Source organism: Carettochelys insculpta, chromosome 1 (assembly GCF_033958435.1).
Source record: "Carettochelys insculpta isolate YL-2023 chromosome 1, ASM3395843v1, whole genome shotgun sequence".
Taxonomy (NCBI): Eukaryota; Metazoa; Chordata; order Testudines; family Carettochelyidae; genus Carettochelys; species Carettochelys insculpta.
Window position 1 is genome coordinate 183,092,036 of NC_134137.1, and position 144,179 is coordinate 183,236,214.

Sequence of the window (144,179 nt, forward strand, 5' to 3'; positions counted from 1 at the left end):
AGCTAGCTGGGCACTTTCATCTTGTTGGCTGACATCAAGTCATAGGTCTATGAGAAGTTACTGGCTAAATCTCCCTGCCTTGCTGGGAGAATACCAAATTATAAGTCTCATAGAAGTTCTTAGTTTACACCTCCATCTTGCTGAGCTGAAATGTAGACTTCTGGGAGATTTCCTGGTTCAGCAAATACAACTCAGAGGCATCTCTCCGAGTATATTAGTTCAGAAGTGCTACTTTGCTGGGCTGCAGCCAAAGCAGAGGCCTTTGTGTTTCCAGGCTCAGCAGCATTGCTATCTGGCTTGACTGACTTCAAGACACAGGCTTTTTTGTGAGTTCACTGACTCACCATATCTAATTGTCTGGCTATGGGGGGAAGATCTCTGTACAGTTGCTGGTTTAGCACTGGAGGTAAAAAGAGAGCAAAATAGAAGGAAGAAGTCACCAGTTCTGGTGCTTGTCTGTTTCCATGGGTCTTTGAATCTGTGGAAACATCACATTGCATCATCCTATGTGATGGGATGTGGCATGGAGAGTATCTTGGGGACAGGGAAATAAACATACCTGAAATGAATGCATGTTCCCAGGAAGGCACAGATCAGCAAAAAAGTACTGTTCCAGAAAGGTGACAGGGGATTTACAACATGAACAGTTCTTCTCACGACAGGTGTTCGAGCTGCTTTGCCGACTAGTGCAAAGGTTTGGTACCAGATAACAACCTAGCCAGGCCACCACCACCACCTTCCCAAGGTAAGCAAGTGCTTTTATGTACATCTTAGAGATGGGGACTGAGAAACACGGAGATTAAATCACCTCTGAGATCACAAGCAGTCTGTGGCACACCACTTCCCCCAAGTCCCAAGCTGTTGTATTTCTTTTTAGTGACAGGTCCCAGAGGTGCGATACCGCGAAGGATGAAAGACAAAGACGAACATAGACAGCAGGGGGCCAACAGTTCTATAGTCTGAAGGCCCTAAGTTTATTATTCTCACAGCTTTTATAACCCAGTGAGAGCACATTATTATGAGAAAAGCAGTCAGCTACAATAACTGGCTCAGCACTTCTATCTCTAAAAAAGCCACATCAATCCTCCCAGTCCTTGAACATGAACTCTCGAAAACACCTAATCAAAACAACACAGCTCCCTGCGGTTTGCCTACACGAGAGCAGGTGTTCCGTCTAGATGCCAAGAGCCCAGCCGGGCCTGGGAAACATGTAGGAGGGAGAAGGCAAAACTCCTTCATCTCCCCCTTTTTGTTTTCTAGCTACTCTATGCAACATCAAAGAAAAAACAGCAGCTTGCTGCTTGCAATTGGAGGATAGGTTTTTGCTTCTCCTCCAAATAACACAAAGCAAAAGCAAAAGAATCAAAATCAGGCCTAACAATACTAGCGCTGAGCCCCCTAACAGCTTAATATGTTTAAGTGGATTCAAAGAACTCAGGCCATCCACTAGGCCATCCAACAATTTCAATCCAGAGAGTAGTTCTAATTTTTTATCAAAAGTGGTAAAAATTTGGTTTTGTAGTTGTTGTATTTCAATTGACAGATTTCCTTGACCCAGCAAGTGTTTTTTCACATTTGCCCACGGAAAGTGGGTATCATTATAAGGTAAAGGGGTAACACAATAAGAAGATACATTCCAATCACATTGCATTCTTAGTTGTTTCTGCATGCTAACTATTTGGTCACCAAGCATTATGACAGCCTGTTGGAGGTCAGCCATCTGAGAGGCTAGCTGGCTATCAACTTGGCGTTGAGAAGTCCAAAGTCTATCTGCGTTAGCATGCCAATCTTGTACGAACTCGGTGGTTTGAATCGTTTGATGTAGGGCTGCTCCAGCTACTGCTGCTGTGGCGGTGACGGCAATAAGTCCCATAATCACGGCAATCAGCAGACCAACAAATCGTTTGGCTCTTTTAAGAATTCTGTTCAAGGCTTGGTCGATAAGATGCATCTCAGGAGATCGCTGCCAAGACCGAGGCATTCGAACGGGGATCCATATTCCGGTCCGTGCTTTTAACAAATACATCCTATCTTTCAAATGATTAAAAGGAACAGAACGGTTAATGCATGTATAAAAGGAACAGTTATGGCAACTAACAGAAAAATCGCTCTCGTTCTATATGGCAGGGCCAATCATTATCAAATATGGCATGCGAACGCAAGCCTGGATATAATGGGTAGAGTTGAGATGAAATGTGACATTTGAAAAGGTATTATTTTTTCCTTGGGTATACATCCCTCTCCATGCTCGCACAGGTCGTAGGGCTGTGGCTAATTTCCATAATGAGTTATGGATGGGGCCAAAAGGTAAGTGAGGGGCTGGAGGAGACATACCACCTCCAAGCCAAACAATACTTCCTGGGGCACTTGTATATACGCTATTATTTGCTTTATGCCATTTGAGGTCCAACACGGTGTTCTTTTGCCGAGCTGAGCCAACAGGGCTCCAATCAATGACTCTTCCATAGGAAGTATTAACTAGAACTCGGCCTGTATCCCCACGACAGGGCTCCCAATGAACCCAATCTGATACATACGCTGTTGTCCGTTGGACGCAGGGAGGCAGATCAGGAGGTGCTTGATTAGTCAGCTCCAAGCTATTAAATGTATGAGCTACAAGAAGATATAGATGGTAATTATCACTTGTATTTCGGATCATAGCCAACCAGGCTTGGGCGTGGGTTTTTAAACAATGTCCCTCATTTCCAATGCAAATTGGATGCCCTTCAACTCCTACTGTATAAGTAGTAATTCGCATACCTTCCTCCGAAGGGGCTAGCGGACCTCGGTTATCATAAGGCCCTGGCATCCATCGGGAATCATTAACATAAATAGGCACAGGAGGATCCAACCAATGAATAGCACGGTTAAGGGGAGGGTTAGGCACATATGCCCAATATGTGAAGTTTTGTGTTGATGCACTTACGGTTGTGGTCAATACTGCCAGCACGGCCAGAAACAGTGAGGGGGAGACGATATCAACCGGGGGCACCATCCTCACTTGCCTGGGGGTTGTCATATCTTGGCTTGATGTATCGAGCCGGGACCCAGCGTGTTTCTCCGAAATCTGTAAAGATGCAAGCAAACCCTCTGCCCCAAATCTTAACCGTTCCTGGGACCCACTGTCCTTCATCATTTTTCCAATATATGGGTTGATTCAGGTTCCTTGTTTTGTTTATAGACCAATGTTTTTCTGCAGCGGACACATCATTTATAGTGGAACTATTTAAAAAATTAAGAGTAAAAAGAGCCATATGTAATTGCTGTCTGGGTGTTATTTTTCCTAAATGTGATGTCCATACTCCCCCTTTTTGTTTTTCTAGCATGTTTTTAAGTGTTCTATGGGCTCTTTCAATAATTGCTTGACCCTGAGGGTTATAAGGAATACCTGTGGTATGCTGAATGGCCCATTGTGTTAAAAATGCGGCAAACCGCTGTGAGGTGTAAGCAGGTCCATTATCTGTTTTAATGTGTTTGGGGACACCCAAAATATTAAACGTCTCTAATAAATGCTGAATTACATGATTTGTGGTCTCCCCTGCTAGCGGGGTGGCCCATAAAAATCCAGAATACGTGTCAACGGATGCACGTACAAAGCTTAATTTCCCAAAAGAGGGGATGTGTGTAACATCCATCTGCCACAAATCATTTGCATTGAATCCTCGGGGATTTACTCCCGGGGGATAGGTAGGGGCAGTAATGGGCCCACATGTGGGGCACTGGGCCACTATTTGCTGTGCTTGACTTTTGGTAATGTGAAACTTGCGAGTCAAGCCAGATGTGTTAATGTGAGTTAAGGAATGATAATCCTTTGCTTGCTGGGTGGTGCCTACCAACAGCTGATCAATGCTCTGGTTTCCTGCAGCTATTGGTCCCGGTAGGCCAGAATGAGCACGAACATGTGTAATAAAAATAGGGTGCATGCGAGATCTAACAAGGGATTGCAATTGCAAAAACATTTCATGCAATTCAGAACAAGGTAAAATAGTAGCTGTTTCTATCTGTTGGACAGTAAATTCAACATATTGGGAATCAGTGACTATACTGACAGGGTGTAAATAATCAATAAGCAGCTGCGTAACAGCAGCAAGTTCAGCCTTTTGTATGGAATTATAAGGGGTCTGCCATACCTTGGTAATTGGGCCGGTATAACCGGCCTTGCCAGGCCCACTAGCGTCAGTAAAAAATGTTGCAGCATTAACAAGGGGTTGGTGCCTGACTATGGTAGATAAAATAAACGGGGTCCTTTTAAGAAAGGCAAACAGCTTGGCGTGAGGATAATGATTACCAATTTCTCCCACATAATTAGACAGGCTAATCTGCCATTGCATATTGTTTTCAAAGCTTTGGTTAACCTGATTTGAGGTGAGAGGGACTGTAATTGAATGAGGGTCCCATCCTGTGAGCTGTTTACAGCGGGAGCGGCCTCAATAAATTACATCAGCAATCTTATCCAAGTAGGTGGATAAGGTTTTTGCCACCTTATTCGGCAAAAAGATCCATTCTAATATAGCATCTTGTTGGGCCAAAACTCCGGACGGACTGTGAGGAGTGGGAAAGACTAGCAGCGTAACTGGCTGCGTTGGCTGCACGCGTTGTAACTGCGCTGAGTGGATTTGTTGTTCCACCCATTTAAGTTCAGCCTCTGCTTCAATAGATAACTTACGTGGACTGTTAAGATCAGGATCTCCCTGGAGTGTGGTAAACAGGTTTTCCAGGGCATAAGTGGGAATTCCGAGAGAGGGGCGAAGCCAATTAATATCTCCCAATAATTTCTGAAAATCATTCAGAGAGTTTAAAGAATCCCTACGAATTTGCACCTTTTGTGGAGTCACAATGTTTCTCTGTATTATGGTACCAAGATAGGCAAATGGAAAATCCCTTTGTACCTTTTCCTCAGCTATTTGTAACCCAAAATCATCTAAATCCTGTCTTGCTTGTTCAAATACCCTGTCCAGTTCCATTTTACATGGAGAAGAGAGCAAAATGTCATCCATGTAATGAATGATCAATGCTCGGGGAAACTGTTGTCTGAGTAGCTGTAACGGCTGATTAACATAATATTGACAAAGGGTAGGGCTGTTAAGCATGCCCTGGGGCAAAACCTTCCATTGATAGTGGGGAGTAGGCTTATGATGATTGATGACAGGAATGGTAAATGCGAATTTCTCCCTGTCCTGTGGTTGTAGCTGAATGGTAAAAAAGCAGTCTTTCAAATCAATAACAATAATGTGCCAATTGGCAGGTATCATTGCCGGTGAAGGCATCCCGGGCTGTAAAGATCCCATGGGGGCAATAACAGTATTAACTCTATGCAAATCAGTAAGCATTCTCCACTTCCCTGACTTCTTTTTAATAAGGAAGACAGGAGAATTCCAGGGACTGGTTGATTCCTCAATATGCCCCATTTTCAATTGTTCCTCGACTAAGATTTGTAAAGCTTCTAGCTTCTCTTGGGACAGAGGCCACTGCTCCACCCAAATTGGGCTGTCAGTCAGCCACTTCAGTGGCAGGGCGAAGCTAGCTCGAGCAGCGGCCATTACTCTAAATTTGGGTACCCCAACCCATCATGATTAAATTGCTTTAAGGTGTTTGCAGAATTGCATACCATGGCATCTGCCAATGGCTGAGTTGTTATAGGAGTAGAGGGAATGGTAACATAGGCTCCCCACTGATTTAACAAATCTCTTCCCCAGAGGTTAATAGCTATCTCAGCCACAAAGGGCTGCAAGGTTGCTGCCTGCCCATCGGGCCCTAGGCACCGCAAAATATTGGTGCTCTGATAGACATCTGTCATAACCCCAACCCCGGTAAAAACAGTTGGGACTTTCTGCAAGGGCCACGTCAAGGGCCAAAACTCTTTTGATATGATGGAGACATCAGCCCCTGTATCCACCAAACCTTTAAATTCTTTACCACCTAAACTAATGGTAATTTCAGGCCGACGGTCCCCAATATAGGTTTGCCAATACACGCTCCTCCCTGTGCTTCCGAAGTCCCCCTGTCTTTTTATGGGGTGCTTCGACCCTGAAAGGTAGGGCAGCAATAGTAACTGGGCAATTTTATCTCCAGCCTCCAGCTGATATGGAACATCTGCACTCATCATAACTAGAATTTCTCCCTCATAATCACTATCAATGACACCAGTATGTACTATCACCCCTTTAGATGTTAAGCTACTCCTTCCCAAAAGGAGGCCGACCGACCCAGCTGGGACCGGTCCAAAAACATTAGTTTTTATCTTTTGCACACCATTAGCCGGCTGCAGCAGAATATTGTCTGGAATGGCTATGTCTAAAGCTGCGCTGCCGTGGGTGGCGTGCTTGAGGTCGGAAACTGAAAGCCGGTTTGCATCGGGCCGCTGCTGACCGGAAAAAAGTTGCGGCTGCTGCCCGTATTGTTTACTTGCGGGCCCCGGGTCGGGCCCGCTTGAAAGTTTCCCGACTGAAAAAGAGGGGTGCCATTTCTGTGATATCTAGAGTGGCACTGAGTAACCCAATGCCGTCCCTTTTGGCATCTGGGACAGATCCCCGGGGGATTGTTAGCAGGATCGTTCCCAGTAACTCTCTGATTTCTTTTTAATCGGTCCTGCCCCTGTCGGCAGTCCTTTTGCAGGTGCCCAATTTTTCCGCATCCAAAACACTTCACCTTCTGATTAGACTGATAGGGGCCATCCCCTTTTATCGCAGCAGCTAAAAGACCCATCTTATAAACATCTGACCCTATATCATTACAAGCTTTAATATACTCATCCAGGGAGGCCCCCCGACATTTCAACGGTCTTAAAGTCCGCTGGCATTCTCCGTTTGCATTATCAAAAGAAAGCATCTGTAATAAGAGCTCTTTAAGCTCGGGCTGGGATACTGTTTTATCCAAAACCCCTTTCAAACGGGCTATGAAATCTACATAAGGCTCTTGTGCACTCTGTTTTACCTTTACAAAAGAAGGGGTACTCTCCCCTGGCTTAGCAATTTTTTCCCAGGCCTTAAGACAGCAAAGGCGGACCTGGACAATTGCAACATCATTATACTGTAACTGTGCCTGGATGCCAAACCAGGCACCGGTACCAGTGAGCTGTTCCAAAGTAATAGCCACAGGGGGATTCTGACTAGCATTTTGCCTGGCCGTGAGAGCAGCCTCATCATGCCACCAGGTCTTAAACTGTAAAAATTCAGCCCCATTCAGCACGGTGCGTCCCAATACTTCCCAATCCCACGGGATCAATCTCTCGGCCTGGCTTAATCCCTGCACCAGGCCAAAGGTGTAGGGAGAGTTAACACCATACTGGACACACGCTTGTTTCAAATCTTTGAGCAATTTAAAGGTTAATGGCTCATGGTGATAATTAATTGCTCCCTGGGGGAACTGCTGATTAGGAGGGACCTGTTGTATGGTAACTGGAAAAGCCGAAAGGGTTAGAGGGGATAAATCAAAGCCTTCATGGGCTCCGACCGCCAGAACCGTCCTCATCAAATTAGTCACAGGCTCTGTAACGGTCTGCTGCGGGGGTTCCGCAAAAAGTTTATCCTTTTCATAACAAGAAAAAGGGGGTACAGAGGGGCCTTCCTCCTTGGTAGGTGGTGAAAGCGGGGAAGGCGGGGGGGGAGGGAAATCGGGCTCTGGCTGAGCCACACAAACATTAACAGGGAAAAAGCCCGATGATGTTTCACGGGCAGTATAATTTTTCTGCTGTTCAGAGTTCCCTGTCTTTTTATCTCCTGTGATAAGCTGATCCTCTTGGCCCTCCTCACTAGAGTCTCCTGATTCCTCCGATAGGGCCCCATCTCCCTTGGGATCCCCGCGTCTGGCTCCTCTTTCTACTAAAGAGTCCGGGGAGAGGGAGCGACCCTCTTCAGAGCCAGACTGCAACGGCTCCAAGGCACGGACTACAAGATTACAAAGAGACCAAACGGGGAGCGGGATAATTTCCCCTTTTTGGTGCGCTCGACGCAGGGCTTTCATAATCAATCTCCACTGTTTTAAATCTAGAGCATCTTTCCCACTAGGGGTAAACCAATAACAATGCTTACAAACAAGATCAAAAAGTTTCTGAAATGTACTTTGTTTTACTTTTACTCCTGAGCTTTTCAGTAAAGTCTGAAGCAATTCAATATAAGAGGAGTAAGAAGATGGGGAATTCCCCATCTTAACCCTGCCCAAATCCCGAAGGTCTGACTCACCCGGTCTAGAAATTCTCTTCGGTCCCTCCGGTATTGATACACCTTGCTCGCCGCATGGATGCTTCTCACCTCCGTGTCCCTGTTCGGGCGCCAGATGTTGTATTTCTTTTTAGTGACAGGTCCCAGAGGTGCGATACCGCGAAGGATGAAAGACAAAGACGAACATAGACAGCAGGGGGCCAACAGTTCTATAGTCTGAAGGCCCTAAGTTTATTATTCTCACAGCTTTTATAACCCAGTGAGAGCACATTATTATGAGAAAAGCAGTCAGCTACAATAACTGGCTCAGCACTTCTATCTCTAAAAAAGCCACATCAATCCTCCCAGTCCTTGAACATGAACTCTCGAAAACACCTAATCAAAACAACACAGCTCCCTGCGGTTTGCCTACACGAGAGCAGGTGTTCCGTCTAGATGCCAAGAGCCCAGCCGGGCCTGGGAAACATATAGGAGGGAGAAGGCAAAACTCCTTCACCAAGCTAATGTTCTAACCACTGATCTAGCCTTCCTCCCTAAGCAATGAATAATACTTTGAGAAATCTGAGCCTATTTAGCTTCACAACTATCTCTGAACATCTAGCCACCTCCAGACCCTACTTACAATTTAAGATTGAACTCCACCTCCACCTCAGAGTTCCTCAGTATCTGGGGACTTGCATCATCAGTCTGCCTTATCTCTCTCAAATATCATGTCCATTTTCATTCATATTAAGGTGGAAGTTCACTACAGTTCTCCAGAGGAACAGGCTTATAGCCGTACCAATTTACTGAAGAATAAGAATAAGAAGACAAAGATGAAGACAAAGATGAGAAGAAAAGAACTAGAATGTGGGGCTATTTCCTAACTTCTGCTCTGCACCTTTCCAACCAGTGTACATGAGTGTATCTTCTCTATTGCTTTGAATCACTTTTCTATACCTCACAGTGCCAGTTAAAGCTACTTCGGAACATAAGCCTGAGATTTCAGCAAAATAATTTGTTCTAGTTAGTGGTGTTGAGGAAAAAAAAGTAACTGTTCAACTCAACACCACATCCAAGACCATTGAACATATAAATAATAACTGGGCACTGCTCTAGTTCTTTCAGAAATTAAACTTTTAATCTGTTCTTTTGCTTTTTCGGTCTCTAGGGAAAATAAAGTTTGTGACAGTGAAAAAAAGCATGTGACTTAAAACTTGTTGAAACCTTCTGGTTCCAGTGGTTAGGACATAGCTCTTGGCTCTTAGAAAATGAGGTTTATAGAAGAGTAGCTGATAAGTAACATATGATCATATAAGAGCATTTTAAAATGCTAACATTTTCTTTAGACATTAATGGATAGACCCAAAACAAATTACAGTTGTTACTTTTCCTCAGAACATATATTTGCTGTACTAGTTCTGTGAATGCCCATATGATAGAATTTTATATTTTCAGCTAGATCTTAATTTTGTTATATCACTCTTAAACTGGTTTTATTCTCTTGTTCAATTGTACTTAACAATTCCCATTTCTGAGGCTATGTCTACACTAGCACACTATGTCAAAGTAGCCCATTTCGAAGTAAGGACATCGAAATAGGCTACTTCAATGCATACCATCTACATGTCCTCCAGGGCTGGTGCCGTCGACTTTCAACGTCGAAGTAGCGACAGAGAACGTCGAAAGGAGCTGCCCCTGAAGGAAATGTGGAGCGTCCACACACACAAGCGCTCTCTGTTGAAATAAGGGGCCAACAAAGCCCCAAACCACTCCCTTGAAGGGGCCCTCCCAGACACACTCACCCTGCACAGCACGAGATCCACAGAGCTGACAACCGGTTGCAGACCCCGTGCATGCAGCATGGACCCCCAGCTGCAGCAGCCAGAAGCCCTGGGCTAAGGGCTGCTGCACATGGTGACCATAGAGCCGTGCAGGGGCTGGACAGAGCATCTCTCAACCCCTCAGCTGATGGCGGCCATGGAGGACCCCGTTATTTTGACATAGCGGGATGTGGATTGTCTACACATGCCCTACTTTGACGTTGAACGTCAAAGTAGGGCACTATTCCCATCTTTGGATAGGAATAGCAATTTCGACGTCTTGCCACCTAACATCGATTTCAACATCGAAATAGCTCACGGCATGTGTAGACGCGACGAGTACTATTTTGATGTTGTGACAGCTACTTTGAAGTAGCTGGCTAGTGTAGATGCACCCTGAGTTTTACAGTAGTGAAACTTCTCTGTGTGAAGAAGCTATAGTAAAAAATCAGTGGCTTGACTATGGCTGCATCTACACTACAAGATACAATCGATTTTAAGTCAGTTAGGCCAATTTTTCCAAGTGCCTGTCCTCACTGTAAATTCCATCAACTCAATTTATGGCGCACTAAAATTGATATAATATCAAAATCCTAAAATTGTAGTAACCTGACAGGTGTAGCATTCAGTTAAAATTTAAAATTCCAAATGACGGGTAGTGAGGATGCACCGTGTCTTTAAATCAAGTTAATTAGCCTCCACAGATGTCCCGTATGTGCCCCACAATGCCCCACAGCTCTTCACTCTGGCCTCTTACCTCTCCACTGCTCTCAAGTGTGGAGGAATAAGGCAGCAGGAAGACTGTTACAATTCGGCACCTGGGAGATTGTGGCTGTAGGGTCATGAGAGGCTGAAAAAACTTCTTTCTTTTTCTTTGCTAGTAGCTCAGCTATTGGGTCTGTGGTTCTGTGCATACTCCTGCTAGCTGCCTTTTGTTTTGCACTGCCTGGAGCCGTTTCCATGTATCAGCTAGACTATGGGTGGGGGTCGTGCTTATCTGGTAGGATGAGAAACTTCTTTTCAGCCATTTACATGTTGTCCTGCCCCCATGTCCCCTCCCTTCTGTCCTCCTGGAGGCACCACATAGTCTGGAACACTCCCTCGCCAAGCCACATCACGTGGCTTGACCCCGAACAAATAAAGGACATGCTGAGCATGGCGCCAGCAGCTTGAGCATGGTGAGGGTCACGATTTTCAGGGCTGGCTGTAGCAAAGGGTCTTCTAGCCGCACGAGAGTAGTCTCCCTCAGCAGTCACGATTTTTGGGGCTGGCTGTAGCTGGGGGTCTTTTAGCTTTACATGTTTCAATGAAGACAAGGTAGTAGCTATACCATTACCACAGTTCTCGAAGTAAGGTTTGCAGAGGGGAATATTCTTGTCCTAAGGGTCTTCTTTTGCAGATCCAAACCTGGCTGTAGTCTGGGGTCTTTTAGCTGCCCCAGCCATAATTGTGAATGAGTCATTTGGGTTTCAGTGTAGCAGCTGTGTCTACTTACATATACTTAACGACAGGGGAAAGAGGGGAATGAGATATGGGAAGATGTCATCATATACGCATAGCTACTTGTGGGGCCAGAATGCAATGGGGCTCAGGGAACTGTGGGGTAGGTTCCCACAAAACACTGCTGCAGCACTTGATTTAAGCTCAAATTAAGCTACTTGTGTGTGGCAACAGTAAGTCAATTTTGTGGAGAGCATGTGGGAAGGTGAAGATGCTCAAAATCGAATGGATAAAACCCAGCATTAAGAAATCGATGTTAATAAAATCGATTTTATCTCACAGTGTAGACACAGCCTGTGTGACCCCAGAGGCACTGAGACCACTGACAAGGACGGATGAAGTCTCTGCTCTACAGCCTTGGCTGAGTATCAGCTAGTTTGTAGCCCATGCAGTAAAACCCAGGGGTTTAGCTCCCTAAGGTTGCGAATTCATTTCCTTCTATGGATAACCTCAATCCGTTGGCCACATACCTATTTTTAGTATGTCCAGAAAATTAATACAGTATGATACATATCAAAAACATAGTAGAATGAAAATACTGGAAATGACAATTTACATGCTTTTGAGGTAATGAAAGGACCAAGTATAGTGGGACCCAAACTTTCCAACCCAGGTGCCTACATTTAGGCATTTATATTTACACTTAGGTATCGAAATAAAGGAAGACATGATTCAGTGATCGACTACCTTTAGTCAAGTGAAGCTGCAGGTACTAAAATCAAGCCATTTTTCATGTCTAAATAGGAATGTAGATCCCTGCCATAACTTCAGGCACCTGTGTTTTCCTTTCTGTGCTAAATACATCTTTGAATATGATTATTCAAAGCACCAAGTTATCTGCCTAGTATTTTGAGTAATACCCATGCTTACCTATAGAATGGAGCTGTGCCTTACAGACGGCTGTATAAGATGTTTGTTGATCTTTTCCCATATTTGATATGTGTAAAAGAAAGCTCTGGGTTTTGACCTACATATTATATTTTAACATAAATACAAAGATAAAGATTCCTGAATTCCTTGTAAATGATGGTAAGATTATACTAAGTGCATGATCCTGCCTGGGCTCTTGCACCTTGTTAGGTTTGTAAGTTAAAACACTGAATACTGTACACTTACAAAGGAACCTCTTGACGGAGCCATACAAATACCAGCACACATGGATCAAACTAGCTCAGAAAAGCCTAACTGAAGAGGTCAGCACCAAGTAAGTTATATACTATGTACTGAATTCCTAACCTCTCTCAGAATTGGTGGCCTCTGCCAGTTTGAATTACATTGTACCGGGAAGTCTCATCACTGTAGCCGTGTCTACATGTGCACGCTACTTCGAAGTAGTGGCACTAACTTCGAAATAGCGCCCGTCACGGCTACACGCGCCGGGCACTATTTCGAAGTTAACTTCAATGTTAGGCGGCGAGACGTCGAAGTCGCTAACCCCATGAGGGGATAGGAATAGCGCCCTACTTCGACGTTCAACGTCGAATTAGGGACCGTGTAGTCGTTGCGCGTCCCGCAACTTCGAAATAGCGGGGTCCGCCATGGCGGCCATCAGCTGAGGGGTTGAGAGATGCTCTCTCTACAGCCCCTGCGGGGCTCTATGGTCACCGTGGGCAGCAGCCCTTAGCCCAGGGGTTCTGGCTGCTGCTGCAGCAGCTGGGGATCCATGCTGCAGGCACAGGGTCTGCAACCAGTTGTCGGCTCTGTGTATCTTGTGTTGTTTAGTGCAACTGTGTCTGGGAGGGGCCCTTTAAGGGAGCGGCTTGCTGTTGAGTCCGCCCTGTGACCTTGTCTGCAGCTGTGCCTGGCACCCTTATTTCGATGTGTGCTACTTTGGCGTGTAGACGTTCCCTCGCAGCGTCTATTTCGATGTGGTGCCGTGCAACATCGAAGTTGAACATCGACGTTGCCAGCCCTGGAGGACGTGTAGACGTTATTCATCGGTTGCTACATCGAAATAAGCTATTTCGATGTTGGCTTCACGTGTAGACGTAGCCTGTATGTGTCATTACTGAATTTGGCTGAGAAATGTCTGCTAGCTTTGCTTACTTATTTCAAACTGCATTAAACTGTATTTTATCATATATATTTCATCTCAGGTCATTCACAGTGATTTACATTGTTTTCTTACCTCTTTTTTAGGGAATACTGTGATAATTAGTCCTCTTCTTCTGGAGATTTCACCCCTTTTTTCAGAGGTTGGAAGAGTGATTTTATTTGAAGAACCAGAACAGTACTTCTGTTATTTTTGTAGGAAGCATAAAGACCAAGTGGTGTAAATCATTTACAACCATTTTTGTTTGTTCTAAATTAAACTTTCCCATTTGACTATTGTAATTATGGAATGTATCCAATAGTCAATTATTTATCTGGCAATAATCTTTCCAATGCTACAGAATAATTTATAGCGGCTGTGGTCAAGATGTCTAGGTGTCTTTTGTGCCTCTGGTTTTAATTTGGTTGTTGATATAACCATTAATAAAAACAGACTGATGATTTTAAAAGGGGTACACTTCAAAAAATAAGACTGCAAGCACTAATGAACCTATGAAGGACTGCTCGTGACTTTTTGTAACCATGTAACAGCTGGCCCGATGTTTTCAAAGTGATTAGTGTTGTTGAATATCTTAGTTCTTGTATACACCAACCTGAGACACTTTAAATGTGCAAAAGTGTCAGAAAGTGCAGAGCAACCAAGCTTTAAATAAATTATTTGACTTTGGTGACCCCAAAATAGGTATCAGCATGCCTGAATTAAGTTACCTGAGAAGTCAGTAAAGAAGCAGGGGATCTGAACCCAGGTGTCTCATGACACATGAATTGTTGAGCTTCTGCCCTGCCCCAAGCTCTCCTGTGCCTTCTCAGTACACATACTTGGCTTAAGGTATGTAATCCGCATTTTTGTCTCTTTATATATATTTTTCAAATGGACAAGTTTTTCAGCCATAGTTTTTCATCCTCTTAGAATTTCATGTCAATTCATGGGATTTTCCTCAGTGCGAGGAGAAAAAAATCACTTCATTTCTGGGCACAGATCAAGCATGTAGAAATTCAGCTTGTAAAGTGGTGTATTTTAGAACATTTTGTATTTCTAAAGGAGGAGGTTATGAACTGTGTTGCGATGGTCCTTGCTAATAACTCATACAATATCATTAATTTTATAAGTAATTTCTTGTGATTTGCTCAGGAGAGAAAAAAGTAATCCCTCCAAGGTCCCCCTCCCACCTTCCATTTTAGCTATAAGATGGGTCCAAGCATGTTAAAGTTCATAAGTAACGAAGACACTAAAGCCTAGCAAATGGCTGGTAGAGTACCTTCAGTCAGGAAGTACCACCGTTTGGACTGCTCGTTGCGCAAGTCCCTGCTACAGTGAGTACCATAACACGGACTTTTCTTATGTCTAGCAAAACAACCAATAAGGACAGCGTGGTGCTGTGGTCTCAGAGGCAATTGCAGTTTCATTTTCAATTATCCTCATTTGAATGGTGGCACAAAGTACAAAAACCAGGTATTTAAAATTCTTATGAAATCTATTCTAATTTTGTGCAACCACCACAGCTGGTTTTCCTTTTTTTATTATTTAGATGAAAACTGATGGAATGCGTAAAATGATATTCCTGACACCTGAAGTGTGTCAATTCTTCGGGGGAAGAGATGTTTGCAAAAGTTCCATTTTGAGGCACATACTGTAATCAATGAGGATGATCATCTCATTTCCTTAAAGGAAAACTTTCTAGGGCAATTACACAGTAGAAAGAGGTGTTGCAATCCCACTCCTGGTACCTGGTACATATCAATGTGTTAAAAATAGCTACACTATATGAACACCTCTGCTCCTTGTAGAGACAAACATGGATTCCCGGCTATGAAGACAAAAAAATTCATGACTATTTCCCTTTGGATTAACGGCTTGATGTTAGGGTCTGTGTTAAGTCCCAAGTTTACATTGATATTGTATTTTAAACACAGGGGGCTGACTTTTCAAACTTGGTCTTCCAAAAGTAAATGCCTAGATTCTACATTTGATGCTCAAAAATACATGCAATGTGCTTTGACCTACTTTGACATTTTAGTGGTGATGTACATTTATCTTCTACCTCAGAAGCTCAATCTTAAATTCTGTGCTCTATTGTTTTAATTGTAAATGGGCTCATTCAGCCAGATCATAGGGGTGCATATAGTCTATTCTCTTTCAGTTCTAGGGGTACTTTGTGGTTTGGGTAAAAGAATTTGACTCTGCGCTTTCTTGTGTTCTAAAACATCTTCTCTGTTAACAGCCTGTTGCACGTGGGCTTATTAATGATGTTCTGGATATTGACGGTAAAGTCATCTCACTAAACTTCCGTAGCAGATTATTTTTAAATTAAAAACTTAGTAATGCAAAATGTGGCATTTGAGTCTCTAGTCAACTGCTTCTTAAATGGGATGAGTCTGGCTAGATCACAGGGCTGAGGAGTCCAGTTCTAACATGTAGCTTCCTATTTGAACTATGGTACCACTCTTTGTAAAGCAGTTGCCACTTTAATATCTTTATATGCCAATCTAGCCTGCGTGAGTGGAGGTCCTTACCTCCCCAAATGCCTGGCATTTTAGGGATGCTCAAACAGCTGAAGTAACATAATAATAGGAGGAACGTAACAGCAAGATGTTTATGTTCCTAATGAAACAATTTAGTAAAGTTAGTCTCTGTTTTTAAATATTTTAGTGTCTGTCTTAATTTTAGTGTCTCTTTTCTTAGCACTTTATGCTAATCATGCCTATTAATATAAAGTTTTTTTGGCCCCTCAAGCATTTGGCACATTACCAGCATGAACCATTGTATCCCCTGAGTCTAGCTCACAGAATAGTCTTTGTTTGCACTTTCCCATGGGCCCTCTTCACATGGTTCACTCCTTTAATGGACCTCACATTCCACTCTCCCTCTCACTCCCCACAGAAGACATCCATCATTGGGCAGATCATCATGAACGGAGAATAGCCAATGCGGTCTTTGTTCTTAGCTGGATGTTTGGCAAATAAGTGGATAATTTAAAACATAAATGTTCATGCGTAATAGCCAAGTTTGTGGCTCAGAAGAATGGATACCAGATTTTCCAAAGTAAGTTTCCCTTCCTTGGTCTCTTGTATATATTCTCTCCCTTTCTTCCAATGCTGAGTTTTATGAGACATTATATCTCAAATGTCTATATCCTTCAGAACCATGCAGTAACCCAGGTACAAGGCCTTCAGGGAGCTTGGGTACAAAGTCTGGTTGGGAATCTATGCTGCAGCTCATGCCATCGCTGCTGCTGATAAATGTGGTGGCAAAATTAAAGTTATCATGGATATGCCTATTTGTGCTGCAGCCAGAGCCTCATTTGCAATGTAGACATATCCTGTAGATCTCTCTACTCTGCAGCCAGGAAATGTGTTGCAACTCCTATAGCATACCATAACTAGCTATGATCTAGATGCCATGACTAATGATAGAACTAGGGCTGTGGCAGTAAGGTTGGCAACTTGGAGTAGTCTCCTAAATCCCTTCAGGTAGAGTGGCTAATTAGATCAAAGATAACCTGTACAAGATCCAATAACACCTCCTGACTGTAGTCTAGGCATACCCATAGTAACGTTTTCAAAATGCATAGGCCAGGTTACCTCAAACTGTATTTTGCTGCTATATTCTGCATCATTCTGTTTTATTTTTTAATCTGCACATTTGAACATTCAATCTATGGACTTCACTTCAGTCCACATACAATTCTAGGAGTGCCAACAGAGAGAATATGGAAGCATCTGAGGAGGTATCCACCATGGGAATGTACACTATACTGTATAAATTGATCAGAATATTTTATGTGAATTTTGTGCTCTTAAAAGTGGAGGATAATTCCAGCCTGAGCCACACCAAAGCCAGGTGTAGTGCATGCAGGCATTGTACAAATTCCCCCATGCACCCATGTCGATTTTATTTTAATACTGTTTTATAATATCTCCTCTGACCTTATCCTTAACTTTTTCTGAGGACAAGCTGCCAATCACATTAAATTGGAGGGTACTTTTGTGAAAATTACTTCTAGGGAGTTAGAGGACATCATGAAACTTAATCTGAAAACTAAGCAAGCTCTAAAATCTGACATCTTGGAGCGGTAGTAGGCAGGTGAAGTAAAATACTGCACCAAGTGGCAGATATTCTATATTTACCTTACTTATCTCTCCTTCCAAAATTTCCATTTAGGGTGAGCAAAGCAGGAGAAAGTTCAGATTTTCACTGAGGTTGGATAGAAACTTCTGAACTTGACATGGTGGAAGTGCTTTATGGTTAATTACTACTTCACAGAGCAGCATACCTACATACACTAAATGATTGCAAAATGATGCAATCAGCTATGCAATGACAATGTTAAATTCACATCTCATTCCAGATTTCCAAACAAAGTGTTGGATGGGGGATGTTCATTTGATTTTGAACACCTGCAACCAAAGGGAGAGGTATTTCTACACCAGTTCCCTGGACTAAATCCGCTTAGTTTTTTTACGCTATGAACTGTTTACCATTAGGCTAGCACTTCTTATCATGGACATAGCACTTAGCACAATGGGGCCCTGCTCCATGATTGGTGCTCCTCACTGCTACTGCAATACAAATTTTACATTGTTGGCCAGAGCCTGTACCCCACTCCAGTTGATTTGTAGTGCTCCAGCAGAATTATTTTCTTTTAATTTGAAGTTTTATGTTTCAATTTATTTTATTCTGAAGTAAGCAGAGGCATTCTTGAGGGCCTCTTAGATTTTCCCTCACGTTTATTTATTTATTTATTTATTTTTTAAGCTCTTCTTCCACAAAAGTCTCATGCTGCAATTACCATCTGTCTGGTGGGGAAGTGTTGGGTAGAACTTCCTGGAGAGTCCATTAGTTTTATTTCACAAGTTGTCCATGAGTTGTTTCTCATATGTGCTGTGCTTGTTTATAATTTCCTCTGCAAGTGTGAGAACCCTAGGTTCTGGGCACAATGCCTCTGTGCTATAAACCTCCCAAGTTAATTTAAGGGTTAAGTACCAAGCTTCAGACATGAATTTGGCCATTACTCCCCTTTTCCTCCACCAGTTGAACTAGGCGGATGGTGAATTAATGGATCAACCTGGCTGCATTAAAAAATATCTCTCCCCATCTAATTACAGAAATTCATATACTTTTTATTTCATTGATTCTCCTCCACTGCCCAATCTGAGTTACCCCCAAAAACAGAGAAGGACATTACAAATCCATATTGGATTTTTGTTGTGTTAAGAGGGGCTTATACTGTTTTTCGCAGTGCTGCTCAGCCTGTGTGTTATATGTGCAACACATGTTAAAAACCAGAGTAATTGCACTATAATAACCACTGTCTTGCTCAGTAAGCCCCAAGGAGGTAAAAGTCAGAAACTTAAGAAAAAAAACCGTGAAATAATTATTTACAGGTTTTAAGTAAATCAGCTGTTTTTACCCCCTTTGATTAAGGGCTCCAGATGGACACCTTTAAATACTAATCTGAATTAGTTTATTTAAACATTTCTTGCACTTATCACAGACTGTAAATCTCTAATATGCTTAAAAGTTTAACAAAAAACAATAAACTTACCTTAAATTCAAAACTGCCAAAACTCTTATGCCCTGGCATAAGATCTTTCATTTCATGGGCCTCATTACATAGCCTATCAACCAATAAATACAGGTTGAACCGCTCTAATCCAGAACTCTCTTGTCAGGCAAGATCCGTAATCCAGCATGATTTTAGTTAGCTGGATGACCACTTCTGGGTGTGGTCAAGTTTCAAGTAATCCCATAAAGTTTGTTTCCAGTCACCAGTCCTGGCTCTCAGTGTTCTGTGCTGTTATTTAGCTGTTATTTACCCCAAATGTCTTTGAAGAGGCCAGTAAGCAGTGGAAGTGTTGGTAATGCTGCTAGACAATACTGACCTCCCATGGTCCAGCAAATTCTCTCAGTCAGCGCTGGTGAGGGCCAGAGGGTGCTGCACCAGAGTGGTTCAACCTGTACTTCTGCGAGAGCTCCAATGCAGTCTCCCTGTGCCTTACTCAGTTCCACTGCCACAATCCTCACTGAGTGTTGCAGTCAGCAGAATTGCAATGTCTCTTGCTGTTTCAGTCTTTGCGGCGTAGCTGAGAAAACTACAGTTCAATGTGTTCCTGGCCAACATTATTTTTTAAAAATCAGCAGCGACTTAAGATTAGTCAGAGCAGTTAAGCGCCTAATTTTTTCCCCTTCTTAGCCAGTGGCCAAACAAATATGGTTTATTTTTGACTGCAATCTGTGCTTCATTGAGCTGTTTTTAGTCATTTCTGATTCTTTGACACTTTGGGCTAGATCCTTATCTTATGGAAGTTGTCATAGTTCAACTGAGGTCACTGGATGTGGAGTCTGACCCCCCCCCCCCAAAAAAAAAACAAAACAAAACAAAACTGGACACCCAAAACTGCACCCGGCTTTTTGGGACCATTTTGAAAACATGTTTTATAATACTGTGTGGACATCTGCATAATATCTTTCCCCGCTACATTAACGTATATCAGAGCTGATGCGACATGTTGATCTTCTAGGCAGCACCACTGTGTAATTTCAGACCATTGGTACTTGCAGTTCTGCAATATAATTTGCTGAAACTATGTCAAAAGAAAGATTAGTGGCATCCAACCAATTCTGAGATTATATGGTATAAGTTAACTAATTTATAGAGAGACTGATAATGGGTCTGATATTGGGGAACTCAGCCTACCATTTCAAGGTTATAGGGCAAAGTGTATTTAACCAGACTGGTAATGATCAAGAGTTATTACTGTCCTCTGAAGGTATAATGCTTATGTGAAAGGAATTGGTGTTATCACCCCAGTGTTTGGCAGATGAGCATTTGCCTCAGCATTCTCCATCATGATTAGCATACTTGTTAGTAGTTTTTGAATAGACAGATGCAATACGATGTCACAACTGACAATAGCACCTTCTTTAAGTCAGGACTGGATTGGTGTGGGGTGGTTTGTATTGCTATTTCCAAGATTACCAGTTTCATGGGTAAATGGAGGTCTTCATTCTCCAAAGCTGTCCACTGAACCCCATCAGTAAGATTGATCTCAGAGCTGTGGTTGAGTGAGCTAAACATGAACTAGGTGCCAGGCACCACAGCATGCTCATCCTGGCTTTTATGCTTACTTCCACTCCAGGTTTGCCTTATGTAAACCATGGAGCTTACTTTGACTCTGTATCCTCCTCAAGAAATGGAAACAGTTCCTTGTTGTTGTATCAGCACCACAGGGATTCATGACTGAATGTTTGCAAAAGCACGAAGAAAGGAAACATCATTCATCTAACATTTACACTAGATTTCATATTCATTAAGAGTAAAAGTATGTATTATACCTTCTGGAGTCACATGCTAACAATTGTTTAAATTGTATTTTTTCATTTAAAATTATGCTAAAGCAGTTATTGTTCAGCATTCATAATAATTAATACCCTGTCTTTGAAAATAAGCCTAAGAAAGATATATTGTACCTACAAACTTCCAGGTAGTTCCTTAGATGCATGGATAAGAAAAGGGCAAAGTATAGTCTTTTGATTAACAGAAACAATTTAATATTTATTGAATAGTAAAATTAATTGACAGAGCTGTGGAATTCCAGAAATATCCTGATGTCTGGATTCTTATCAAAATACGCCACTAAGTTGTCTTGTCCCAGAAATCAGCAGGAAGAATGTTTTTGTGTAGGCATCATATACTCTGATTATCCCAAAGAGATCTAAATACAATGAGTATATGTTTTTGATTAGGGAAAAGCCCCCCACTCCACCTTATATATTAAAAGTGTTGAGGTAGAACACTAGTCATATTTTTAAGAGTATTTCTCACAGTACTAGATATGTTATAGCTTAGTCCAGGCACCACTGCTGTAAAGTACTTACAATAAAGTAAAGTAATTATAAAAGGGATAATTGGGTTATCCAGAGTATTATAGGCTGGAGCCATGCTCTACTGATTCCTTATTTCCATCCTGTTTTAGTCAGTCTATGTTCCCCACCCCTCCAAACACACGGTTGTGATGCAGTTAAATAAAGCAGCAAGTTTCCAGCCTATAATCTAATTAGTAAGCTCCATTGTTGTTGCACTGAGCAGTCCCCTTAAAAAAAAGGGTGAAGAAATGTGCCGTCTACCAGAGAGCCCTTAGTCTCCTAAAATAGTTTCCTTTTAAAACTGCTTGCTTCCTCTTCTACATCATAATTTGCAAAATAGGTGCAATAAAGGCCTAAATGTCTTACAGCATCCTTCCAATATTCATCATATCCTACTATAAGAGAGAGGGCAATAAAAAACAAAACACAAAGGCAATAATGGCTGGGATGGTTTAGTTAGGGTTGATCCTGCTTTGGGCCAGGGGACTGGACTAGACGACCTCCTGAGGGACCTTCCAGCCCTAGGATTCAATGATTCTATAAATAACTTCCTCATCAATAGCTCGTCTTTAGGAGATCAGAACACCATTTAGAATACCTTCTTCCTCCCCCTCCAGTAAGATGTAAACACATTTTCTAGAGATTTAGCTTATGATTTTGTTTTGTAAGTAACTTTTCTGTTTCTGTTACCCTCACTCATTATCTCTTGACTTGAATTAGAACATTTGATAATGATCTTTCAGTTGTGCGTATAATTTCTTTGACCACACTGTTTGACCTTTCATCTCTTAAATCCAGCACTTGAATTTGTTCCTTTCACTGAGCTCTCACCATCTCTGAAAGTCTTTTCTTTCTTGGAGTGTGATGAGGTCTGAGTCTCACCTGCTTGCCTCTCCGGAGGGGGAGAAAATTGCTGGGGCTTAACTGTGTTTCAGCTCCCTGAAAACAACAGTTTATTCCCCCCCGCCCCAGTCTCCTCTAGGCTGTGCCAGCCCTTGCTTTTCATGTTAGATGAACTCTAATCCCTCAGCCTCTTTGTAGCATTATCTGGTGATATCCAGCTCTCATCACTTGCTACTTGTGCCAATACCAGAGTGCACACCAGCTTGTGTGAGTCAGTTGAGGATCAGTGCCTATGTAAATATCACAACGCTGAGATATATTTATAGCAAAAACAACCGAAAGATTATTATCAAATGTTCTGATTTAAGTCGAGATAATGAGTGAGGGTAACAGAAACAGTAAAGTTACTTACAAAACAAAATCATAAGCTAAATCTTTAGAAAACGTGTTAACATCTTACTGCTAAAGTCCTTAACAGTGCTTCCGGTCAGGGTAAATTGGGATCTGGTTTTCATTAATGTAATAGCACTGCCCTGATTACTTCCTCAGGATAAAGGGATATCTTTCTGCTGCCTTCTTAAATTCCTTGAAGTCATTGTTTGTTCCCAAAATCAAAATGACCTCCTAGGGTTTAATACATGGTGTATTGACTCTAGGTTGACTTCTTATGCAGATGAGGCTTCCATGGTGCTGGCTTACATTGCTGCCTTTGTGTAGACATCGAAGCAGGCTGCTGAATTATACATCCTGGCTATGTCTACAATACAGAGGTTTGTCAACAAAACTGGTATTTTGTCGACAAAACCAGAGGAGCGTCCACATTAAAAATGCATTCTGTCGACGTACTCAGCCCTTTTGTCAACAGCCTTCTGGCTCTCCGTCATGGGCTATGTCTACACACTGGAGGCATCTATCTACAGAAGTTACTGTCAGAAGAGATGATCTGACAAAACTTCTGCCCAGTCGCATCTACACATAAAAGTGGATCAATCGTTTGGCCCGCTCTGTCAACAAAAGGGCCTCCAGAGTGTCTACACTGCTTTTTTTTGTTGACAGTTTCTGTAGACAAAACATATTTTGTGTGGAGATGCTCCATGAGTTTTGTTGACAAAACCCCAGTTTCATTGACAAAACTCTCTAGTGCAGACATAGCCATGATGCAGAACACCTTTGTTGACAGAATCTGTTGACAAAAAACAAGTGTGGATGCTTTGGGAAGCCCTTTTGTCAACACAACAGTCCTCCATGGTGCCAGCCAGCTGTTCCAGGGAACGCTCTGTCCACAGCAATCACAGCTGTATGCTCCCTGCCTCCGGCCATTCTTAAAGCCACAAGGAGTCCCAGAAATGCCAGGCAGGAAGCTCAGAGCATGCAAGTAACAGTGTGCTGAGCAGCTGTCTAACAAGCCATAGACCCTCACCTCTCGATTGATTGCCCAAAGCCAGTCACCCTGAAGCCCTCCAGGGTCCTCAAGGAAAACAGTCCGAGGAGTCCCAGGAGCCACCCAGGGCACCAAATGTTGGGCCCCATCCTGCACTGGCCCAAAGCTACAGGACTTGCTAAGCCTCTGGGTTGAGGAAACCGTCCTCCTGGATCCCACCACTACGAGGCACCACTTCCACTGCTTACTGGGCTCTTAGAAGACATTTAGGGGTAAATTACAGGTAAATAACAGCAGAGAACACTGTATATGTGCACGAGGGAGGGCTGGACTGCAGAGGTTCATCCTGGAGCTGCATACCTCAGTAAAATGTCAGCACAGTTCAGATTAGTGATGCATTTAATCAATATTAACTGTAGCTGGCATGTTGATTGGTGATTTATACACAAATGATTATAACTCAAGAATCAATAAGAATGTAATGTTTGCATACTCAGAAACATGAATTTCACCAACAGATATTGCCAACAGATATTCACTGAGAAGGAATGAGGAATTTTAAAAAAACCTACCTGCAAAAATGACTTAGAGCAGGAGTTCCCAACCTTTTCAGCATCACACCCGTCTTTGATTTTTGAGAGATCTTCACCTCCCCCACCTCTTCTTTACCATCATCCAACCTCCCTTTTAACCAAAAATTCAATCCATAATTTAAAATAAACACAAAAAATGTTATTTAAAATTAAAAATAAACACATAGTTTTTCTTGTCCCAAAAATTTAATAAAAATGTAATTTGACATCAGAAATAGCAGAAACAAAATGAATTTAATGTGAAGGCTGATGCTGCATTTTCCTCACAAATTGGGAAACCCTAGGTTTGCAAGACGAAAGTGCACAATGCAAATAGTTTTTGACATCCAGTCAGTTTCTTTGTTTTGTTTTTAATGTGAGTAAACTTGAAAAGCTTTTTTCCCGGGGTATATTTACAAATATGGAAGAATAGTATGTAGCACTTTTCCCAATGTACTTGAAAGCTGGGGAGATATTTTATCTAAAATTCCTCCAAGCTTGAGTTTTTGAAATTCTTTTGCACTTGAATCATATTTTATTTTGAGTACTTGTCCTTGCAGTACTTCTGGCAACATATCGACATCAATATTGAATGGATTGCATACTAATTTATGAATGGGTTGCCAGAAAAGTTGTCTGGAAAATAGTGGATAGCAGACTCAATGGAGCTGTGCCGCCCTGCCCCGAGCCAGCCTCCGAAGTCTTAGTATCCCCCCGGGGCCACCTTACCTCCTTCTGGACCTTGACCCCTGCTGGGCTGACACCAGCCCAGCCACAGGCTGCAATGGCTGGTTCCAGCCCCATGCTGGACATGGCCTGAGCCCCATGGGTACCAGCTCCACCCCGAATGGGCTGCTGGCTTGGCCCCAGAGCTGCAGACATGGCCTGGGCCCTGCAGAGACCAGCTGCAGCCCTGACTGTAGAGTTGGACACTGTGGTGGCCCCATCCTAGCCCAGAGGCCGACTGCGGAATGGCCAGGCTAATGGCACAGCCCCCACCTTGCAGATGCCTCGAGCAGCACCAGCTGGCCAGCTGCCTGAGCCCTGTGCTGGCCACCAAAGCTGCCCACACCAGCTGCCCACCCACCTGAGCCCTACGCTGCCAGAGCTGCCCGCCTGCCCACCAGCCACTGGAGCCAGCTGCTTGCTAACCCGCCTGCCAGCCACCCACCCACCCACCAGCTGCCCGAGCCTGCCCACCCAAACAGCAGGTCAGCCATCTGAGCCCTTCGCTGCCAGGGCCAGCTGCCCACCCACCAGCTCAAGCTGAGGCCAGCCACCCAAGCCCCACCAGCCACCCACCCAAGCCCTTCCCCTCCCGCAAAGCCAGGCATCACCACCCCCCGCCCTCCCCGACTCACGTGGGTCTTTGCAGGCAGCATGCTTTTTGTAGCAGCTGTGCTGGGTCACCTATGTAAAAGAGCAGGGGCTGAGAGCTGGAAGCAAAGGTTGGCTCTTTCTTGAAGTAGGGGGAATGAAGCGGGGGGAAGGGGGAACTAGGTCACCTTATGCCCCCACTGGAATTTTTTCATGCTCCCTCAGGGGGGCATACCCCTTCAGTTTGGGAAACCATGACTTAGAGAAAAGTGTTCTCCCCCTTCGTAAAGGAGTGAGAAAATAACTCTGTACAGTTATAGACTGTGATAGTTGTGCAGATCTTTAAAATAGCTTAGCCTGATAATAGGTCAGAATGGAAAAAAAGTTCTGGTACAAACCCAATTAGGTTGCAAAAAGACAAGATATTTTCCCCATTGTATTTGGCACATCTTGACATAGGTTGAACCTCTCTAGCGTGGCACTCTCTGGTCCGACATGATATCCATAGTCTGGAATGATATTAGTTAGTCAGATGTCACTTTTTATGGATGTGGCCAAGTTTCCTGGGGTCCTATTAAGTTTGTTTCCAGCCACCAGTCCTGGGTGTAAGTGTTCTGTGCTGTTGTTTGACTCTAACTTACATCTAAGACTATGTCTACACTAGAAGCATCTGTGGGCAGAAGTTACTGTCGGCAGGGAAATCTCCACAGAACATCTGTTAACAGATTGCAGCTACACACAATTTGCTCTGTTGACAGAGAACTGCCAGACTGCACTGCCCTCTGGTACCAGAAGGTGGAATGGCAGCTCTGCAAAGAGGGCCACCAGGCAACTGGAAGTCCTGTCTATCAACAGAAGTGTCTACACTGCATTTCTGTCGACAGCACTCTGTCCAGAGATTCTTATGCCTCAAATTGTTGAGGGATAATACTGCAGAGGAAAACGCAGAGTTCTGTCGAGAATTTGTTGACAGAATGCTTTAAGTGTGTAGGTGCTCCCTGAGTTATGTTGACAGAAGGCCCCTTCTGTCAACAAAGATCTCTTGTGTAGACCCAGCCTAAATGTCTTCTAAGAGCCCAGTAAGCAGTGGAAGTGTTGGTAATGCTGTTAGACAATATTCACCTCCTATGGTTTAGCAAATTCTCTGGTTCAGCAGGGGTGAGGGTACTAAATTAGAGAAGTTCAGCCTGTAGTATGATCAGTCTTATATGCATGTGTCTGCAGAGAAATATAAAGTATTAACCTCTGAAGTACTGTGCATAGATTCCAGAGCAAATGGCTGATTGAGTTCAACACAGGACAATCCACTTCTTAGAGCTTTAGTTTTAGATGGCGTGCAGAATTTTGTCAGGCTCACTTTACATTTGTTTCCTCTTTTGAAGCTTTTCTTCACAATTATAGAGGCTAAAGACATTTTAAAATAAAAACTTAGATTTCAAAGCACAAGTAAGAAGCCTCAAAATAAGTACTGACTCCATGAGCTAGACTGCTGATTGTTGATTTATAAGAATTTAAATTGTTTCGTAAACTGTAATTTCCCCCATTAATCAGAGAAATATCCTTGCACTCAACCAATTTATTCATAATTGAAAGCTATTATGAAATGCTAGAGTTCGTGATCCTAAGTAACGATGGAAGAGAAAACAGCAGAAGGAAGGGAATGGATTTCAAGAAGGCAGAATTTAGCAAATTCAGGGAACTGATAGGTCAGATCCTGTGGAAAGCAAAGCCTAAGGAGCATGACAATTTGAGAGAGATGGTAGTTTTTCAGACATTATTAAGGGTACAAGAACAAACTATCCCAATCCATAGACAAAACAGGAAGTCTGGCAAGAGACTGCACTGGCTTAACAAGAAGATCTTAAATTATCTGCAACTCAAAACAGAGTTCTCCCAAAAGTGGAACCTAGATCAAATTATGAAGGATGAATGTTTTTTTTTTAAAAGGCACAAGCATGAAGGGATGCTGTTAGGCCAAGACACAAAATGGGATTAAGTGGAGACATAAAGAGTAACAGGAAAACATTCTACAAATACATTAGAAGTAAGAGGAAGATGAAGGACAGAGTAGGCCCATTACTTAATGAGGGGGAAAGGCAACCAAAAAGGTCAAAATAGCAGATGAACTAAAATGCCTTTTGTTTCAGCTTTCTCCAGAAATGGTAATACCAACTGAACATCTGATACAGTGAAAATCACATAAGATCTGAGGTTAAAATAGTAAAAGAGCGAATTAAAAATTACTCACACAGGTTAGATGTCTTCATGTCATCGGGGCCTGATGAAAATACATCCTAGAATATGCAAGAGTGCTGACTGAGGAAGAAGTCTGAGCCATTAGTGATTATCTTTGAAAACATATGGAAGAGAGGAGAGAACCTAGAGGTCTGAAAGAAGGTAAATATAGTCTTATAAAAATGGGAATAAGACCAGCCTGGGGAATTACAGACCAGACATTAGTAACTAAAACAAATAATGGAGAAAATCAAGCAATCAAATTTGCAAACATCTAGAAGATAAAGTGATAAGAAACAATGAATTTATCAAGAACAAATAATATCAAAGCAATCTAATAGCTTTCTTTGATAGGGTACCAAGTATTGATAGAGGCAGTGGGGCTGACAGCCACTGTGGACCCCAGGACAAGGAGGGAGAGGGGAGCTGAAGTGGCTGTCAGCCCCACTGTCTGTATCAATACTTGTCCTCCAAGAGCAAACTTTGCTGAGGAAGGGGTGGGGCCAAGAGCAGGGTTCCCTTAGTGCTACCAGAACTCCGGCACTGGGTCCCCCCAGCTGCACAGTGTGGCGGAGCTGCACTACTGGCACTTCAAAGGAGCCCAGCGCTCCAGCTGCCACTGCTGCCAGAGTAGCAGTGGCAGCGGTAGCCAGAGCTCCACGCCCTTTTGAAAGGCTGGGCCCCAAAGCAACTGCCCACTGCTCCTTTGGTGGGCCAAGATAGAGGGGAAGTGTTAGATGTGGTACGTTTTGACTTTAGTAAGGTGTATGATACTATCCCACATGACCTTCTCGTGAACTAGGGAAATAAGCCTAGATGGAGTTACTGTAAAGCGGATGCATAACTGGCTGGAAAGCTGTTCTCAGAGAAGTTATCAACGGATCATAGTCAAGCTGGAAGGGCATATGGAGACAGTCCTGCAGGGATTGGTTTCAAGTCCAGCTCTGTTCCATATCTTCAATGATTTAGATAATGCCAGAGAGAGTACATTTATCAAATCTGTGTATGATACCAAGCTGGGAGAGGTTGCAAGTGCTTGGGAGGAATGGATTAAAATTCAAAACGATCTGGACAAACAGGAGAAATGGTCTGTAGTAAATAGAATGAAATCAATAAGGAAAATACAAAGTATTGCTCTTGGGTGGGAACAGTCTCTAGCAAACACGAAATAAGAAATGATGGCTTAGAAAGGATTACTGTAGAAAAGGATATCTGAGGGTCAGAGTGGTTCACAAGCCAAATAAGGGTAAACAGTGTAACAATGTTACAAACAAACAAACCAACCAGCAAACATTCTGGGATGTATTAGCAGGCACACGGTAAATGAGACAGGAGAAGTAATCTTTCCACTCTATGCTGATAAGGTTTCAGCTGGAACATCATATCCAATTCTGGATGCCCAGTTTTGGGAAAGATGTGACAAATTTGAGAGAGTCCAGGGGAGAGTGCTGAAAATGAATAAAGGTCTAGGGGACATGATTTATGAAGGCAGATGGGGAAAAATGGGTTTGTTTACTTTGGAAATGACAAGATTAAAAAGGACTTGGTAAGAAGTTTTCAGAGTAAAAGACTGTGCCAAGGAGAAGGGTGGGAAGTAGTTCTCCTTAACCTCTGAGAATACAGAAAGAAGCCAGGCGTTTAGATTGCAGAAAGGGATGTTTAGGTTGGCCAGTAGCAGTAAGTCTGCTTCAGGGCAGTTAAGCCCTAAAAAACATTATTCAGGGAGCTTGTGGAATCTCCGTCACTGGAGATTTTTAAGAGCTGGTTAGGGAAACACCTGTCAGACAACATATCCTCTATTTTTTCTAGCCTTGTACAGAATAAGTTTTATTATGAGCATAAAGGCATGTGCAGATGTGCACCCCCAGTAAAAACACTCTGCTGATCAGCTGGGTGACACTTGAATCTCTCCTGGGTGGCTGTCCAAGAGCACAGCTTACAGGGAACAGTGCTATCAGGGTGATCTAGATAATACTTAATCCTGCCTTGAGTGCAGGGGACCAGACTAGATAACTATAGAGGTCCTAGCAACCCTAACCGCTATGAGTCTATGATACATGACATCACAGTCCAAACTAGAATGGGTGTGAACTGTGGAGCACTCTAACGTGTTGTGCTCTAACTGCCCCTTGTAGACTCACTGCTGAGAGCTAAAAGGTACCTAGGTCTGGGTGGCGCACTCTAATATGAAAGAGAGTTACATTAACACACACTCAGATTCTGCCAGCAGGTTCTACATGGGGCAGTCAGTGAACACCACATTAGAAGGCTCGACAGTTCACGTAATTATAGTCTGGATGGCAGTGCTGTCAGTTCAGCCCTTAATTTTATCAGAAAATTTGTGACCAGCTCTAATTATGATATGTGCATTAGACTTCTGATTGTCTGACAGACCTGTGGTTACAGTGACTGCTCCTTGGATGGGCCTTTACACATTCTTCTCAATGGTAATGAAGTCTTCAGCGAAGGCCATAGTGAAAGTAGCAGGAATGGGAGTTGAATAATCAGATTTTGAATGCATGAGTCTGAATTCTGCTCCCACTGAGCTGGAATTATAAAGGGTCCCACTTGCATTTGTACAAGCATTTATATGGGGAGATGACAACCTGTCAGCAAGATCCTGGAGCAGCAGAGGGCAGACAGGCATACAAAGTGCCTGACCCAAGTAGCTACTTGGAGGACTGGTAGATGCCCAGCAGTTGTTCTGTGATGGGGTTATACCTGCACTTACATCTCTCTGAATAAACTCATGCCACATCTCAATAAACCTTCTTTCACAATGGGTTGGATACTTTGGGCTAAGGTGCCTGATGAGTCACAGCAGAAATGTATAGAAGCAAGTCAGTTGAATCTGAAATAGCTCAAGTTAATCTGCAACAACTCTGAAGTGCAGACAAACTGAAAGGGGTAAAGCGAAAATGGCTGGAGCTAGGACACAGAGGCATAACTGAAATCCACTGACTGCAAATGCAGGTAGGTGTAATGACCATTTTTGAGAGGCTCAGTTTTTGCCTACTGCCAGCAAGGCTAAGTGACATTTTGGAGTGTCTTTTAACCCCATAGAAAGCAAGACTCAAGACAATTTTGATGTGACTGACAGAAACACATTTGACTGTCCCCAGGAAACACTAACAGAGAGGAAGCCGTGCTAGTCTATACACTGTCAAAACAAAAAGCAGTCAAGTAGCACTTTAAAGACTAGTAAAATGGTTTATTAGGTGAGCTTTCGTGGGACAGACCCATTTCTTCAGACCATAGCCAGACCAGAACAGACTCAATATTTAAGACACAGAGAACCAAAAACAGTAAGCAAGGAGGACAAATCAGAAAAAGATAATCAAGGTGAGCAAATCAGAGAGTGGAGGGGTGGGGGGAAAGGTCAAGAATTAGACTGAGCCAAGTATGCAGACAAGCCCCTATAGTGACTCAGAAAGTTCCCGTCACGATTTAAACCATGTGTTAATGTGCCAAATTTGAATATAAAAGCCAGCTCGGCTGTTTCTCTTTCCAAAATGGTGCAATAATTCCTTTTCAGTAACACACATACCTTGAGGTCATTGACAGAATGCCCCATTCCATTAAAACGTTGACTAACTGGTTTGTGGATCTGGAGTGTTCTGATGTCTGTTTTGTGCCCGTTGACCCTTTGTCTAAGGGAGTTAGAAGTCTGTCCAATATACAAAGCATCTGGGCATTGTTGGCACATGATGGCATATATGATGTTAGTAGAGGAGCATGAGAAAGTGCCCATGATTCTATGAGTAACCTGGTTAGGTCCAGTGATGGTATTTCCAGAGAAGATATGTGGACAAAGCCGGCAGCGGGCTTTGTTGCAGGGAAAGGTTCCAGGACTCGTATTCCTGGGGTATAGACTGTGGCTGTTAGTAAGGATCCTCATGAGGTTGGGAGGTTGTCTGTAGGAGAGAACAGGCCTGTCACCCAGGGCCTTCTGGAGTGTGGCATCCTGATTAAGGATAGGTTGTAGGTCTTTAATAATTGGTTGCAGTGGTCTGAGCTGGGGGCTGTAGGTGATGACCAGTGGTGTTCTGTTCTTGGCTTTTTTGGGCCGATCTTGGAGTAGCTGGTCTCTGGGGATGCGTCTGGCCCTGTCGATTTGTTTTTTTTTACTTCTCCTGGTGGGTAATTCAGGTTAATGAATATTTGGTAAAGTTCTTGTAGTTTTTGGTCTCTGTCAGTTGGATCAGAGCAAATGCGATTGTACCTAAGAGCTTGACTACAAACAATGGATCTAGTCATGTGTGCAGGATGGAAACTAGAAGGGTGTAGATAAGTATAGTGATCAGTGTCTCATAGGCATCCGCCTAATACGTCATGTAGGCTGAGATCGGTGTTCCAGCCTGTTAGACCAATTTCCGGTAGTGCCCATTTCATTGGACTCTTATCAACAAAGCACCACGTCCAAAAGCTCTGCCAGTGGCTCAGATTGGTCTCACAACCCTCATCCCCACTGCTGTGGGTTTCAGCTCTAGAACTAGCAGTGAAAAAGCAAACCGCATGCAGTTAAAATGCTGTGTAGCGAGGAGGTATATCCTCCCAGGGGGCTGACAGGGAGGGAGCACAACACCCCTGTGTGGGCTGAACCAGGACAGCCATGTCTCTTCCTCAAGAGACGTGGAAAGGCAGGGCAGGAAAGGGAAGCACAAAAGGAGAGCCCTGATACAGCCAGATGGAGTGGAGCCACCACAGGGGATGGATGCGTCCTTCTTGCTGCTGGAACCTGCAGAGGAGTTTGCTGGGGCTGCTGCCTGAGGACTGGCCAGAGCTCCCAGGACTGCTGGATGACAAAGACACTGCTGAGTTGCCAGGGTTGCTGCCTGAGAAGTGGCTGGTGTTCCCTGGGCGGCTGGCTGCAGTCTGGCCAGAGCGTCTCCAGATGATGAACTCAGATATACCTGAAGGGGAGAGAAGGAAGCAGCCCAGGGAAACCAGGAAATACAGTAGGGTCACAACATTTGTGAGGGTTCCGTGTTGGGAACCCTCGTGAATGCTGAATTTCCCAAATGTGGCAGCCCCTGTCTGCCAACACTCCTGCCCGGAGCCTCGGGGGAAGTGGCAGGTGCTGGAGCTCCTGCCTGGAGCCCGAGGGAAAGCAGCCGCTCCAGCTGCTCATGAATAATTGAATTTGCTAACCTTAGGTTCATGAATATTAAGACTCTACTGTGGTTTGTTTGGGCTCAGGCCTGATACAAAGTGTGTGTGCGGCAGTGAATCCCCACTGATCCAGTGGTGGAGCACTCTGCCGTCATTAGAACCCTGGACTAGGATCAGTAGAATTGCGTGGGCCCAATTCCCCCTGCTACTGCACCTTTGGAGTGACAGTACTCCGTCTCCTTCGGCATTCCTGCCTCAGCCCTGTAGGCTGTGCTTGGTGCTCACTCCTGCCTGAATCCCAAGACTCTTTTGGTGGTCACTCTTATTTTGGGCTTAGACTTCTAAGCCGCTCTGCCCTGATTGTAGGCCTACCCATCAATTTGCTGCCCCTTCCTCACAGGGCCTGGGTTTGTAGCTGACTTAGCCACTTTGCCCTGATAGCAGACCAGAGCCTACAAATTATTTGCTGCCTTGTTCTGACTGAGTCCCCAGGCAGCAGAGTACTAGAGGTAGCTGATGGTGCCCTTTCAGCTCATCTTTACATGACAGCAAGGTAGCATGGCCTCACTCAGAGAGTGACAGGGAGGGACCTTCTAGGGCCTCGACAGACCTTCTATTGAAAAAAAGGCCACACAACTCCTTAGTGACCTAAACTGGTCAGGAACTTGATTTAGCATTTCATCCAACAACGTAGCATGCCCTAATGGCAAGCTGAGACATTGACTCAGACCAGTTGATTCATCAAAAACAAGCAGCGGGTCACAAAAGGGATTTGTCTTTTAATATTAAGCTCCCATCTAAGTACTAACCCTGCATAGTTTGTACAAGCTAAAAACCTGATTTGGTATGGCTAGGAGAGAGCAGTAACAGTCTTCATTATTTTAACTGGCGTCTACTTGAATTGGGAATCATGCCCAGCAATACCAAGACACTAGAACTGTTCAAATTGGCTAAGATTTTTGTCCTTTTAACCATTAATCACTAAATTGTGCAAAATAAAGAGTGGAGTCAAGGGAGGAGATCAGCATTTAGAGACAGACATAATAAATAGTTTACTAAGTATATTAAGTAAAATCATGAGTATAATCTGTTGGTTATTTATCTTTATCACACACCAGCAAAGCACAGCGTAAAAACAATTTGCTGACAAGATTTGTATGCTGCCAGTAGAGCATTTTATATGACTGCCACAATAGTCAAGGTATTTGTCATCATCATCATCCCATTCCCATGACAACACTGATGAAGCTTCCGCCCATGTCCTCCCGTCCCTTCCCCATTTCTGGTAAGTCTTTCAATGGCTCCTCAGCTGTGCTCCAGGTTTTTCAGCTCTGTTTCCACAGCATTTTGCTTTGTTGTTTTGGGGCAACCTCATTTTTGCTTGCCTTCAGGTATCCATCTTACTGCTATCCTGGTGATGGAATCAATTTCCATCTGAAGCATGTGGCACATCCATCTCCGTTGCCCCCTGGCTGCACTGTGTGAATTAATCTTGGTTTGATATTGTTCTGGGCCAAAAAGATATGGAGGATTTTTCTAAGGCAGGTTGTATGGAATGAAGACATTTTGGCCATGTTACACTTTCTCATTCCCCAGCATTCTGCACTAAAAAGTAGTGTTGAAAGTAGGCAGCTCTGATAAAACTTGAGTTTGATTTTGGTGTTGTATTTTGATCATTTCAAGACTCTATTTAAGCCCCTAAAGGTGTTTCTGTCTTTATTCATTCTGCTCCAGATGTCTTGGCTTGTTCCACTGTTCTACTTGATGGTGGTTGCCAAAAATGTGAAAGTGTCTAGATTAGTGAGAATATGATCCTTAGCGGTTATGGTAAGGCAATATTAAAAGTAATGATATCGGTCATTATTGATGACCAATGATAAGGTGATTGATTTTTCAATCCAATTTGCTGGCTGAATGAATTGAGTTTTTTTTTATTTTTTTTAATATATATGATACTGGCTAGTAGGAGAGCTAGATCATCTGCAAAGTCCAGGTCTTCAAAGGATGAGAAGGGCATCTATTTGATGCCTCTTGACATGTCCTTTGTTGTGTGCTGCATTACTCAGTCCATGGCAATGCTGAAGAGGATAGCAGATATAACACACTCCTGTTGTACTCTTATTTTGACTTCAAAACTGAGCTCAGTGTGATTAACACTGCCTGTGAAGTTGGAATAGAATAGAAGCTTTTAATTTTGCTGATTATATGAGATTCTGTATGCCCGCAGAATGCACCATATGCTGGTCCTGTGACTGCTATCTGAAACTTCTCAAGTTAACTAAGTTTATGTAGTTGCCATTGCCATTGTAAGCATTTGCTCTATCAGGTTTTGTAGGGTGAAGGTCTGTCTGGTCTGTGCATCCACATCCATTCTGAAAACTGGCTTGCTCTTTTTGGGAACACTATCAACTATTTGTGATAAATACTGGAGGATGGTCTTGCACAATGCCTTGCTTGGCACAGATAAAAATGTGATAAAAGCCAGTTATTACAATCACTGAAAGTTCCTCTCTTGAGTGTCTTCACTATAGTGCCATTGGTCCATTCATCTGGCACTTTTGCTCTTTCTCCAGCCTGACATAATTATTGGGGCCAGGATAGATGCTTCTAACTCAGGATTTACCTTGAAGAATGCTTCATTTAATTTATCCTCACCAGGACGGTTTTCATTTTTAAAGGATTTGATGGCTTGAATGATCTCTTCCTTTTCTGAGGTGTCTGTGCTGATATCAACATCTCCTTGTGCCTCCTGCATGTTTGTTTCCTCTTTAGGTGGCTCTCCATTCAATAATTCTCAGTAAGTAGCCTTCTTTGACCCCGATGAGAGTGTTCTATTGGTGTCTGCCATTTACCACCAATAAGCCATGTCCTTCTGTAGGCACAAGCAACTGCATCTTGTGCTTGTGTTTCTAGATCATCAATATAATACCATATATCTGCTCTCAAAAAGCATTTGACCTCCTGTGTCTGCCTTGTTATACTGCACATGGCATTTGTCATTTAGCTCCTGGGATTTTGTATCTGAAATGTTCATCTGGTTTCTATGGCATTCCATGTGCTGGATGTAATCCATTCCCTCCTTCTCTTTTTTGTCCATAACCTAGACATGCATCACTGCTCTGTTTATAAATTGTTGTTAGTTTGTCCCACTTCTTGTTAATCTCATCATCTGCATTTGCATCCTCTTTACCAAGTGCTTGAAACATCTTGTTTTAACTGCAGAATAAAGTGTTTCTGAGTTCAGGAGACTTTGGCCTGAAAGTGGCATAATGCCTTTGTCCCTTGTTTTGTGAACCCATGTTCTTACTATGCTAAGAAAAATAAATGCAAATGTACCAGATGGAATCTGTGTCTGAGAAGCTTAGATATGTGGATAGAAAAGATAACAAATTTGCATCAGGAATATTTTAAAAGCCAATTAAAATATTTTCCCTTGGGAGATAGCGTGATTTGGCAGTTCATTTTGCAAATGTTCCTTAGCTCAAACAAAAATGTTTTTATTAAGTAATTTAAAAAAAAAACAACCTTGTGCTTCTGGTTGCGCAAGGCAAGACGGGACATGCATGTTATTGCTGAAGTCTGTTGAAATTTATCCTCTGACAAAGTGGGTTTTGATTAAAGTACAATAAAACACTGCATTTCTTCTTGTTGCCTCCAGTGATTGCGTTCCTTCCTCCTAGACTTTTTTGATTAAATGTGGCCAAAATTATTTTAAGAGTCACTTAGGTTAACGGCTCTGGCAGGAAGTGAAGAGGTAGGCAAGGTAGAAATTCCTTAGCAAGTTACTGGAGGGAATCCCACCACCAGCCATACTATGTCACCATGCTGTGATGTCTTTTTGAAAATACGAAACTGTGAGTACCCATCCCATAGAACCCTAGCCATAGGGCAGGGTGCCCTACGTGCAGGAAAGAGCAAAAATCACATGGTGTTGATTCTACTTGCTGACTGGACGATTTCCAAGTCCATAAAGTCCTTCCAAAATGGTTGTATGAAGGCCTCCATCATAAGTATCACAAATACTTATTGAAGTATTTGCTCTGGAAATCTCTCTCTTCAAACAAAACAAAAAAAATCCTCAAACAAAACAAATTATACTGAAAACAAAAATATGCTTATTCAAAGGATAGATGTTACATGAAATTGGACCAGCTACCAAGCATAAGCAGGATTAATGACCCACCAGAGTTTGGCAGAAAGCAGCGAATTTATTATACTTGTTAGGCTCAAGAAAGCAGGGGAAGGGGGTCACATTCACATTGCACATTCATACTAACACTCCCAGGCGCTGGAGTTGTCAGGATTCTCTCAGGACAGGCACAGCACAGGTAAGTCTTCCTGAGGCAGGATGGAATGCAATGCAGCAGACCACTGTCCAGGCAGTCCAGGTGAAGCGCCTTCCAGGAAGGTGCAGCCTTGTGAGCATGCTCCCCAAGCATCTGGCTCCTTCCCCTTTTAAGGACCTACTTCTCCTGGTCTGTAGATAGAGGTGACTCGGTCATGTCTGATTTGTCAAATCCCACCTCAGGCAGCATCCATGCATAGGGCATGTGATTGATGCCCGGTCAGGGTTACAGGCACTTCTGTCTACCTGGAAGCTCTTCTGATCTTCCAGCTGCTCAGACAGCCCATTCACCTCAATACACATTCCCAGAGAAGATGGGAGGGGAAAGCCATCTCACAGGCATTCAGTGAGAGGCGGGAGGGTGGAAGTGTAACAGGCTTTTTAGACATACAGATCACTGCTTGTCCTACAACACTAGGAATATAAAAGTTTACAAAATACCTTGGAGGTGGCTTTGTAATGTAAAACAATATTTGTGGTTAATGGATATTGTTTTGTTTGTTTGGGGTTATTTTGCAACAAATGTTAAAACAGCATCACGAGAATCTCCCAAATTTTGGACCTGAGTCACTGCTGTAACTCTACACCTATGCCACTGTAACTTCATTAGCCTCATTGGTAAAATAAGTCAGGTTGCCTTCCTGGCACCTAAAATACAGGACTGTCCCGGCCAAAACTGGGGAAGGGAGGGCAGCAGCTTGTGCACTTAGTCGTCAGATTGCCCTCAATTATTCCATAATAGTCATTGTTCTCAATGACGTGGTACAGGCGTAACTGAGCAAAGACCATGGCCCAGGATTGGTAATACTATTACTAAATCTATTGGTGGGAGCCAGAACTGAATGTAGGTCATTCTTTTAGAAGAGAAGTGGCTCTGTCCTAATGAGAAAGAATAAAACACATTTTAAAAATAAGTGGATATGTCTGAATATAAGCAGTTGTGGATCTGATGAGTAAAAAAGGTTCAATTTGTATATAGTATTATTTCAAACAGTAATTACCGATTTGGGGCCACATTTATATCCTGCAGTCACCACTTGCATATGAATAAAGATGCATGCTCATATGCTGTTTGGGTGCACTCCTGAATAATTACAATGTGCAGGCATTAGCTTTTGCACCTGCAAACCCCAATATTTGTATAAATTAGATATCAATGGCTAGAGGAAGGTAGGACGGTCTTTCCATTTAAAGCCTAATCTAGGATTTAGAGGACCTGGATTTAATGCCCTATTCTGCCATAGCTTGGCTTTGGACAAGTCTCTTTATGTCCCTGGGCATCACTCATCCATCCGCACAATGGGGTATTAGCACTTTCCTGTTTCATAAGGATGATGTGAAGTGGGAAGATGGGGACATATTACATAGATTGGATTCAATGGACTTTGTAGTTTTACAGTAATTGGAGCTGGTAACCTCTTCAGATTTTCCATCTAAGCCAATGAACATCATTCTGCTGAGTTTACAGCAGGGAGACATCATGAATACAATGAATAAGACTGCATAAATTACTAAAGGAATTATTAATGCATAGCAATTAGTTCTGCAAGTGTTCCTTATGGTCATTTTTATCATTAGCTATTTTTAAGGTAGGATGACAGCTATGTTAGAACACTGATTATTTGAAGCTCCTTTGTTCAGTAGAGTGTGTGTTTTTGTTTTGATTTTTGGTTTTCGCCTACCCAAAACAATTCCAAGAGAGATGGAGGTTTATCATTTTAAACGACACCATTCCTAAACACACTGGCTTTTTGGCCCTCTGTGCTTTATATAGTGAGTCTGTTCTGGTAGGGCTGTAGATCTGAAGAAAAGGGTCTGTCCCATGAAAACTCATCATCTAATAAATTATTGTGTTAGTCTTTAAAGTGCTACATGACTGCTTTTTTTTTGATAGAATACAGACTAACATGGTTCTCTCTCTCTCACTAGAGCCGCGTCTACACGTGCACGCTACTTCGAAGTAGCGGCGCCAACTTCGAAATAGCGCCCGTCATGGCTACACGTGTCGGGCGCTATTTTGAAGTTAACTTCGACGTTAGGCGGCGAGACGTCGAAGTCACTAACCCCATGAGGGGATAGGAATAGCGCCCTACTTCGACGTTCAACGTTGAAGTAGGGAACGTGTAGACGATCCGCGTCCCACAACATCGAAATAGCGGGGTCCTCCATGGCGGCCATCAGCTGAGGGGTTGAGAGATGCTCTCTCTCCAGCCCCTGCGGGGCTCTATGGTCACCGTGTGCAGCAGCCCTTAGCCCAGGGCTTCTGGCTGCTGCTGCTGCAGCTGGGGATCCATGCTGCATGCACAGGGTCTGCAACTAGTTGTTGGCTCTGTGGATCTTGTGCTGTTTAGTGCAAGTGTGTCTGGGAGGGGCCCTTTAAGGGAGTGGCTTGCTGTTGAGTCCGCCCTGTGACCCTGTCTGCAGCTGTTCCTAGCACCCTTATTTCGATGTGTGCTACTTTGGAGTGTAGACGTTCCCTCGCAGCGCCTATTTCGATGTGGTGCTGTCCAACGTCGATATTCAATGTCGACGTTGCCAGCCCTGGAGGACGTGTAGATGCAAGCTATTTCGATGTAGCATGCACATGTAGACGTAGCCTAGGAAACACATTGTCTCCTTTTTAGTATAGACAGTAATTCTGAGGTGAGGAAGAAGAAAACTTTTCTATAGCACATGAAATAACTTGGGATAGACTGTGTCTGGAGGTGCAGAAGTACAGGTGGAATATTTCACTCCTGGTCCATCTGGACTCCAATTACATAGTAAGTAGTTTGTGTGGGGTGTGAAATGCAGCGGCAGCACCTGTCATAGATACCTTGTCATTTGCAGAGTTAGGCAGAATGACGTTAAGAGCACTCTATGGAGCAGTGTTCGGAAATGCACGAGACTTTTTGTAGCGTGTGTTTATAGGACTAGTCAGAGCACAAGGAAGGGTAATTTATGGCTAAAACTGACCATCAGCCCTGTTAACATTCCTCTGAATTTTGCAGTCAGTGTTCTGAATACAGAGAGTTTGACTTAGTCTTGTCACTTCTAACTTAGAGACTGAAACCTAATGAAACACTCACATCTTTTTTCCCTTGGTTTTGTTTTCTTTTAAATTCCTGTGATAGATTGCTGTGAGGGAAAAAGAGTTCTATTCCACACTCAAGTGTCAGATCAATCATACAATTAAGATTCAGCTTACTGTGGTGGGCTGGCAGGCAGTGCAGAGACATGCAGAGTGTATGAGAGAGAGATGATGTGGTAAAAGACACAAGGTCAGTAGTTGATGGAGCTCTTTGAAGCAGAGACAGGAAGGAAAGAGAACAGATGCTTGAGCAGAAAACTGGGGGAGAGAGAGAAATCCTGAAAGAGAGAGAGCTGAGTGCAGTGCTAACAGCAGAGGACAGACCTTACGAAAAATAAAAAAAAGAAAAAAGAGACAAAAAGTTTGGCTGGTAAAGGGCAGGGGGGACATTCAGGAGCCAGCTGATGGGGCAGATGCCTGAGAGCGAAGAGAGAGGGAGAAGAGACTAGAAACAGAGGGAGAGAAAACAAAGATGGGAAGGAAGGAATGAACACTGAATGGAGAGAAAAAAAGGTGGGATTCTTAAAATGTGTGAAGAGTGAGAGACAGAAGGCTATAAAGCAGCATCAAGCCATTCAAACCTTGAGATCCAGCCAAAAAAAAATCGATGAAATATGATGGTGGGGAGAGGGAAAAAAGGAATGTCCAGAGATGTAAAACTGAATTACGGACCAAGTTCTTTGAGTTCTAAGCTGTCCTGTAAATGCAAACAACTCTGAAATAACATAAGATGCAAATGTTTTTTCAAACTGTCCTTTTGAATACACACAGTTGCATTTTACATGACAGATAGGGTAGCTTCTTATGTCTCTTGGGGGTAGTACAAGGGCAGTAGTTCCTAGTAAGAAATCCCATTAGAATGTCGCTGTTTTCTGTGTATGTTAAGAAGTGCTAAAAAGTCAATATTGGGACCCCAGTGTTGTCAAGTTATGACTATAAAACATTGAGCCTGACCAGAGATTTTTGACTTGATCTAAATACCACTGAAGTCACAAGTGCATTTGCTCTTGATGGGAACAGAATTGGGCACATTATGGGTTATACATTAGTACAGGTTGAACCTCTCTAGTCTGGCTCTCTTTTGTCCAGCAGCATCTGTAGTCTGGCGTGATTTTAGTTAGCTGAACCACCAGTTACCACGGGTGTGGCCAGGTTTTCCATGGTCTCATAAAGTTTGTTTACATCCACCAGTGCTGTGTCTCAGTGATCTGTGCTGCTATTCAGCTGTCATTTACCCCTCAATGTCTTCTAAAAGCCCAGTAAGCAGTGGAGGTGTTGGTAATGCTGCTGGACATTATTGACTTCCTGTGGTTTGGTAAATTCTCTCACTGGACTCTGGTCAGGTCCCAAGGGTGTTGGACCAAAGAGTTTCAACCTGTACTGCTAATACGTGTTATTTATTTAGCCCTCATTGCATTTGCCGTAGGTCTTCTGGGTACTTCTTGTAAGTGCATACAAAACACTAAACCAACACAGATTAAAATGATTCTGATTCCTACAGGATTAGGATAGACAAACAATGGAAATCAAAGTATGCCTATATAAGGGCCATTTCTTATGAAATTGTGCTAACTGTGTTAGCATGTAGTTTATGGCAGATCATCATGTTCTTGATCTACAGAGAATTGTTACAGGCTGACCCATGAAATTATTGCCTCCTTAGAATTTTGTCAGCATGCAAATAAGCACAAAAATGGATATTGATAAAAGAAAATATTTCTGGGCTTGCAAATCAGCCAGAATCAGCCAAATTCTTGGTCTTCAGTATGTGCCACTGAGCAGTGTCAGATGCTCACATGTACACAAATTGACATTTACAAGGCACGCTACAAACAGTGCCAAGTTCAAAAATAAATTGGCTCTTTTGATAGGTTCGCCAGAGCCTCTTAACTACACCAGAGCCTCCTAAGATTCATTTATTGTTTGCTACTGAAGGAACTGGAATGCTCCAGGACACAGAATGAAAATACATTCTTTGAGGCACAAAGAAAATTATGAACTTAAGTACAATAAATGTAAAGTTGCAGATTAATGGGGTTACATTTTCAATATGGGGGAGGTGTGTGTGTGCTAGGGTACAGACACTCTATTTTTAATGGGAGCTGCATAAATAACACCATGTGTGTTCTGCTGAAAATCTACTACAGTAAATGCAAATGTCTCCTACAGGAGGACAGAGACAGTAATTGAGTCTCGAAGGGACAGATCCTTTTCCTGGAGCTCTACTTGTGCATGTGTGGACATCTCTGGGCTCCTGTGGCTCTCCTTAAAGCTTCAAGGTTTGGAGCACCAGTTCTTCAGGGGCAAAGAGGCAAAATCCTGATCCTCACTCACCCCTGGGATAGTTTAGATTAATCTCTGCAAGGCAGAAACAGCACTAGTACATATGTGTCTAATACAAGGGACATAGGATCTGCCACACCTGATCAAGTGATCAGACAACCTATTCCAACATTCTGCCTTTGAGACTGGCCGGTATAGTGCACGATAGTTAAAAGAAAATCAACAGAGGTGGAAAAAGTGCCCCAAAAGTTATTTGGGTAAAAGTGCAGCTGCTTTCACTTCCACAGACTTGAGTACAATAAAGATGTGATGTGTGTGCACACACACACATTTGTATGTGTACATTTATGCAAGGAGTATTCCAGAAAGATATTGGTGACTTGTACTTAAGTTCCTTCCCCCCAAGCAGTTGTACTTTACTAAAGTAACTTTTTGGGTACTTTTTCTACCTCTGGAAATCAACATAATTCCAGCAATTCACTTAGATAATTGCAGGGTGGGTGAACATTTGGAACCCTCTGGCAATTTACTCCCTGAACCATATGAAATGATCACCACTATCATAGTGTGTTTGAAAAATGGTGGGAATCATTGCCGGTCAAACATAAGCTTGTCAAGTTGCATAGTTTCAGTCTTCTAGATTGCTTAGCCAGCTAGATGAGGAACAAATGACTTTGTAGTTTTAGACCCCATTAGTATTGTATTTACACCAATACCTTCTGTGTATGTTTTGGTTTATAAGCGTGTCTGATCTAGGTATGTAATAGACCAGAAAACCTGGACATTCTAAAATGAGGCTCAGCCATATAAAGGTGCAATATTTATCAAAAAACTAAAGAAGAAAAGACTGACCTATTTAAATGGCCTAATTTTGGAAATCCTTGAAGAGGATTGGATGAGGATGGGAAAGGAGGAATTAGTTAGGTTTATTTTCCTTCAAGAGGTCTTAATTCTACTTCTGTGTCACATAAACCACAGAACCTCCCAAATCTCTTATAAATTGTCTTCTAACAGCTTCAGGTAGGTGTGCTCACTCTCTAAAATGATGTTGATTACATATGTTCAGTTAAGAATATTTGCCACTGAATAGCATTATACTTATCATATCATATCGTGCTCTACCGTGCACAAAGTAGAGTATCCTGAATTATTATAAGTGGTAAATAAATGGTAAAGATGTGGCAGCATCACCAATATATCAGACAAACATAAAGAAACACTGTGCAAAGAGAAATTAATGAATACTTTCTAGGTTCTATACTTGCTTTTGTTTCTCAGACTTAATTAAGCCTCTTGATTACTTTCAGGTGCTTAATTCTGCAGCAGCCCCTCTGATATAGGGTCCTAAATCAACACACTAGTCCACTCTGTGGACAAAGAAGTAGAATCTCAGCTCTTATAACACTGATGTTTAGGGCATTGTACTGGGACTCTGAAACCTGCTCAGGGGACTTTTAGTCAGCAAGGAGCCCATGCAACTATTTTAGAAGGAGGTGATGCTTATATTGTCCCTTACTGATTTTCAAGCACTGCTGTCCACCAGAGTAGTTAGAGCCTAAATTTATTAAAAATAATAGTTCTGGGTTATTATTCTTGCTTAGGTGATGAAAATAATATTCACTAGAGCAGATTTTTAAGTTTATGGAGCTGACACTTGCAATTTCTTGTCATTATCATACCTGATTATCTTTTTAAATTTAACCTGATCTCTGCTTCAAAATCAATGGCTTTAACTTGTAACTTGAATGACTGCACAGATGTTAAGCAAGAATACAGGCTGGAGACCTTAGGAAACAGTAGTTGATTAATGCTTTATAATTTTATGTTGACAATGATTAATGATAAGCTGATGTGGTTCAGAACCAAGGACGCTCAATGTGAGTTGTGTGCAAGGAGGGCTTGTGTAACTGCAAGTGTGTGTGCCTGCTGTGGTTTTTGGAGCCGTGTGGCCATGAGGTTATTGTTTGTTTTTGATTTCTCCATGGATGTTAGTGTCAATGAAATGTGTTGAACCAACATGCTTGAAGATTGAATCCTCCTGATCTGTGCAGGTAGTGGTATGTATTGCAAAATTGCCTATACTGCCTAACAACAAGAATAGGCCAATTTCCCTGTTTTCAGATGATGTTTGTATTTGGGGGCCTATTATTAAGATGATATTTGGATTTCTAAATCAGGAAGAAGAACCAGATCTGCCTCCCACCCCTCAGAGGAAATCAGCAGCAGATGCTGAGGGAAACCAAAGGGAGCCAATTAAGTTCTCAGTTGAATTAGTTCCTGTCAAGGCCACCATCTGAAATTCCTGTTGCAGAGCTGAGGATGCTGCCCCACACCACCATTCTGGACTCTCATTCAGATTTCAGGGAGTTCTCTCCTCAGGGAGCCCAAATTCAAGAACACTCTAGTGGGATCAGGGAGGGAAAGGGCTGATGGAGTACTTTTTCCCTGTGGAAATTTGGAGATGAGTGGACAGGTCTCTCCAAGCATGGACGAGTGGGGGATGACTTGCATCATGGTAGCCAAGATTTCTGAAATCTTGGATAAGTCCATCTGACCGCATAGATTCCATTGCAGAAAGGGTGACCGCTGCACTCCCTCCTAAAATCACAGTAATCATTTTTGCTGTCAGGAGTTCATTTTAACTCTTTGGCATCTGTAAACTGAAACAATTTGAGAACACTAGATTGAGGGTACATGGAGATACAACTACCTAGGCTCACCAGATCCAGGAAATGGAAAAAAAAAGCAGCCTTCCTGTAGCAAACAAAATAAAACAAAACAAAACAAAAAAACTTAAAAGCTGATGCACTGGGGAAGGTAGAATAACCTCTGTGGTATAGGAGTTCCTGGGGGAGTAGAAGACACAAAATAGCTTTTGACGGCATGCTCATTGCTTGAATTAATTAATTGAATTAATTAATACCTTTTTGAAGTAGCTGTATCCAGGCCAATGAAGATTTGACTATGGGAATCTGTTGAGATCCAGCTGAGTCTTCAGGGCACTTAGAAGAAGATGAAGATGATGCTGTTGCAGGCATCTACAATAACCAAAGAAATCAAGATATATGACTTACTGTTATGTAATGTGTGATCATACTCAAGACTTCTGAAGCCAAATGTACCAGCTCCGCCAGTGATAGAGCAGGAAAACATGTGGCACACAAGTTAAACCTAAGAAAATGAGAAACTCAGCTTCCTGGTAAATGAGTGATTTTATGTAATGGAAAACAGACACCTTCCTCCCCCTTCTCTGTCATGGCTGTCTGAGGCCTTTTGTAATCACAATCTTTGCAAATGGGATAATAAAAGTAGGTTTTTTTCTCTCTCTCTGTGGTCTTGGAGGACCAGACTGGCTTCAGGCCACAGTAGTATTCTATCTCTCTTTTCTTGTCATCGCCTTCATGCAATCTCTCATGAGGATTCATTCTGCCAGGAAAATCTGGGTTATTTCTCTTGATGCTAAAAAAGCATTGGCCGTCGTAAAGTGGGCTCACATACGGCTACAGTTCTGAGGCTATGTAGCTGTGGATACCACTTTTTCTCTGCTTCCATATGATTCTGCAAATGGGGTAGCTGACCTTGGCTAAAACTCTTCAGCTCTTTTACCCTTGCCAGAGTCTACCGACAAGTATGTGTTTTTAGACTTCAGTCCTGCACTGGGCTCTGCTGATGGGGATGGGCACCTGTGCCAAGTCTCCATGTTCTACATTATACATGGTATGGTGGCATAGCTATGGTACTGTACATAATACAAATACTTCCACTGTGGCAGAGGAAGCTTTTCCCTTCACTATAGGAACTCCACCGCACTGACTGATGGTAGGTAGGTCTACGGAAACATTGTTCCCTCCACTGTGTCTATACCAGCCAGGTCCACATTTCAGAGTTAAGTCAGCAAAGCCATGGGGATACAGTAGTCGAGGATGTGAAATGTTCATACTCTGCAACTATGCTAATCTAACCCTTCAGTGTAGTCCTGACCTCGCCACTGAGATCACTTCAACCCCTCATGGAAGCAGAGGCCCTGTGTTAGCAGAGCTGATGCAGGATCTGGAGCGTTTGTCTATTAATTTATGTCCTGATGTTGGATTCCCTAGCCATGTAACTCTGCACAAGTGTCAGCTCTAAAGGCATTCATCTTGGAGAAAAATATGTAATCTCACTCCTGAGAGAGACCTCTTACTCTGTGTAATTTAATCAGCTTTTTCACTCCCCATAACTGAAAAAATATATATTTTAAAGACCATCTTTTACTGGATAAAAGTTCTGGGACATTAACTACCAAGTCTTGCCTGTGCCACTGAAGCTGTTGTCATATAATTCCTTCTCAGATTTCACTAGAGGGCTTTATGCATTTGGGAATAAATATCACACCGCGCGCTTTGGCATAAATGTCAGTCACTGATGAAGAACAGCACAGCTGGACTACCAGGGAACAGCAGATTAGCAGAGCTGGAGGGGGAGGGGCAGATACTGCCATAATTACCTGTCGTGGAACAATTCTGCTCTGTATCACACTCTCGCAATTTTAGCTGAAGTCTGCGGCATGACAGAGGCACTATATCAAGAGTGCACCCTCAGCGATATTTATTGTTAGGCCCTGTGCTTACTCCATCATTTTTCATGAGCACTAAGCTCACTCACATATTAAAAATTAATTCAATGGAAGGAAAATGGGTATCATTTAAATCTTTTCTTTCCATTATTTATAGAGTTTCATTCAGTACAGTTAGGAGTGAAAACATAAAGCCTGAAGTTCTAATTGATGCCTGAGGCAGAAGGCTACATAGGACACTGGGTCAAACAGGAAAGCTAATATCAGAGAGGGACAATATAAGCATTATCCCCTTTTAAAATAGCTGTGTGGGCTCCTTGCTGACTAAAAGTCCCCTGAGCAAGTTTCAGACTCCCCATTGCAATGCCCTAAACATCAGTGTTATAGGAGCTGAGATTCCACATCTTTGCCCACACTGGCTACGTCTACACGTGCAGCCAACATCGAAATAGTCTATTTCGATGAATAACGTCTACACGTCCTCCAGGGCCGGCAACGTCGATGTTCAACTTTGACGTTGCTCAGCCCAACATCGAAATAGGCGCAGCGAGGGAACGTCTACACGTCAAAGTAGCACACATCGAAATAGGGATGCCAGGCACAGCTGCAGACAGGGTCACAGGGCGGACTCAACAGCCAGCCGCTCCCTTAAAGGGCCCCTCCCAGACACAGTTGCACTAAACAACACAAGATACACAGAGCTGACAACTGGTTGCAGACCCTGTGCCTGCAGCATAGATCCCCAGCTGCCGCAGAAGCAGCCAGAACCCCTGGGCTAAGGGCTGCTGCCCATGGTGACCATAGAGCCCCGCAGGGGCTGGAGAGAGAGCATCTCTCAACCCCCCATCTGATGGCCGCCATGGAGGACCCAGCAATTTCGACGTTGCGGGACGCGGATCGTCTACACGGTCCCTACTTCGACGTTGAACGTCGAAGTAGGGCGCTATTCCTATCTCCTCATGAGGTTAGCGACTTCGACGTCTCGCCGCCTAACGTCGAAGTTAACTTCGAAATAGCACCCGACACGTGTAGACGCGACGGGCGCTATTTCGAAGTTGGTGCCGCTACTTCGAAGTAGCGTGCACGTGTAGACGCAGCTACTGTGAACTAGTGTGTTGATTTAGGACCTACTGTCAGAGGGGCTGCTGCAGAATTAAGCACTTGAAATTATTAGATGAAGGCTACTTAGGTACAGATCCTGCACACCTTCTATGTACATGTTGAAGTGTTTGAAGGATCCGCCACTGTATGCTAGTCAGAGCTTGAAGGTAGGGAGCACGTGTTTTCTACATTTTTGTGCATTGTGAGGGAAAATCACCACTGAGAGGAGGTCTGTAATAGATCCCTACCATGACATCACCACTGCTTTTTAACTCGTTTAACCTTATGCAGAGACTCTCAACAAGTCTGTCTCCTATGCCCAACTCAAGCTCAGTCCAAGTATACACATTTTTAATATATAAGGCAACACCTCCTGCGTTTTCCTCTGCCTATCTTTCCTGATCAAACTGTATCCTTCTATACCAATGTTCCAATCTTGTGTATGAGCCCACCAAAACTCTCTGGCCATGTTTACACTACCCAATAACTTCGAAATGGCCATACAAATGGCCATTTCGAAGTTTACTAATGAAGCGCTGAAATACATATTCAGCGCCTCATTAGCATGCGGGCCGCTGCGGCACATCGAAATTGACGTGGCTCACCGCCGCTCAGCTCATCCAGATGGGGCTCCTTTTCGGAAGGACCCTGCCTACTTCGAAGTCCCCTTATTCCTATGAGCAGATGGGAATAAAGAGGACATCGCAGTAGGCGAGGTCCTTTCAAAAAGGAGCCTCGTCTGGACGAGCCATCTGTCATGTTTGTGTTTGTTTACTAACATTTCAAGTTCTTCCTGCTTATTCCCACACTTCTTGTATCTGCATCCAGAAAACTTAAATCCTAATTTGATTTTACCCCTTACTTCTGTCTTGTTCCTGTTAGATCTCTGCCATTATAGCCCATGGTCCCAATTTCTGACCTGTCTTCCAGGTCTCCACATTTTTTTTCTTACCTGTGGGCTTTGGTCACCTGCCCCTGCCCTCCCACCCGTGTCAAACCTAGTTTGAAGCCCTCCTCACTAGATTAGCCAGTATGTGTCCAAATATCCTCTTATGCTTCCTAGATAGGTGAACCTCATCTCTGTGCTTAGCAGTTCTTCTTGAAACAACATCCCGTGGTCAAGGAAGCCAAAGCCTTCCTGGTGACACCATCTCCACAGCCAGGCACTCACCTCCAGGATGCACCTGTGAATGGAAGGACTAAAGAGAACACCACCTGTGTGCCAAAGTCCATCATCTGCACTCCCAGGCCCCTGTAGTCACTTTTGATCTACTCAAGGCTACACCTTGCAGTATCATTTGTGCCCACGTGAATGAGGAGCATGGGATAGTAGTCAGAGGGCTGGATGATCCTCAACAATCTCTCCATAATGTCTCAGACATGGGACCCTGGCAGGCAGCATAGCTCCCGAGATGACACATCAAGGTGACAGACAGGTGTTTCCGTCACCTTCTGAAGAGAGTCTCCAACCACCACTAGCCTGATTTTCCTCTTCACTGTGGTGGCTGCACACCTCCCAGCCTTGAGGGTGCATGGCGTCCCCTGCTTCTCCTTAGGAGCTGATTTCTTGGCTCTGGCATCCAGAGCAGTATACTGGTTCTCCAGAACCACATCGAGAGGGGTGAGAGCTGGGGTGGAGCACTGCCTGCTGTGGGGAGTAACCAGCTGCCCATGCACCCTCTGAGACAGAGCCATCTCCTCTTCCACCAAAATAGCTCATGGTCCCCACTAAGACTAGTCTCGTGGGCTGCAAGCAGTCCATTGGCTGCAGGTTGCCCACCACTAATTTGTGGGGAAGGCGCATGACTCATCATTTCTGAAAACATGTTCAGCAATACTGACAGTTTCTATGGCCTTTGCACACATAGGATAATACTCACTATCTCCTGGGGAGTTGTCCCCTCCCACCCCCACTGCCCCGCTCCCAGTGTTGCAAACGCTTCTGATTTTATTGTGAGTCTCAGAACAATTGATGTTTATTTTTTAAGATCCAGCTCTGCTAGTGAAGATATTGTGCAGAAATCTCAGCTTTCAGTGAAGGAGAAAGCTTGAAAACAAGAAGTGAATGCACTCCAAAGAACCAGAAATCAGAAGGTAAATGAAAAGAACCTAAAATTCATTGTTTTAGACAAACAAACCTAATGATTTTTAAGCCAATCTCATGATATTTTTGGGGGGCCTTGACACATGAGTTTTTGCATGCTTGGGGTTGGCACTACCCCCATGTGAAGAAGAGCTAAAAAACTGCAGAGCATTTAAAAAACCCATACAAAACCAAAACCAGAAATGAAGGCAATTGTACGTGTAAACTGAATGCTTGCTCCTTGTGACAGAGTGGGATTGCTGTATGTTGCCCAGGAGAAAAGAGAGCTGTATTTTACCATGTCCAAACTACTAACACATTAATATCCCATAACTAAATCTTTAAATGTTTTGCAGAGACCACAAGATGTCAGTCTGGCTACACGAAAATCCTACTGCAGTTTTATGCACTGATTAATTCAGTATGATACTAAATCTTAACAGCTATGGCAGTGTTTTAGATTTTTTGAGACCACAGAACACCAAACAATAAGAGTTTTAATGAGGAACACCAAGGAAAATTTTCTTCAAAAAATTATTATCAGACCAAACTGAAAAAAAACAATATATGCAGCAAAACCAAAATGAAGTAGTTTAATCAGGTATCATAGCAAAGAAGAAGTAACATTTGTATCTGGCTTTAATGACAGAAAATATATAACATTTTTCCTAAGGCTCATGGCACACCTGCAAGTTGTTCCCAGAACACTGGTGTTCCACAGAACATAGCTTAAGAAACACTGATCTATAGTGCTGGAAGTTCTTCATTTACAGCTGTTATTTGTACTGGACTTTTCCACATTCTGATAAATGTCCATGTATTATTATTGAGTTTTCTATTTTAATAGCCTCTCCAATCTCCTTGAGCATTTCACTGTCACCATCTTCCTCCTGGTCGGGTGGTCAGTAGTTAGAGCATGGAATTATTATCTGTACAGATTCTATGGTACAGTTTGGTTCATTTAAGATTTTTACTTCATTTGATTCTGTGCTTTCTTTCCCTGCACTATCAGTACAACCTGTTCTGTCCTTCTCATAAATTTTGTGCTCTGGTATTACTGTGTTCCACTGATTATCTTTATTCCACCAAATTTCTGTGCTGCATATAATATCAATATCCTCATGCAATACGAGACACTCTAGTTCACCCATTTTATTATTTAGACTTCTAGCATTTATATGTAAGCACTTTAAGACCTTGTTCCTTTTTAACTGTCTGTCATTACAAGATGTGATTGAGTGGGATTCTTCTCCATTTGGCTGTTTCTCGTCAGATCTTTATCTCTCTTTCAGCATCTTCCATCTCCTCCTCCTTCCTCGGACACAGAGAATCTCCATTAATAGATCCTTCTCTAAGAGCTGCCTCTGTCCATTACATGTGCATCTCTGCACCTGTCAGCTTTACACCAGCGCTGAGTTTTATTAAGAAAAGTTATTGCTCACTTTTTCCTAGTGCTGTTGTGTCATGTTGCCACAGTTTAAAAGTGGCTGTTTTTCAGTACTGGGTGATGTAGTTCTTGTTCTCACATGCTCATATGTGCACACACAGTTTCTGGGCTTGCATATGTGCCCACAGACTTTGGATAGTGCTCTGAGATCTTTGTTTTGCTACACGAATGTACTCTTACAATCATGTTTGCATTGTCATTAGTATCCAGCGTACACAGTAACTATGCAGGACAGGGGTGGGGAACCCCTGGCCTGCGGTCTGGATCCGGACTGTGATCGTCTGGATCCAGACCCCAAGGCTTGGGATTCTTCTCCACAGAAGCTGGCCCATGGCGGGATAGGGGGCTTGGAGCTCCAAGCCTTACACGCTGGATCAGGCAAGCTGTGGTCTGGTTCCAGACTGTGGGCTCTGACAAGAGCCAGGACCCAGGAGGCGGGAGAGCAGAAAGTGGCTCTGGACTCTGCTGCTGGTTGCTGGTGTTCCTCCAGCTGAGGGAAGGGAAGGGGAGCAGCAGCAGTTTCTGCAGAACTGCTTGGAGGCTTCCTACTGCTGCTCTGAAGTCCATCCTCATGTGGAATGTTGATCTGAAAAGCTTTTACATTCTTGGTGGCAAGGAAGGTGCTTTCAGGAAGATTACGAAAATTCTATAGTTTCCCCAGGAAGTCAATGGTGTCTTGGAGAGAGCTAGGAGTGCTGGTATCACAGAGTTTGAGGACAGAGTCAACATAGTAGGATAGTCCTGCTGTAAGGGTGCCAATACCTCAAATGATCCAAAGTAATCCATCCAAAGTAAACCTTCATGCAAACACTGGCATACTCTTCAATCCTCATCCACAGGGCTGCAACAGCTCTACTATAAAATACAGTATTTGAGACAATTCATTTGCAAATTCAGCACTTTTAAATTAGGCCTTAACAGATTTCAATTATCTGATACATTACCAAGGCAATTTCCCCACCTTTGATATTCCCAAGAATGGAACACATCCTACCTCACTTAATTTGCTTCATCTACAGGTCCTATTAGTGACCTGTGTTTTCCGCCTCCTCTCCCCACCGCTCGGCTGTGTAAACTCTGGATTCTAATTGTCTATTCCAGAATCAGAGGCAGTGGGTCTTACCCCCGAAAGCTCAACGCCTAATAAATGTATTAGTCTTCAAGGTGCTACAGGACTGCTTGTTGTTTGTGACTCAGAGCTGTGATTACTACTAATTTATTCCACAGTCTGAGAATTCTACTGAACCATTCGCCATGTGGATTAACTGGTCAGCTCAACACCATGCTAAGGAGGATCATATGCCTCATTTTATTTCTCCCTTTCAGAAAAAAAATTGAATTTCAGTTTAGAAGAATGAGTTTGACCCTCAGCTGGGAAAGTGGCTGTAGCTCCACTGAAGTCACTTATTCCAGTTGAGAATGTGACTCCATATTTCCATGAATACTCTAGCACCTTGCCACCTTTAGCGCACTTCTATTCTTCCCATTTCATTTTTTCCTCCGTATCCTCCTCTTTGCTCTCTTAATTCAGTACTTTCTTTCTGCCTATGAATAAGATCATGCTACTGCTTTATAGTTTGGCCCATGAGATGTCCGAATCTGTCTTTGTAAGCACCAAGCTAACTCTCAGATACACGTGTCCTCTCCAAAGTTTGGGAACAAGAGGTTCAAGGGCATCATAAAAGAGGTTACAATGGTAGCCTGGCAGTTTTATATAAACATTGTAGTACAGTATAATTTTAGTGGATTTCTTTCTGTACCACCTTAAAAAAAAGCTTGTGAACCTACGAACAACCATTAGAACTTTTTCTTTAAACAAATAAGAAACTCAGCAACTCCTTTGTAACAAAATATTGGATCATAAAATTTATATCTAGAGTTCCAGAGAGCTGTTGTGCACAAGAGAGAACAGAAGAGTCTGTTCATCTTTCTCTAGCTCCAAATTCTGGGAGATATATTATGTTAAACTCATGTTTTACAACTGTAACTATGGTGACATACAGAAAAACAACACTAAGAGCCATATACATAATACCGATTTTTCTAAATTTCTTTTATAACATTTTCCACTATTTCTGTGTAACACAAAACCAAACCAAACCAAAACAAAATCCTAAAATACCAGAATACTAGGGCACAGGGTTCATGATTTCAACTTGATCAGAAGAGACAATGGAGACCAGAGATAGAAATGAGAAGAAAACAAAATAAGGAGGAGATTTTGTTTTTATAGGGTACTCAAACTGGGCTTGTCTACACTTGCCCCCAACTTCAAAGGGGGCATGTTAACCAGGGCAATGGTAGATTATAATGAAGTGCTGTGGTGAATACACAGCACTTCATTAGGCTAATTCTCCCCCACAGCAACTTGCAAGTGTCAAACTTTGAAGTGCTGGCATGTGTGTGCCCGTGTTACTTTGAAGTGCCTTTACTCCTCAAAGTTCGAAGCTGTCGCGGGGGAGAATTAGCCTAATGAAGTGCTGCATATTCACTGCAGCACTTCATTAGTAATCTCCCATCACCCTGATTAATATGCCCCCTTCAAATTTGGGGGCAAGTGTAGACCCAGCCATTATGTTTAAAATATTTGATATCCATCCAGAGGCTTACATAGTTGGCAAGGCTGCTAGGTTTAATATCATTGATAGAATGACCTTACCTACCATAGCAAAAACACTGTAGATGGCAGCGGAGGACTACGGGATAGTTTTTCGTGAGATGTGAAACCAATTTCATTGTAGAAATTGCAGCACTTTTGATCCAATGTATTTTTTGGGTAGTTATGTAAGTCACTGAAAAGTTAATTTGTAGTTAATATTTACGATGAAACATTAAGACTTTGGCTGGTTTTGTACATTGACTGTTCTGGAATGGAACTAATCCTCAGAAGTCATTTCAACATTAAGCTTTTTAGGCAAAAATAATGAATTATACTAGCGCACAACATTTAGTATAGTGTGAAGAGTTAAACCACTCTTTTCTTTTTATACTAACCCTTTGAAACATCACTAATTACACTTTCTGGTTTTTTCAACACTTTTATCTATTTTATTTTTTGCACAATGCCAACTTAATTTCTTTAATAGGCCAGGAAGTCTGTGTTAGTCTGTAGCTTCACAAAAAACAAGCAGTTCTGCAGCACCAAATATTGAGTCTGTTCTGGTCTGGCTATGGTCTGAAGAAGTGGGTCTGTCCCACGAAAGCTCACCTAATAAACCATTTTGCTAGTCTTTAAAGTGCTACTTGACTGCTTTTTGTTTTGATAGTGTATAAACTAGCACGGCTTACTGTCTGTTACTTAACTAAATGTGTTAGTCTTCAAGGTACCACAGGACTGACTGTTTTTCACAAACCTTAGTTCCACTCTACTGTATTGCTCAGAAAGCAAATGTATTTGCAGAATGGGTGTCCAGGATACAAATTAAAACAACAAAGTCCATATAAATAATTCAATGAAGCTAATAGTATTTCTGCTACATTGAATGAATCTATTTAGAGATTGCTGTCGATCTGACAAATGTGAAGGAAAAGGAATATATCAAACAATGGTTATATCCCTTAGAGAAAGAATGCATTTAGGAGGAAGGGAGAGAGCTTTCTTGAAAAAGAGCTGTTCCATTGATCAGTATAGGAAAGTCTTATTTTTTCCATACAGATGTGAGGTAAACGTAGGTAATATACTAAAACTATTAGGAGTATTTTGTTGCCCAGGCTTGAATTTTGCAGGCATCAATATAAATAAAATAAAATAAAATAAAATCCCTTACTTGACTATCTATACACTCCCCATACACTTTCACTTATGTTACATCGCTAACGACTGGTGTTCTCAGTTTCCTCAGGTACTTAATCAGAATATGTGTGAAAAATAAAATATGCAGTATGCAGTGTCAAATATTTAAATGTTCCGCCAAGAAATCACAAAGCTCGGGACTGTGAATGGTGCTTACAGAGGAGTCACTTCTGCATTTTGAAAAGATTTTTTTGATGTCGAAACCTACATTGCGTGGTTTGGAAAAAGGCACTCCTGATGTTAACTAGAGATTAGGAGATTTCTGCATCTCCCTCTGTGTTATAGGAGGAACAGGAAGCATGGTCCACTGGTTAGGACAGCAACCTGGGAGCTGGGAGATCTGGATTCCTGTGTGGCCCTGGACCAGTCACCAAAGGATTTAAGCTTTGTAGTGCCTAGGCACCCAACACAATGGACAGGGAGAGATGGGAGTCTAAGAATGGGATCCACAGCAGCCAGGATGCTAGGGAGGAAGCTGCCTAAGCTAGCCAGTGGGAGCTGCCTGATCTTTGTGGCAGTCAACAGCCCAGAATCCCTCTTCTGAAGTGAGGCAGCATTGATGCCTAAGCTGCTTCTTGCAAGGAGTTTAACAGCTGCCAACCTTCAATAGGTCCCTATGCACGCACGGGCTGCACCAGACACAGACACTGCCGGCCTAACATTTGGGAGGTGATGTACTTGTGCTGGTTGGTGTCTAGCAAAACGTTGGCTGTGTTGCTGGGCATGCTCTTCCACCACAGCGACAGCCTCCACAAGCTTACCCAGCTGCCTCCACCACCAACGATACTGAGCTGCTCACGTAGAACTGTCCCTGGGGTATGGTGAGCTGAGACAACTGTCTGCAGCACCATGATTTGTGGGGACCCAGGGCTTTGATCAAATTACGAGATGGTGAGAAGGTGACGCAGGTAGCGGGTGGGTTAGTGGTGGGAGGAGGAAAACAGAGAGGCGAGTGGCAGTTGAGAGGAAGGCGAAGGACCACATTTTTCTGTTCTCCTCAGAGGGTAGGTGAGGTGTTCTAATGAAGTGCAGATTTGAAAGTTTTGTAAGAGATGGGAAACCTTCTACCAGACCCATCCTTCCCTCCATGCCTCCTGCCCATTGGTGGGCCTGGCTGATCAGCACCTCTGCTCCCTCCCAGAACCCACCACCTGCCATGGATCAGACACTATGTGGCTTCAGGAGGTGCTGAGGGGGGAGTAGGGAAAGGAGCAAGGATGCAGTGGACATAGGGGAGAGGGTGGATCTGGGTGGAGAAGAGGCTGGAGGGGGTGGAATGAGGAGGGGCAGGGGCAGAGCAGGGATGGGAAGAAGCAAGGGGATGACAGGGCCTAGGGGAAGGGGAGAAGTGGGAGCAGGGCCTGAGCAGAGCTGGAAGGAGCACTGCCTGGCAAATTTGAAACTTGGTGCTTGTGACATGGGCCCTGTATCCCTAGAGATGGCCCTGTGCCTAGGAGCTCAGCAGTTCATCTGAGTGATTTAAAATGGCCTGGGGCTCCTGGCTGCCACTGCTACCACAACAGCAGCAGTGACTGACGGCCTCTGTGTCCATTGAAATCATCTGGGTATCTGGGCAATTGCTCCCTCTGTCAGTGGGCCTGGCCATCTCCTTGTATTCAAGAGACCACTGCTGGTGGTGTCTAACCAGGCCTTGGCCTCTGTCCTCTACTGTCCTCAAATAGGGTATCAAATAGCTAAAGATGATGTCTGGTGAGTACTGACCAGTCCTGGATTCAAAGCTATGATTTAGAGAGTTTGGGAATGCAAATTTGACCTTTTAATTTTCAGAGCTTTCCAGTCCCAAGCCCTCCCTTTCACAGCTTTATGGCTAGTACAGATTACGACCAATACAGTTTTGAATCTCTGCATTGTGCCAGTTCTCCCTGTGCAGAAAGGCCTCATTTGAATCCCATCTGTACAGAAATAGGTTTTCTTCATGGTTTTTCCATCTTGGTTTTTCCATGTATGCTTGCGGACATACGGAAAGTAAACAACACTTTTCCTTCAAGAAACACCTTAGGAAAGTGTGGTTGGCTAGATATAGGTTGCCTTTGTGCAGAAGAGAGTTTGCAGTAAAATGTACAGTTGGGATTAGGAAAATAATTTTATAGATAAATTTTACATACTAGATTAAGGAAATCCATAGGTAAAACATAAGCAGGTTATATCTGCTATATATAAGCTCAGGGAAGTACTCAGCGGGACCATTTACAAATCTCAGATACCATCAGGTGTCATGAGCAACATTGCCAAATGATTGCAATTAACAGCTGAAGCTGGAAAGAAACCAAAAAAATACGCTCTGTACATTTGCTACAAAGTAGTCTTATTTCCTCTCTGCCTGGACAGGTGAAAACTCAACAATTTTCCATTTTCACCCATTGCTTAGAAAACTTTAGATCTTCAAAACTGCCCCTCATTAGAATACCTCACCTCCTTGCCTAGAATATAAAATATAAATATATTTTGCATGATTTGACTTGTGGATTGTTTGCTTTTCTCTATGACCAGTATTACAACAAAATTGTTTTTTTGCTGTGCAAATAATTCAATGGCCACTTCCATGAGGTTCTGTAATAACAAATATCAGGTGATTCTGCAGAGCAGTATTCCCCTTTGGCATAACTTCAGCTGCCTTATAGGAATCAGAGTGATCAATTACAGCAATTTATGTCTCTGTAAGTCAGTACAAATCCCTCATTCACCTTGGGCTCTTGTAGGGGTTTTTAATACTTTTTAGAATACTCTAATTTATCTGCCCTAGCAGAATTTTCAGATAAAAATTCTTGTTGATCTGTTCCAGTGGACCAGCTAGATTTTGAAACAGAGGAATCAATCTATTGATTTACACAATCCTAATGCTAAATGCCAAAGGGTAGCTGTGCTTTATGGGGAGTTAAGGCTCAAGCTGCCTGCAATTATCTTATGAAGGTGTGAATTTGGGTATAATTGTCTCAGATGGCCAGAGCAACTGCACTTAATAATCATAGAATCATAGAATGCTAGGACTGGAAGGGACCTTGAGAGGTCATTGGGTTCAGCCTCCTGCCCTCATGGCAGGACCAAGTACTGTCTAGACCACCCTGATAGACATTTATCTAACCTGTTCTTAAATATCTCCACAGATGGAGATCCCACAATCTCCCAAGGCAATTTATTCCAGTGTTTGAGAACCCTGACAGTTAGGAACTTTTTCCTAATGTCCAACCCAAACTTCCCTTGCTGCACTTTAAGCCCATTGTTTCTTGTTCTATCCTCAGAGGCCAAGAAGAACAAGTTTTCTCCCTCCTCCTTATGACACAGAAAGGGATCTAGGGGTTATAGTGGACCACAAGCTAAATATGAGTCAACAGTGTGATGCTGTTGCAAAAAAAGCAAACATGATTCTAGGATGCATTAACAGGTGTGTTGTGAACAAGACACAAGAAGTCATTCTCTCGCTCTACTCTGCGCTGGTTAGGCCTCAGCTGGAGTATTGTGTCCAGTTCTGGGCACCGCAGTTCAGGAAGGATGTGGAGAAATTGGAGATGGTCCAGAGGAGAGCAACGAGAATGATCAAAGGTCTAGAGAACATGACCTATGAAGAAAGGCTGAAAGAATTGGGCTTGTTTAGTTTGGAAAAGAGAAGATTGAGGGGGGACATGATAGCAGTTTTCAGGTATCTAAAAGGGTGTCATAAGGCAGAGGGAGGGAACTTGTTCTTCCTTGCCTCTGAGGATAGAACAAGAGGCAATGGACTTAAATTGCAGCAGGGGAGGTTCAGGTTGGACATTAGGAAAAAGTTCCTAACTGTCAGGGTGATCAAACACTGGAACAAATTGCCAAGGGAGGTGGTAGAATCTCCATCACTGGAGATATTTAAGAAGAGGTTAGATAGATGGCTTTCAGGGATGGTCTAGAAAGTGCTTGGTCCTGCCGTGAGGGCAGGGGGCTAGACTCAATGTCCTCTCGAGGTCCCTTCCAGTCATACTCTTCTATGATTCTATGATTCTATGACACCCTTTAAGATACTTGAAAACCGCTATCATGTCCCCCCTTAATCTTCTTTTTTCCAAACTAAACAAGCCCAATTCTTTCAGCCTTTCTTCATAGGTCATGTTCTGTAGTCCATTGATAATTCTTGCTGCTCTTTTCTGGACCCTTTCCAATTTCTCCACGTCTTTCTTGAAAAGCGGCGCCCAAAACTGGACACAGTACTCTAGCTGAGGCCTAACCAGCACAGAGTAGAGCGGAAGAATGACTTGTCGTCTCTTGTTCACAACACACCTGTTAATGCATCCCAGAATCATGTTTCCTTGTTTTGCAACAGCATCATACTGTTGACTCATATTTAGCTTGTGGTCCACTATAACCCCTAGATCCCTTTCTGCCATACTCCCTTCTAGACAGTCGCTTCACATTTTGTATGTGTGAGATTGATTGTTCCTTCCTAAGTGGAGCACTTTGCATTTGTCTTTATTAAACTTCATGCTCTTTACTTCAGACCATTTCTCCAATTTGTCTAGATCATTTTGAATTTTAACCCTATCCTTCAAAGCAATTGCAACCCCTCCTAGCTCGATATCACCTGCAAACTTAATAAGCGCACTTTCTATGCCAATATCTAAATCGGCGATGAAGTTATTGAATAGAACCAGTCCCAGTACAGAATCCTGAAGAACCCCTCTTGTTATACCTTTCCAGCAGGAGTGAGAACAATTAATAACTACTCGCTGAGTACAGTTATCCAGCCAGTTTGCACGCACCTTATAGTAGCCCCATCTAAGTTGTATTTGCCTAGTTTGTTGATAAGAATATCATGCAAGACCGTATCAAATGCCTTACTAAAATCTAGGTATATCACATCCACTGCTTCTCCCTGATCCACAAGGCTCGTTAACCTATCAACGAAAGCTGTCAGATTGGTTTGACATGATTTGTTCTTTGCAAATCCGTGCTGGCTGTTCCCTATCAGTTTACCACCTTCCAAGCGTTTGTAGATGATTTCCTTAATTACTTGTTCCATTATCTTTCCTGGCACAGAAATTAAACTGACTGGTCTGTAGTTCCCTGCATTGTTTTTGTTTCCTTTTTTATAGATGGGCACTATATTTGCCTTTTTCCAGTCTTCTGGAATCTCTCCTGTCTCCCATAATTTTCCAAAGATGATAGCTAAAGGCTCAGATACCTCCACCTTCAGCTCCTTGAATATTCGAGGGTGCATTTAATCAGGCCCTGGTGACTTGCAGACATCTAACTTTCCTAAGTGATTTTTAACTTGTTTTTTGTTTATTTTATCTTCTAAACCTACCCCTTTCCCACTAGCATTCAATACGTTAGGCATTCCTTCTTCCGACTTCTCAGTGGAGACCAAAACAAAGAAGTCATTAAGTATCTCTGCCATTTCCAAGTTTCCCATTGCTGTTTCTCCCTCCTCACTGAGCAATGGGCCTACCCTATCCTTGGTCTTCTTCTTGCTTTTAATGTATTTATAAAAAGTCTTCTTGTTTCCCTTTATGCCCATAGCTAATTTGAGCTAATTTTGTGCCTTTGCCTTTCTAATCTTGGCCCTGCATTCCTGTGTTGTTTGCTTATATTCATCCTTCGTAATTTGTCCTAGTTTCCATTTTTTATATGATGCCTTTTTTATTTTGAGATCAAGCAAGATCTCTTGGTTAAGCCAAGGCAGTCTTTTGCCATATTTCTATCTTTCCTACACAGAGGAATAGCTTGCTTTTGGGCCCTTAATAATGTCTTCTTGAAAAACTGCCAACTCTCCTTTGTTGTTTTTCCCCTCAGTCTTGCTTCCCGTGGGACTCTACCTACCAGCTCTCTGAGTTTACCAAAATCTGCCCAAGTTATCCAAGTTGTTTTTGGGAGGAATTATCACAGGAGACAGGAAGTTCCTGTGGACAGAAGCTCTCAAGGTCACCTAGAACAGGGGGCTGCAAACAAAATAGCAAGAAGAATTATTTTTTCCAATTTGGTAAAAAACTCAATCAATGAAGAGCTGCAATGCATGTGAGTATGAGACAGTCCTTAATAAATAACATCAAAACTTTCTTTTGGTAACCCCTATTTTAAGACCAGCGTATACAATGATTTGGAATGCGATACGTGTTTATGTAAAAAGTTTGTTACTGTCCTGGAGTATTTTAATTCCTCACACTTTTTGTGTGTGTTTGTACCACTGTCTTCCAGACTTTTACTCCCAAACCTTCTCTCTCTGGAGGACGCTAGGGGGAGTTATCCAACATTTCAAGAACACATATAGTTTGCTATTTAGATACGATTTGTTCATTTTTGGGCTTTTAGACATTCACCATTTATTCAAAATAATAGGATTTTGTTTTAACTTTGCAATTATAGCATCAGGTGCCACAAAGAAGTCCTTCAAGAGCTGCATGTAGTTTCAGATCCACAGGTTGCAGACACCTGACCTAGAGGGCTGAGCAAGGAGCCTGGTGGGTGAACTCTCTGGGGAACCTACCAGAATGGGGAAACTATACTAGGTATTTGTACAGAGGGCAACTAGTGGATGACTGCATTCAGTAGACTGGCTGGAAGCCAGGCCTGTCAAAGGTCATCTGATTTCTGTAGTGTAGAGTTACTGTGGGCAGACATTTCTGGTTCCAAAGAAGGACCTTTCTCTGGCATTGACAGGACCTGAAACTAGCACCAACACAACCCTTGTGGGCACTGCACTCAGGTAGAGGACATAAGGATTTTGTCAACCCAGAACCTTAAAGGATGGTGTTAGGGAGACAGCCACCTGTCCTGCCATGTGGGGGGAGGGGACATTAGCATGAGCTAATTAAGTTAAAAATAATTTTTTCCAAATTTGAATGGCCTTGGCTTAAAAATGAAAATTTGCATAGAAAATATTTTTCTAATTTTTCTGTTCTAAACAATTTTAGTTTTTGAAAACTGGGTAATTTCATGAATGAGTGTTTTTTTTCTCATTTCATTCTGAAGATTTTCCATAGAAAACATTTGGCATTTTCCTACCAGTTCTAAGGGAGTCTGTGGAGAACTCCAGTCACCCAAGAGATGTCTTTCCCCTTTCCTCCCATTGCCACTTTTTGGGGACATCTGGGCTGTGTCTACACGTGCCCCAAACTTCGAAATGGCCATGCAAATGGCCATTTCGAAGTTTACTAATGAAGCGCTGAAATGCATATTCAGCGCTTCATTAGCATGCGGGGGGCAGCGGCGCTTCGAAATTGACGAGCCTTGCCGCCGCGCGGCGCGTCCAGACGGGGCTCCTTTTCGAAGGACTCCTTATGGGACTTCGAAGTAGGCGGGGCCCCTTCGAAAAGGAGCCCCGTCTGGACGCGCCGCGCGGCGGCAAGGCTCGTCAATTTCGAAGCGCCGCTGCCGCCCGCATGCTAATGAAGCGCTGAATATGCATTTCAGCGCTTCATTAGTAAACTTCGAAATGGCCATTTGCATGGCCATTTTGAAGTTTGGGGCACGTGTAGACACAGCCCTGATGACTTTTGAGTGCTGACCCGTGCAGTGGTCACATGCATGAGGATAACGCTTGTATTTAATAGGTTAATGCTTTCTCTTACTACATATTATGGCAGACCAGAAGTGGCAGCCAGCAAATGTCTGAGGGAGGGTGAACATTTTGGGTGCTGGAGGAATGCCTTTTTGTTTCCCTCCTAAGTTCCCAGAGGGCACAGACCTGCAGGCTGGATAGGCAGCTGGGGCTTGTTAGGAGTCAGCCAGCCGCTGCTTGCAATCAAGCACCTGCTACCAGTTAAGGACTCCAGGCTCCCTACAAAAGGTTTTCCCCAGGCATCAGGAGGGAGAGCAGTGCCCAGAGAGAAGGAGGCTGGAGGGCTGAGAGAAGTACAGAGCAGGAGAGGCTGAGCGAAGCCAAAGGACGCCAGCCACCAGGTACCAGATGGAAGTGGTACGTGTAGAGGCCCAAGGGAAGGTCGCTGCGGTGGGGCTGGGGCCAAAGTCCCGCTAGCTCCCTTCCTTCCTAGAGTCCCCAGGCCAGAGTCCAGGCCTGCATGGGGTGGGACTGGACTCCCCGCACCCTTTCCCTGGAGGGTAACCCAACTCAGGCAAAACTGGGGCAGCCTGAATCTGGTGGAGAGGATCATAATCTGCCCTCTCTCAAGACTGGCTGGTGGTGAACATGGCTCGGTAAAGGGAGACTCTTGCCTTTGGGAAACTCCAGGGCAACAAAAGGGCCTGTCTGAATCTTTGAGGCACACAAGAAGCTGCCTGGAAGTGCAGGACCCCTAAGGGACAGTTAAGGGTCTGACACAATACACGGAGCTCAAGCTAAAATAAATGACAAAATCACTTAATTGCACCCTTCTTCTATCTAATATAATTGTAATCATCTAAAGCAAATAGTTATGAGAAACAACACAAGAAAAATGTTGATGAAGGAAATCCCATCAAAATTGCTTAAAAATGTGAATGCTGCAGACCACCAAATCACAATATGGAGGCAGGAAAGAGTATGTGGGTTTGATTTGTTTATTTAGGTATTGGTATTTCAGTATAATGTATGCAAGCAAAATCATCAAAGAGTATTATTGTACGAAAAGAGAAGTTCAGTTTGGCTTACTTTATCTGGACAACACTTTCAGCTCGTGTAAATCAAGTTAACTCCAGTAGGACTATGCCAATTTAAATGAAAGGAGCATCACGTGCCCTGTTTTGTTTCAAACTCTGCTAGGAGGATGCTGCAGGTGCATGAAGAACAAGCAAAACATTTTGTTTTGCACAGAGGTGGAAAAAGCACCCCAGAAGTTATTTGAGTAAAAGTACAGCTGCTTTTGGGAGTGGAATGTACTGAAGTACAAGTCACCAGTATACTTCTGGGAAATTACTTGAGTAAAAGTACAGACATGCATGCACACACCACATCTTGATTTTACTCAAGTATCCAGAAGTGAAAGCAGTGGCACTTTTACTCAAGTAACTTTTTGGGTACTTTTTCCACCTCTGGTTTTGTAAACATGAAAATGATCAGATTCACTTTCTCCCCTTTTCTCACACTCTAAAATTCCTTCTATTTGTCAGTGTTTTCTTTCTGACTGTCAGGCATCTGAATGCCCATCTCAGCAGAAACAGTGTTCGGAAATTAGTATCAGTTTAGCTTTTGCTAACTCTCTGTGGATAAGAATACAGTAAATCCCAGGTGCTTAATAGTCTGGGCAAGAAAGCTATGGTTGGAGACCTCTGTGTTTAACTTCTAGGGTATGCAAAAAATTCATAATAATTTCTCTGCCTCATAACTGGACTAGCTTTTCAGTGGAGTACTACAAATTTAGGTCTGAATCCTGCTCACTAGTGCTTACAAAACTAGGGCTATGTCTACACTTGCCCTGAACTTTGAAGGGGGCATGCTAATCAGGGTGATGGGAGACTACTAATGAAGTGCTGGAATGAATATGCATCACTTCATTAGGCACATTCTCCCCTGCGGCAACTTTGAAGTGTCAAACTTCAAAGTGCCAGCATGCTGTGTAGCCCGTGTTTGAGGAGTAAAGGCACTTTGAAGTAGTGTGGGCACTTCAAATTGCCTGTGGCTACACGGCATGCTGGCACTTCGAAGTCTGACACGTCAAAGTTGACGCGGGGGAGAATTTGCCAATTGGAGCATCAATAATCTCCCATCACCCTGCTTACCAGGCCCCCTTTGAAGTTTGGGGCAAGTGTAGACATAGCCTAGGAGTAGTCACATTACACTGATATGAATTTCTGGGGGCTTCTGTGAATTGTGCTCTGAATTTCAAGTGAAATAAAACGTTAGCAAAGGGCCAAATTCACAGCTGGCGTTAGCTGGTGCAACTCCCTGTAATAGAAATGCCTATGCTTCCTCTGCTGTGAAATGCACTCCTGTGCAGCAGGCCAGCACAACAAGGTCTAAGCACTAGCTGAGTGTCACTTAGTCCTCCTGAACAGTGATTAAATGGTGCTTAACTGGTGTGTAGACCTTGATCTGATCCTCTGCATAGGAGTGAACTTGGCCCATGATGTATTTGGCCTGATCAGCTATATACATATGAATTAATTTTAAAATCATATTAAACTTGGGTCCTGTTAATGACTCAGTCATTTTGGTGGCAGCTATTATTTTCCCAGGTCCTTGAAAGTACCATATTGACTCTACTCAACTACAAATTTAAATTCAAATGAAGAAAAAAACTGCTTATTGGAGAATAATAAAACCTAGAACAAATGCCTAAGGTGAAAGATGCATTCCGTTTACCTAAACACACTTGTTAGAAGACATTCACATTGCCGATGAAATATGCAAATATGTGACCTATTGTGTTGGGGCCGGATTGTGTCTAGCAGTTCTATGAATACATGAGGGCAAAGAAGGTGCAAGGCTCTTCCTCCTCCTTATGTATGTCCTGGTTTAGCTGGCTCTGGATGCCCGCCTGGGGAGCTGTGGTTGCTCATTCCATGTTCAGTCAGGGGGAGACTGAGACACACCACATTCACTGAGCATGCCCAGTGCACTTGCGTTAATACGCTGAGCCCTGGAAGGGCTTGTGGCAACAATTGTTCTTCCCTTTTGCTGCCACCCAGCACAGTGGTGAATTTTGTCTGCCACACAGGAAACCGTTGCCTCCAGGCAATCCAGTTTTGTTTGACATTTTGTAAAATATCATTCCAGGACAGGGATGGTTATTAAAAGGTACAAAACACCAAGCACGAAGAGGCTTTAACTGGCTGTCATATTTAGGCATGACTCCAATATTTATAATATCACGTAAGCAATAATTTTGCAATGTATAGTCTAATTTACAAATGGCCTCCCTGAGAGGCAGAAGTCCAAATTTATGCTTGTAGTGGAATTACATTAGTAAGGCGTTTGCCACTGACAGGTGTAAGCCAAGCACTGTGATACAAAAGAGTGTTTTTGCTGTTATAGAACAGGATACTTACTCTCTTGGAAGCAGTGACTTGCTTTCAGCAAGGTCACATACTGCTGACAGGTCCAGAAGCAGCAATTTTTGGAGCAATTCATAGATGTCATGGATAAAGATGAGCAGGAAGAAAGCTATCTCCAGATCAGACCAACCTACAAGGAATTGAAAGGAAGCTCTTTGAAAGCTTTCATAAAAACATGTATTTTGCTTCAGATACAAAATACTGTGTCTGATACATTATGTCATCACCAGTGACATGTTACATCCGTGCACAGAAGACAGACATTTTAAAGAGACAATGTACTATTGGCTTCAGGTCATTAGCTGATATCTCAGTCCAGCTGAGCTACAGGTTGGTAAAGAAGTGAATAGGTTAGTGTGTGTGGTATCCAAAAAGCAATCAGTAGTTTCTTTTTGAGTACTCTTCATGTATGTGTTTTTTTTATTGAAAGTCATTGTGAGCCAGTGCAACACAGTAACAATTCTCATTCTATTATATATGTAAACTGTATATTTCAATGTCACTGGATAACTCACAAGAGGGTAAAGAATGTTTTTTCTTCAGGAAAGAGAGCTGATGGTTTAAAAAAAACCAAACTAACTAGAAAACATGACCTTTGAGGAAAGATTGAAAGTACTGGGTTTGTTTAGTCTGGGGAAAGGACTGAGGGGGACCATAGTTAACAATTTTCAAATATGTATAAAGTTATAAGGAAGAGGTGAAAAATTGTTCCCATTAACCTCTGAGGTTAGGACAAGAAACAATGGGCTAAAATTCCAAGAGGGCAGTTTAAGTTGCACATTAGGAAAAGTTTCCTGTCAGTGTGGTTAAGCACTGGAATAAATTACCCAGGGAGGTTGTGAAATCAGGATGATCAGAGATGGTCTAGAAAGTACTTAATCCTATCAGGGGTGCAGGAACTTGGTTTACATGATTTCTTGAGTCCTAAAATTCTCCACTGTGTATTCGTTATTTACTATTGCAATTGGGGCTTCTAAGATGTATTATACTCAAACTCAAGTGTGTGGTAGGATCACTGACTCTGCGTATGCTGTGTAAATTATAGGTAGAAAGGTTTAAGAAAATCTGAGTTCACATCACTTTTTATATAACGAAGGTGGAGTACATAAATTTTACATTCAGCTCTCACTAAACCTTTCAAATATGCCCAATGGTTCATTGAAGGCTTGTGTTTTGCTTCTTGTTCAATCTGTCCTTCTCCATCACTAGTCCAGGAAATGTACAAACAAAAGTATTTTTGGTAGAACAACAGCTCAGACTCCTTGGAGAAAGGCCACAAGGGATCAGCTACTACGTTGCAGTTAGGCCATGTCCACAGGAGCCCAAATCTTTGAAATCGCCATTTCAAAGATTACTAATGAGATGCTGAAATGCATATTCAGCACCTCATTAGCATGCCGGCAACTGTGGCTCTTCAAAATTGCTGCATTTTGCTGCCACACGGCTTGTCAAGATGGGAGTCTTTTTTGAAAGGACTCTGCCAACTTCAAAATCCCCTTATTCCTATCAGCAGATAGAGCTGCAGCTGCTGGCATGCTAATGAGGCACTGAATATGCATTTCAGCATCTCATTAGTAATCTTTGAAATAACCATTTCATTTGCATGGCCATTTTGAAGATTTGGGCTAGTGTAGACATAGCCTTAATGTGTTATGTTCACATGCAAAAGGAAACAATGCAGTTGTAGTTAGAGCCTTGCAAATCCAACAAGGATATCTGCTTTATATTGATGGGTACCTGCATCTGCATCTGCAGATGTGAATATACATGACTCATCTTTGCAGTCACAGATGTGGATACAAAGTTTGCAGTCAGGCAGGACTGTAACTATAGATTTGGAATGGTGCTGTTTTTAAAAACAGCAAACACTATAGCTTCAGTGAACAGATTGCTAATGACTCCATGACTTATTTGTTTAGATGTTCAGAATCACATGTATCTTTCTTGGAGATTTTCATCACATATATTCACACCAGTATCCATTAGTAAGACCCTCTATTCAAATTCAAGAGAAGAAGGCAAGGGCAGGCCTTTCACATGGTGGGGGGACGGGGGCACAGAACCTTCTCTTCTCTGCAGCTGTACGGGATCCTGGGATAATGAAAGTATTGCAGTTCTGCTATGCAAGGATAGGGGGGGTTTGCATGGGATGTCATGTGGCAGGCTGCCATCTCCTGCAAGGTGCAGAGCAGAGTTCCACAGGATTCAGTGTAGACGGATGCCTATGGGGGACGGGTAGGGGCGGTGAAGTATGGGATAGGCTGGAGGTGGCGTGGGGATCCATGTTTGCAGGAGCTCCCCATCCATCCATCCTGGAAGTGAGGCTAGGTAGGGCTACTCCTGTGGAATGGTTCCTCTGTGGGTCTGTTCTCAGGAGCTATGATTCCTTCCTTTGTTGAGCCACACATCTGCCCAGTGCTCACACACACCTCTAAGCTGTTTGCTGGTGTGAGGTTTTGACCCATACAGAGCAGTCACGGGCTTTGGCAGAACCATCTAATTTGGGGCACTCCTCTGAACAGAGGTGCAGGTGCTGATTTTTTTCTGAGAATGAGAAAAGGCCTTTACTACGGTAAATTCTAAGTATCCTTCTAGCACCGTTATTCAGTGGTATCATTTTGAGGATATTATTTATAATTGCTCTTAGCCTCAAAAAATACTCCAGTCTTATTCTCATACTGTGTGGTGACACCTTGAGCAACCTGAGATATTTTTATGTTAGAACAGTTGGGTGTCGTCTGATCCTTGGCCCCACAATTCTCTTTTTGGAAAGCAGTGCTCATAGGAAAGCATAGCAGACTAACGAAAATGGCAGTCTACATCTGGTTTAGATATGGCTGTGAACAGTATAATAGAAGGGATTAGCAAGTGAAGAAGAGAATCTCATGTTGTCTGAAAGATGACTGTGGTTACCCTGGGATGTTTATTTTCCAACACGATGTTAATGTTGTTTTCTTCAAATAGCATGTGAAAATATCCAGGCTTGCTTTCAATAGTCACCAGGAGATTGATGCTGCTTCTGGAAGACTCCAGGCCAATCCTGGAGGGTTGGCAACTCTGTTTGCTCAGCTATGTTCTGCCCAGGTGCCCTGCTGCAATATAATAGTGTATCTGTGAGTGGGTTCCCAGACACAGGTATTTCACTCCTGCTACCAGAGCTTCCAGTTACCCTGTGCAACAGCATGCAGCTGATTCCTTCTATTGCCTCCTGGTGTTACAGTCTGCCCTGCCCTGGATTCTGTCTCTGTTCTTGCCCGGTCTTGCCCTAGCTTCAAACTTGTGTTTTCTTCTGGACCCTATAATCCTGATGTGGCTTGTGAAAGCATTCTGATCCCAGTTCTAACCCACAGCCTGCCTTAGACTCTGGTTTCAGCACTGCCCCTCAGGGCTCCAGCCTTGACTCGTTCCTCGTTTTGTGTCTGGCATTGAGCCTTGGTATCTGTTCTTGACCACCACCAATCACCAAGACTCACTGCCTCAAAACCAGAGTCTGACATGGTGCAGGGCCTAAACCAAAGTTCATATTAATATTGCTGCTAAATTAACCTGTTGAGCTTCATGCAGCTCTTTAGCTGCGTCACAGTTATGGGGTTAGCTGCTTCTCTGTCCTCTTTCTGAGTGCACCCGGTCAGATAATAGGTCCCGAGTGTCTTGGGGTGGATCCTGATGATTCTTTCACACTGAAACTTGGGGCTGGTTATGCTGCTTTGTGCTAATCAACTGCTTTTTCACCCTGTGTCCCAGACCAGCTTTCCAACAACTGCATTTCCTCCCTTGTGAAACCTTGTACCATGATAAAGTGACCAACAGCCTTCTTAAGACAAAGAATTTTTATTTAATAAATGGGACACAGCAGGGGTGGGGGAAAGATGACTGGAGGCTTATGAAAAAAATAGGCACCATACATATTTAGTCTTATGCAAGCTTGCTTGTCACTACAAGTCAAGTTAGGGTTTCCTCTTGTAGGGTTAGACTAGAACCACCTTCCTTTCTTCTAGTAAGCACAGAGTCTCCTCTGATCCACGCTGTTCTCCACGTACTCAATAGGCACTGCTCTTCTTCCATGTCCTTTTTCCGAGGTATTTGAGGATGTTGAAACTGTCTGATCCCAGAAATCAAGCACATAGATCACATATTGGGATAGCGGCTGAAGTGTGCACCAGACAATTCCCTCCCACTACTGGGGTGCTCAGAGCCCTGTTCAAGACACTAAAATACACTTATAGAGTGTTTTTGTCCTATACCACTGAAAAATCTGCAAGAGCTACTTGTCAAAATCTACCTGGTAGACTGCATGGCATTGCAGAGGCAAGAACATCTATATAAGCAGAAGCTTGTGATCCCATAGTGGGACATGTCTATGGATGCCCAGCCTGTGGGTCAGCTCCTTTGCACAGACTCCTCATGAATATATGCAAATTAACCCCTTCTCTCTGTGGGGGTGTGAAAGGTGTCAAGCACGTGTTGATGCTGAAAACAATGGTATTAACAAACTTGGGAACTTAGGGCCTGATCTAGCTCTCACTAAAATGAATGGAGGGATTTCTACAGATTTCAGAAGTTCTCCTGGCTTGCCAGGTGTGATGCCACTTAGAATGTCTGCCTGTGCTCTAGCTAGACTCAACCTTCCCTTAAACACAGCAATTCTCACCATGTCATTGTGTAGGGGTTCCTGCAGCGTTGCGGGGAATGTGCCCTTTTGTCTTTCCCTCCTTTCTCACCAACTGTTCTTCCACTGCTGTAAACTCACCATTATGGGCCATAATAAATAAGTAGCATTAAAATATCAAACAAAGCTCACTCTGCAATTTAAAAACAAAGCAGCCTGGAAGTGATAGGGAAAAGGTCTGGCACAGGCAGGGGAAGGTATTTGGGAAATAAGCACTTCTCTGGTTTTTGCTGGCTTATTTTGCAGTTGTACGTTTAAAGAAAAGGAATGTAGAGTTTACTGTGGATGCAGGAGTAGCGTGCAGTAATGGATTGGCTGGCTTTTTAAACTAGGTGTATTGTGCACTAAAGTATTTATATATTTTATGATTGATTGAGGGACAATAACAGCTTAGTAAAAGTAAGATATTTCTCTCAATTTGTGCAAAGCACATCAATGTTGCTCACTGGCTGATAAGCCTCGGTTTGGGAATACTTTTTTAAACAGGGCTTCCCAAATACAACTGAAGAAAAAAAAGCAATGGGTTCTGTGATGCTGAATGTCATCTTATTTGGGGAAAAATGCTACATTTTCTAATATTCAGCATTGCCATATGACTGCCCTCAATGTTTTCCATGACTTTTTTTCCTGGACCTGTTTTCTTTTTAAGTGATGTATTTCCTCGCCAAGAATTTTAACTGTGCTCTCAATACAGCTCAGAAGTGCGTTTTGATATTCTGTCAGAGCTGCTAGAGTTTAAAAAGCTATTTGGCTGATTGACAGCTCAGACACATATGGAGAAGAGATCAACAGGAGAGATTACACAGGGCACTTTTTAAAATTCACTACTCAATGCCCATTTAAAATAAATTTAAAAGAAATTTTCAAAGTATTTACCAGAATGGTTTAAATCTTCCATGTTCATCTAGCCAACTTTTTGGGCCTACCTCAGCTCGTGCATTGGTTAGTCACGCTTTCAAAGAGAGGTTCTGAACATAGAGCCAGCTAGACCTGGAAATGTAATTATTGGTTGCTTAAGGAATCCAAGGGTAATGTCTTGCGCTCTAATTCTCATCACGTACTGCTGATTTTATTAATAATTAACATAGTCACGCGTTCCTCACCAGGAGTCCAGTCTGACTTCTGCACTTCATCAAAGTGTACAAATCTAAAGGTCTGATACAGTAAATTGTGACACAGCCTTCACATCCTTTGGCTTCAAGGAAATGAAGACACTCACTACTATGCAACAGCGCTCAGCATCTCACAGGACTGGGCCTCATAAGGTTGTGTGTTTTAGCAAGGGGGCTTTTGATCTAAATGGAAACAATCATTCAAATGTTGAGGCTCCTCATATGAAACCTCCTTTCCCAAGTAAACTTTGCAATTAATTTGGATTACTTGTGATGTAGAGAGCATAGAGCACCCAGTAGAAAATGTGGCTCCATTGTGCTTCAAATAGCTTACAATCTCGAGCTCTGATCCTGCATTTCATTGTGTGCAAGCACACACCCTTTCCCACACAGGAGTACAGCAGTTTGCCCATGTGCCATTAACTTCAGAGTGGAGCCATGATAGACAAGATAGACAAAAGGGGATTATAAGCTTTGTGTGGTGGGAACGGTCTCTTACTACGTAGATGTAGAGTACCTGGCATGATGGGGCCCAGATCACGGTTGAGGCCTCTTAGTGCAGTCATGAAACAAATAATAAACTGTTACAATATTATATTTTTGGATGCACATTGATATCAGAAGGCATAAGGTATATAAATAGAAGTATACAATTTAGCTGTTAGCAAAGTTGTTGACAAAAAAATTATATTAACAGAGCTTGCCTCCCTCATTCCCTCGAGGAATGAACAATTGCTTTCACACTTTACTACCAGTAACTCTAAAAAGCCAAGGAGATGATTCTAGTACCAAATCTGCAAATTCTTCCAAGGAGTTTGCTTTCCTGAGTTAATAAAGTACATTTGCTAAGATGTTGTTACTAGCTGATATAGGCAGTTGATACCATTTTTGTAGACAAGCCACTAGGGCTTTGATTGAACAGAAAAATGCCCGTTGGCTTCAGGATCAAACTATTAGGAAAAAATGCTGCTGAAAATTGCATCTTCTGTCTCCTTATGTAGTTTTGTTGTCCCAACAGGCAAATACTTTATTAGTCATATAAAAAGGAAAGGCTCCCTTGGCACCACAATGACTTCCTGAACACTGAGTACAATGAAGCTAGTGAATTTTTTAACAAGAAAGTTGGAGCTGTCCATTTCAATTGCTGGGATCGCTCAAATAGACTTTTATGCTGGACCAGGGAGGATTTTTAAGAGACCATATAAGAAGGTTGTTAAACATACTGTCAGCCTGAGTTAGGGTTTTACTTTGGATTAAAAGGTGCTGAGAAAGCATTTATATTGCTATGTAGCTATCTGTTCCTTGTATTAAAGAGCTTGATTTCCTGTGATTCATCATTGGACTTGACCAGTAAAGAATTAGTGATGAACGTCACCCCTGAATCATTGGAGACCTGCACAAGGCCTGTTTATTACTTAAATTGCATATCATCTTTGTTTTGCAGGGTGATGTAGTTAAATAGGGGAGCATGGGCTTCATAGGTGTGATTTTCACCTTTGGTGAAGAAAATGAAACTCTGCTTGAAATACGCACTCCCCTTCTCGCATTGAAAGGAATTGCCAAGCAGAACTAATTAATCAAGATGGAATTAATCTTGAGTGTGGATTGCCCAAAAAGTAGCATAAACTATAAATGCTAAGTATTTAATGAATTTGGAATCAAAATTCTGCTTTTATTCTGACTGTATATCTCCACTCACCTACTCTGTGAGTTGGAGAGCTTCATTGCATAACACTTAATCTTGCCAATTTGCCAATCAGACTTCCAAATGCCTGAGTACTTTATGTGATTGGACACAATTACAAAGAATTAATGAATAAAAAGTACAGCACACTGTGTTCAGTGCATGCATGGAGTTCAGTTATCCACAGTTAAGGGATTGTGGAGGATATAGTTGTCTTTTGGATGCAATCCTGGAAACACTCATTTTGAAGTGAATACAATTATCAGTACAGAATGTGAGATATCTGTATTGATATTTGCCTATGTTACGGAAAAATACACTTCAGATTAGTTCTCCTATAAAACAAGACAAGAGTGGAAATGAAGGGAGGGTTACACAATGCTCCACTGCATGTGGGGGCTGTGTGATGAGATGGTACAGGCCGCTAGGAGTTGGAGCATATGATATGAATCAGAGGTACCTACTTTCTAGGCACTTTGCATTTCTGAAGGAAGATGCTTCAAAACATATATGAACAACTCAAAGGGAGAACACCTCCTTTTAGTTATCTAAAGATTCTATACTTTAAAGGCATATCCATCCTTCCTTCCTTCTTGCTTTCTTCCATAATGTCAACATGGCAATCCAGTGCTTTTCAGATGATAATTACTTTCCTGTAGATGAAAAGCACAAATCTTCCCCAAGCAGTGGACAGAAAGTGGGAATCAGAGCTGGATCAGAATTGTCACAGGAGGTATTTACAGGAACATTTCTTTTCATACAGAGGCAGTTGGTGAAATGCTAAATAGGTAAGCTGCAAAATATGGCCATGATGCCAATTACATTACATAAGATTTATGGACTGTTGACCGCTGACCACCTGAAATAGGATAAAGAGAAGGGCAATTTTCTTCATACATTTGTGAATGTAATGAGATCATTCTGGGTTTTTTAAAAATTGATATTTGTGTAAGTAGATACCTAGATTGGTCAAGTACCATATCCATTTATTATTTTGACTGATTTCTCTATGTATTTGTACTAACAAATTTTCAGCAGAAGTACATATTTTTTTAATGCTGCTGTTGGTAACTTTACCAGATGGAAAGTTGTTATAGAAGATGAAAATATTATCATTAATTCATTTAGCGTAATGTTAGTACACGTGGTTCTTTATGAATATAGAGCAAGACCTGATCTATGACCCAGCAAGCTTAAAATCTAAAACCAACCAGCTTATGTCATGTTGTCCAGGAAGAGCCATCTTTAGAAAATTAAAGTTTGTTCCAGTTCTCAAAATTGAAACCCAGCTCCAGATTTTGAAACTTTCCCCTAATTTAAGAGGTGATGAGAGGTGGAGTTTGGGTTCAGCCCATCTCTGCTTAACGTAAAATACCCTCAGCTCTTTCTGGACAATATGCAGCTATGAATTCATGCTTCTGGTGCCAAAGGTAGCATCACAGTTACATGAATTTCACATCTGGAGTATTGCCTCCAGTTCTGGGCCCCCCAGTATAGAAAGGATGTGGATGCATTGTAGAGGGTTCATTGGAGGGCAACGAAAATGATTAGGGGTTTGGAGCATTTGACCTGTGAGCAGAGGCTGAAAGATTTGGGCTTATTTAGTTTTCAGAAGAGAAGACTGAGGGGCAATTTGATAGCAGCCTTCAACTTCCTGAAAGGGGGCTCTGAAAGGGGGTGGAGAGAGCCTGTTGTCAATAGGGACAGATGGCAGAACAAGGAGCAATGGTAGTTACAGAGGGAGAGGTGTAGGTTGGATATCGGGAAAAACTATTTCACCAGGAGGGTGGTGAAGCACTGGAATGCTTTACCTAGAGAGGTGGTGGAATCTCCATCCCTAGAGGTTTCTAAGTCCTGGGTTGATGTAGTCATGGCTGGGATGATTTAGTTGGGGTTGGTCCTGCTTTGGGTAGGGGACTGGACTAGATGATCTCCTGAGGTCCTTTCCAGCCATAGAATTCTATGATACAAAGGTATCTATAGGAAGAGGACAAAGGCTTCCCTAAGGCCAGGGCTCTGATTTACACACCAACATTTCTCTGAAATGTATTACCCAATAGAGTCAAGTTCATTAGGGACAGAACTGTTTTCACCTCACTAAGCAGGCAAAATAGCACTGGTCAAATCATAGCCAAAGAAATGTTTATTCCATTTCAAGACAGCTGGAGTCTATACTAACGTGATGTAACTCTGGGTGTTCATTAGAGTCAGGCTATGTTTTATGGGGGTGCCTTGATTGGACAAAATGAGCCTAGATTAATGGAAGCAGACTGGAGTGCAGTAAAAAGGTGCTCACTGGGGTAGGATCTGTGGTAGTTTATTTGAGTGGTCTCTATGCTGAAATGTAGAAGATTCAACATACCTATCACAAAGGATGAAAATTACTACAGGATGAACCTCTCTAGTCTGGCACCCTCAGGATCTGCCAATGCTGAATCAGAGAATTTGCCAGGCTATGGGTCTGTATTGTCTAGAAGCATTACCAACACTTCCATTGCTAAGTGGACTCCCAGAAGACACTTATGGGTAAGTTACAGCTAAATAACAGCACAGAATACGCAGAGCCAGGACTGCAAACAAACTCCATGGGCCAGCAGGAAACTTGGCCACACGCATCATAAGTGGTTGTCTGCCTAACTAAAATCATGACAGCTCACGGATGTTGCTGGACTAGAGCTCTAGACTAGAGAGGTTCAACCTGTACTTGTCATATCTTGCGCAAATGGAACCACTGTCCATACCTGTTGCAAGTTATAGATAGTTGTGTTGCCTTCTCTATTGTGCACGTTACAATGGTAAGTTCTGTAAGCTAGTGTGTATGGTTCTTAATAACTTTTCTATTGCAGTTGACTGTATGGAGGCTAATGGAAACCGTGCCTCAGCAAAATATTTTACCCAGAAATACTAGAGTCTGAACAAAAATCTTCAGTTTTGAAAAAGTGATGCTGTGATATTCTAATACTTAAAATGTTATGTCTCTCTACAATAGCTTATACATCTCTAGAATTTAGTACAAATGATGTCACGTGGAAATAAAATTTATTTTCTAAAGATGTATATATTTTTAAATGATCTATGAATTAATTTAGAACCATCCCCCAAAATATTTGACAATATTTTGGACATGACCATCTGTCACTCCAATTGTATGTAGGCGAATATGTGCACATGTGGGATTCAGTGATGATGATGATTTAAGCCCAGCCTAGATGGTCCTTTTTGCTGTAATTCGTGCAACACAGTAATTGGTGAATAATTGATGTTAAACATAAACTGCTGCTCAACCACAACTGTATTACAGCTACAACACTGCACCGTAACTCAGCTGAGGCCTACAACTACATGTGAAAGGGCTATCAGATTTCCATTTGGGAAGCTGAGATGACTTATAAAGCAGTTAATATGTAGTGCGTATTTAATTCTCCCACCAGGGTCTTTTTTCTGTTTGTGTCTGTGAACTCATCTTTTCTTTCCTAGAGAGCTGTTTGAAATGTTTTTTTGGAGCATTTTTTTTCCAATGGAAATGTTCATGTACAATTTGGCCAAAAATGGGTGTAATGTATAACTTTCTGTAAAATCTTTCAGCTTTTGAAAACCAGAACTCTTCACAAAATGGCCATTTTAAATAACAAATATTATGAGTGTTTTTGTTTGTTTTTTTCTTAGAACATCTCCCCATTATGTATTTGAGAATCTTTTGGAGAAAAAAGAAACTCCTTTTTACTGGAAATTTCCAGTGAAAAATAAAATCCTTTATCTTGTCAAGACACCTCATCTATGGACTGCTTTTGAGCCATGAGTTAGGTTTGGTGTGTGCAGAATAAAGACCCGATTCAGCCAAGTGCAGGGAAACATGCTTAAGTCCTGTTGAGGTCAGTTGGGACTTGTGTGCAGTAACACTATGGTAGTACGTTATTTCATAGAAAATATGGGGAAATGTGAACGACAGAGGGAGATAAAGGCATGTGTTAGCCTTAATAGGATCAGTTTTATTTGTATGATGATTTGTACTTAAATGTTGAACAACCACATGGTTACTAAATTTGTCTGCGTTCCAAGTAAACCTGTTTTAATGTGGCCATATATTATAATCTCAAAACTGTACCTACTGTACGTTCTGCCAAATTCTACATAATGTAGGATACACAAATTAACAGTGCGGTGGCATATTTTGTATTCTTTTCCATGTCTTTGTGTTTTGGCAGGTGCAACAGAAGGGAGACTAAAATGACATTTAATACAGCTAAATTCCAATACCTCTAAAGAGCTATATGTTATTTATAAAGCGCATCAATGCAGGTTGAACCTCTCTAGTCCAGCACCCTCAGGACCTGACAGGTGTCGAATGAGAGAATTTGCTGAACTATGGGAGGTCAATATTATCTAGAACATTACCAACACTTCCTTTGTTTACTGGGCTCAGAAGACAAATAGGGGTAAATTAGAGATAAACAGAAGCACAGATCACTGAAAGTGAGGACTGGTGACTGGAAAAAAACTTTATGGGGCCATGGGAAACTTGACCACACCTGTGATAAGTGGTTGTCCAGCTAACTAAAATCATGCCCACTTACGGCTCTTGCCAGATAAGAGAATGCTGGATTAGAGAGGTTCAACCTGTTTAATCATCTGGACAGCAGACTGCAGATAGAATAATAGAATATGGAGTCTTCCACCTCTGCTGCAGGTAGCCTGTTCAAAGCCAGCATACGGTCTCCACAGTGCTCACAACTGGGCTGAAGGATCCATTTACCATCTCACTGTAAGGCTCATCTCTCAGGGTCAGAACAACAGCTGGATTTGTGAGGAAACTTGCAATGCCTCTACTTAGGCAATACCTGTCATGGGGATAGACCACCCTGCCTCCCTTCCCCATATAAATATGGATTGCATCAATAAATAAAGGAATCACTGAATCCTGGCACAAAACTACTCATTAACATGATCTTCAACAGTTGCTATTTTGTTACTCTGTTCCACTGTGAAAAAGTTGTCTTTTCCCTGCCCATTCTGTGGATAAATAATATGAATACTTCACTCGAACAATGCAATGTGAATCTGTAGGTTTCAAAAATCATTTCAAAAGAAATTCCTTTAAACTCACATTAATTGTATGTGAAACTTAAAGCACTGTAAGTAAAATATTTACAACATTGAATACTCTTGACCTGTGGAAAAAAGCTTGGATCTCTAGCTGAGTTTCTTTTCACCTGGTCATTGTTATCAGTAGGTGTAAACCTTAGGATTAGTAATAAACTACATGTGATCCTGATAGAATATTTATTGCATTACAAAAATATTAAGCTTTTTGTAAACTTAAAATAAGCAATGCCAGTCCTTTGCTTTTTCAAATGATACTTTGTAGTTACCAGAAGTCAAATGTCAGTATTTCAGCTTAAAGTTTGCATAAAATAAAAAAAAAAACTTGCACTTCACTGAAGTTCTAAAAATAATTATTTGGCTTCTCTCTTTCCCCACAATATGGATGTACTGGAAATAATTTTCATCATACCCTTTAGTATAAAGGAAACAGTATACAAACTTTAACACATTGGCATGTTCCAAATGAGTTCAGGCCAACTTCTTTTCTGAGGCACTAAACAACGGAACTGCACTGATTTGCTTCAGAAAATATATTGGCCCAAACTGGTTTGGAACATCCCAACGTAATATGCAGTTGTGTTATAACACATCCTAGCTGTGTTTTACTAAACAATGGAACTGTGCCAAAGTACACAAACCAGAGATTTTACACTTTGTCTTTAGGCATAAAAGGACAAAACTTTAATTCCATTGAATTAAAAGTTAAAAAATGCATTACAAAACTGTTGTCTTTTCCAACATTCATTGTGATGACATTTGCTACTAGCCCTGCTATAAGACTGGAAGCCCGATAGGTACAAGCATCAGTCATATCTCTGTTCCCCAAATTAATATACTTTTTTGTGGCATATAACTTTTATTACATTTCTTCAAAGGCTAGGTGACCAGATATCCCATTTCTAAAGAGACAGTCCCATATATAACCCCTCCTGCAGGAGTTCCCAAAGTGGGCAAATTGACCTGCATTATCTGTCTCTTCCCTCTTATGAGTGAGTACTGGTGAGATCTACTGTGTTCTCCAGCTGCCTGCATGCCAGAGGTAAATGCGGTCCATTGGCTGATGATGGGGGCAGGTGTAGAAGGCTGATGGTTGGGCTAAGTTGCTGTGTGTTATGCTGGCTGCTCTCCCTGCTGCCCTGTGAGTGCAGTCCCTGCTGTTTCTGACTCCTGGCCAGGAGGCAATGGGTGATTGCTGAGGTGGTGGGGGAGTACGGGCAGGCTGGGGCTAACCCTAACTTCTGTTGCTCATCCATCAGCTCTTTACATGTGTCCTTTCTCTCATTGTCGTCTTTCCGCTGTATGTGTTCACCCTACCAGCCACGCTGCTCTTCCATATTTCCCCAGTAGGGTGAATCCCACACCCTTCTCTGTGTGGAGAACCAGTCCCTGCTCAGATCATTCAGCCCACCAACAGCCTTCCTGGTAGGCTCCTTCCCTCCCTCGCTGCCTGTGGTGGAGCTGGAACTCAGGGAAATCTCAGAACCTGTGAACCCAGGGTGCTTGACAGGAGGAGCCAAGCCCCACATGGGTCAAAGTCTCTCTCAGGGCTGGTATGGGGACACTTCCCTGCCTCTCAGCTTAGCTCTGGAGTGGCAGAAGAGTGATTTCCTGCCTGTTTGCACTCTGACCCTGCAGGTGCCACAGCAGGCTGCCAGGCAGGGGCACTTAAAACTGTCTTCGCACGTTGTCCCCCAGTCTGAACAATACCCCCAGGAAGTACAGGGATGCTCTGTCCCCTACAGGGAAGTCCTGTCCCCTAGGAACCCTCCTCTGCTTAGCCACCTCTCTGGCTGGGTTTGAAACCCCTGCAGTCAAACTCAGGTGCACAATGCATTCTTAGTGCTTAAAACCTTCTTTCCTACACTGTGTCCAGGGGACAGGAGGTGACTGGGTTATGTTGGAGGCCAGCAGCAGCTGGCAGGCATTTGCTGCCTTTCCACACTGGATCGGCAGGAAAGGACAAGCTGTTTCTAGCCACAGGGGAGCGTGATGGAAGCAGTGAGGCTGGAAGCAGTTGTCCCTTTCCTCCTGTTCCATGCTGAAAGGCTGGCTTGCTGGCCACTTCCTGGCGTGAGCCTTGACAGAAATCTGAGGAAAGGGGCCGGTGATCCTTCACTATAATAGGTCGCCGAATTTCACTTGACCCCTTCCTTGCTTAGGCTTGGTCTAGTCCAAAAAACTTAGGTCATTCTAGTTACATCTCTCCGGGCTGTGGAAAATGTCACCTCTTCTGCAATGTAACTAGGTTACCCTAACCCCCACTGGTAAGTCAAGGGAAGAATTCTTCCATCAACCTCCTTACTGATGTTCAGGTGGGATGGGGACTTACTACAGCGACCACAAAACCCCTTCTGTTGCTGTAGCAAATATCTAAATTACAGCGGTGCAGCCTCAGCACCACAGCAGTGCCACTGTAGTGCCTGTAGAATTTACATGTCCTTAGAGCATCTCCATGTATCTCAGGCTTATCCCTCACTCCATGAGCCACCACAGTACTTCATGAGCTAGAAGTTTGACAATAGTCAAAAAGTGTAAAAAAAGTTACTTCTAGCTAGTAATGAAAACAGAATAAAAAATAAAAGGGAGGAACTCCACTGAGTGCATAGTATAGCTGGAAAAATATGGTAGAAATGAGGAGGGAAAAAGAGACATTTGTGATCTCTCAATCCTTCCATGTTGCTTGGGATTGGTTGTTGGCTCTCTCTTGACATGACTTGCAGATTGTTTTTTTTTTTTTCCCCCTGTAAGTGAGAATTCAATCAAGAAAACTTTCCGTAATATCCTTGGCCTTCACATTGCCCTCAAACCCCTCAGAATGTGCTCCTGAGGCTTCCTACCTTCAGTTCCATTCTGCTTGTGATTTCCCTGAGAACCGATGAAAACTGATGTATCGCTTTTTATTAAATTCAACCACTGTGATGAATGACCCTTTGGCATGGCCTCGAAACGTGTTGCTCAGCTGGTGAATTGTTTCTCATAAGGTGTCACAAAAGGCAATCTATGGAGTTCTGAGGCCTTGAAACTTTTATTACAGTTCTAAGGCAAAGAAAATAAATTTTCCAGAATTGCCTCAGGGCAGCCAAATCCTTCCCATTTTAAGAGGTCATATGTAGTAGCTGTTATATACACCTTTTTCTGAACTTTTCTCTCTATCTGTAAGGGAGCTGTGAATGTTTTTGACATTGAATAAGAGTCTGTCGAGATGAAAAAATGTTGAGAAGGGCAAGGGATGGAGCCCAAGTGCAATTTACCAAATGCACCTGGAAATAAGGGAATGTAAGGGAGGGTAAGGAAATACAATTTCTATTCGAGAGACAACCAGGGTAGAATAACTCTTATTTAGAGACAAAATAATGACTTTCAGAAGTGCTGAGTACTTCCCTCTCAAAAAATTAACTAGGGCACCCAGAGATATTACTGACTTTTGAAAATGTAGCCATTACTTGAAGCATATTTTAAAAATGACCCGACAGCGCTGCCTTGGAGCTACCTAACCTCCATTTCACAGAATAAATGTGAGTTAGTTACTTGACACTTCATAGCTGGCAACCACTCAGTACTACTTTCTTTCACCTGAGTGGTGTTTAGGCTGCTCTGATGTAGACACATTGATCCTGGATTGGAATCATTGAGGGTTAGAGTTGAAGATGGAACCTTTCATTGAGTCTGGAGGCCCCTTGTGGTAGGTGCTGGAGCTCCTTCTTGAATTAAAGGACCCCAAGCCTGGCATAATTCAAGTACCGCTCAGATTTTTTTTAAACGCATTTGTGATTTCAAAGTCCTTTCTATGTTAAAAATCTGGAGGAAATTCTTTCAGCAGTCACCTAAACAATCAACAAGACTGTGGTCACTTTGCTGTCAAAATTCATTGAATCTTAGAATACTAGAACTGGAAGTGGACTCTAGAGGTCATTGAGTCCAATCCTCTGCACTCACAGCAGGACCAAGCACCATCTAGATCCTCCCCGACAAATGTTTGTTTAACCTGCTTTTAAATACTTTGAATGATAGAGATTCCAGTACCAGCCTAGGAACTTTATTCCAGTAATCAACCACTCTGACAGCAAGGAAGTTTTTCCTAATGTACAACTTAAATCTCTCTTGCTGCAATTCACGTCCATTGCTTCTTGCTCTATCATCAAAATTTAAGGAGAATAATTTTTCTCACTCCTCCTTGTAACACCCTTTAAGGCACTTGAAGGCTGTTATCACATCCCCTCTCAGTCTTTTTCAGTCTAAACAAACCTAATTCTTTCTGTTATCCCTCATAGGTCGTGTGCTTTAGATCTTTAATCGTTTTTGTTGCTCTTCTCTGGACCTTTTCCAATTTCTCCACATCTTTCCTGAAATGTTGTGCACAGAATGGGACATAATACAGTAATCCCTCAAAATCTGTGATTTCAAGTTGTGCTTAACTCACATTAATGCTAGTTAAGCACAACTCAAAATCCTACGCCCCCCCTCACCCTGGCTCAACCACCCCCACTCCATGTGGCCCCCGTTCAAACCACCCCCTGTGCAGCTCTGGCTTACCCCCCTGCCCAGCTCCAGCTCACCCCCTCCCCACAAGACTCTAGCTCAACCTCCCACAGGGCCATGTGGCCCTGGCTCACCACTCCCCACCTCCTCTGTAGCCCTAACCCACCCCAGGCTTAACCGTCCTCCTCCGTCTCACTCCTCGGGCTCCAACACACCACCAGACTTAACCCTCCCCAACTGCCCCCCCTACCCCAGGACTTACTTTTCAAAAGGAGCTCTGGGTGCTCCTGCTGCTTCCCTGGCTGCAGAACATGCATTCTGCTGGGGAAAGAAGCTTCCCATCAACTTACCCGAAATTCGAGTTATGCGAGGATGCGTAGGAATGCAACCACCATGTAAGTTGAGGGACTACTGCACTCGAGGACTAATCAGTGCAGAATAAGAAGGAAGAATTATTCTCATGTCTTGCTTACAACACTCCTTTTAATGCATCACAGAAAGATATTTGCTTGGTATCAGCCGCAAACTTTATGCGCGTATTTGCTATGCTATTATCTAAATGATTGATGAAAGTACTAAAGTAGAACCCCACTTGTTATGCACTTCCAGCATACCCAGGAACCATTGATAACTACTCTCTGAGAACAGTTATCCAACCAGTCATGCACTCACCTTATATGAGTCCCAGCTACTTTGGATTTTACTAGTTTATGTATAAGAAGGTCATACATAAACATACCAAATGCTTTACTAAAATCTAAGTATACAATGTTTACCACTTTCTCCTTATCCGCAAAGCTTAGTATCCTGTCCAAGAAAGCTATCAGGTTGGTTTGACATAATTTGTTCTTGAAAAATCCATGCTTACTGTTACTTATAACCTTGTTATCTTTCAGATGTTTGCAAATGGATTCCTTAATTATTTGCTCCATTATCTTTCCTGGCACAAAAGTTAATCTGATTTGTCTGCAGTTTCCTGAGTTGTCCTTATTTCCCTTTTTATAGAGGGGCAGTATATTTGTTCTTTTTCAGTCTTCTAGAATCTCTTCCATCTCCCATGACTTTTCAAATAAGTTATCTAATGGCTCAGATACTTCCTCAATCAGCTCCTTGCATATTTTAGGATGAATTTAATCAAGCCCTGGTGATCTGAAGACACCTAACCTTTCTAAGTAGTATTTAACTTATTTTCCTATTTTAACTTCTTAGCCTACCTTCTTTTCTCCAGCATTCACTACTGTAGGCACATGATTACCACCAAAATTCTTGGTGAAACCAAAACAAAGAAGTTGTGAAGCACCTCTTCCATTTCCATATTTTCTTTTGTTGTTTTTTTCCTTCTTCATTGACCAACGGATCTACTCTGTCCTTGCTCTTTTGCTTCTAATGTATTTGTAGAACGTGTTCTTGTTACCTTTTTTTCTTTGGCTGGATTAAACTCATTTTGTGACTTCACCTTTCAAATTTTGACCCTATATGATTATTTGTTTATATTTATATTCATTCTTTGTACTTTTACACAGATTCCAGTTTTTTATAGAACTCCTTTTTGCTTCTAGCAATCACACCTTACTTCTAACAATCACCATGGGAACTTTCTTTCAGGTGTTGTAGAATGATCGCTGTTGGCTCTGTGTGTTCATCTCCTACCCTCCTTTGCCTAGTTAATTTAGCACCTCTGTGACATTATACTATTTTATGTTTTGTGTTTGGTAAAATAATAGGAAGTGCCAATAAGAAGAGATGGCGCTAATACAGATACATTCAGCAGGGCAACCAGAATAGCAAATGTGAAAAATAAGGATGGGGGTAGGCTAGTAGGAACCTAAATAAGACAAAGCCTCAAATATAAGGACTGTCTCTACAAAATCAGGACACCTGATCTCCCCCCACCCATTGTTTATAATTAGTCAATTAGCGTGGACCTAATATAACTTAGGCTCTATTAGCTTCACTGTGCCCTTCACCTTATGGCTTACATCCCTTGGGCTTTAGCAGGATCTCTTTTATTTCAGCTGCCTATGAATAAGCCAGATTCTATTCTAAGTTGCTCTCCAGCAGGTCTGTAGAAATAATGGACTTTCAAGGTTGCAGCAGTGTAACTCAGGACAAATTGTGTATAAATTACCATTCCAGAGGTCTGGAACAAAGCAGTGGCTTTCACTACTCTGAAAGAGATGGGTGATGATAAAAATCCCATTTCACTTTCTCAAACAGGAGAGATACTAGGAAATGAGGTCAGTTCCCAAATGGTTATTAAATAAAAATTTAGAGGGAGACCACCCATTAAAATTCTTACAGGGACCTTCCTGCTTATTCTTTAGAGAGCACACCAAGAAAGTAACAGACTAATATTATCCTCCCTTGGTTTTTGGAGTCCTGATTGCCTGCATGTTTTGATTTTAGTGATTTGAAATTTTTAACTGGAAAAAGGCGTACAAAATGTACTTTTCTGCAGTGATATTTCTGTGTCATATTTTCATTTCCCTTTAAAACTACCGCCAGGAAGCCTCAGAAGAAATGGCATAATATAAAACTATAAGGTTGCAACAGCAATGAGTACAGACACCTGATCTTCACTGCCATACATACTGTACTACTGTCTGGTTATGCTAAAATTATTTAGGATGTTGCAATTCGCAACTTGTACGTTTGCTGATTGAATGTCTTCCATTAACAATTCCTTACCAAAACCTTCAGCAAAAGGATATTGATGAAATCAAGTAATGTGAAAAGACTTCCTAGAAGATAGTAAGCTCAGAATGGAGTATTATATTGATATGTATACATTATGACATCTAATAATTTGCTAATTACTTCGTTCATCTACTGTAAAATAAGTAGATGATTTTCTAGCCACTAGGGCAGAAATCTTATCTGCACACGGGCCTCTCAATGAATTTTTGAATGCACACTGTAAGCGCATTTTCTCTATTGGTTGCATATGAAAATGGAAAAGCTGAAACTAATGCAATGTTAAAATTGAGAATGGCAGAGAAGAAGCAGAACAGAAATTTGGGAGTGCTGGGAAGTGGAGATGGGGTTTCCAGGCATTCTTCACTTCTAGATGCTGACATCAGGGATTGAAGACTTGTGTATTGTCTGTGTGGACTTCTCTATGTTAGAGAAGGTGAAAGGTGAGACTCTTATCTGGGCATAAAGACTTCTGATCCTGTCCTCCTCAAAACCACCTACCTTTCTGTCTCCACCAAGGAGGATGGAAATTGAATGGATTTGAGTAACCTTGGAGCACAGTTAAAATAGGTTGCAAACCTTAGACTGAGTGGTTCCTGAATGTTCTTCATCCCAAGCACCTTTTAATGCATATTCTTTCTTACCACATCTCTAGACACACCACAAGCTTAGAAGTGTTGACAGTGTCAGATTCAAAAAAGTTGTAGTTCTGAATCCAATTAAGATTGACTCTCCTTCCATTCCAAATGTTACTTTCGTCAATAGCTCTCAATATGATACTGACAACTACACACTTGTTTCTTCTAAGAAGGGATTGGTTTTCAATGGTACTTGAGATCTTAACTTCCTTAAATGCTTTTGAAAATCCTCCCCCTAATTATTACACAGCACAATAATGACACAGTAGCATTACTATTATCCTAGCACATGGAGCTGAACCACAGGATAAGGACAAATGTCTAGAATTTGCTAAACTTAATAAATATACTCTAACACAAAGTCAGATAATATCAAATGCTGATTAATCATTTTGGTATCGTAAAGGAATAATGACACTAGACTAGACTAGATGCTCTTTAAGAGAGTTGAAACCAAATATCAGAGAACTCAGAGTCCACTTGCAATCAGAATCCAATCTCCATTGAAAGATTCTGTAGCACATATGAACAAAACCAAAAAGCTCTCAAAGCTTTGCAAAAAGAAATATATTTATTTATGAAATGGGAAAATGCTTTGTATCCTGCATTTTTCAGGATCAGATCCTGAGCTTATGTAAATTGCTGAAGCTTTACTGAACTCAGTGGAGCTATAGAAACTTATGCCACCTGAGGCCCAGTCCCTTAGTCTTTAGCACAATGCAGAAAAGACCTGGTAGTTTCGTGTCCTGGTCCTACTATTGCATTGTTACTTGAATGGATCCTTTCCTCCACTTGTAATACTGAAAGTCTTTTGAGATCAATTCTCATGGTTTTTGGATTCAAACCTTTTCTGTGACCATTCCCCATGTATTTCGCAGCATGGTCATCCAGGAGCCTGTGTGTTTGTTAGAAAGATGACTCTTCATTTAATCCTCTGATCCATCAAGTCTTGATCATTAGTAAAGGTAGGGTGCTGGGCTAAATAAACAAGGGGTCGGTTCCATTATGGAAATTCCTAACTTCCTTAAGTATTAGCCCAGGGGAAAGGAAGAGCCTCTTGACTTTTTCTTAAAACAAAACAAAAAAACCAAACAGCTTGTAAAATAGCATTTTTTGTGGTTAAAGTCTTGCAGGATAAAAGCTGAGCTGGTGATGTTTTCCTCTTGACTGTGGAGTTTGGCTTGACAGGGTAATATGTGTTTACAGAGCCATGAACACTTAACATGCCTTTGTTCTCAGCTTGCTCAGGGCATGCGGTATTGTTGTTCAAAATGTTGGCTGCCTCCTGGGCCTAAACAGAACCTACCTAGGCCCCTATTTTCTGTGGTGCCATAAATCCACACAAAGCGGGAGAAATGGAGACAGGGTGACTGGGATCCACCTGTGGTTCCATGAGTCTTTAGCTAGTTGTCCCCCAGCCCAGAAGAGTATTGACAGGAGTCTTAATCCTATGAGCTGACAATTGTCCCCACCTGGCTCTCTGCCAGCTAGACCTTGCTGTAGTGCAGCATACTTCCCACAGGTCTTTGATATGCACATGGGTTGCTGATGGCTGCTGCAGGCCCCCGGGTAAGGTGGAAGGGAGGGCTCATCTCCAGGCCTTGGAAGTGGTGGGGCCAAGAGCAGAAGGGGTGGGGGACATGGGAATTCAGCTCTCTGCGCCACCTGGACTCCAGCACTGGGGAACCCCCTACTCTGTCATAGCCATGCACAGCGGAAGCAGCTGCTACAACACTTCAAAGGGGCCCAGAACTCTGGCTGCCATTGCTGCCAAAGTAGTAGCAGCAGTGGCTGGAACTCTGGGCCCCTTGGAAACACCAGGCCTGGGGGCAAATCATCCTCCTTCCCCCCACTGACCCCGGTTGGCAGGCCTGGCAATTCCTGGCCTGGGAAAAGGGTGGTATAAAAGTCTGCTGCATTGGATCTACAGCATCTGAATACTTTCCGGTGGTGAAGGAATTCTCAGCAGGGGACATCTGCTTTCTTTGTGCTTCCAGAGCAGTGGAAAAAGAGTGTGGAGTGCAAATGGAAGACTCTACCCCTGGATTTTGCTTTCTAAGCCAGCACATAGTTTTTACCTCCTCTTTTCCTGCTTTTATACACACCATGAATATGCCATGATGTTTGTTGAAACTCTGACCAACCTAATATGACTGAAAATAGTTTCCATCTGTTGACAATGCTGGCAGTCATTCCTTAATGCGGGACAATCTAACACGAGGCAATTAATTTGGCTTTTTTGTTTTTTGATGACATACCTGCTGTACTGGCCTGTGCTGGGATGCTCTTACTCTACCAATGAGGTTTAGTCCCACTTAAACCAACCTGCAAAGTCTGATTCTTCTGATAGGTGATGTTGTGTACAATGTTAATTGCATTTGTCTTTGTGAATATGCAAAGTTACATGTTACTATAATACACAGCTATTTCTTGCCTTTCTTTTTGTTGATGCAATTCCACTTTTCTTAAACTACTGTATTTCTTGAGATCACTCTTCTTATCCTGAGACACTATTTTCCCTTATCTCACAGAAGTAATTGAGAAAAAATTCTCCAGCTGACATACATTTTGTCCAGTTCACATGTCCCAACAGTGCTGTTAAAAACTGAGAGACAACCACAAAGGCTCAATCAAAACGTCCCTAAAGAATGGGAATATTTGGATCTGAGGTGTTGGCTCAGGCTCATCTCTTTAAGCTTTTAACTTTTTTTTTTGTGAACAAAGAAACAATATCTGATCAAAATGGTTGCTATGCACAGAAGTGCCAAGCTAAGTGGTGGGTGGGTGGGAAGAAAAGGCAGTTGTATAAAAATGTGGTATCTATAAGACCTGCTAACTTACAAAAGGGTTGGCTATTAAAATAGCCACAGAAAACAACACAGAGATGAGGATATGTTGTCCCCTCCTGTCCTGCCATATGTGATTATGAATGCTCGGTGGAGAAAATTTAGACCCACCTACGTTTTGTTTGACTTGGCTATTTAAATGGCCAACAATTTTGTAATCTGGACTCTTTGGTAGATGTAACACCTTTGTGTGACAGCTTGCTTTTAACTTGACATTTTATTGTATATGATCTCTTCATATACATTGTAAAAGTTGGTTTTTAGTAATCACCCAGAGACTGGCAAAAATTGGTTGCCTAATGGAGCTGTTTTTAATTATAAATCACCACGAAATTTGTCTTGGAAACCATGAGTTTATTTTAAAGTGACTCATCCAGTCAGGGGATTGCCTGCTGTAGGGTGTCATTCGCACCATGCTTTATTCACAGCACCCTACATCTATACTTAAAGTGACCACATTGCCCTATGGCGAATACGGACCACTGGCCTCTGGGGATGGGAATGGGGCTGCTGTCCCATGTCAGGGCTCCTGGGTGGTGTGGGCTGCTGCTCCAGGGTGAGGCACCAGGGATGGGGGCTCTGCAGCCTCCAATGAGGAGGCTCCAGGGATGAAGGAGAATGGTGTTCCAAAGCTTCCTGGCAGGGGTGGGGGTGGGGAATGAAGAAGGAGCTGCCTCCTGGAGGTGTGGGAGGCTGGGGAACGAGGCAGCTGCCATGGAGGGACTCCCTGGCAGTAGAAGCTACCTCCCCTAAGCGTAGAGCACCAGGGAAAGAGGCAGCCGCCCTGTTGTGGAGTTCATAGGCAGAAGCGGCTGCCTGCAGGGGGTGCTGGGGAATGGGGCAGCTGTCTTGCAGAGGAGCTCCCCTGCTCCACAAGATACAGAGCTCTGGGGAACAGAAGGGGCTATTGGAGGGGCTCCTTGGCAGTAGAGGCTGCCATCCCAACACGCAGGGTGCCAGAGAACAGGAACCCTGCAATACATGGGGCAATTTTCCTATTTTCTTAAAGTTGGGATGCCTGTGAGACAGCTTAAATAAGGGACTGTCCCAGTAAAACGGGATGGATGGTCACCCTGTCCATACTGGCACTTTACTGCTCTGCAACCTTTTTGCTCAGGGGTGTGAAAAAACACTGCCCCTTCCCAGGAGCACAGAAAGTTGCAGCACTCCAGAGCATCCCTGTAAACAGGGCTACAGCACTGGGAGCCATGTCCAGCACAGTTAACTACTCACTTGGTGGAGAGAGTTAAAGTGCTGCGGTCTAAGAATGTCTCCACCACGCAGAAGATCGATGCTGCCACAGGCAACCTTCTGGAAGACAATTTAGCACCTCTGGTAGGGGGACACTAAATCGAAGTCAGAGGGTGCCCCTGTCGGTGCACAGTGCTCCTACTCCTCATTTGGAGCAAGGAAAGTCGACAAGAGCATTTTCTCCTGCCGACCTCCCACAGTGGAGACTGCTGGGAAGCTCGAGTTAAGGTACGTCAACTCGAAGTTGCGGGTCTTAATTCGACCTTCCCCTTTATTGTAGACTTGGCCTAAGTCTGAGCCTATGTTCCCCCGGGAGTCTTTTCTCAAAAGGGTTAACATTGGCCTTAACCATTTGGCCATAGGTGTTTATTTTTATTTTAAAAACAATGGATTTGGCCAGGAGCTTCAGTGAATTAAGACCACATGGAATTTCAGGAAGACCATCTCAGCCAGTATTTCTCATGTGTTTGTTTTGTGTGATCCCACCTTCTTTTTGGCTGGTTCCTGCAGTAGGGCAAATTCAGTCACAGTGAATGCAGGTACAGTGCCAGTGGAGTTGCACTCACTTACACCAAGTCTGGATTTGGCCCAGTACATATTGGACATCCTCCTTAAGCTCGGAATTTAATTACGGAAGCAGAATGTTTGAAGGCCCCTTTTGCTGAAACACTTTTAGAATATGGGGTGTTTGGGTTAAATGTTGCCAGGACTGGTGATTTTTCATGTAATTTGCCTGAAGGAAGAAGATAGCTCTGGCTAAATGTTGTGCCGCAGTACATCATGTCTTCTCCCCCCTGCCACCCAGATATATGGGTTCTAAGAAAACAATTATTTAATTCCAGTCAAAAGCAAGCTGATATTTGAGAGATGCCTATAATTCCATGGGCTATGTTGTTTCCTCTGTTGAGCAGCATGGAGAAAAATGGGTTAGTGAATGTGAAATGTGCTTACTACTATATTGCACTATACACTTCTGTTTCGCCTATGACATATAATCACAATATCAATCACTCTATGCAGGCCTTTGAAAGTGGAAACAGAGACCTGAAGCAACACTTACTTCCCTCGCATGCTTTGTGAATGGATAATGTAAGACCACTTGTGGATAACAAAAATCAGTAGCAGAAGGGTCACTGAAAAAGTCGTGATGCCATTACAAAGGTGAGGGATGGGGAGTTAGCAGAGGTGGAATACATACGGGTATATAGGGCTCAGATATAAAGGTAACTGATGCCTTTCCATAGGTACATATTTTTATCAGTGCTTTCTTATCAGTGCCCATTTCTGCACTTCCAGGGGACAGGAACTCCCCTTCTCTAGTCAGTTCCATCATTTCACTTGTCCCTAGCTTGAGGTATCAAATCTTACTCTGAGCATACTTAATAGATAAGGAAATTGAAAACTTCTTTGCAAAATCAAATTTAAAGTGAAAACCCTGGGAAGCTCTGGTAGTGGATAGCTAACATTCTAGCAGAGATTCTGGGGAAAAGTGTCACTCTCATCTCAGGCCAAACTCATGTTCTGAAGGTTCTGTCTTGGTTTGTTTTTCTTTCAGTAAAGTGCTATATCTGTGTTGCTTTATCCCTGGGATTGCTGATATCTCTTATCCCACGGGGGCGGGGGGGAGGGGAGGAAGGAGGTGCGGATCTAAGCTGGCCCTTTAAAGGCCTCTCAGTAGGGAACAGTGGAACAGCTAATCATAGAATACTAGGACTGGAAGGGACCTCGAGAAGCCATCGAGTCCAGCCCCCTGCCCCAATGGCAGGACCAAGTACTGTCTAAACCATCCCTGATAGACATCTATCTAACCTGTTCTTAAATATCTCCAGTGATGGAGATTCCACAACCTCCCTTGGCAATTTATTCCACTGTTTGACCTCCCTGACAGTTAGTAACGATCTACAGAGGCTGGCACAGGTTAAGCTGCAATGGCCAATACAGAGACAACCAAGCGGCCAATGAGGCTGCCTAAGACTTTCCACCAGCCACCAAGCACCAGCCCAGGTTTTACCCCGCTACCTGGATTGATGTCAACAGTGTCTGATCCAAAGGGGTTTACAGGGTGTGTGACAGAGCCTATTTGTTCCCCAGAAAAGATGACAGACAAGGGGTCAACTGTCCACAAACTAGCTTTCTTTTATTTTAACAAGAACTGGGTTATTACAATGTAACACTTTTTTTTTCTATTTATTTATTTCCTATTTATACTTTGTTTTACTGTGTATCTTTTAAGTGTTTCTAAAAGCTACAACTATGTTTCCTTCCCTGTTCCCTGAGTCTTAGCACAGGATTTGGGACTGGCTGACTAATAGCCCTTAACTGTACTTTATAATGGTTACAATGTTTAAGCTATACCCTTTTTAACTTACTGGTGGCTTCACTGGAATACACAACTTGGTGCTCTTCCTTGCGTGCACTGTAAGGGAAAAGAAACAAAACCAGATCTGATAACGATAACACTTCTATACTTCTATGTGTTTACTTGTGTGTATATGTCTATGTGTTCTATATTAACATGTATCTGTAATTATGTAGTTATGCCAGGTTATTTTATCTGGTAACGGGCTTTCAGAATGTGTATACATATACTGTTACTATTATGCCTGGTGTTTACCCTGGTTACAGGCTTCCAGCATGGGATATTTTTGCCCGAAAGAACTTCAGTGCAATGAGTTAAAACTGCACTGACTTACCTTCGCCTTAGCATCCCAGCGCCCAATTTTAATAATGGGTAGTTTTGCGCTTAAGAGAACTATAATATGATGCCTCCCGAGAGCTGCCTATGTCGGACCCTCTGGTAAGAGAGCCCCTTTACTGCCTTGCCTCGGGAGGAAACTAGACAATATTATCTTCCTCTTACTCGGGGCACCTGCCCCCTTCAGAGCACTTTTCTCCCTTTAGGAGAATGGCCGGTGATGCTCTACCCTAGGCCCCCCAGCGACCCAAGGGAACAGCTGGAATTCAAAATTGCCTAGGTGAGGTTACCCCTGCTGGCCAGGCAGATGGGGCCTCTAAAAGTGGCTATGGCTACTACCCTAGGACTTTAATATGTATACAATTAATAAGATACGTATCTTTTTAAGGTTGCCTCAGGGTTTATTGGCGACGCCTGAGGTCTTACGCTACCCTGCAGGGATTTAATAGGGTTTTTCCATTAATGGGTTGTTCCTTTAAATTATTTTATTACTTTAATATTATATGTAGTCTCCTAATTGGGGTTATCCCTTTAACGGGTTATCCCCCTATGCATCAACCCCCGCTTGGGTGAACTTTACCCAGCGGAGGGAGCAATCAGTTCTGGATCCCTTTAAATTAGAACTTTTATTTAATCTTTTATATGGGATGTAAAAGTAAAGCGGCTAGGTCAGTAGACCGCCTCCTGTGCTTTACAAATAAGAACCCTGGGAATGGGGTTACACAATTTAAGACGCTTTAAACAATACTACTCTCTGATCTACCTTGTGTGTAATAACAGCAACAAGGGATCAGTACCACTAATGCTACCACTAGCAATATTACTGACAGAATAAAAAATATAAACCCTAACTCCATTGAGATTAATTAGCTAATAACCCTAATGTTTGTGGGGATCAGATGTTAAATACCTATCCTCCCGATCTGTCAGTCCGGGCACCGGGCCCGAGGGTCTCCACAGCAACCTAGGAAGGAAGGCCCTCACGGTGCGCTTTTTACTGGCAGCCGCGGCAGGCAGACAGGACAGATAGGAGAGAAAAGAGGAGGCCAGGGGAAAAGGCCAGCGTGGTTAACAAAAACCCCTGGCTAAAAAGCGGCAGCGGCTCCGCTGCCGGCCAGCAGAGACCGCCACTTGTGCGGCTCCCCAGGCAGGGCACCTGCCGGCGCGGTCTGCCTGGTGAGCCTGCCTCAGGTAAAGACTGAGGACTTCAGTGAGTTCAGTTTAGTTCTTCTTAGCCAGAGCTCTTCGAAAAGGCTTCTGTGTCCCACGGTGGCTGAGGTGCGTAGATTGACACGCGGGTCTGCTTCAGCGCTTCTCGTCGAATCTTCGGCTAAGGCTGAGTCCAGCTCTAAACTCAGTCCCTTTTTGCTCTTCAGTCCGCTGTCCTCTTCTCTGCTGCTCCCCGACGGACTGAGAAAGCCGGGGCTGCGCTCCAGAATTTATAGAGCCAGGGCGGACCTGGTTGAACACTCACAGGTGTCAGGTCCGCACCTGCGTTGCCCCGGCAACCAGGATGCACATTCCGTTTACATATTCATGAGCATCATAAATGGTCCAATCCGTGCATCTGAATTCAAACCAATGCTCATGAATAGGCAATTAGCTTATGAATATGCATAGGCAATGGGCAACCCTAATGGTCACTCCCTATACCTTGCATCTACCTGTGTTATGTAGTCACTTAAACGCTGTTTTTTATAATAAAACCTTTTACATTTTAATTTTATTCCTATGTGGATTAGTGGGGAACACTGTTAAATCAATAAAAATCCAAATTTTAATTTAAAAATGCTTGACATCTCAAGGCTGTCTGGTAAAGGGTAGTGAAAGGCACACACAAACCCCACAGCCCATGGCCAGGAACATGTTCTCTATAAAGGAATTTACAACAGTTAGGAACTTTTTCCTAATGTCCAACCTAAACCTCCCTTGCTGCAATTTAAGCCCATTGCCTCTTGTTCTATCCTCAGAGGCCGAAAGGAACGTTTTCTCCCTCCTCCTTATGTCACCCTTTTAGATACCTGAAAACCGCTATCATGTCACCCCTCAGTCTCCTCTTTTCCAAACTGAACAAGCCCAATTCTTTCAGCCTTTCTTCATAGGTCATATTCTCTAGAGCTTTAATCATTCTTGTAATAATAAAGTTTCTAGATAGGAATCTGTGTATTTTTGTTACTCTCTGGGATTAGTGACTTGGGAGAGAAGAAAGTGATAGTTCCTGTTGAAGCTCTAGAAATGACTCAAGGTTTGATCTGGAAGCTGTGGAACAGAAATCATCCTTGAGCGGGTGTGTGATGGAACCTATTGTGACAGGGTGAATTACAGAAGTGCCCTGAGGGTTGTCCCCTGGTTTGTTGATCATGCCACTGATACCCACATTCCTGCTCTCTGAGACTCCTCATCACCCTGTCCTGTGAAGCCCAATCCTCTGGCTTTCCCCAGCTAAGGCATAGGGTTGGGGTTACCCCCTCAACACACACCTACAGAGCAGTACAAACACTGAACCTGTTCAACTCCAGAAGTTTAAAGGGCTCAGCACCCACAAAATGCAACCTTCAAAAGGTACCAAAACATCAGACAAACCTGCTTTAATCTGTGTACAGAGAAATCTTATAAGAACGTCCAGCCTCTTTATCAATGAAAGAGAGATGTACAGAACTGGTTCCCTCCCTCCAGGAAACAGTTATTTACACTGGGCTTGATAATGAGCTAAAGTGTTTTATTAAGTACAAAAAAAAGTAGGATTTAAGTTGTTGCAGGTGGAAACAGTCAGATCAAAGTAAGTTACCAAGCTGAAATGAATAAAGAACATTTAGCTAGCTCCAATACACCAAGAGATCAGTTACATGAAAAGTCTTGCCCTCAACAGTTTTGAACAGTTCTTTCAGCCTCCTAGCTGAGGCTTGATCCTTCCCCCCTGTGACAAAGTCCCGAGCAGTCCCTCATGGGTTCTGCACTTTGGGGTGGTTAAGGTCATGCCTCACAGTCTTCCTCTGCCCCTTTTTGCTCTGCCTCCAGGGCAGGGCAAAGCCTGCTGAGCTGTACTTGTCATAGGCACAGTCTTAAATGGGGAAAGTCCCCACATGGATGTTGAGGCTCCTCCAGAGCAGTCCTGGGGAGTGTAGGGCGGTCCGGGGGGAACCCGGTCTCCTCCCACTTGATCCAGGTTCTGGCCCAGGGACCCTGGGCAGCTGTTGCTGGAGGGACTGTCTCCCTCAGACAAAAGAGTAACAGCCTCCTCCCTGGGCCACTTCCCCAGACTCTTTCCCTGGTACCTTTTTCCTGTAGTTCTAGCAAGCCACCTCTCTTGCAGGGCTCTCCTTTGCAGACCTTTCCTGATTTCTGCTCTGGCCCCTTTCTCCTTCCCCCACCTTATCTGATTGGCTTCAGGTGCTTAATTAGCCCCAGGTTTTTGTTTGACCTGGTGCTGCTGGCTGATCCGTGCTGGCCCTTAGTCCCTGGGAAACATAAAAGCACAGATCCAACTGCCCATGGATGTGCCCTCCATTAGGCTACTATAACCTGCTGTGGGCTCTGGTGTGTCACACCCCATTCACTCTTTAGATATTTCCAGCAGCCATTGTAGGTGTGTGGTGGTGTCTCCTGGTGTGTGGAAACCCCTCTTCTTCATTTCACCCCCTTACATCTGTTTTGCCCAAGGTTAGAAAGTATTTGTGCTTAGCTTAAACTTTTCTCAGCTTGAGAGGAAAATTATCTGACTCAAAATGCATTTCAGCATCAGGTGCCCTGGCCATGTACATTTTTTGGACCAGCCACAGTTTGGGCTTACAGCACAAACAAGGCTAATCACAGGTGGTTGACCCAATCACCAAGCCATCCAGGTTCTGGGGCATCAGTGATGGCCATCGTTAGCACACTTAAAATTATAAACAGATTGACACTTCACATTTCTAACTTCACATACAAGTATAATACATGCAAAAATAGGAGATAAATATTCAGCAGACTGTAACAATAAAAGTGATATGTTACATGACCTATTTGGCTTAAAATATCTTTGAGTTGTGCATATTCATAAGCCAATTGCATAAAGCATGGGGGGAGCCCCATGCCATTACTTATGCATGAAGTGTCACCTGAAAAAGCTCAAGATGATGATCCAAGGACTGAAGATGCAGCTTGTGATGATGATGGAATTCAGATGGGGATTTGAAGGTGGGGATTTAAATGCAAGAGAGGAGACAGAGACAATTCAAGATTCGTGGCATTTGTTAAAAGGACTTGGAAGGTGGACTTCCAGAAGAAGAGGTTGAGCCATGTAAGAAGTGACCATGAGGACAAGGCAGAAGAAAAGAATAGCTAGTGGCAATCAATTTGAGTAAATTGCTCTGAGGAATGAGGAGAGGAAAGAGGCAGAAGACAGGGTGGTGAGGAAGAAGCAAAGGGAAGCCAGTCCCTTTGGAATATATGATGGATATAACCAGGGACTGGAGCCCAAGATAAAATGAGAATGATATACAAGAGACTGTGAGTGAGCACATGAGACAGGTTTAGGACAACACCAGAAAGAGACAAATCTTTGTGACTGGGGACTGTATTCCAAGAATAATTGACAGGCCTGGCAGACCAGGTCCAGAGAACAGAAGAGTAGGCTGCCAGGAGCAAATATATGAGCTGTGAATGTGAGGGTGGAAAAAGATCCAGTGGTTGGGCAGTCTAATGGGTAGATCACAGAGTAGGCAGGCAGAGTCAGGCAGGCACTGTCTCCCTGCTCCCGGCCCAGGAACCCTGAACAACTTCCTAGCTAGTCCTTAAGTTAGGGGCATGTCCCCAGTAGTCCAGATTCCACTTAGCTGGGGGTCTCTCAGTGTGGTTCCCTCCCTTTTCTCAGAAAGGAAGGGTGAAGTCTTACTTGCAGCAGTGGTTGCTGAGCAGACAGGCTGTGATTCCTGTCTCCCTGCTAGTCAGCATCAAACTGAGCCATGCTTCTTCCTTTTCTCCTCTCTCCAGGCCTGCCATTGGTTGCAGGTGAAGTGGAGCAGGGCTTACTGGGCCCACAGGCTTTCTTTAACATCCAGAAGGCCAAGCCCCCCTTCCTTCACTCCCTCACAGATCCTCATAGAAAAGGAGAAAAATCCCATAATTGTTTTGTGTGTCAAGACAGGTGATGCTCTTAGGTTCCTACTAGAGTGCACCAGGATCAACAGATGGACCAAGGACTGGTGCTGTGAGGAAGGCGTTGGAACGAAAGTTGTGGGAGTCATTCACAGCAAGAAGGCTCTTCTTGACTGATGGGCCCATTTGAGTATCTGGGGATCAACCTTCCACATTCAAGGCTTGCATGCTTGAAAAGAAGGGTGTTAAACTAGGAGATAAATGTCATAATGTATAATCTAGGTATGATCCAGAAATCAAAGGAATACTTTGCCATCATTTTCAGTAAGGAGAATGAGATGGGCATGTTGGCAGTAAGGCTAATGAAAACGCACCTAGAAATGGAAATTACTAGATCTGAGGTGGAAGAAAATCTCAAAAACTTAATGTTCTCAAATTAGTTTCCCTCTCAGAATACTGGAACAGCTGGCATGTGAAATTGCTACTCCAACAGATGCTTTTCAATAAGAAACTTTGGCTTGGGACACTGGACTAGGTGGGCTAGTGCTCTGAGAGGGCATAGAGCTTTCTCCCTCTTGTGTGCTGAAGTGGCTGCTGCTTGGTCATTTACTCAGGGTGTGAAAATAGTTATATGTGGGGTGGGAAAGGATATTTTCCCCTGGCCAGATTGGCCATGATTTGTGGGAGGATTTTGCCTTCCTTTGCAATGCACAAGGGACGGATTGTGGGTCACTTGCTGACAGTGTCTGAGTGTATCTCACTTAATCACTTCCTTTTGTTGAGGGGGCCTTGAGCACTGGCGCACCTCGGTCCCTCCTATTCCCATATGATAGTCTAGCCACCTATAGGTTGTAATACTTTGGTCTAATTTTGCTTATTGGATTTCATGCTGGTGGTGGCCTGTATTGTACTGGAGCATAAAGTGAATGATCTTGTGATCCCTGAAATTCTGAGTCATTTAGGCCTGTTGAAGCTTTTTTTATGCATTCAGGTAGGCTCCATCTCAGAGCAGTTGTGCATTTCATTCTGAAAGGATGCAAAAATATTTAATAGGTGAAGTCCTATTTGTGAAGCTACAGACAAACATCACTCCCCCTCTGAGACTATCCTCAGTCATGATCAACTTATATGTACTGTAACAATAGTTGGAAGCCTCTAAGCAGAGACAATTGATGGGGAGGAAAAGACAGTAACTGAAATACATTTGACCAGAAAATGCTTTTTGTGGAACAGAAAGGGAAAAAACAAAATCAGTAAAATAGGGACTTTCCCTCTTCTGCAGTTATTATGAAACTGAGTGAACAGACTGAAAATGTTTCTCCAGTTATACCTGTTCTACAGGTTCATTCACCATGTAAAAACCAAGAAGGTAAAAAAAAAATTCCTTTCCTTTTTGAATAATGTAACCAATGAACTAATAAAAATGATTTCTGATGCTCTTCTTTTACCACCTCTCTGGCATTCTCAGTTCAGATGGTCACAAAGTCTATTTGAAGTTTGATATGAGCTAATTCCTTCTATCTCTTTAGTGTCAACATTTCTGCTTGAAAACAGAATCTCACTTTATATATTGGTTGAATTATTATTTTTATTTGCTCATGTTTGTTTAACCCTCTTTTGTCTGGGAAGCTAAAGCTGAGATACCAGCAATGAATCGCGTTAATTTCCAGTAATTTTTTGAAAAAGAAATTCAGTCTGAGATGGGTGTGTACCAAAACTTAACTGTCTGAGCGCTGTTGCTTATTGCTTCCTTATTTTTCCCTCCCCCACGGTTCAACAGTGCAATGATGAAAATTGTATTTATGCCATATGTACTGAATCCAGCAATATAGTTACCTCAGCAGGCTTCTGATCTCTGCAGACAGATTGACAGGGATGCACCCTTTGTGCAGAACCTGCTGTGAGGTATGGAGTTCAGATGGGAGGGGGAAGTTGTAGTAGGAGTAATGATGTAATTGTCAAGGCCATCTATATGCAACATGTTGAATTCCAATTCTTTGCTGATTAGCCAGTGGTTTCATTTCTCTTTGTTTTTGTTATTTTTTCCCTTTTTTAGCAATACCAAATGTTCAAAATATGTCATTGCTCTTGAGCAATACCTGTTAAATTAACACGCAAGTCTTTCAATTTAATCCCTTTTAGTCTTCAGATTTAATAATAGAAATAATTTTATGACAGCAGTGACAGGAATCTGTGTTAGATGGAGAGAATAATAAAAGACTTTATATATGGAAAAAAAAAAGGCCACTGTGAGCAAAATTGCCAAACTTGACTCATTCTATGTGCAAAAAGTTGGAAAAAGATAGATTCAAGTGTGGAAAACAAAGAGAGGAAATGACTCTGCAGGACAGTAGCCAGTGGAGTTAGTGAGGTCTTCTGAAATACAAAGCAGCTCTAGTTGTGAGACCTGGAGAAAGCTGAGGCTTACTCTTCAGAAATTACCACCTACACAGTGATGTATTTCAGGTTTTTGGGCTTGGTGTTTTAAACTAAAACTCTTTAGTGGGTTGTAGCTTGTTTTCCCCAATAAGTCTGGATATTTAATAGAGATTTATAGTGATGTCATGAAGAGAGATGCTTGATTAAAGCTATGTCAGTATATACTTTCCTTGTTATGACTCTATGGGGTAATGTATGTTAAAAGATTCCTTTGGGGATAGGGCTAAGCATCCAGCTAGTTTGCAGTCAAGAATTCCTTCTTTTGGCAGTGGTAAAAGATGGATCTATCTGTGTAATGGGTAGGGAAGAAGACTCCTCAGCTGGAAACTACAAGAAGAGGCATCTAGATACTTCAGTGTGCCAGCAGAAAGGTGCTCTCAGGCTGGAACTTAAAAAAGCAGAAACAAAAACAAACAAACAAAAACCAAACAAACCTTATGGTTTGGAAATAGATCCCTGAGTCTATGACAAGTGCTGGGAGAGCCTTCTTGTAGGGCCATGTTAATGTTTGACCAGTGAGTGAATGGAAGCTACTCCATTAGGTTTGACTCTCATATGCATGCGATGATTCACTGAAGCCTGATATCTGGTGTCTCTGAAGAGGGGAAGAAAGAAGGCTTGAGGTTCAGGGACTGAGTGTGAAATGTAATTCCAGTGTGGACTTCAGAGAGCATAAGATAGTCAGGAGGCAGGTTAAGTTCTTGGGATGGTTCTCATGATGGTACACATTGCACCTCTGAAAACCGTCATTCACTCATCTGGCAACATCCGTCTTCCGGCAGGATGAGGAATGATTCTGGACCAGACGGCCAGTGCAGGAGGGCACCCAAGCTAACCTCAGGCAGGGGACGGTGGGTCCAGGTCGAGAGGTGGCATTTCCCCGCAGCTCCAATCATGGCTCCTTCTGGGGGTGCCAGTGGATGCCGACTCCTGACTATGGCTTCAAGCAGGAGTGTCCTCTGGCAACCCCACTTGAAGCCATAGTCAGGGAGCTGGCATGGACTGGCAGCCCCACAAGGAGTCATGTTCGGGGAGCTGGCATCTCCTGGCAGCCTTGCATGGAGCTGGGTCATGGTGCTGGCAGCCCTGCACGGAGCTGGGGTTGGGGAGCTGACAACTCCTGGCAACCCTGCGCAGAGCTGGGCCCAGGGACCCCCCAGTGGCAGACCAGCAGAGGCAGCCAGGAGCTGGGGATGTTCACCTCCCCTGATCTAGCAAAATCCCTCCTCCAGGACCACTGAGGTCCCAAGGGTGCCGGACCAGGGAGGTGCAACCTGCAATAGATGGCCTATAGCTCAGGAGTTCAAATGTGGGTCTGGGTCAGTTGAAAAGGTGGGTTTTTTTATTGGCCACTGACGGTTGTTCTAACAGTTTGGAAGCTTGCCTAAACTTATGCCTGCTTCCTAAATCCACACAACTGGTCTGGAAATCTCATGAAAATATATGGCATTTCCAATTTCAGTCTTGGCTAGAAACCAGATAAGAAGAGAAACATAGTCACTTCAGAACTTAAACATTTGCTTTGATTTTTGTTTTACATGTGGGAAAGGAGGTGGGGAAGCTTCAGTGCAGTTGCGCGGTGGGTGTGTGGAACTATTACTTTTTCAGAACTAGATCAAACGTTGTTAGTGGACTTTTGTGTGCTTGAAAAATCTGTGGTTCTCATTATGGAAGAGTCTAACTGTGTGAGATGAAGAATTAACTGTCTTCCGTTGGTTATACTCACATCAGCCCTCTCTGTTCTTGTCTTCTTCATAATCTGGTATCTTTTCATTGAACTGAACCTATTACATTTTCAATAGAAAAACTCGGGTGTCTCCCAAGAGAAATAGTAAGGAGTACTATTCTTCTATCCCAGGGTGGGACTACGTCTTTGGAAACCAATAGAAGTTATTCTCATGCTGTGATGGATGAATAGTGCTTTGGGCAATTTCTTCCTAGAGACCTCTCTAGCCAAAGAGGCCAAGTGGTGAGTCCCCTCCTGAGGCCTTGATGACAATTGCAGGATGGGAGTAAACTGCCATTGAAGTCAGTGGGAGTTACTCTCCTGGGGCACAGTTATCCTGCTATAGGACGGGAGTATGAAATATCTTTTAGAACTGTTGCACTAATTTTGTGAGAGAATACGTACCAGATATGGATTTAATTCCAGAACCATAAAATTGCAGTAACATATACAATTAGTTTGAATGATCTGACGAACAATCCAATCCCAATGTTAAATCCCCCCATATACTACCTAATTTTTATGGGTCTTATGTCTCCTGCTTCTAGCAGTAAAGGGATACCACTGCATCTGTTTGGATCCACGAAAACACTGAAGTTGTGATGCTTTACTTTGCATTTCCTTCCACATGTATTTTGAAGTCAGACCTTTACGTTGTTTTTTTGTTTAATGTATTGTTAAAATTATGAATAAAATGGCAGATAACCCGTCTCTCATACACTTCATTTATGTTTTCTACAATACTAAAATTAAGAAGAAACATACTGAGTCAGAGGATGTGACAGTCTCATTTACACAATTCAGGATCTTATTGACGCCATAAGTAATTATTAATTAGGTGTTCCCAAAGCAAAACAAGGAAATACGGAACAATCATTTAATGCTGGGTTTGGCACACAAATGAACCGTGGTTGGAAACTAGGGATACTTTAAAAATACGCAGAGGAAGGTCAGCAATATTCAAACCAAACAGCAGGAGGTTCCTATTATAATGTTACAGTCTTTCCCTGTAGCATCATGCTCACTTGGTGCGGCACAGACAAAATCATTGTGAGTATACAATGCAGTAGCTAACTGCACTATCCACAAGTATTATAAGGCCAGTTATGTCTCCCCTTGCTGTATACCTGTCAGATGGTGTGGATGGGACTCCAAAATAACTGTATAGCATTTCATGGATTTTAACATAGTAATAAAATGAAAAAAAGTATTTTCAAACATTTTTATAAGAACAAAAATATATTTTAAGAGAAGATGCCTAGCTGTTGACAACCCTGCCGACAGCCTAAATTTCTTTCAGCAAGCCCATCATTATTCAATTTAAAGCTTTTTTGGGAGAAATACAAAAATAATAAATATGTCTAAATGATTGCCAGGCTCCTCATAGCCAGTAGTAGCAAGCAACAGCACTCAGCAAATAGCAGCTATTTCATGAACTGTCTTGTTAATTTTCTTCTTAGTTCCCAATTTAAAAAAAAAAAAAACAACAAAACCCCCTTGCTTGCAGACTGCTGACCACTATTGTACGTTTTTCATTATGATGCTCTGTATTACTTACAATGAATACTACAACTGTTGCTATTGCAGCACAATCTATGTGGATTTATGATCCTATGACTGTTTGGTCACTGAACTTTTTTCCTGGGCATCACATTTCCAGCTTCAAAGCTGGTGTGTTTTATGGCAGTGTTTTAAAGCCTCCAATCCGTTCAAAGGGCAGCAGTGGGTCACTGAGGTGTACTCCCTTGTCCCTGGCTATGAGCCAAGCCTTGCCTTTATAGGACCCCTAATTTTAGGTCATGGAGCCCTACCTATAGGACCCCAAACCTTAGGGTAGGGAGTCCTACCTATAGGAACCATAACCCTAGTTCTAGGTTGCCTCCCTATAGTAACTTTAACCCTAGGCCTAGGAATCCTATTTATAGGAACCCTAACCCTAGGGCAGAGAGTCCTACCTCCAGGAAGCTTTAAACTTGGGCCGGGAATGCTACCTAAGAGAAACCTGACGTTATGGGGGGGAGCACTATATATAGGAACCCAAAGCCTAGGATGGTGAGCCCTATCTGTAGGAATAGTGACCCTAGGGAGGGGAACTCTACATATAGGAACCATAACCCTGGGATGGGGAGCCATACATATAGGAACCCTGTCTCTAGGGTGGTGAGCCCTATCCATAGGAACCTGAACCCTAACCCTAGGGTGGGGAACCCTACCTGTAGAAAACCTAACCCCACTTATTGGTTGTCTTCCTATAGAAACCCTCATTTTAGGACATGCAGCCTTACCTATAGTAACCCTAAGCCTAGGGTGGGGAGCCCTACCTATAATAACTCTAACACTACTATGGGGAGGCCTACCTGTAGGAATTCTAACACTGTGGAGGGGAGCCTTACCCCCTAACTGTAGTTACAGGTTGTCTCTCAATAGGAGCCTTAATTTTAAGGCATGGGGCCATACCTATAGGAACCCTAACCCTAGCTCCAGGTTGTCTTTCTATAGGAATCCTAACCCTAAGGTGGGGTGCCCTACCTATAGTAACCCTAGGCCTAGAGTGGTGAGTCATACATACAGGGAACCTATCGCTAGTGCTGTGAGCCATATCCATATAAACCCTAATCCTAAAGTGGGAAACCCTATGTACAGGAACCCTAACCCTAGGGTGGTAAGCCCAGCCTACAGGACCTCTAACCCTAGCTACAGGTTGTCTCCCTATAGGAACCCTAATATTAGGGCAAGGAGTCCTACCTATAGGAACTCTAACCCTAGATCTAGGTTGTCACCTCATAGGAACCCTAACCCTGGCGTGGGGAACCTTACCTATCCATTGGAACCCTAACCCCAGGGCAGAGAACCTTACCCATTGGAACTCTAATCCTAGGGTGGAGAGCCCTACTTATAGGACCTCCACCCCTATATACAGGTTGTCTCACTATAGGAATCCTCATCTGAGGATATGGAGTTCTACTCATATGAACCCTAGCCCTAGGGTGGGGAGCCCTAAGTATAGGAAACCTGACCTGAGCTCCAGGTTGTCTACCTATAGGAACCCTAACCATAGGGCGCCTATAGGTAGACAACCATACCTGTAGGAATCCTGACCCTATAGTCAGGAGTCAGGGAGTCCTGGCTAGAGGAACCCTAACCATAGCTACAGGTTGTCTCCCTGTAGGAACCTTAACCCAAGTGCCTGGATCCCTACCCGTAGAAATTCTATCCTTAGGGTGGGGAGCCCTTCCTACAGGAACTCTGCACCTGGTGCTGGGAGCTGTAAGTATAGAAACCCTAACCCTAGCTCCATGTTGTCTACCTATGGGGCCCTATAGGAACCCTAAACCTAGGGCAGAGAGCCCTATCTATAGGAATCCTAATCCTAGGATGGGTATCCCTGCCTGTACAAACAATATCTCTCAGGTGGGGAGTCCACCATATAAGATCTCTAATCCTAGGACAGAAAGCCCTTCCTATTGGAACCATACGCCTATGGCAGGGAGTTCTATCTACAGGAACCCTAACACAAGCTTCAGGTTGTCTCCCAATAGGAAACCTAATCCTTTGGCAGGGAAACCTTTGTATAGTAATCCTAACCATTTTGTGAAGATCCTTACTTATCCTAGGTCAGGGAGCTCTATTTATGGGAACTCTAATCATGTGGTGGGGAGCCGTACTCATGGAAACCTTAACAATAGTGCAGGGAGCCCTACCTACAGAAACTCTAACTCTAAGGCATGGAGCCCTGTCTTTAGGAACCCTAACCCTAGCTCCAGGTTTTTGCCTTACAGGACCCATAACGCTAGGGCAGAGATCCCTATGTATGGGAAACCCATTCCAAGGGCGGGCAGCTCTATCTGTAGGAAACCCAATCCTAGCTCCAGGTTGTCCCCATTTAGGAAAAGAAACTCTAATGCTGGGAGCCCTATCGATAGGAACCACAACATTAGTTGCAGGTTGTCTCTGTATATAAACCCTAACTCTAGGACTGGGAATCCTACCTATAGGAACTTTTAACCTATAATGGAGAGCCCTACATATAGGAACCCTAATTCTAGTGCTATGTTGTTTCTCTGACTCTAGGTTGGGGAGCTCTACTTGTATGAACCCTAGCCCTACTGCTTTGAACCCTACCTATAGGAATTCTAACATGAGTTCAAAGTTGTTTCACTATGGGAGCCCTAACCCTAGCTCCAAGTCCTCACCCAAGAGGTACCCTAAACCTAACTCCAAGCTGCCTGCATATAGGACTCCTTATCCTAGCTCTAAGTTGTCTCCGTATAGGAACCGTAACCCTAGCTCCAAGTTATCTCCTTGTAGGAACCATAACCCTATGGTGGGTTGCCCTCTCTATGGGACCCCTCACCACAGGACAGGGAGCCCTCCCTTTAAGATTAGCATCCCTAGGGTTGGACACCCTACCTATAGGATCCTACCCTTGGGTTGGCAGCTGTATCTAGTGGAACTCTAACCCTAGGTACAAGTCGTCTGCCTTTAGGAATCCTAACCCTAGGGTGGAGAGCCTACTTATTGGAGCCCTGATGCTAACCCTCAGTTGTCTCTCCATAGGCTGTCTAACCCTATGGTTGGGAGCCCTACCCGTAGGACTCTTGACACTAAATGTGAGAGCCTGTAGCTATTTTTGTGAGAGAGAATGCAGTGGAACAATGCAGCTGTGCATAAAGTGCAGTTTAGATATTCAGTCTTTATGCTATTTATTTTCCATTACGTAACTTTCGGAAAATCAGTAGGTCAGCAGCGATCCTGATTCTCAGTTCACATTGATTAGCTCAAGAGCAGTGGTAGTGAAGTGTCAGTTATTTGTAGACTTGATCAAGGAGGAAGCCTAGGACTTTAAAAGTTTTACTAAAACCTTGTAGAGTTTCTGCAAGCTTTCACCCGATGTTTGCTGCAACGTGGTGGGCTAAGTAGCTGTTAGGAGAAGAGACTCATCCAAGCACCACCCATGGTAGTCCTGGTTGGAGGCACACCAGCCATTCTGTTTATGCCAGAAGGAGGCACAGGAAGCTTGTCTGTTTAACAAGGTGATCTTCTGTTGTGGCTGAACAGGACCCTTCATGTGACAACTTCCTGCACCCAGCCCTGTTAACTGCCCTGCTCCTGGCTCTTGCCCCTAATGTGTTCCTGTTCCATGCCTGATCTTTGCCTCTCTTCCAGTTCCTCCCCTTACCTTGCTTCCATCCTCAGTTACGAGTCCTGTTTCTGACCCAGGCTTTTGACTTCTGATACTAGCTTGACTCTTGGCTCTGGCATTTGGTATCTAGCCTTGTCCGTGACCCTCAACTTCAATTCCCTGCTCTGATCCCGGCTTGAACATTGGCTCTGTAACTGGTCATTGACTCTGGTTCTGACCTTTGGCTTTGTTCCTGGATGCTTACTCCGTCCATCTACAAGACTTAGCTCTCACACTTATTATTGGGCCAGATCATCTGAATCCCAGTCCACAATAATCTCTGATTTGAGTGAGTGTGGGATGAGTCCTTTAAAATGTAATCCGAACACTGCTACTTTCCCTTCCCCTTTTTGCATCATTTTTCAAAATCTCATAGCTCTAATACTGACCTCTTGAGAATGACAGTTTTATGATAGGGGAAAAAGGTAAATGAGTGAATTAAAGGCACTTCTGAATCAGGCCTTCATGGATGAAAAATGTGAAGTCTGCTGAAGTTATATCCCAGTTGACATCAATGCTGTTTTGGCTCAGACCCTCAAAGTGTCAGGCTCTGAAATTCCAAAGAGCTTCATATTAGTGTTCCTTTGTTTGCTTGCAAAGCCCCCACGAATTCAATAGGGGGTCTGCACTGATAGCATTTCAGGAGTGATACCGCTGAGAGAGACGTATTGGATGTAAAACATTCCAAGAAATTGCAACCAGTAGCTGGTGAATTAGGAAACCAAAGTAGCAAGGGAAAGTGTGATAACTGACTTGGAGTCTCTCTTATCTTCTCATTTGTTTTTTCCTTATAGAAAATTATTTTATTACCCTCGAATTTCTGGAAATCTGACTTAGTCAGGCATGAAGGCCATGGTGCGAGAGCTACAACACACTTTTTCTACCCAAAATAAATATGGTGCTGCTTGAAATTTTTGTTCAACAAATTATGCTAGAGTAAAAGGCATTTATTTTCCACTTGGAATGTCAAAATCAGTCAAGAGCAATTTTCATTGCCCACACTGTGGTAAATATTTGTAATAGGATATAGTACCTGCAATTATCTTGCTGCTGTATCATATTATTGTGACAGCTGCACTATAGTTACTGTGCTAACAATTCAGGAGGCACTTGCATTTTCAGGTGCTTATGATTTACCCCAGAAGGGGGATATTACTCTTTTTGTCTGAAATGTCACATGCTGGTTCTCAAGCCAGGAAAGATGTTTTCTGAAATTCTGTTTGGCTTATTTTAATTTAATAGAGCAATGGAAAAAATGTGTGCTCTCATGCTGTGCAAGCATTTTTGGACTCATTCGTTTGGAGTTAGGGAATCCCCCAAATGGGTTGTTTTTTAAAACGTCACACATGGCATGGTCCTAAATCTCCAAAAAGTTCAAATTTCTCTGACAGGTCTGACGGACGGTGGCTTAGGGTTGATTTACCTCAGAGAGGTTTATGTTCCACAGTCCTCATGGCTGCCAAGGTTGATTCAGCACTGTGTATCTTGCCACAATGTCTGAACCGGTGCAAGCTGTAAAGGACTGATGTAACTGCTCCACAGAAGGTGTTATATGTCAGAGATCACTAGAGCCCAGGGATATCTGGCCATACTTGCTCCTTTCCCCAATATACTCCCAACATCTAATACTCCCCTTGCACTGTTAGAGGATGAAGTAAAGGGGAAAGGGCTGGGCACTGTTTACGCTACTCTTGGATGTACCGAGGGAATTCCCAGCTGGCCCCTTAGGGCCCTTCTGAGTTTTCCTCAAATCGCTTAACATTCTGACTTAGAAGTTTCATTGATGTTTGCTTGAGCTGGGGGAATTATGGGCAATACAATACAATTTATTTCTTGCCATCTTTACTTGGGTAAATGGCAACCCTGTGCAAAAGGCCAGTGGGGCTTAAATTGCTACACAGAGCTTGTGCTGTCCCTACACAGAAGACTGAATTTCATCCTTTCTGCAAATATTTTCCTTGAGCAGTCTTAAACTTTTATGAATTCGTTGATTATGCAGCATTTGAATAGCGTATAGCAAAAATATTCCAGCTTGTACATTTCTCATGCAGTAATTGCAACACATTACTTTGGGTGTTTACTGTTCTTAGTTTGATGTTTGTTGTATGCAGTTGATTCTCTAAGTCACATGGCATGATTTCTGATTCCTGGTTGGATGTCTCCACAATTTTCAGGATGGTCACATGAACAATTCTGGCTTGAGTATTTCTGTGAATACATAGTCTCATGAATAGTCATAAGTCTTTTCTTCGAGTGCTCTTCAGAAAAAAAAATACATGCTTCATGTGAATGTGCACGGGCAGCAAATGAGCTGTGCATACTAGCAAAATAACTTCATGGTTTGTACTCAAATAAATGCTGACAAATAGCATCTTATAATAATCATCAGCTCTGCTACCGTTCTACTGTTTGTCCGGTGGGTGTGTCATGAACTAGAATACACCCATTAGTTTTATTCTGAAGGAAGCACTGAAAGCTGAGTGTCCAAACTACCAGAAAAGAGTCATTTTGAAATAAAACAACAAATTCAGTGCAAGGTTGCTGCAGTATGAGCTCATTTTGTAGGTTGTAATTTTGAAGGGTTTTGGTAGGAAGCATATCATGGCTGTCCTTAAAAGTCATTGTAGTTTTGTCTTGCATCATCACTTTGGAATCCAAGAAAACTTGGTGCACTTCTTATTTTGTGTCCTTGAGCTGCAGGGCTGGGATGAGCTCCACACACAGTTCCAGGAATGTGGCTTTCTGCATATGAAAGTTCATCATCCCAGATCTTCATGGTACAATCCCACAATTCAGTGCTTATTTCCTTGGCATGAAGTTATTTTTCTAGTACGCACATCTCATTTGCTTCCCGTGCACATTCACATGAGGCAAATATTTTGGCCCTGTGCCATCTTGGGATGAAGTCCACCAACAGAAAGGGCTACTTCTCTGTGGTATTGCAGGTGCTTGTGGATCAGCAAGGGCATTTCCTGACATCAGCATGGGACGCTGTGGGAAGGTGCATGATGCATAGGTCTTCATTCCAGGCACACAACCATTTTCCTGGTACAACCGAACCCTTACGTTGTTTTAAGTTACGATAGGAGGAAGCTGTATACCAAAATTGTTGTTCTAGTTTTTATAGTTTAGGAGGAATTCTTGATCAAACAGACAAACTCTCTAAAATATATGGTAGATTCAATATGGAACAATAGGGATTTTACTAACATTGACCTGCTCAGCTTGAGAACTGCAAAAATATTCAAATCATACCATAATCTTTTGATTTTTCTGATCATAACCTCCAAAAACAGTGAAAAATGAACCCAACAATAAATTAATAAGAAATGTTACATCCCGAGTGCTCCTATTAAGCTCATAAGTTATTCTACTTAACAATCGCCTATTTATGGGAAAGGAACTCTTTTGAGACTCTTCTTTTTTAAAAAAAAAACCACCTTCCAATAAAATATAATTAATCCCATTTTGGGTTTCACAAAATATTTGGCATCGGTATCTTCTGCACTTCATAAATATTATTGGTTTCTGCTTTTATTATTTAAGTGAGAGCTATTTATTGCCTCCAGATACAGAGGTAATGAGGTCAACATTTAGATATATACATAGCATCTCAATTCTCTGATTTAATGAAGTTGCAGCATATGAAAAGCCAGCATCAACAGCCTGATCTTTTCCAATTTTTTTCTGGAAAGTTCTTGTAAACTTTACGCCTTTGATACTGTACTTTCCAACATTTTATTTAAGAATGTCTTGAGGTGTGTATGGGGGTTTTGTGCCCATTTTATGGATGATTAAAACAAGCCAATGAATAATTTTTGATTTTTCCAAAATCACAAGAACTCTGTTGCAGAGACAGGGGTTCTGTGTCCACTGCCTTTAATGGAGACAGTCTTTTCTCTTCAGACACATGCGTCTGCTTAGTTTCATGTGCAGCTTTTTGTTTCTGTGGTAATACATTTGGACCATGCTAGCTTTATTACAATAATAATGATTATGAAAGAGAACATACTTGTGTTGTGTACTGCATCTATTATGGGTAATGTAACTGACATGCAGAGAAAAAAATCTGTTGAATCTTTCTACCAGAGTACCCACCCATTCCAGGGTGTGGCATGGCTGTGTTACAGGTTCACACACCTGTCATAATCTTACTTCCAAGTCCTGTCTTCATGTTCACAGGGGGATTATTTTCATTTCAAGTCAAAAGATTGTGGGCTAATATCTTTATTCCTCAAATGTTTGATGGGGTAACTGGCTGAGAAGGTCAAAATCAAAAACCTTTAGTATTAGCAAGCTGTAACCTTCAACTGATGGCAAACATTCTCTCTGTCTGAATCTAGAGCAAGTATCATGGAATATTTAAAAAATCCTGGGAAGCTGTGGAGTATGGGAAGGGCCTCTGTGTAATTTTCCTTCCAATGGAGAATGGCATGAGGAAATTTCCTCTCTACCAGGTTTGATTTTAAGAGAACAGGAATCTTTTATTTTGAGCAACTAAAATGAGGTGGTGATCAGTGAGAAAACCATGCAAAGTCTAAATTGTTCTTTGAAGTACCTTTTAGAATCATGTGAAATGGTCTATGAGCTTCTTTGGCACACAAGCTCATCATGTGATTTTATCAAATTATATACTGGCATGTGATCTGGCCATATTTTGATATTGAACAGTTGTCAACTATGTGCATATTAACTGACTGCGCCAAGGTCCATAAAGCAGTGGATTATTTTAGATGTCTTTAATGCACTTTCAGAGTAGAGAAAAGGAAACATAAATAGCACAATAAACACCAGGTCAGAGCTACGTCTACACGGGGATGCTACATCGAAATAGCTTATTTCGATGTAGCAAAATTGAAATAAGCTATTTTGATGAATAACGTCTACACGTCCTCCAGGGCTGGTGCCGTCGACGTTCAATGTCGACGCTGGGCAGCACTACATCGAAGTAGGTGCTGCAGGGGAGCGTCTACACACCAAAGCGGCCCACATCGAAATAAGGGTGCCAGGAACAGCTGCAGACAGGGTCACAGGGTGGACTAGCACTTCCGGGGCAACAGCTAGCCGCTCCCTTAAAGGGCCCCTCCCAGACACACTCAGCCTGCACAGCACGCGGTCTGCAGAGCCACAAGCACACACACCCCATGGAAGCAGTATGGACCCCCAGCAGCAGCAGCAGCAGCAGCAGCAGCAGCAGCAGCCAGAGGTCCACACGCCTGCCCCTGCAGGAGCAGTGCTTGCCCTGCTCAATGCTATGCAGGAGGCAGCTGACCACCTTTTATTCGCGGAAGAGGAGCTGCCCCCAGAGGAGGAGGAAGCAGCCCCAGACCTTGCTGCCCTCCAACCCCCCACCCCGCCGCACATGCCGCCAGCTGTGGAGCTACCCCACGAGCACCGACTGGTGGGAGTGGCTGGTGCTCGGTGAGTGGGACGACGACCACTGGCTCCAGAATTTCCGCATGAGCCGGCAGACATTTCTGGAGCTGTGCCAGTGGCTCACCCCTGCCTTACGGCACCAGGACACCTCCATGCGAAGTGCCCTCACGGTCGAGAAACGGGTCGGCATCGCTGTCTGGAAGCTGGCCACTCTAGACAGCTACCGATCCATAGGGCAGTAGTTTGGCATGGGCAAGACCACCGTCGGGGCTGTCCTCATGGAGGTAAGAGGACCCGGGGGGCGGAGCCCTGGGAGAGAGGAGCCCTGGGGTGGAGGGCCAGACATACCCTGCACACCCCTCACTGGTGCTCTCTCATGTCCTTCCCCTGCAGGTTGTCCGCGCAATCAACGCCCTGCTCCTCCACAGGCTCATGCGGCTTGGGGACCCGGATGCTGCCATCGCAGGGTTTGCCAGCCTGGGCTTTGCTTTGGGCTCTGGATGGGACCCATATCCCCATCTGTGCCCCAGAGCACAGCGGAGAACGCTTCCTCCACAGGAAGGGCTACCATTCCGTGGTCCTCCAGGCCTTGGTGGACAGGTGGGGCTGCTTCCTGGACATTTATGGTGGCTGGTCTGGCAGCACCCACGACGCCCGCGTATTCAGAAATTTGGGCCTGTGCCACCGGCTGGAAGCGGGGACCTACATCTCCCAGCGGGAGATCCTTGTGTGGGACACCACCATGCCCCTCTGCATCGTCGCAGACACGGCGTAGCCCCTCCGGCCCTGGATCATGCACCCTTACACGGGCCATCTCACAGCCAGCCAGGAGCGGTTCAACACGCGCTTGAGCCATGCACGCCAGGTGGTTGAGCGCACTTTTGGCCACCTCAAAGGGCGCTGGAGGTGTCTCCTCACCCACCTTGATGCGGGCCCCACCAACATCCCCCAGGTTGTGGGCATGTGCAGAACACTCCACAACCTCATGGAGAGCAAGGGAGAGGCATTCTTCCAGGGCTGGGCTGTGGAGGCTGGCAGGGCTGACGTGCAGCCACCCGCTGCCCCCAGTCGCCAGGTGGACCCCGATGGGATCCGGGTCTGGGAGGCCCTGTGGGCCCATTTCGAACAGGCCACGGGGTGAACACTGGCAGGCCAATCACTGCACCCCCCCCATCCTCCACAACACTCCCTGCCCCCCCACGCCCAGACCACAGAGCACCCAAGAGCACCCCCCCAACTTTTCTTGCAAATAAATGGACCTGTTTTTTGAAAGCAAACAATGAAATGTCTTATTCAATACAACAATATATATATATAGAACAAAAGGGGGGAACTATTTACATGGGGGGGCAGGTACCATAAAAGAACAGGGGTCCAACACAAACTATATACAAATAATGGGGGATATGTACAAAGAGGGGGGCCATGTCTCGGCCCCGCACCCCCTACTGTCCAGCACCCGGGGTTGGAGGGCACGACCCTCGCCTCGGCTGGAGCCCTGGCCAAGGCTGGGTGGGGGCCGGGCGAACCGGCAGATACGGCTGATGGGTGTCTGCAGGCCCTGGGTCCCCCTCGGCGGCAGGCCCCAGTGTGGTGGACGGCCCCAGGGTGGCGGACGGCAGTCAGAGTGGCAGGCAGAGTGGCGGGCGGCGTGGCATGGGGGGCCGGGTATTCCGCTATGCGCTCGAATGTGCACATGAAGGCCCCCCATGCCTCCTGGTGCCAGGCCAGCACTTGCTCCTGGAGCTCCAGCCACCACTCCTCCACCCGCAGGCACCACTCCAACACCTCCAGCTGATGCCGGAGAGTTGCGAGCAGCTGGGGGTCCGTGGCCATCCTCTGGTGGTGGCTCCACCGTTGGCCCCATCCTGGGGCTGGTCGGTGCTCCGCCAAGGGGCTGGCCTGCTGGGATGGCCCCAGTGGGCTCTCCGGGACCACAGACACCTCGCTGGCGCTCTCCGGGCCCTCCGATGGTGCAGCTGCGGAACACAGGGGGGAAGAAGAGTGGAGACAGCCATTAGTGTGGGCCCTGACCCGTGGCCCTTGTCCCCCCACCCCTCTGCTGCTGATTCCCCATCCCCATCCCCGGGAGATGCTGCTGCTGCTGCTGCTGCTGCTGCTGCTGCTGCTGGGTGTCCCACCCCCTCCCCCGGGGACCCTAGGTTCCGCTCCCCCCATCCCCAGGGATGGGGCATGGTGCTGTCCCGCTGGGGGGCAGGGGCTGATGCACTCTTCTGAGGGACATGCCACTGCTGTCCTTGGGGCCATGGTCATCTGGGCATGTGGAGGGCTCTGGTCATGTCTCTTGTCCCCGCCCCTCAACCCCGGGGGTGTGCACCGGGGGATACATACATGATGGTCCGCTCCCATGGTCGGGGGACACCCTCTGGGCAGACGCCTTGCTGGAGCTCTGGGATGGGATAGCGATTTGCAGCCCTCCATCGCTGGAGGAGGATTCCCCCTCCTCCTCCTCCGGCATCCCAGGGGTGGGCTCCTGGGGGGACCCCTGGGGTGCAGGGCTTGCCGCCGGGGCGGACTCCATCTCTGGGGCCTGCTGGGCTCGTCGGCCGAGGTGTCAAGAGTGGCCGGCGGGGAGGAGGTGTACTGGGGGCCCAGGATGGACCTGAGCTCCCTGTAAAAGGGGCAAGCGGCGGGGGCAGCCCCAGATCGGCTGGCCGCATCCCGGGCCTGGGCATAACCCTGCCACAGGTCCTTAACCTGACTCCTGAGGTGGTCAGGAGTGCGGGCAGGGTGACCCCGGGCAGCCAGGCCCTCGGCCAGCTGAGCGAATGCATCCTCTTTCCGCCTCTTGATCCCAATTACCTGGAGCACCTCCTCCTTTCCCCAGGAGCCCCAGCAGGTTCCGGATCTCGGCCTCTGTCCAGGAGGGGACCCGCTGCCTCTTCACAGGCTGGCTGCCAGGCTGGGAGCCCTGGCTCCCCTTGGGGGGGGTGCCCTGGGGGCGCTTGGGGGGCTGCTGAGCGGCCATCGCTGTGGGGGTGGTGGGTTGAGGCTGTAGGGAGGCGTGCAGGCTGGCCACGTGGCTGTGCTGCCGCCTGCAGATGCTCTCAGCTTCCTGCACAGGAACGCAGGGGGCGGGGAGCTTTAAGGGGCTGCTGCACGCGGCGACCATAGAGCTCAGGGGCTGGAGAGAGCGTCTCTCAACCCCTCAGCTGATGGCTGCCATGAAGGACCCCGCTCTTTCGATGTTGTGGAACGCGGATCAGCTACACGTGCCCTACTTCGACGTTCAATGAGAAGGATTGGTACTCATATTTGCTGAGGAAAATGCATCCTTTCACAGAAGGCCAACTCAGATCTATGCAGCCCCTGAGAACCACTCAGAGTAGGGCTCATGTGAGTCCTAAGTGCTGACTCTCAGAACAAGAGAGTGGAAATGGGCTAGCACAGCCATGGGCTATACATCTTTGGGGAGACTGGCTGGACAGGAGGGACCTTTTTTGGCCATTGGTGCTTGGATGATGGTTGGAGTCAGCTTAATACGTGCCAACCTAGTGCCTATTCCCCTAGCACAGTGCAAGGTAGTTTGTCTGACTTGGTGCATCACAGGAGATGAGCATTTGGTATAATACCTATGCTGACAGAGTCACAGTTTACAACTCCTGCATTTCAGTTGGCCTTGATAGCCTTCTGAACATACTAGCTCAAGCAGTTGGGCTTACCATAGGGTGAGCAGCCAGACCATTTTTACTGGGACAATCCCTTATTTAAGCTGTCTCACAGGCATCTCAACTTTTTTAAAGAAAATAGACAAATTGCCCCATATTTTGCAGGGCTCCTGTTCCCTGACACCCTGTGTCTTAGGATGGGGACCTCTCCTGCCAGGGAGCTCCTCTACTGGGTGGCTGTCATGTTCCCCAGAGATCTGTATGTTGTGGCAGCAGCTCCTGCTGCAGGGGAGCTCCTCTGTGGGGCAGCTGCCCCATTCCCCAGCACCCCATGGCGGCAGACCCCACTGCCGGCGAACTCCCTAACAGGGTGGCTGCCTCGTTCCTTGGTGCCCCACACTTAGGGGAGGAGCTTCTGCTGCTAGGGAGCCCCTTTATGGCAGCTGCCTTATTCCCCAGCCTCCCACACCTCAGGGAGGCAACTCATGCTTCAGTCCCAGCCCCACCACAGGGAGTCATTGGAACACCCCCCCTTCACCCCTGGTGCATCCTCATTGGAAGCTGCAGACCCCCCATTCTTGGTGCCTCACCCTGGAGCTGCAGCCCCCATCAGCCAGGAGCCCTGATGTGGGACAGCAGCCCTGCCCTCATCCCTGGAGGCCGGCGTCCAGTATTTGCTGTAGCTTACCAGGCTTTCCTGACTCCATCATTGAGGGGGTGATATGGTTTGGCAGACTGCTTACACCCAGAAGTATGGTCCTGATAGCTGTAAGAAGGCAGGGGCCACCTCTCCTGAACCTCCCCCATAAAGATACCACATGGGGTCAGCCTTTGCTCATGGATTCTACTGCATTTTTCTTTTGTCAGTCATTCTGATGAACAATGAAAAAAGTACATTTAAAACTGTTTTGCAATTGCATTTGTTCCACGCTGAAACCAGATGTAAAGAAGTTGCTGATGCCTCATGGAGATTTCAGATCCATTCTATTGAGAACCCATTCAGCGTTCAGTGTTTATGTGAGCGGTTTCCACCAATGGCAGGGTGGCCTAGTGGCTACAGCCCCTTGCTAGGGCCAAGGGGGCCAGCATGTGGGTCTTCAGCCCCCACCCTAGTGACTGAAGGATAAGTTTGGGGCATGGCCCTGAGAATCTAGTTTCCCCTCTGATGGGAGAGGGGTTCCCTGCAGGGGGCTGCCCCTTTGTGCCTGGAGGGAGGTTCTGAGGCTCCACCCTACAGTGACCAACCCAGTTGCAGCTCTGGCTTGGGCCCTGCTTACCTCAGAGCCAGCTCCTGCCTCTTGGCTGGTCAGCCCTGAACTGGGCTTCTCTCCTTTTATGTTCTTCCGGCCTGACACTGGCTGAAGTTGAACCGGGGTGGGGCTGATTGGGCAAACAGGCTCTGTTTAACCCTGCCTGGCCTTCCTCTCACATCCTTACAGTTTATTTCACTTAGTTTTAGTATTACTCTCCCTCCTTGTTTCTTATGAATTGAGAACATTTGCCCATGAACGTATTGCTTTCCTTAAACTTTCATTGGCTCCTACTCTCCACCATAGTCTGTAGCTATGTGGAAAAGATTTTGATTTTGCAGGAGAGAATAGTCCAGATTCATCCTGGGTATAACAGCAAGGCACTCAGTCAACCTACAGAAGGAATGAATTCACACATTTGTGTCTCCAGGATGCACAACTAGCAATAGGAGTCAATTATTCCTTCATATACACAAATCATATGTTCATTACTCAGGGATAAGCCCTGTGTCCAGAAGATGCAGAGGGAAAAGAACTCTCTACTAACTCTGTTGGTGAAAAGGGAAAAGTGCTGCCATATAGAAGTTAATTTGCATAAATTACCTACCTGCAATTCCTCTAGTGACACTTGAGAGGTTGCCATAACTACACATGACCTCGGACTGTCATTGGTAGCAGGCTCCTAAAGAGGTAGAGAAAGCGCAAACAGCTCTTATCATCAAGTGTCCAGACTCTGCTCAAAGTTCATAAGTGGTTTTGGTTTCCTGCTTGTGGTGATTTTTAGAGAGACACAACACAAAGGTCAGCATCAAAGTTAAGCGTACATTGGTGATGGCTCTTTGGTAGGTGGGAAGGGAATTAGGCAGACTGCCAAAGTTACTGAAAGGGGAGAGTGGTATTTAATCTGTTGTCACATATATATGCTGTTGCTACATTTTCCCAAGTTTAGTCTATGTTCCCTTTTCCCCTATTAAAAATTCTCTTGTTTGTCTTGGAGTGCTTGTGAGAGGTAAAGTTCTGCCTGCTAACAGTTCCCAGGGAGGGTATATTCGGTTTTCCAAGTTTTTGGATGGGGGCTTGAGATGGTTTATTTGTCAAGAGACATTGTAGATATATTGAATCTTGCCTTTTGCTGTCATTAAACTCCTGGTAGAAGTGTTCCATAGCCTGCAGCCCCTTTCACCCTATTTCCTTGATGGGTGGCTTGATGGCTTCTGAAACCACCATTTTTGTGCATTCTACTATGTTGCCCATTACACATGCAAAGACCCATCATGAGGAAGGGCTCATACCTTCTTTTATATCCGGGAAATGCTAAATCATTGTGGATGCTACTACAAATAAATATGGCAGTCATCTCACAAGACTGTACCACAGTTGTTTGCATGAAGTCTTCATGATGACATGAGCACTTTCATACTATGTTTTTCAGATTCTCATTCATCTGCTCTGACTCATCATGGTCTTATATAGCAAAAGAAAAGCATCACATCATAGAACAGAACATTGTTGAAAGACTTCTGCAAGTATGCAAAATCCATCTTAGGTTACACAATGCAAGAAACGTATAGCCAAAATATACTTCCCCTGATTTGTTCATGTTTCAAGGTCTCATCCAGGTGCTGTTCCCATTTGGCAGAACTCCACACCTTATCAGTCTGCCCAGAATGTTTCTATTGTTCAGCATGATGGTTGCCAGAAATCTGATACGGCATGCTGGGCACACAGAAAAGCTGCAGAGAGAAAATAAAACTAGCACAAATATCAGCATACATGCCACTTAGTCAGCTTGGCATTGGATCTTTGTACCGGAACAGCTTAATGTCAAATACTAAGACCACTCAGACATTACAGTTACTGTCCAACCACAAATCATAGCTATCCAATTCAAAAATGAATATAAATCCCTATTCAAAATGGCCTATAAACCTGTGATGTATTAAAGAAGAAATAAATCTCTGCTGGAGCCACACTGGTTGCATGGTCCAAACACAGATTCTGGAATTATATTGTGCTCTATAGTCATTCACCTCTTCTGTCAGCATTATTTCACCATATACTATTCTTGCTACTTGGTACTATGCAAAACAAGTAACCTCTTGTCTTTGTCCCTAAGGTCTTGGTTTGAGTTCCTCTCCTCCTAACATTCTGGAATTAGTTCACTGACTTTTATAACAACAAGAGGCAGTGCGGCAAACACAGCACTGGAATCAAATTAACAGCAAGACTACTAGAGCCAATGTGATGTCTTTCTCTGTAATCTTCCAGAGAACAACTTTGTTACGTGTTTCTCAGTCTGCAGGGTTCTGAGGTCACTGGATTCTCAGCTTGGCTTGTCGCTCACACATTCACTTTCTCTACTTCTAAATGCCTCCATCCATCCCTTGGCTCTTCCTCTGGCTCTTATGCCATAACTATAGTTTGCTTTATCCTACTTTTTTTGTGATATGTCAGTGGCCTAAAACCTGCAGCTTTTTTTCAAAGATTCACTTAAAATGAAAAGTTTTAAAATTCTAGAATTTATATCAGCAAGGGCAACTGATGGTACTAAGTACTGCATTCCTTTGTGTGTGTAGGATTGGATCTTCAAACATGCTGGAATAATAACGACATTTTTTTCATTAGCGAGTAGTGAGGAATGGAGACGTGAATCAGACCTGATCTACCATGCTTTTCCTCCTTGTGAAACTCTTCTCATATGTGACCGATGACAAGGCTGAATATATGGACTTGTAACTAACATGACTGAGTCAAAGCAGAGTAATTTTTGTCTAATTAAATGCTCCTGCCTTTGCTGTGACAGGGTCAATAGACGTCTTGGAAATTTCAGACCCACTGGTTCTAGTTATTGTTACCTTGAAGCTCATTTCATTACCCTCACAGGCCTTGCAGTCTCCTGGAGATAATAGTACCATCCACACATTTTATTTTAGTTTCAATTAGATGTTTAACTTTGGACAAAGGTATTGACTGTTGGCTTCAGTTGGAGCCTTAATGTTACTGACCTTTCCTCAGCTTTATGGATTTACACAACTGTGAACTGAACGTGCTGGCTACGTCCCGCATGAAGGTACCTCCTTTGGTATTTATGAGGTGCTAAGTTTTGAAGTGCGAGTGTGTACTACGGTAGTCTAGAAAGCCAAGATAAAAGATCTTTAAGTGTTCAGTAAGGTCTCAAAGCTTTTGGTCGGCAATTAGTCACCAACTTGTGCAGTGGCAGCACAGAACAGAGGTGGGAAAAATGGGATTTTTAGGGATAAAAATAGAAATGGAGAGTGAAGCCTGATGACAGTATGGAATTGTACAACGAGATGACCTTTCAGCTCACTCATGGCTTCCCCACTCAGAATAATGCAGACACAAACCCTTGCATCACCATGTGTTCCCTATAGATACAGCAGTCTAGCTCCTGAGCTGCTGAAAATTACTGTAAATGCACTGACTTCAGACTGACTGTTGAAGCCTGTGGAGCTCTGCCAATTTACTCAGCTGTATCCAGCCCCACTCAAAGGCAAAAGCTTCACAGTTCCAAAGGGTCTGGAGCTCCTGGCCACTGCCATTGCTGTAGCAGTGGCTGTAGCAGCCATTTCCCCAGGCCTTTAAATCACCACCCGAGGCTCCAGCTGACACACTGTCTGAAGCACTGAGGGCTGCCTGGCAGAGGCATGGTGGGCTTCAGGTAGCACGGAAAGCTGCCTGGGGGAGGCTAGCCCCAGTCTCTATCCTTCTCTACTCTTGCGTTGCTTGGGGCTTGGTGAGTCTGTTGGCCCCAACAGGCTGTAACTGAGTGCAGCAGCTGGTTGCTTAATTTTCAGTTTTCCTTTATGACATTCTGTACCTACAGGGTTAAGTAGATGTTAAATATTGTCTGATGTGATGAAACAATTTTTCCAAAAATAACGTCAAAGAAATGAAAATGAGAAATTGTGTCTTAAGCACAGTAGGCATATGACATAAAAATTTACATTTTTGGGAGGGGAGGAAATAACAGCTGAACTTAACTTCATTTCCTTCTTCCTGTGCTCTTACTGTCAAAACACAAGGCATAAAATTGCCCACTGGTCACTGAAAAGTAGCATGAAGCTATTTAAAGTCCTGTCAATGACCATAGCTGAGGAGCTAGCCACTCCTTACATATTTGCTAAACCACGTGTGTATTTAATCACAGCGTGAAAAGTAATTTTTGGCTGGAAATCTTCCAGATAGGACACGGACTAAACAAATGAAAGACTGGGAAAAGGATGTACATTTAGTCAGTATTTCCTCTCTCTTCCTCTTGGTTTTATCTATTGCCTCACATTATGGGATCACAAAGGACAGAAAATACTGCCCCCCCCCCTTTTTTTTTGAGTTTGTGTTTTTTTGTCTTTTGCAAGGACACTATTTTCTTCCCTGTGTTCCCCTATGCCATTTCCCTGCACTCTTGGGCTGCATCCTGTCTGGGTTTAGTCCCTATATGGACAGAGCATGATGGATTTCCATGTGGCTAGTTGACATCCAATAGATTTTTGCCCACAGATGAACTGCGGGACTGGGATTTCAGGACTGATTGTGGGGTATGAAGAGAATAAATGCTGTCATAAAGCACACACAAGAAGGTGATTTTTCTCCAACATTTTCAGAAGCTACTGAAAAATGTAAATGTGGAAATTGCAAAAAGCTAACCAATGTACAAAATATGCTAACATGAGCCCTGAATTTAGTTATGCAGTAGAAACAAAACAGGAAGCTTTGAAACAAGTGTGTTTCAGGGATTAGAGTAAGACGTTAATAGTCTTTTATTTCAGTTAAACTTCTCCTGACAGCCACTTTATATAGTGCTGCAGCAGCTGCATTGGACTGCTGTCTCCTATTGCACTCTAGACAACTGACTTTATTTGATTTGTCAGAATCATCTTGAATTACATGAATTGTGGGCCCACAAATTTCAGTCTGTATTCACTCCAGAGCAGGCTTGAAACAAAATAAGCCATAGTCTTTGAACAGTCTCAGCTGTGATTTCTATGACATCTTGTAATATTAGAGTAATACATGTTCAAAGATGAGTGTCTCTCATATTTTAAATGCTTCAGAACTGTTAATGGATATTTTGTATCATAATATCGGTTCGTGTACATACCACAAATAACTCTGGAAGGGTTTGTGTCTAATTTTCCCAATACGCTGTAAATTGTTTAAAGCTTTCCAGAGTTTAATTTAATTATGACATTTAAATACAGTTGACAGCATTATGTAATCAGTCAGGGTGTTTAGTTACAAAGCATGTATTCTTTGTACAATATCAAATTTAAGCTATTTGTCTTCTAATGTTATATTGATTTCATGTTCAGACATTAAGAATATCTGTTTCAGGAATCTATTTCATTATTTCAATTTTCCATGCCTATAAAAGTATAGGACCTCAAAAAATGCTGCTGTGAATTTTGATCACTTTTCCAGGGCTACTTTAGCTAGTCAAATTGGTGTAAGAAAGTTTCCTTGCAAAACAATTGTGATCATATTTTCTGCTTGTTTTTGCCAAATCTAGCCACAATCTGTTATTTATCTTTAGAAGGAATTATGAGAATTTTGATTTCTCATCAGTTGTCATTTGGTTCCAACAAACCTTGCAGGAATTTAAGTGTAAGAATGTAAATGAGCCAAACACAAGTTATCATTGTGGTCTTCATTTGAGAATTGATGATCTTCATTCAGCTGTATTAATCACATTTTTTGTTTGATATCAGATTTCATAAATAAATTGGGTGTTTGCCTTTTTAGTTCCAGAGCTACAACCCAGCAGCTGCTTTGTTTTTTTCAAAAAGACTTCATGTAGGGAATTTTCTATGCTGTCGTAGCAAAAGTGATGCACAGAATTTTCAAGTGTAAGCGAGGCAACTGTGACTGTTGGATAGGAGGCTGGAGGTCAACTATTCAAATGAAATTGTAGCAAGGTAGTCTCAAGAATGAAGCAAGCAACAAGCTGTTTGAGTGTGGGTGAAATGTTATGAATTATATACTCCCACAGATTCTCTTCAAGATCACAGTCAGTCATTTGCATTGGCTATGAACTCTACAAAGAACATGTCATACTCAACACCTGTACTTCATATTTAAGAAAACTGGGAAAGCATGAAGATTTACAGTAGATGCCAACTGCAAAAGTAACTCAAGTGTGTTCAGTGCTTCTAGTTTTGTGTTTTTGTATTTTGATACGAAATAAATTAGCTTGACTCATGTACCTTTAAACTGTTTGAGATATAGTCTCTACATGATAAACAATTACAACAGCAGCACCAACCAAGTAGGTTTTGGTATTGGAAACTCTGGGTCAAAGTCTGTGTTGTGCCAAGTGGGCTTTAGGGCCATGGAACGTGAGATTACAGAGAGCACAAGGTGACACAAGCCTACTTAGAAACTCTTTGTAAGTGGAAAACAGATGTACTCTAAGGAGTAGGAGCTAATGCTAGATTTGTGCTTCCACAAATGCAAACCCCACACACATCCTGCTTAGGGGTAGTTTCCTCCATCAGACTCACTATCAAAATGTTGTTGCATGAAGTGTACTGGCAGGATAACTGGGCTGGGTAAGCATACAGATATATTTGGCTAATGTCCAGCAAGGCACATGAAATTAGCACACTGACAGAAATGCAGCTGTGTCTTCACCTGTTTAGTATAAATAGAAGAAGGCTGCAGCAAGGACCGGATGACAATTGATCAGTTACCTGTAATGAGCTTTCAATAGTCAGTACTAGTCTCTGCTGCCTACATAGGAGAGGAGTGCGTGGTCATTGTGAGGATTGGATTGAGTGCGTAGACTTTTCCATAATTTATGGTGCCAATCGTGCACAAATATATAGGAAAAGAAAATGGTAACCACCATTTGAATGATGGAGAAGGAAACTGCCATTTATATGTGTAATTAAATGTGTCAGAAAAGAAAAATACAAACTAGAGTAAGAAGTTCAGATCATCTCCTGGAGGACCTCAGCAGTGGAGGAGTGAGATGCGGGGGAAGGAGGCTACTGAAGGCTGAAAAACAATAGACAAAAATAGCACATGGTTACTTGAAAAGAACAGGGATTGATGCAGGGAAGACTCTGAATAAGATTGGAGAGTTAATTAATCCAGCAGTTTCCCATGAGGGTGAGAAATGATACTCACCTTTTCCATCCTGTTCAGTTATGGCAATTGCTTCCCTGCACTGGGTGTGGTATGTTTGCTTTACAATTTTCATAACTGTGCAGTGGTCAGATTTATATAAGTGAATACGGCTAACCAGGAAGAGACTGTCACTCCATAACAAATGGGAGATGTGGCCATAAAGGACAATAAGGAGCCTCTATAAATCTCTTTTAAATTAACAGATGTGGCAGTGGCATGAGTGCTTCTACTGTCTATGCAGGAACAAGCCCACTACAAGAGCCAAGACATTGTCCTCATTGCCCTGGAAGTAAATAACACTTTTTCATGTAACTGTGGACTGTAGGCTGAAACATCGTAATGAGCATGGAAACTACTCTTTAGCCGTGTCTACACGTGCACGCTACTTTGAAGTAGCGGCACTAACTTCGAAATAGCGCCCGTCACGGCTACATGCGTCGGGCGCTATTTTGAAGTTAACTTCGACGTTAGGCGGTGAGACGTCGAAGTCGCTAACCCCATGAGGGGATAGGAATAGCACCCTACTTCGACGTTCAACGTCGAAGTAGGGACCGTGTTGTTGTTGCACGTCCCGCAACGTCGAAATTGCCAGGTCCTCCATGGCGGCCATCAGCTGAGGGGTTGAGAGACGCTCTCTCCAGCCCCTCAGCTCAATGGTGGCCGCATGGAGCGGCCCCTTAAAGGTCCCCTCCCCCTCCCTTCCTGTGCAGGAAGCTGAGGGAACGTGCAGGCGGCAGCCCAGACACGCGGCCAGCCTGCACGTCCCTCAGCCAGCACAGCCACCCACCCAGCTGCGATGGCTGCCCGGCAGCCCCCCCAGCGCCCCCGGGGGACCCCCCCCCCAAGGGGAGCCAGGGCAGCCAGCCCAGCCAGAAGGGCAGCCAGGCTGGCTAGCGGCAGCGGGGCCCCTCCTGGACGGAGGCCGAGCTGCGGGACCTGCTGGGGCTCTGGAGCGAGGAGGAGGTGCTCCAGGTAATGGGGAGCAAGAGGCGGAACGCGGATGCGTTCGCTCGGCTGGCCGATGGCCTGGCTGCCCGGGGTCACCCTGCCCGCACTCCTGATCATGTCAGGAGTAAGGTGAAGGAGCTGCGGCAGGGTTACTCCCGGGCCCAGGATACGGCCAGTCGATCTGGGGCCACCCCTGTCACTTGCCCCTTTTACAGGGAGATCAGGGACATCCTGGGCCCCCGGCACACCTCCTCCCCTCCGGCCACCCTTGATACTTCGGCCGACGAGCCCCAGCAGGCCCTGCAGCTGGATACCGCCCCGGAGGTAAGCCCCGCACCCCAGGGCCCCCCCCCCGGAGCCCACCCCCGGGCCATCGTGGCAGGAGGAGGAGGAGGAGGGGGGCTCCTCCTCTGCAGAATCCGGGCTGCAGATCCTCCTCCTGCCATCCCGGAGCAGCAGCCGGGCCTCCACCCCCTGGGGATCTCCAGACCGTGGGAGTGGACCGACAGGTAGGTACCCCCCTCTGGTGTACACCCCTGGGCTTGAGGGGCGGGGGGTAATAGATATGTGTCCAGGGCCCCCCACATGCTCACATGGCCATGGCCCCAAGGACAGCAGGGCCATGGCCCTCACAGCAGTGCATCAGCCCCTGCCCCTCACAGCCCGCATGACAGTGCCATGCCCCATCCCAGGGGCAGGGGGGAGCGGAACCTCGAGGGGCCCCCGGGAGGATGGGGTGGGACACCCCGCAGCAGCAGCAGCAGCAACAGCAGCAGCAGCAGCATGTGATGGAGTGGGGGGAGTGCCAAAGGGAGACTCAGGCTACATATGAGCAACAAGAGCCGAATAGCTCCCAGGGGCAAAGGATGATCCTGGGGCTACAGCTGGCAGGTGACACCTCTGCCCTGAACAAAGAGGAGGGAGGAGCCGAGCTGGCTTGGAACTGGGGGGGGAGGGCGGGGGCCACAGGTAGAGGCTAGGGGAAGGGAGAGCTGGAAGGCAGCCAGCCTGAGGAGGGGGAAAGCTGCATCCCCAGAGGGGCACCCCTTGGGGTCTTCTCCCCACGACGGGTTGGAAGGACTGTCTCTTCTGACAGCTGGTGCTGTCACTCCTGGCAGAAACTGGGCATCTGTGGCCTAAGAAACCTCTCCTGCTGTCAGACCCTGCGGAGTGAAGTGAGAGTCGCTCCCACCAGGGGACGGGGTGCAGGGCAGGGGGACCCCTGAACCCCATCCATCACAGCAGCATCTCCCGGGGACGGGGATGGGGAACCTGCAGCACAGGGCTGGGGGGACAAAGGCCACGGCTCGGGGCCCACACTAACGCCTGTCTCCATTCTTCTTCCCCCCCTCCTCTCCTGTGTCCCGCACCTGCACCATCAGAAGGACCGGAAGAGAGCGCCGGCGAGGCATCAGTGGTCCCGGAGAGCCCTCCGGGACCATTGCTCCAGGCCAGCCGCTCGGCTGAGGACCGACCGGCCCCACGGCGAGCTAGACAGCGGACCCCGCGCCACTAACAGCCGACGGCGACAGACCCCCCAGCTGCTGGCCATCCACCGACGGCAGCTGGAGGTCATGGAGCAGCACCTGCAGCTGCAGGAGTGGGTGCTGGCCTGGCGCCAAGAGGCATGGGGGGCCTACATGGAGACTTTCAACCGCCTGGTGGACTACCTGGCCCCCCATGCCGCGCCGGCCGCCACAGCGCCGGCCGTGCCTGCTCCACCAGCCGCACCACCAGCTGCTCCGCCCATCGCCGTCCCGTCTGCCATCGCCCCGCCACCCACCGCCGAGGGCCGGAGCGCTGAGGGACCCCTGGAGCCAGCTGAGACTCGCCGGGCATATCTTCTGGTCCGGCCCACCCCCAGTCAGCCCCGGACAGGGCTGCGGCCGCGGCGGGGCTCCCAGCCGCCCATGCCCAGTGCCGGACTGTAGGGGCGAGGGGCCCGGGACGTGGCCCCCCCCCCGTATATAGTTTCACCTTATTATTTTGTGCCCCCCGTTTGCCCCGTCCCCCCCATGTAAATAGTTCTCCCCTTTATCCTCCCTGGTTTTCTTTTTATTAATGAGGACACTTTTTTATTACTATTGTTTTATTTGTACATATTACTTTGGTTCCACATGTTGTATATAGTTTGTTCTTGTTTTATATATTTATACTTAAAAAAAAAAGTTCTCAAAGAAAAAGAAGTTTAAGTTCAGCCACAAGTGCGTGCTGTCATTTGTCCAGGAAAAGTGGGAGGGGGGTGCGGTTGGGTGCTCCATGGTGTGGGCGTTGGGGCAGGAGTGTGGTGGAGGAAGGGGCGGGCAGTGGGGGGCCTGGCAGAGTTCACCCCGCGGCCTCATCATCCAAGTGGGCCCGCAGGGCCTCCTGGACCCGGGTCCCTTTGGGGTCCACCTGCCGACTTGGGGCAGCGGGTGGCTGCACGTCGGCCCTGCCGGCCTCCACAGCCCAGCCCTGGAAAAAGGCCTCACCCTTGCTCTCCACCAAATTGTGCAGGGCGCAGCAGGCACCCACAATCAGGGGGATGTTGTTGGGGCCCGCATCCAGACGGGTCAGGAGACATCTCCAGCGTCCTTTCAGGTGGCCAAATGAGCGCTCCACCACCTGGCGCGTGTGGTTCAGGCGCTCGTTGAAGCGCTCCTGGCTAGCGGAGAGATGGCCTGTGTACGGGTGCATGAGCCAGGGCCGGAGGGGGTACACCGCATCTGCGATGACGCAGAGGGGCATGGTGGTGTCCCCCAGAGGGATCTCCCGCTGGGGGATGTAGGTCCCCGCCTCCAGCCAGCGGCACAGGCCCAAGTTCTGGAAAACCCGGGCGTCGTGGGTGCTGCCAGGCCAGCCCACATAAATGTCCTGGAAACGTCCCTGGCTGTCCACCAAGGCCTGGAGGACCACAGAATGGTCGCCCTTGTGATTCAGGTATCGTCCTCCACTGTGATGCAGGGCGCGGATGGGGATGTGAGTCCCATCCAGAGCCCCGAAGCAGTTGGGGAAGCCCAGGATGGCAAAGGCCGTGATGGTGGCATCTGGGTCCCCCAGCCTCACTAGCTTGTGCAGGAGCATGGCGTTGATGGCATGCACAACCTGCAGAGAAAGCACATGGGACAGCACCAATGAGGGGTGAGCAGGGTGTGCGTGGCCCTGCCCTGCCCTGCCCTGGCCTCCCCCGCCCTCCTCTGCCCTGCCCTCCCCTCCCCTCCTCTGCCCTGCCCTCCACTGCCCTGCCCTCCCCTCCCTTTCCCTCCCCTGCCCTCCTCTGCCTGGGCCCCCCTCCCCTGCCCTGCCCTCCCCCCGTGGGTTCTCTTACCTCCATGAGGACAGCCCCGACGGTGGCCTTGCCGACACCAAACTGCTGTCCCACGGATCGGTAGCTGTCGGGAGTGGCCAGCTTCCAGACAGCGATGCCGACCCGTTTCTCCACTGTGAGGGAACGCCGCATGGCGGTGTCCTGGTGCCTGAGTGCGGGGGTGAGCCACTGGCACAGCTCCATAAATGTCTGCCGGCTCATTCTGAAGTTCCTGAGCCAGCGGTCATCATCCCACTCCCCAAACACCAGCCGCTCCCACCAGTCAGTGCTGGTGGGGTAGCTCCACAGCCGCCGGCGTGTGAGGCGGGGGGGGGGGTGGCGGGGTGCTGCAGGGTTGGGGGTTGAGCCCTGCTGCCCTGGGGGCAGCTCCTCCTCCGGTGTAGCAAGGAGGTGCTCAGCTGACTCCTACATGGCATGGAGCAGGGCAAGCCCTGCTCCTGCCGGGAGGGCTGGGTGGACCTCTGGCTGCTGCTGCTGCTGCTGCTGCTGGGGGTCCATGCCTGCGTCGCCCGGGGTCTGTGTGCCTATGGCTCCTCAGACCGCGTGCTGTGCAGGCTGAGTGTGTCTGGGAGGGGCCCTTTAAGGGAGCGGCTCGCTGTTGCCCCGGAAGCGCTAGTCCGCCCTGTGACCCTGTCTGCAGCTGTGCCTGGCATCCCTATTTCGATGTGTGCTACTTTGGCGTGTAGATGTTCCCTCGCAGCGCCTATTTCGATGTGGTGCTGCGCAACGTCAAAGTTGAACATCGACGTTGCCAGCCCTGGAGGACGTGTAGACGTTATTCATCGAAATAGCCTATTTTGATGTCGCTACATACTATACTATATACAAAAAATCCCTCATTGCTTTTAACGTGTGCCCTGTTTCTGAGGAAGTTCAGACACAGCACAAAACACTGGAGGTCCTTATATCGGCCACTCACTGCTTTTTCCTGTGCTTTATGGTATTTCCGTATGGATTTTTCAAAAGTAACACTTGAGGTGTTAGCTTAAAACATTTGTTTTTAAAGGCTGACCCATTGTATTGGAAAATTCTTGATTGTAAGGGTTTTTTTTTTTTTTTTGCATTGATGAAATTAAGGATTCAGTAACAATGGTTTCCATTAACCATTTTTATGCCATGTAGCTCTTGGTATGTCCTGTGTTCGTGGCACACATTGCACACTCTAATTTGCATTGTTATCATCATGAACATTAAAGGATGGTGCCGATGGCTCGATACGTACGCTGCGCTCAGCACACTGCTTAAACTTGCTGACAAATGGCTCCTCAAATGCAAATTGTGAAGGTGAAAATTGTACTAGTGGTAACACTACCCTCTCCTGTGACCTGCAGCTGCATGCTGTGGAACTGGGACAGGGTGTCATGCACAACAAAGAACTTGTAGGCCAAGTCATCTCCTTCCTTCCTTCCTTCCTTCCGTCTCAGATTCAACATGGTGTTTTTCATTACACTGATTTCCTGCTGTCTTCTCTCTTCATATTCCTGTTTTCCCTCCAGACTGGATACTGCCGACAATGTTCACTCCTGCCCCAGGCTAGAGGCAGTATGTTTCTTAGCTACCAACCAAATTACCCAATTACCTTTGGGATATTTCAATACAATATCGTCCAGCCTGTGACTTGTACATATAACTGTTTTAGGTTTATATCAGAGAGGTAGCCAATTAGTCTGTATCTTCAAAAACAACAAGAAGTCCTGTGACGTCTTATAGCGCAACAGATATTTAGGAGCATAAGCTTCTGTGGGCAAAGACCCTTTTCTTCAGAAAGCTTATGCTCCAAAAGCTTATGCTCCAGAATATCTGTTAATCTATAAGGAGTCACAGGACTTCTTGTTGCTTTAGATTTGGACAGCATGCTTAAACACAAGTTAGGCTGTCATTTTCTGTAGTCTCTCTCTCTCTCTTTTTTTTTTTTTTTAAATCAGCAGCTAATGAAAAACTTTGTCTTCAGGAGATACCTATTAGCAAAGCGAGGTGAAAACTGAATGGCTGCATTGTTTGTTTGTAGACTTTCACATACATTTGGAGCTCGTGATAGTTTTTTTTCTTTATGCAGTTTAACATTGTTTGGTCTAGTTGGAAACATGGCTATCATGACTCCAATATTTGAGAAAAGCTGTCCTTTATAGCAAACTTTAATAGGCATCCTTCAAGGTTTGGACAAGATATTTTATAAGGCAAGCTGCTCCAAATCCATTGAAGAGCCTCCAGTGCCCATTTTGGGTGAGCTATTTCCATGTTCTATAACCATACAGATGTGCTCCATGTGTAGCCAGATGAAATTATTAGATGAAGTCTGACATGAAATGCTTGAAAGCTGTTACAACCATCCATTAACAGATGTCCTGTTAATGTGGATTTTGAGATATTAAAGGATCAACTCTGAAAAATTTATCCCATGTAACTTGAGTTCACAAGAAATGAGAGTGCAGAATCCAATCTGTTTGAAAGCTTCACAGGGATAATTTTGCACAGACATGCAGTGGACCAGGTGGTGAACTCCTCTGTTCTATGATGTAAATGAGAGAAGAGAAGGAAAGAATTCTTAGCTTGTAAAAATTGGAAGCAGAGGACCAGCATCATGCTTTCTTCCCTTTGCTGCTTTGCCTTCAGAATACCCCCTGAATGGCTGGGACCCACTTTTTTGGTGGGAAGGTGTTTGAGGCCTGGAAGAGGAATAGTCGCTTTGTGTAGCATGCTGCCCTGCAAAGTTGCTCTCTCCCCTTGGAGGTCAAAACCTACCTAATCCTTTGTTAACGGTTTGGGTGACCCCTCAGTACAAAAAGTCCTGACTACAGCTCAGTTCAGGTTCATCCTTTTACATCACATTCACTTTCTTTTTGGAACACTCAGCCTCAAACAGTACGTCAAAATACCAGAGGGGTGGGGTCTCCTGTGAAGCTCTTGATAATCCCGGGGTAATTACCGCCCACCACACAATGTTTTTAATTTCTGAAGGAGCTGCAGTAGCTATCTCCCATGCAGTAGAACACATTTGCATATCAAAAACAAGAAGAAGTCTTGTGCCACCTTATAGACGAACAGATACTTTGAAGCATAAGCTTTTGTGGGCAAAGCCCGCTTCGTCAGATGCATGTAGTGGTTCTTTGTCCACGAAGCTTATGCTCCAAAATATCTGGTAGTCTATAAGGTGGCACAGGACTTCTTGTTGTTTTTGAAGATACAGACTAACTTGGCTACCCCTCTGACCCCATTCACACGTCAGTTTATAAATTTAATGCAATGATCCCCAAAGACACTGCATTGGGTTGTCACGTCTTGCTCTGGAGAAACCATAAATATTGGTAAAGGTTAAACTCTATGCCCATTAACTCTTTTTCTCCCTATTTCAACATGGATGCTGAATAGTATTATTAGTGGTTATGTTGTGTATGGATCAGGTGGTTTCCTCTCTGGTTTGAAATGGGATGGAACGACCAAATGATTTCTTATAGCCTTCTAAGTGTTCAGTAGGGCTGACAGCTGATGGGGGCTTCAGGGTAAGGTGGAAGGGGAGCCTGGTTCCACACTCCACAAAGGGCAGAGCCTAGGGCTGTCAGCCCTTAGCACTGCCTGGACAGTGGTGCTGCCCTTCCTGCCCCCTCACAGCTGTGTGCAGCAGCACAGCAGTGCTACCATGGCACTCCAAAGGGGCCCAGAGCTCCAGATCCCTTTGAAATGCCGGCCCTGGGGCAACTGTCCCTTTCCCCCCTCCACCTGTGGGCCCGTACATGGCCATTAGATAGGTATAGTTTTTGCTTAGTAAAGTTGGAGTTTATGATCTGTTTGAGAAACACTACTGAATATAATTTGCGTTGTAAAATACCCAGCCCATTTGCTTCTTAGAAAGCAGTCCTCTTCAGATCGGGGCAAAGGATGGTATTTCCGATTGCATCCTTCTCATCGTGCACCTTTGCGGTCAACTACTGCCTTTCTGAGTGCAAATGCGATCGTTATGTGCACATCCACCTAAAAGGAAATGATCATCATTATAATGATGTTCTCCATTTGGCCTTTAAATTGTGTTTGGACTGCCTATCTAATGGGTGTGGCTGGCACAGAAGTCAATGTGATGGATGGTTATATGAAGTAGCAGAATAACTCCTTTCACTGCACAACTTACCAGGTGAAATTCTATGGCCTGTGTTATGCAGGGGGTCACATCAGATGATCTCAAAGGCCCGCCCCCCGGCCTTAAAACTAAGGACCAGATTCTTAGCTGCTGTGAAAATGTATCATTCCGTTGATGATACTGTAATTTTGTTTCACAGAGTTCTGCAACATGTACATCCCCCTCTACATAGACGAGTTGAAAAGATATGCTCAAGTTTTTTTCCAGAGAAAGCAAAGAGGCTTATAAGGGGACAGGGAAAATTAATTTGCATAAAATAAAAAGCAATTACAACTGTTGCCTTAAATAAGTGGTACTCATTTTTCTCAGCTTAAAAACGACCTGTTTACATATCACTGTTACAAAGAAGAGGGAGAAAAATTACTTTCCTTAGCTTCTGATGATAGGAGAAGAAGCAATGGGCTTAACCTGCAGCAAGGAAGGTTTAAGTTAAACATTAGGAAAAAATTCCTAGTGGTCAGTGTGATTAATTACTGGAATATATTGCCTAGAGCAGTTGTAGAATCTCCATCATTGGATATATTTAAGAATTGTTTGGATAAATATCTAACAGATGACACAGATGGTGCTTGGTCCTGCCTTGAGGAACGGGGACTGGACTTGATGACCTCTTGAGGTCCATTCCAGTTCTGGTGTTCTATGATTCTATGCACTTTCATCAGGCTTCCTCTGAGCCTCTTTAGGTCCTATAATCAACCAGCAGTGCTTTGCTATCAAAGGTACTGACGGTTTCTGACAGACACACTACTTTACTGAAGCTGCTAGTAAACTTGTAGTACGCTGTTGACTGATCCGTGCTTTCAACACATTACTTCATATTATAAGCTCTCTAATTACTGCTAGTCTTTAATCGTCCCTTTCTGGGGAAATTTATTAAGAAGATAGTGACAGACCAATTATAGCAATGACATATTCTCCAAATTTGTGTCCCAGACTGGCTGGTTTCAAACATGGATGAGGCAAAGCAGATATGGTTTCTGTGGTTACCTAAATGATTGCCTCATGATTATGGACAGAGGTCAAATATTCATTTTGACGCTATTTATAATCCTTATTCATTAAGGAGTCAGACCTTCATTGCATTTCTCCATTCACATGGAGCTTCTATCCATACTGAGGAGGTCGTGTTGACCACTTCTGTGACATTCATAAACAGTGTGTCTGAATTTCATCTAATTTACAACTTGGGACAGTGTGTTCTACCCTGTGAAGTAGAATGCAAACTCCTTTTGCTGAGACACATTCCTATCTGCAACCTGATAGAAGCAGTCCAGTTAGTCAGCCTACGTGCCATTCAGGACAATGCTACTGATTACAGTTTGATGATGCTAAAATGTAGGAATAGGACAATCTCTTGGCCTGTAACATAGTTATGACATAGGGTCCCTTCTATTAGTTTCAGTGATCAGGTCTCTGCTCCAAAGGCAAGACTACCTTATTCTTCTAGACTTATGCAATCACATATTATTGATCTAATTCCATGGGCACATGATCACGCTGCACCAGGCACTCTTAAACTTCATTGCACCTTGATCCTCTTCCGACAATCAAAATTATTACATGATTCCAGAAGTGGGGATAGAAGCCTGAGCCTGGCCAAGCCCTGTCATCCCAGGCAGTGGGCCCAAAGGCTTCAGTTCAGGACAAGGGATCTGAAACCTGAACTACACCCCCATCCAAGGCCATATACGGATTCTGAGTGTCCTTTCCCAGGCCACACAGTGTGGCTCAGATTTCAGCTTCAGCCCCTGACTGCAGAGAGTTTTGTGCCAGCCCTGGTGAATCCCATTAAAATGAGGTCACAGTCCACTCTGCGGTTCTGGCCCACAGTTTGAGAACCACTGCCCTGTATCTTTTGTCCCCTTTAGAGATGGATAGGCCCTGTCCTTGGTTAAGTAGTGTGGTATAATGGCTGTGGCTGATCTTATGCAGCCAAGGCCAAAGGGTTACATGCAGAATGTACCAGCAAGCTGTTGAATCACTTCTAAATCTACAGTTGACATGAGGACTATGAGTCCTCATTGCTAGTTCCTACAAAAAGAATTGTCACCTGGGTGTATATTGAAGACTTCCAGGATAATCATGATGATTAGGCAGCTGGCCCCAAACTAACTCAGCTGGGTCAAGTAGAAAGCCTGTGTAGTAGCACAATGGCTCATATGCCTCCAAGATTCCTCTGTTAGCTTCATTCTTTGACTTACCACACACTAGATAGATGTGCTACAGGAAATTCATACCTGTAACGGGGGGTGTTTTACGTCTGAGGATAATTCCAAAGGCCACATCTGTATTCACAGTTCAATCCACCCTAAACTCATAAGATACTGAGAACTTGTTGGAGCTGGAGAATGCTGCTTTCACACAGATTCTGTGGACTCACACAATCAGGTCCTGGCAATACCAAAAAGATCTAATGCTGCATTAATTGGTGACTGGTTTTGCATTAATGGGCATGAGCTAAAGCTTCAGGTTATCATCTGCTCTTTCCCAAGCATTCCAGGATTGCTATGTTGCCCTTTCATGTGACTTAACTATGGAAGATTTTGACAATAAGCTGCAGAATGTTTGAAACCAAAAGAGAAGGAAGATTAGGTACTATACAGTATGGCTGTAAAAGATAGCACTTACACTGATAATGCTAACAATACCTGGGACTGCTTCAGATTGTACACTTTCTTTTTGAACAGTATTCTTTCATTTCCATTCGGATGAAGTGTCAAGGAAATGATTGGTTAATGTCAGCCCATATAAAAACAACTTTAGATGTGTTATTTCATATGATGAAAGAGCAGCATGCTAATGTGTTAAAATTTAGAATTTAGTCACAGCAGTGTTCTGAAGATGACTGTGCATCCAGAACATTTTGCTGACAGTGATTTTAGGCAACCAAATTTGCTAGATGTACAAAATGTTGGCCAATCACTCTTCAAATGTTTTGACCTACTTTCCTCTTGAATCCATTCCAAAATAATAATAATAAAAAATAGGGAGTGAGCAGATTACACAGTTCTACAGTTTCACTGATGGGAATGTGAATGCCATTACAATAAAAGTGCTTCCTGCTGGCAGACCAAGTATGCAGTTGTGTGGTTGTAACTTCTCAGTGCTCTTTCAGATTTTGGGAGAGATACAAGGCTAGAAAAGGACACTTAGGCTATCTTAAATAGGGTCATTTTAATTTAATGGAACAGTCTATTGTTTCTCCTATGTAATATCCAATACAAGACATACACATACTGGATTTTGTAGCAATCATTTAATTATCCTCTGGTTGTATGCCAAGATTTTATGTTTTCATGGAGTTTATGGAATTCAGTAAGAATTTCATAGGTTGACCTGTGATGACTAGCCCATTCATTAGGTGATTGAGAGATTCACATATGTATAATCCAGTGAAATATTAGATGCTCTGACTTTTAAAGCTTTTAAAAATATATCCTTTGTCTTACTCTGCTAGATTTCTCTATTTTGTGAACACTTTATTTTTCAGACAACAACAAATGTTTAAAAAGTTGATTTATTCCCCTGTATTTTTAGAGTGTATATATAAATCTACACAAGTTGGCTGCAATCCTGCAGTTTGTTTTCATAATACCATCTGAAAACCTGCCTTGCAGACAAAGGTATTAATTAACTTTAAAAAGAGATGGGGCAGGACTTGAGAGGAAGCATTAATAGCTTGTATACAAAACCTGAGCTGTGTTTCCTTCCTTCTGCTTCAGATGAATTGTGTAGTTAAAGTGCTCCTCCCTGGGTTTTTGTTCCCTCCCAGGAAGAATTATGATATCATTTCCAGTAGGAAGATGATTTTACTGAAGCCAGTTCATTTCATGATTAGTTGCAGGAAATCAGAATTACAATCTGATAGCATTCATAGTATTTCACTTTTGCTTTGGACATGGTTCAAACAAATCAGATACTGACTCCCTTAGTTCCATTTATACCCATATATGGATAACAGGCCACAGTTGTGTGTTTGTAAGAACTCAGCGCAAATATGCTTCTTTCAAGGGATATGATTTAGTAGAGACCTTAAAAACATGTTTATAGGTAAATATATTCTTAAGTACATTGCCAAATGGCGGGGAGGGAGAGGGCGGCTATGTAAGATATGTGTCTTACTTTAACTGAGACACAGATTTGGAATAGCAGGAGTTGAAGGAGACGCAATAAAAACTGTTGAGTGATGTAAAGTAAAAGGCAGAATTACTGAAGCCTTAGTCCACCTAACTTTTCTGCAAACTGCACATACCTTCGTACTTTCCTTTAGTCAACAAGCAGCTCTGCTGAGCTTAATACTAACATATTATACATTAGCACTAGTCTTTCTTGCATCTTGGTTTTTATAAATTCTTGTCTGTCTTATTTAGAAAGGGGAAACATTTTACCAATTTATCCCACCAGAGGACAGTCTCTTCAGAGCAAACATGCAATATATCACTTTTTCTCTCTTTATAGAGGTTGTTACAGTTAGTACCTTTCTCCTGAATAATGATTCATTTTATACATCTGTTTTGCAGAGTCAAGTTTCTGCGAGAGAGTTAAGCTTATTCTTTTCTTTTTTTTCTTTCAGAGAGCTATTCTCTTGCATATTTAAAGTAGCATAATGGACATTGACTTCAGTTTGTCTACTCATGTGAGTAAGTGCTTGCTAATTATTGCACAAACCAGACCTTAATGTTATAATAGGCTGAACTAAAGGAGAAATAAAGAAATTCCAATTACTTGTCAAATGTTGTGAGTCTCATTTTCTTTTTAGTGATCTTCTCATGGCGTATGCATCCACTTTCTCTTGTCATAATGGGAGTGCATGTTTATGTTGGCCTCAGTTTTTAAAATCTAATATCTAAAATAAAATGTTGCACAGGGATTTATCTTTACAAGAAATGTTTATAATTAAAAAACAAAGACGAACTGCTGCATCCAGCAGAAAGAATGTTGACCTAAGTCTTCAGAAGGCACCAACAGGCATAGTTAGGGTGATACTGTATGTACCACTACAAGTGTCGTATTGTGTTCATTTTCTTGACTGCCTTGATTTTAGTATTATATAAAATGTTTATCCTAATGTTAGTTGAGTGTCTATTTTAGTTAAACTACAATAAATCAATAAATGGTTTGCTCTTGCGCATCATCTGTTGAGCACATATGTTTTCAATGGTTAAGGCTACCTAACTGGTGCTGAACGAGACAATTTGCCAGAGCAAGGGAGGTCAATATTGTCTAGCAGCATTACCAATGCTTCCACTACTTACTGGGCTCTTAGAAGACATTTAGGCGTGAATGTCAGATAAATAACAGCACAGAAAACTGACCACCAGGACTGGTGGCTATAAACAAACTTTATGGGACCATGGGAAACTTGGCCATACCCATGATAGGTGGTCATCTGGCTAACTAAAATCATGCCGAATTATGGCCATTGGCAGATGAGAGAATGCTGCACTAGAGAGGTTCAAGCTGTAGTGCAGCTGTAAAACTGATCCCAAAGGCATCTGGTATTTGATCTCTCAGCCCTAAAACCAGGACATAGTTCTCAGTGATTGTATGCAGGCTTGATAACTGGACAAATGCACAGAGGTCATCTGAAGGCAGACTCCTGACGTCCAAGCCTACAGCACAGGGCTATTTTAGCCCAACCCTGAAGTGTTCTCAATGTTTGTAAAGCTCTCTCCCCTCTGCATGGTGAAGCAATGGTTCTGAGGAACTTTCATGGCACTGGCTTCTCCAGTTTACTGCTGCCTCACACAGTCCATGCTTTGCCTCACCAACTCCTGTGTGCTGACTTACATGCCTCCATGGAGCCAGGTGCCAGATTACACAGGAAGTATGGACTTTGATACTGCACTCAGCTCTTACCTTGATCCAGGCAACCACACCAGTATCCCTGGTGAAGGACAATTTGTAGTTACAGGGGACGAGGCTGAAGCTTCTGCTTCAGGAAAACTCTTGAATAGATGTTTAAGTCCTTCCTTTTTGAGGATGGCATGTAAACATGTCTATCCAGATGGAGGGAAACCTTCCTGACTCAGGGGAAAGCACATGAAATTATAGTTCTTTCCAAGCTATGTCCAATGTCTAGAAATAAAGACATATTAAAGACATATTTGATAGGAAGGGCTTCATAACTGGCAACTTTTTCTCTATAAGGTAAAAATTCAAATAGTTTCCCAGAGGGATTAACCATTCAACATGATGACGGTGAATGAACAGTGAAGACCATATTTCTCCATTTTCCCTTTCTTCATCCTCTGTGATGAGTTTGTTGTTTTTTTGTTATGGCTTATTTTCTAGACAAGCTTGGTGTGAGTAATATTCAGTGACAGTCTTGAAAAAGAAGGCATGTAGTATGTTCATGTGAATCATGGGCTTTTATATCTGTTTTGAATAAATATGTATTTCTACTGGCAACTTTCAAAACTGCCCAAAATCAAACAAAACTGAACATATTTCATGTGCTATGGTCCTTGTTTTGTCAAACTTTTCTTTTGGTCACTAAAGTAAGCCCAGGAATTGCAGTGATACAAATTAAGAGATGAATTGGACCAAATGTACATTATTTAATATTATATTGTTTCACTTTCATTGTATATCCCATTCTGCTTATAAAGTTTGCTATTCTGTAGCATTTCAGATGGCAAGGTAGTATACCTTAAATACAATTAATTGTGTATTACATTAAATTGTTTCCACAGCATTTGATCCAAATTCTCATCTGGTTATAAACAGAGCTACATTGATTGACTCCAGCTGAAGATCTGGCTCCTTGTATTTTCAATAACTTTGGCATTTAGAGCTCTTCAATTTAAAGAACAAGCTGGTTAACTCACAGATAGTAACACACACTTTTTTATTTAAACTTAAAGAAAACAATTATCATGGGAAAAAAAAAAGCCCTACGTGAGAGGTACAATTCCCATTTCTTGTATTTTACCTTCTAAATGTTACTTTTCTTTCTATAATGAATTGAGCAGGAAACTCTGCCCTTTCCTTTGAATGAGTCATGATGTAGTGCAATTACAGATTAGAAACATAACTTGAGCAATGCACAGGCAAGGTTTTGCCCATTTCATCACCATCACCATAGTGGAAACACTACACTCCATCACTTCTGCTAGTATTAGAATGTGTTTAGAGAGTTGGTACTGAAATCAAGCCCTATCACATGTTTATGATTGTGTCTTTGCTACTGAGTAATTTTTTACTCATTTACCCACCAATGCTGTTGACTAAAATAAAATGTATGATGAGCCTCATTAACATCACATGTGCAATTATTTAAAAATCCCATGACACAAGCCAATGAGCAGTCATTTTAATATCTTTATTCTTTCACACAGAGCCAAAATAATGGTCTTACTCATGTGGGTTCCAACACGCAGAAAATTTTCAGGGCCAGGCAAAATTCCTACTGATGGCAATGGGGAACTTTGCTTGACTAAAATAACATTTTTGTGGTGCAGACCCATGGGGCCCTGACTCATTGCGGCTGCGTACCTTGTGTTGTCACTTTGGCTATGTTTACACCTGGAGTGTGGGAGTGTAATTCCCAGTTTGAGGAGACATACTTAAGCAGAGGAGCGAATTTTCCATACCCCTGAGCAATTTAGAAAGGTTGTCTCAAGTTGTAAGTGTAAACCAGGCATAAGAATCAGGACCAATGCCTCTAAAATGACAAACCTGGACTCAGCAATCTTCCTCTGTGTCAAACTTCGACTAATGTGTCCTCATGTTCATTGATTAGTTGAAGGGGTTGGTTATTCCCCTGCATAACTAGAAAAGCTTCAGAGCTGGTATCCCCTTATCTCAAGTTTTGGACTCCAGAATGGCCATTTCTGCCGTGGGATATGTATGTCTGTTTTCTGCTGAGTAACATGAATGCACCTGAAGACCAAATTGGACCCACCAAAACAGCATTAGCAGCTTATATCTTAAAGAAGGGGCCAGTCTTTTTCCCACTGAAGTCAGATTTGCCATTGACTTGAATGAGAACAGCATTGGGCTCTATGGGTGAAAACCTTGCTCCCTTTAGTGGATATAAAATTGTGTATTGATTTCAGTGGGATGAGGATTTCATCTTATGTTTGTGTTGCCAATCAGCATCTAGACTTGCCAACTTTCTGATCAAACAAAATCAAACACTCTTGCCCTGGCCTGTCTCACAGGCCACATCCTCCTCCCTCCATCGCTTGCTCTGCCCCACCCTCACATGCTCACTCATTTTCACTAGGCTAGGGGAGGTCCCTTTGTCAATAGGACCATCACACACCAAAAGGATATACTTCTGTTGGAAGTTCCAGCTTTACTTGGGAATCAAGTGCAATGCTAAAGTTTGCAGGATGTTTGTGAAATAAAATCTTAGTTAAATTAAAAAAAAAAGAGTCTTGATCACAGATGGAACAGTGACATTTATTTTGTTTGGACATTTAGTATCATGGAAAAATAGGTATATTCCTTTTTCTCCTTAGATTTTTGGAAGTTGAATCTCTAAATGATGTAATTCCTGAAGTGTTTTTGCCCCCCTACTTGTTCTTCCAATTTACTGTAAACTATGTATCATTTACTTCATTTATTTTAAGTTTTTGAATACAAATTAAAGAAGAGAGTTTTGATGAGTTAGTTATTCTATGTGTATACATATTCTTGCCAAATATTGAGCTTCAGTGCCTTCGTTGGGGACATTGGGGACATTGGCAAAAGCTTTAATGTGCAAACATTTACATTAAGGGAATTTGAGGTGAATGGCTGCAACATGTGATTGATGTACATAAACTGAAATGTCATCAACAAACTAAACCTAAATTCCTGGAAAAACCAAGAGGTAATCCAAGAATTACACAATAATGAACATCTGTTTAATTAAATGTAATAAATTGTAAAGCAAGGATCAAAACTTGCTGCTGAAGTGTTAGCAAAGGGTAATCTTCTGATTAAGTTTTCTGGCTTCTATATTATAAATTACTTAGTTTAACTAACTGCTGCTATGTTTAATACTGAAATGCACTGAGATAAGGATTATAGCCTAAAACACTGAGGCTACGTCTACGCTAGGACATTATGGCTACGTCTACACGTGAACGCTACATCGAAATAGCTATTTCGATGAAAAACGTTTATATGTCCTCCAGGGCTGGTGCCGTCGACATTCAACATCGACGTTGGGCAGCACCACATCGAAGTAGGCGCTGCAGGGGAACGTCTACACGCAAAAGTAGCACACATCTAAATAAGGGTGCCAGGAACAGCTGCAGACAGGGTCACAGGGCGGACTAGCGCTTCCGGGGCAACAGCTAGCCGCTCCCTTAAAGGCCCCTCCCAGACACACGCAGCCTTCACAGCACGCGGCTGCAGAGCCATAGGCACGCACACCTTGGGCAACGCAGTCATGGACCCCCAGCAGCAGCAGCAGCAGCAGCAGCAGCCAGAGGTCCACCCAGCCGCCCCTGTAGGAGCAGTGCTCGCCCTGCTCAATGCCATGCAGGAGGCAGCTAATCACATCCTAGCCACAGAGGAGGAGCTGTCTGCAGGGGAGGACGAAGCAACCCCAAACCCTGCAGCCCCCCGCTCCCCCCCCCGCCGCACACGCCGCCGGCTGTGGAGCTACCCCACGAGCACCGACTGGTGGGAGTGGCTGGTGCTCGGAGAGTGGGACAAAGACCGCTGGCTCCAGAACTTTCAGATGAGCCGGCAGACATTTCTGGAGCTATGCCAGTGGCTCACCCCCACACTGAGGCACCAGGACACCGCCATGCGGCATGCCCACAGTGTGGAGAAACGGGTCGGCATCGCTGTCTGGAAGCTGGCCACTCCAGACAGCTACCGATCCGTGGGGCAGCAGTTTGGCGTCAGCAAGGCCATCATCGGGGCTGTCCTCATGGAGGTAAGAGGACCCACGGGGGGAGGGGGAGGCAGCCCTGGCAGGGGAGGGCCACACACACCCTGCACACCCCTCATTGGTGGTCTCCCATGTGCTTCTCCTGCAGGTCGTCCGCGCCATCAACGCCCTGCTCCTCCACAGGCTCATGCGGCTTGGGGACCCGGATGCCGCCATCGTGGGATTTGCCACCCTGGGCTTCCCCAGTTGCTTCAGGGCTCTGGATGGGACCCATATCCCCACCCATGCCCCGGAGCACAGTGGAGGACGCTACTTAAACAGGAAGGGCTACCACTCAATGGTCCTCCAGGCCTTGGTGGACAGCCGGGGCCACTTCCTGGACACATATGTTGGCTGAACTGGCAGCACCCATGATGCCCGGGTATTCCGGAATTCGAGCCTATGCCACCGGCTGGAGGCGGGCACCTACATCCCCCAGCAGCAGATCCCTGTGGGGGACACCACCATGTCCCTCTGCATCATCACAGATGC

General features: G+C 43.9%; 1 protein-coding gene and 1 long non-coding RNA gene across 2 annotated transcripts; both read right to left on the reverse strand.

The window, feature by feature from the left end:
* Positions 1 to 1,004: 1,004 nt before the first annotated feature.
* LOC142006943 (endogenous retrovirus group K member 7 Env polyprotein-like) lies at positions 1,005 to 2,688 on the reverse strand. The gene is made up of 2 exons (XM_074983457.1): positions 2,538 to 2,688; positions 1,005 to 2,027 (listed from the first exon to the last, which is right to left on the reverse strand). Exons 1-2 carry the CDS (start codon positions 2,657 to 2,659, stop codon positions 1,175 to 1,177), a joined length of 975 nt encoding a protein of 324 aa, XP_074839558.1. The 5' UTR covers positions 2,660 to 2,688; the 3' UTR covers positions 1,005 to 1,174.
* Positions 2,689 to 2,970: 282 nt separating this feature from the next.
* On the reverse strand, positions 2,971 to 45,687 carry LOC142006944 (uncharacterized). Its single transcript, XR_012643857.1, has 5 exons — positions 45,661 to 45,687; positions 45,462 to 45,576; positions 13,590 to 13,644; positions 8,181 to 8,259; positions 2,971 to 3,067 (listed from the first exon to the last, which is right to left on the reverse strand). It is a non-coding gene; the product is annotated as an uncharacterized LOC142006944 (long non-coding RNA).
* Between the last annotated feature and the right edge of the window lie 98,492 nt (positions 45,688 to 144,179).

Excerpts from the sequence above, each read along its gene's own strand:
- LOC142006943 (XM_074983457.1), bottom strand. The coding sequence starts at position 2,659 with ATGATCCGAAATACAAGTGATAATTACCATCTATATCTTCTTGTAGCT. Across the intron at positions 2,028-2,537 it reads TGCGTCCAACGGACAACAGC|GATGTATTTGTTAAAAGCAC; the intron begins GTATGTATCAGA and ends TTTGAAAGATAG.